The sequence below is a fragment of the Lynx canadensis genome, chromosome A1 (assembly GCF_007474595.2).
Source record: "Lynx canadensis isolate LIC74 chromosome A1, mLynCan4.pri.v2, whole genome shotgun sequence".
Lineage (NCBI taxonomy): Eukaryota > Metazoa > Chordata > Mammalia > Carnivora > Felidae > Lynx > Lynx canadensis.
In genome coordinates this window covers 93831951-93976129 of record NC_044303.2, presented here as the reverse complement: position 1 = coordinate 93976129, position 144179 = coordinate 93831951, and the positions used below count along the sequence as shown (strand labels likewise).

The 144179-nt window shown below is 41.6% G+C and overlaps 2 protein-coding genes across 2 annotated transcripts; both read left to right on the top strand.

Annotated features, from left to right (window-relative positions):
- Window positions 1–31748: 31748 nt before the first annotated feature.
- Window positions 31749–62803, top strand: CCDC112 (coiled-coil domain containing 112). The gene is made up of 10 exons (XM_030316786.1): window positions 31749–31991; window positions 42788–42909; window positions 47237–47358; window positions 50713–50802; window positions 53214–53289; window positions 53702–54092; window positions 58905–59318; window positions 60043–60138; window positions 61862–61980; window positions 62197–62803. The coding sequence occupies exons 1-10, from the start codon at window positions 31875–31877 to the stop codon at window positions 62237–62239; spliced, it is 1590 nt and encodes a 529-aa protein (XP_030172646.1). The 5' UTR covers window positions 31749–31874; the 3' UTR covers window positions 62240–62803.
- A 3940-nt stretch (window positions 62804–66743) lies between these two features.
- PGGT1B (protein geranylgeranyltransferase type I subunit beta) lies at window positions 66744–139016 on the top strand. The gene is made up of 9 exons (XM_030316777.2): window positions 66744–66908; window positions 76259–76377; window positions 93273–93340; window positions 97759–97910; window positions 99755–99887; window positions 106428–106473; window positions 121678–121862; window positions 128424–128532; window positions 134869–139016. Exons 1-9 carry the CDS (start codon window positions 66769–66771, stop codon window positions 135048–135050), a joined length of 1134 nt encoding a protein of 377 aa, XP_030172637.1. The 5' UTR covers window positions 66744–66768; the 3' UTR covers window positions 135051–139016.
- The last annotated feature ends 5163 nt before the right edge of the window (window positions 139017–144179 follow it).

Sequence of the window (144179 nt, the reverse complement as noted above, 5' to 3'; positions counted from 1 at the left end):
GCAGTCCTGAGAGGAAAATACATTGCAATCCAGGCCTATCTCAAGAAACAAGAAAAATCCCAAATACAAAATCTAACAGCACACCTAAAGGAAATAGAGGCAGAACAGCAAAGGCAGCCTAAACCCAGCAGAAGAAGAGAAATAATAAAGATCAGAGCAGAAATAAACAATATAGAATCTAAAAAAACTGTAGAGCAGATCAACGAAACCAAGAGTTGGTTTTTTGGAAAAATAAACACAATTGACAAACCTCTAGCCAGGCTTCTCAAAAAGAAAAGGGAGATGACCCAAATAGATAAAATCATGAATGAAAATGGAATTATTACAACCAATCCCTCAGAGATACAAGCAATTATCAGGGAATACTATGAAAAATTATATGCCAACAAACTGGACAACCTGGAAGAAATGGACAAATTCCTAAACACCCACACTCTTCCAAAACTCAATCAGGAGGAAATAGAAAGCTTGAACAGACCCATAACCAGTGAAGAAATTGAATCAGTTATCAAAAATCTCCCAACAAAGAAGAGTCCAGGACCAGATGGCTTCCCAGGGGAGTTCTACCAGACGTTTAAAGCAGAGATAATACCTATCCTTCTCAAGCTATTCCAAAAAACAGAAAGGGAAGGAAAACTTGCAGACTCATTCTATGAAGCCAGTATTACTTTGATTCCTAAACCAGACAGAGACCCAGTAAAAAAAGAGAACTACAGGCCAATATCCCTGATGAATATGGATGCAAAAATTCTCAATAAGATACTAGCAAATCGAATTCAACAGCATATAAAAAGAATTATTCACCATGATCAAGTGGGATTCATTCCTGGGATGCAGAGCTGCTTCAACATTCGCAAATCAATCAACGTGATACATCACATTAATAAAAGAAAAGATAAGAACCATAGGATCCTGTCAATTGATGCAGAAAAGGCCTTTGACAAAATTCAGCAAACTTTCTTAATAAAAACCCTCAAGAAAGTCGGGATAGAAGGAATATGCTTAAAGATCATAAAAGCCATTTATGAAAGCCCACAGCTAACATCATCCTCAACGGGGAAAAACTGAGAGCTTTTTCCCTGAGATCAGGAACACGACAGGGATGCCCACTCTCACCGCTGTTGTTTAACATAGTGTTGGAAGTTCTAGCATCAGCAATCAGACAACAAAAGGAAATCAAAGGCATCAAAATTGGCAAGGATGAAGTTAAGCTTTCACTTTTTGCAGATGACATGATATTATACATGGAAAATCCGATAGACTGCACCAGAAGTCTGCTAGAACTGATACATGAATTTAGCAAAGTTGCAGGATACAAAATCAATGTCCAGAAATCAGTTGCATTCTTATACACTAATAATGAAGCAACAGAAAGACAAATAAAGAAACTGATCCCATTCACAATTGCACCAAGAAGCATAAAATACCTAGGAATAAATCTAACCAAAGATGTAAAAGATCTGTATGCGGAAAACTATAGAAAGCTTATGAACGAAATTGAAGAAGGTATAAAGAAAATGGAAAAACATTCCATGTTCATGGATTGAAAGAATAAATATTGTCAAAATGTCAATAGTACCCAAAGCTATCTACACATTCAATGCAATCCCAATCAAAATTGCACCGGCATTCTTCTCGAAACTAGAACAAGCAATCCTAAAATTCATATGGAACCACAAAAGGCCCCGAATAGCCAAAGGAATTTTGAAGAAGAAGACCAAAGCAGGAGGCATCACAGTCCCAGACTTTAGCCTCTACTACAAAGCTGTCATCATCAAGACAGCATGGTATTGGCACAAAAACAGACACACAGACCAATGGAATAGAATAGAAACCCCAGAACTAGACCCACAAACGTATGGCCAACTAATCTTTGACAAAGCAGGAAAGAACATCCAATGGAAAAAAGACGGTCTCTTTAACAGATGGAGCTGGGAGAACTGGACAGCAACATGCAGAAGATTGAAACTAGACCACTTTCTCACACCGTTCACAAAAATAAACTCAAAATGGATAAAGGACCTGAATGTGAGACAGGAAACCATCAAGACCCTAGAGGAGAAAGCAGGAAAAGACTTCTCTGACCTCAGCCGTAGCAATTTCTTACTTGACACATCCCCAAAGGCAAGGGAATTAAAAGCAAAAATGAACTACTGGGACCTTATGAAGATAAAAAGTTTCTGCACAGCTAAGGAAACAACCAACAAAACTAAAAGGCAACCAACGGAATGGGAAAAGATATTTGCAAATGACATATCGGACAAAGGGCTAGTATCCAAAATCTATAAAGAGCTCACCAAACTCCACACCCGAAAACAAATAACCCAGTGAAGAAATGGGCAGAAAACATGAATAGACACTTCTCTGAAGAAGACATCCGGATGGCCAACAGGCACATGAAAAGATGCTCAACGTCGCTCCTCATCAGGGAAATACAAATCAAAACCACACTCAAATATCACCTCACGCCAGTCAGAGTGGCCAAAATGGCAAAATGAACAAATCAGGAGACTATAGATGCTGGAGAGGATGTGGAGAAATGGGAACCCTCTTGCACTGTTGGTGGGAATGCAAACTGGTGCAGCCACTCTGGAAAACAGTGTGGAGGTTCCTAGAAAATTAAAAATAGACCTACCCTATGACCCAGCAATAGCACTGCTAGGAATTTACCCAAGGGATACAGGAGTACTGATGCATAGGGGCACTTGTACCCTAATGTTTATAGCAGCACTCTCAACAATAGCCAAATTATGGAAAGAGCCTAAATGTCCATCAACTGATGAATGGATAAAGAAATTGTGGTTTATATACACAATGGAGTACTACGTGGCAATGAGAAAGAATGAAATATGGCCCTTTATAGCAACGTGGATGGAACTGGAGAGTGTGATGCTGAGTGAAATAAGCCATACAGAGAAAGACAGATACCATGTGGTTTCACTCTTATGTGGATCCTGAGAAACTTAACAGAAACCCATGGGGGAGGGGAAGGAAAAAAAAAAGAAAAAGAGGTTAGAGTGGGAGAGAGCCAAAGCATAAGAGACTCTTAAGAACTGAGAACAAACTGAGGGTTGATGGGGGGTGGGAGGGAGGGGAGGGTGGGTGATGGGTATTGAGGAGGGCACCTTTTGGGATGAGCACTGGGTGTTGTATGGAAACCAATTTGACAATAAACTTCATGTATTGAAAAAAAATAAAAAATTTTTAAAAAAAGGTAAAAAAAAAAAAAAAAGAAATCAAGAGTCAGATGCTCAACCGACTGAGCCACCCAGGCGCCCCTTAAACTTTTTACTGCTTGGGAAATACCTGCATGTTAACATGGGTGCATGTAATTATGGAAGCCGGGGGTTAGCGAGCAGGTGCAGCCAGACTGTGTGGGCACCAGGGACTCCCCTGTGCCCTAGTAGGTGAGGGGTGGCCTCCTTCGTCTGCACACCTGGGTGCCACTTCCAGCTTCTCACCAGACTTTCATGTGGTTGCGGCCAACAGGATGACACTTTCATGCGTCTCAGGTTCAGAGAGGAGCCAAGGGTCAGCCAGGCTTCCAGCAGTAACTGCTCAGCCCCTCGGCAGCCTCCAGGGAAGGAAAGTGGTGAGAACCGGTGAGACCTTGGCCACTCCCCTACCTTCTCCAACCAAAACAATTCCTTGTTTTTCCTTTTTTTTCCCCCCTCAGGATAAAATGTTGGAAAGGGGAGTCCTGTGTCTAAATAAAGCTGGAAACCAAGAGTGAAGGAGATTGTGTTCTCTAGAACGGAAGAACGCTCTGATTCCTGCTTCCTGGAGCTCAGGTGAGTTCGGTTTGCAGCGACTAATGTATACAAGTCTTGGTCAAAGATGACGTTGGCCCAAAGTCACATGGGGTCAAAGGAGACTGTAGCCCACAGCTGCCTCCCAGGTCAGGCTGCACCTCTGTGGACAGGGCATGCCATCCTCAGGGCAGGAAAGATCATGTGGATGGGAGACATTTTCAGTGCACATGGAAAACCAGACAGTTGTAAATGACGTGTTATATTTTATTTGTTAATGTTTATTTATTTTGAGAAAGAGAGAGTCAGGGAGGGGCAGACAGAGAGGGAATCCCAAGCAGGCTCTGCTCTGTCAGGACAGAGCCCGATGTGGGGCCCGAACTCACGCATCACTGAAATCAAGAGTCAGACACAACCGACTGAGCCACCCAGGCGCCCCATGACATGTTATATTTTACTAACTCTCCAAGTCTCAGTGTCCTCATCTGTAAAATGGAGTGATGACAGTGACCTCACAGGACTGAACAAGTAATATGTATAAAGCTGTCTGCCCAGCATTTGTCCTGAGGTCAGTGCAAATGTGGGCTATTGTCACCTAGGTATATGCTGTCCTGTGTCACTCTCCAGCCTCTTTTTTTTTTTTAATGTTTATTTAATTTTGAGATGGAGAGAGACGGAGTGTGAGTAGGAGAAGGGCAGAGAGAGAGAGAGACACACACACAGAATCCAAAGCAGGCTCCAGGCTCTGAGCTGTCAGCACAGAGCCCAATGCAGGGCTCGAACCCACGAACCGTGAGATCATGACCTGAGCCGAAGTCGGACAGTCAACTGACTGAGCCACCCAGGCGCCCCTTATTTTAAATTTTTTAATGTTTATTTTTGAAAGAGAGAGAGACAGAGCACAAGCAGTGGGGGAGGGGCAGAGAGAGGGTGACACAGAATCCAAAGCAGGTTCAAGGCTCTGATCCGTCAGCACAGAGCCCGACGCGGGGCTTGAACTCATGAACCGTGAGATCATGACCTGAGCTGAAGTTAGACATTTAACTGACTCAGCCACCCAGGTGCCCCTCTCTCCAGCCTCTTCACGGGGGAGCCACGTGTGGCACAGCTGGGCAGAAAGTGCTTGGATGGCATTATACTTCTCCTATAGCCTGTGGCCTCTCATCTCCCCACAACACCCAGCCCAGTGTCTGGCATACAGTCAGTTCTCCACAGACATTTGTCAGCTGAGTCATAAATAGTGTAGCTGAGCTCACGCGCTATCTTTTCTTTCGTGGTCCATGAGATCGTGCTCCCCAGTCACCCTTGTATCTGTTTGCTCCTTTATAGAGAATACCACCTTGACTTCCAAGCACTTTTTGATTTTTTTTTGTTTTGTTTTGTTTAGAAAAAAAAGTTTCTGTGGTTTGATCTTCTGGTCTACCTACATGAGGTAAAAGAAAAGGAAGGATAAAAATCGCATTCTTTTGTGGGTTTTTTTAAGTGCACCTTTGGAGTCAACCCAATTAAGAGCTTGTATTTTCTGCTCTTAAACTATAGGATATTGGGGGGAAAGTTTTGATTTCACTGTGCTTTGTATTCTCCACTTGTAAAAACAGAGGAGAAAAGCACATTTTCTTTCAGTGCCTTAACAATTTAAAATTTTTTTAATGTTTTATTTTATCTTTGAGCGAGAGAGAGACAGAGCGCCACTGGGGGAGGAACAAAGAGAGAGGGAGACACAGAATCCGAAGCAGGCTCCAGACTCTGAGTTGTCAGCACAGAGCCTTGACGCGGGGCTCGAACCCACAAACTGCGAGATCATGATCTGAGCTGAAGTTGGACGCTTAGCCAACTAAACCCCCCAGGCTCCCTCAGCACATTAGCAATTTAATTTTTATTCATTTTGACCTTTGTTGAGGATAACACATTTTTGAATGCAGCGGAGACTGTCTTGTTTTTGAAAGATGAGAAAGGTTAAATATCAGTAAAATCCCCTACATGAAGTATATTCAATAGTAGGAACATGAAGAGGTTTAAATTCTCCTCCACCATTGGGTGGATTTTGAGTTAAAAATATGGGGTGCCTTGGGGAGCCTGGGTGGCTCGGTAGGTTGAGCTTCCCACTTCATCTCAGGTCATGATCTCACAGTCCATGAGTTCGAGCCCTGCATCGGGCTCTGTGCTGACCGCTCAGAGCCTGGAGCCTGTTTCAGATTCTGTGTCTCCCTCTCTCTCTGCCCCTCCCCTGCTCATGCTCTGTCTCTCTCTGTCTCAAAAATAAATAAATAAAAACATTAAAAAATTTTTTTAAAAATATGAGGTGGCTGGCTGGCTCAGTCAGAAGAGCACGTGACTCTTGATCTTATGGTTGTGAGTTCAAGGCCCATATTGGGTGTAGAGATTACTTGAAAATAAAGTACTTAAAAATAAAATAAAATAATTTAACAATAGATCTTATGTAAGATGAATTGTGTAATTTCTCAGATGACAAAAGATATCATTGAGTTAAATCTTTAAAAATATGCATACTTGATATTACAGTTAATGTTGAACTCACAAAGGAGTTTTCCTGTTTAACATATACTTCAAAGATAAATAATGATGAAATAGCATAGTCACTTGAGAATACAGTTTGGCAGTTTCCTGAAAACTGATCATGCACTTTGTATAATCTAGCAATGATACTTGTGGGTATTTATTCCAGAGAAATGAAAATTTATGTTCATACAAACACTTGTCCATGGATAATCATGGCAACTCTACTCATAATATCCCAAACTGGAGATAAACCAAATGTCCTTCCATGGTGAACGGTTGAAGAAATTGTTGTGCATCTGTACTATGGATCACTAATCAGCAATAAAAAGGATGAATTCCAGATATATGCATCAGGAATTATGCGGAAGAAAACAGTCAATCTCAGAAGGTTATATACCATGTAACTTTATGTAGCATTCTTTAAAAAAAAAAAAATGTTTATTGTGGCGCCTGAGTGGCTCAGTCCGTTAAGCATCAGACTTCAGCTCAGGTCTGATCTCACCGTTCATGAGTTCAAGCCCCGTGTCGGGCTCTGTGCTGACAGCTTAGATCCTGGAGCCTGGTTCGGATTCTGTGTCTCCCTCTCTCTCTGCTCCTCCCCACCCTCGTACTCTGTCTCTGTCTCTTTCTCAAAAATAAATAAACATTAAAAATTTTTTTAATAAAATGAAAATTTAGGGGCAACTGGGTGGCTCAGTTGGTTAAGCATCCAACCCTTGATTTCTGCTCAGATCATGAGCAGATCGTAGCAGACTGTCATGAGATCTAGCCCTGTGTCCAGCTCCATGCTGAGCATGGAGCCTGCTTAGGATTCTCTCTCTCTCTCTCTCTCTCTCTCTCTCTCTGCCCCTCTCCTACTCTCTCTCTCCCTCAAAATAAATAAACGTTAAAAAAAAATTTTTTTTTAACGTTTATTTATTTTTGAGACAGAGAGAGACAGAGCATGAATGGGGGAGGGTCAGAGAGAGGGAGACACAGAATCCGAAACAGGCTCTAGGCTCTGAGCTGTCAGCACAGAGCCTGACGCGGGGCTCGAACCCACAGACCACAAGATCATGACCTGAGCCGAAGTCGGCCACTTAACCGACTGAGCCACCCAGGCGCCCCAACATTAAAAAATTTTTTAAAGTAAAACTTGGGGCACCTGGGTGGCTCAGTCGGTTGAGTGTCTGACTTTGGCTCAGGTCATGATCTCATAGTTTGTGGGTTCGAGTCCTGTGTCAGGCTCTGTGCTGACCTCTTGCTCAGAGTCTGGAGCCTGCTTCAGATTCTGTGTCTCCTTCTCTCTCTGCCCCTACCCCGCTCACACTTTGTCTCACTCTGTTTCTCAAAAATAAATAAATCTAAAAAAATTTTTTTTTTAAAAAGTAAAACTTTGAAACAAAAATACAGAAAAGAAAAAATAGAAGTTCTACACAAAATAAATTTCCATTGTAGACATTAGTTTTTTTTCAGTAGACTTATCTAAAAAGGGAGCCACGTGGTATTACAAATGATACACAGAAAGGGAACTAGAAAATGTAACCCAGCAAACTTTCCTTTTGACTTAGCTTGTGAACACAGATGGAGTCGATTGAATCATAAAAATTTGGCTCTCCAAAATAATAATTAAACTTGAACTCCAAACATTTTTATTCATCTCTTTAAAATCCAAGAGAGCTCCAGGGGCACCCTGGTGGCTCAGTTGGTTAGGCGTCCGACTTCAGCTCAGGTCATGATCTCACGGTTCATGGGTTCGAGCCCCACATGGGGCTCTGGGCCGACAGCTCAGAGCCTTAAGCCTGCTTCGGATTCTGTGTCTCTCTCCTCTCTCTCTCTCTCTCTCTTCCCCTCTGCTCCTCCCCAACTTGCACTCTCTCTCTCTCTCTCTCTATGTCTCAAAAATAAACGTTATTAAAAAAAAAATCCAAGAAAGCTCCAGCCTAGCTGTTAAAGAACACGCATACTTATCTATATTTTTGGAGAAAGAACATGAAGCATAAAGTTTCTCCCTGTATGCATACTACAGAATTTCTGTTAACATTCCTTATTCTCCATAAGTGGCTCTATTTCTTTCCCTTCCCTTTGATTCTCACAATAATTGCAGGAAGTATGTAGAGGAAAGAACAGCAGCAGAAAAATCATAGGCTGCTAACGCAACCATTCTTGTATAAACTGCCAAGATGACACATAGGCAGACGCAGGTGTCCCCAGTACCCCAGAGACACCCCACCACCACCACCCTCACCTAGTCTACCAAGAGGACCCAAATATGTGGAGTGACTTGACCACTCTTCCAAAGCACTGTGCCAATGGAAACAATGTTCGGTTCATTCCATTTTCCGACATTTTATTCTCCTTATTACTGTGTGAGGTAGGCGTCTTATAGGTAAAGAAACCACATAACTCACCAATTTGCAGAAGAAACGTATACATGACCGAGCCTGGGGCTCGTCCTGGCCCAGCCACACTCATGGTGACTTGGCTTTCACCTTCTGGAGCCGAGCTGCATGGGTGTGAATCTCAGCTTTACCATGTGTGAGCTGTGCTGTGCCAGGCTGGTTACGTGACCTCTCTGTGCCTCAGATTCCTTATCTGTAAATTAGTGGCTGTGTTTTGAGGATCAAATAACTTGATACATGTAAATCTGTAAATCATTCAGTCGGGAGCCCTCAAGCTATGTCCTGTGGGCCCCCGCCCAGCCTGCTGCCTGTTTTGGAAAATTAAGTTTTATTGGAACAGAACCACGTTCGCCCCTCCCATGTTATCTGTGGCTGCTTTCTCACTACGACGGCAAAATTGAGTAGTTGTGACAGAGATCAGGGCCCAGAGAGTCCCAAAACATTTGCTATCTGGTCCCTTCCAGAAAAAGTTTGCCGACACCTGATCTAGTTGAATACGTGGCAAAAGCTAAGTGTTCAGGAAGTGTTGCCTCCTGTCATCCCTGTTGCTGTTAAAGTTCACACTGAAGCCTTGGAGAACAGGCTGCCCCCTCCATGGAGGGCCTGGCACAGTTCATACTTCAAGTCACGTGTGCTTTAATCATAATTTACTTATTTATTTTTGAGAGAAAGAGAGAGACAGAGCCCAAGCAGGGGAGGGCCAGAGAGAGAGGGAGACACAGAATCTGAAGCAGGCTCCAGGCTCTGAGCTGTCAGCACAGAGCCTGATGTGGGGCTCAAACCCACAAACCGTGAGATCACGACCTGAGCCGAAGTCAGACGCTTAACTGACTGAGCCACTCAGGCGCCCCTAATGTTTATTTTTGAGAGAGAGAGACAGAGCACGAGCAGGGGAGGGGCAGAGAGAGAGGGAGACACAGAATCGGAAGCAGGCTCCAGGCTCTGAGCTGTCAGCACAGAGCCTGACACGGGGCTCAAACCCACAAACTGTGAGATCATGACCTGAGCTGAAGTCGGACACTGAACCGACTGGGCTACCAAGGTGCCCCAATCATAATTCACCTAGAAAACCCATACAGTTGGCCGTAACTTAGGCCTGTGTTATGAAGGCAGTAACCTGGTAAAACAGGCTTCTCCTTACAGAGAAAAAACTATAGTCACTTTCATCTTTGGGTTGGGTTTTTTTGGGGTTTTTTTGTTTGTTTTTTTGGTCAAAAAATCTTGGTTTGGGGCATAGTTGCCGCATGACTTTTCCGGGTCATGCCAACCCATGCGTTCGCTAAGAGATCATGAGAGGATGGGCCGCTTCATCCCCCTCCCCTCCCATGCTAGGTCATTATGGTCTTGTTCTCTGGGGAGGGGAAGTGTCATTACCTAAAAGGGCCTGCTGTTTCTGGAGGAAACAGCTGAGGTAGAACCAAGGGGAGGGATCATACACTAATCTGGATTTGCAACAAGTGGAAGACGAAAATAATAATCCTGCCACTGGCCCAGGTAGAACTCCTGGATTAGTTTGTATCGGCCCCAGTCACAAGATCCACTCGTCACAGGGCACGCGGAGTGATCTGTGAAAACACCTGTCAGGTTATGTCCCTCCCTTGACCAACATCATCCCTCGACTTCTCATCTTAGCACCCGGTCCAGGTTCCATGATCCTGTTCCGTCTACTCCTCTGACCTCGGTCTGCCCTCTCTCTCCCCCTTGCTCACCTGGGCTGACCACAAAGGCCTTCTGTGGTTGCAAGGGCTTGTCCAGCCTGCTCCTGCCTCGCTTTGCTCTGTCTTCTCCCTGGTTCCTGCTCCTGTGGAGAAGAGACATTTTAAGCACTGATGCAAAAATAATTTCTTTGATGAAGTTCTTTACCATGGCCTGTTTTCTTAGGCACTTAAGAAATTGTTTCCTTTGGTAGGGGGAGTGTCTGGGTGGCTCAGTGAGTTAAGCATTGGACTCTAGATCTCAGCTCAGGTCTTGATCTCAGGGTCGTTGGTTCAAGCCCTGTGTGAGGCTCCAAGCTGGGTATGGTGCCTACTGAAAAAAAAAAAAAAAAAGAAAAAAAAAAGTTCAATGAATGAATGAATGAACTGGCAAGGTTTTTAGCCCCACAACTTAAAAAAAAAAAAAAAGGCTGACATAGACAATAACTCTTCAGGCAACATTCATCTAGGTCAGGAGCAGTATGTAGTTGGAGGGCATAGGGGGACAGAAAGACTGTGTGGAACAGAACTATTTGTAATGTGCTTTCAAAATGCATTCCTCTGATACACACATCCTCTCTTCTGCCTTTTAGGCAACGGACTTGGAAAGCTTGTGGAAATGTGTTTTAACCAGCAATTACACTCCACCTTGTTAATCTTCATCAAGCTGCCTGTAAAACCAGCAGACAGATGCAACTCCCCTGAGCACTGAGTCCGCTTCAATGCTTGCAAGGTAATCTTTCCCTTCAGTGTCTCTGGGATCATGGTCAAAAGTCTAGTTCTGTTTTCAGAAGAGAACACAAATCACTTTTTGTTTATGGCTCCATAAACAAACAAACAAAACATATATATATGTATGAAAAGTTATTAACACATAAAAGCCCATTAATGAAAATAACTATGTACCTGAGACTAGATCTTCAATATTTTCCCGAAAAGTAAAACTAGGCTTGGCATAGGAAAGACATGACATCATTATCCCTCTATTAGAGTCTTTTTTTTTTTTTAAGTTTTATTTATTTAAGTAATCTCTATACCCACCATGCAGCTCAAACTCACGACCCTGAGATCAGGAATTGCACGCTGTTCTGACTGAGCCAGCCAGGCGCCCCAGAGTTCTTTTTTCTAGTACTAAAATTAGACAGACATTCCACACAGAATGAAAGATCTAAGCATCCCCTTTAATTACCTACACCGGTGAACTAGGGATGCCATGAAAGCAGGCATCGTGTCCTTCAGAGTCCACTCCGAGGACCAAGCATGTCCAGGTCATTGGATAACAGCACATGGATGTCTTATTGAAAATGGATTTAGGGCGCCTGAGTTATTTGGTTGGTTAAGCATCCAGTTCCAGCGCAGGTCATGATCTCACAGTTTGTGAGTTTGAACCCCATATTGGGCTCTCTGCTCAGAGCCTGCTTGGAATCCTTTGTCTCCCTCCCTTTGCCCCTCCCCTGCTCACATTCTCTCTCAAAAGTAAATAAACATTAAAAAAAAAGAAAGAAAGAAAGAAAATCGGGGCCCCTGGGTGGCTCAGTCGGTTAAGTATCCGACTCTCGGTTTTGGCTCAGGTCATGATCTCAGTTTGTGAGTTTTGAGCCCCGCGTTGGGCTCTGTGCTGATAGCTCAGAGCCTGGAGCCTGTTTTGGTTTCTGTGTCTCCCTCTCTCTCTCTGCCCCCCCCCACCCCATCGCTCTCTGTCTCTATCTCTCAAAAAGAAATAAACACTAAAAAAAAATTTTAAACTCTTCACATAAATTATTTAACATCTATCTGGACAGACCTAGGGGATATTCATTCTAGTGAGAATTCTGAATTTCACATAAATGGCAGATTTGAACGAGAATTTCAAAGTGGGGCAGACGAGAAGCGTGTCTTCCAGGAGGATTACATTTTTATTGCACTGAATGAGGATTGGACTCAGATTTTACTGGAGCAAATTAAATATGGGACATTTGTTCTCGTCACGTAACAAAAAGTATCGTCTAAATGGAGTTTATCAAATAAAATAGCTTTCTATGTATTTGGTGGATTAGAAAGATCAGTCTTTCATGGAGTGGTGCATTTTGCTCTTCTCCACAGAGAGCACATCCTGATGGGTCTCTGAAGAGGGGCCCCAACCTGTATAGGAAAACTCAGAGGCCTTGTTTGCAGATCGTTCGGTCTCTGCTGGGTGCCGGGCCCTCTATGGGCTTTACAGCTGTGACCTCCCTTAAACCATAGATACAGTAAACAAATGAGTGGTTACCAGATGGAGAGGGCTTGGGGAGCAGGCAAAGTAAGTGAAGGGGATTAAGAGGTTCAAACTTCCAGTTATAAAATAAATAAATCACGGGGATAAAAAGTACAGCCTCAGGAATATAGTCAATAATGTAATAACTTTGTATGGTGACAGATGGTGACCACGCTTGTCACGGGGATCATTTTGTAATGTATGAAATTACTGAGTCATTATGATGCATGCCTGCAATTAATATGCTATTGTGTGTCAGTTACACTTCAGTAAGAAATCTTTTAATAAATAAATACAATACACCTTTCAAACAACCTGACCAGACAGTTAAGGATACAGAGTTAAACCATTAGCCCAAGGTTGCCGTGGCTAATGGGTCAGCAAGTTCAGGCCTGACTCTGGGGTCCACGAGCACTCAACCACTTTCCTGGGGCCTCTCTCTGTTGAGAGATGTCCAATAAACTTGAATCTGAATCAGGAGAGTGTTATGGTTCATTTGGCTGTTTCTCTGTTTTATTATTATATTTTGAATGTTTATTTAATTTTGAGAGAAAGAGAAACAGAGCACAAGTTGGGGAGGAGCAGAGAGAAGGCGACACAGAACCCGAAGCAGGCTCCAGGCTCTGAGCTGTCAGCACAGAGCCCGACGCGGGGCTCGAACTCACAACCTGCGGGATCATGACCAGAGCCAAAGTCGGACACTTAACCGACTGAGCCACCCAGGCGCCCCGTGGATGGGGTGCATTCTTATCCACTCCAAAGATTTCCTTGTCTGCGAAGGATGCTGAGTTACTGGTACACTCCTGGTCTCCTGCTGATGCCTCAGTTACTCTGGCTCAGTGGAGGTGGAGGATGTGTCCTCACTGGCAGGTTTGAGAACGGGAACTACTCGTGCTGAGGGTTGACCCTTGCTGCCTTGCTTGCCCACCCAGAGTATTCTGAAATATTCCCAGAAATGTGATCACAGAATGGTTTCCTTTAGAGAAGTACCTCCTTATCAAACTATTAAACATACTTCTGTAAGAATAATTGGTTTGCATCCCCTGATGCGACCAGGTTAGTTTATTTGTTTTAAATATGTCTGTGCGTTGGGGCACCTGGGTGGCTCAGTTAAGCATCTGACTCTTGATTTTGGCTCAGGTCATGATCTCACGGTTTGTGAGTTTGAGCCCTGAGTCGGGCTCTGCACTGACAGTGTGGAGCCTGCTTGGGGTTCTCTTTCTGTCTCTCCCTGCCCCTCCTCTGCTCACCCTCTCTCTTCAAACAAACAAACAAACATTGAAAAAATATGTCTGTGTGTTCTGTTTGGGGCAGAGTTCTCTAGACTGCACAGGGCCATTTTGGCAGCTAATGTATTTAAGTGTTTCTGAGAGGGTGCTTTGGATGGTTCAGTCAGTTGTGCGTCCAACTTTGGCTCAGGTCATGATCGCACGGTTCGTGGGTTTGAACCCCACATCAGGCTCGCGGCTGTCAGCATGGAGCCTGCTTTGGATCCTCTGTCCCCTTTTCTCTCTGCCCCTACCCCACTTGCACTCTCTCACAAATAAATAAAACATTAAAAATAAAATAAAATAAAATATTTCTGAGTAGTGTGACCTATACCCAGTAGAACATTCTGTTTCTTTGCCATTCTAAGCTAAAGCCTAGCATAGGACAATCACGGGGAAGGAGAGTGGTGATAGCGTCCTTTGTTGATTCTGATACGCGTCCCAATTAACACCCATACTCCCTCAGTCATCCTTGGGGAGTAAATAGCTCTAAATATAAGATCACGCTGGTGCCCACTGGCCACGATAATCTTTCCTCTCAAGAGGGAAGTTACACCAAATCAAAAGAAAATGTCACCACATTCTTCTTAATGAGCTAGAAGGAAGAACATTACCATAACCCTTTTAATAATTTGTGATCCTCGTACTATACTGCTGGGACACAAGTGGTTACTTTAAGGAGTTAGGCTTTCCAAAGATCCCTGTGGGTTTTGCCTTACATTTTTCTTTTTCCCCACAGTTTACTCATCAACCTTATCCAAAGGAAATTTGTGACACAGCTCAATGCTTAAGAGACCAGGGAACAAAGTTAGGACTGGAAACAGTGACCTGGTTTCGCTAGATATAGCAGGAAAATTACAGATTTATAGGTCACTGTTTTTTTGTTTTTGTGGTTTTTTTCCTACCAGCAGTGTCTTACTCAATTAGATTATGGCCTGCAGCCCTGTCACCTGTCTCTCATATAAATAAAATTTCCCAAGAATGCCCTTTCAGCCCTACGCATTGGATGACGGGCACAGTCATTTCAGCTAGAATAAATTATCTTGTTTGTTCCAGGAGAAATTCGGTTCTCTCAGTGGGTGTGGTAAGAAAATCTGCTCAAAGCCAAAGGTGAGTGATCAAATACAATGGTCTCTAGGACCACAGAATTCTATGATTATAGGGTATAGAATGGAAATTAATGAGATCTGCTCCACACAAACAAGCAGATCTAGGAGTAGAAGTATGTCACAACCTGGGGTGCCTGGGTGGCTCAGTTGGTTGAGCGTTTGACTTCAGCTTAGGTCACATTCTCACGGTTTGTGAGTTCGAACCTTGCCTCAGGCTGGCTGCTGTCCGCACATGAGCCTGCTTCAGACTTTGTCCCCCTCTCTATGTCCCTCCCTGACTGATTCCCTTTCTCTCTCTGTCTCTCAAAAATGGAATAAACATTAAACTAAAATATGTCATGACTTGAAGACAACCTCAAGTTTATTTTTAGGTGACATGAATCTTTTAAGGTTCTTGATTTCAGAAACAAAACCCACTCTGACTCGCTTAAGCAGAAAAAGAATTTTATTAAAAGTTTAAAGTAGTTGTCAGACTCTTGGTGGGGGCCATTGAATCAACCATGGATGCTCTGAGCCCGGGAGCCACATGCAAGTTACACAGCAGGATGGCTCCCCCAAGTACCCCACTTTCCCGGGGCCTGGACAGCCCAGCACTCACCCCCGGGGGTGGACTCTAGAGGCCACCGCTAGAATCTCCGGCAGTATTCCCTGGACGCGGCCTCCTCTCCCCTCCCCTGTCAGGATGGCATCTGTGAGGTGCCTCACTTCCTTCTGCATGGAGGTCTCCCTGGTGTGGATCTAACTGGCAGAACCTGGAGCACCCCCATCCTCAAATCTAAGACGTCAAGAGACGTTCTGACTTCTTTGGAGAGCAAACTCTCCGAAACTGGGACATCCTCCATATATAAAAAGGGCTCAAAAGTAACAGGTGGCCAAAAACCATGATGGATGCCCACTTCGGCTTCCCCTAGGGGCCTGGAGAGGCTGAAGCACGTCTTTCCAGGGAAGTTAATGACCCACAGGGTAGGCTCTCTACTAGCAGGACGTGGGGAATGGGAACGAGCCGGTAGATCGATTTCCTTCCTCTCTCCTGCGGGGCTGCCTTGAGATGCCGCAGTTTGTTTGGTCTTACTGAACACGTCCCATGAGATGGAGTCGTAACTACTTGCAACCAATAACAGGCTGACTCCAGCCTCTCTCACATTCGCCCCTGATTCATTCCCCCTTCTCCCTCACCCTTGCTTCCCTGGGATTGCACCTCCCTACAAGGGGGGCAGCTCACAGGCTTTTCCCTCAGGCTCTGGTTTCTCAGGGAACCCACGCTGTAAGCACAGCTTACTACAGGTGCAACGTCTGTCTTCTCACTCGTCTTTGCCGGGTTCCCATAACCAGCTTCAGTGATTTTCCCTAGAAGACCAGTAATAGACACTCATGCTGATTTATCAACCCGTATTTGCTTCAGCTGTCACTCATGCTGAAGACTTCTGTCTCTGATTTATCGTTGCCTTATGTACAAAAAGAGAATTATTATTCATTGGGAGATTGGGCTGGGAGAGTGGGGGTGGAGGAATCAGCTTGCCAACTCTTTCAGGGTCACTGAGAGTCTCCTAGCTTCTGGTTGAAACAGCCCCATGCTTTGTTAGAGCCATGCTGACTTTTTTTAGGTCCTCTAAACCAGCCATTGTGCCCCAGTGCTCTGTGCCCTTCTGCAAGTTGTTTTCTAGAAAGTGGTGCTTCTTTCTTTTCTTTCTTTCTTTCTTTCTTTCTTTCTTTCTTTCTTTCTTTCACGTTTATTTTTGAGAGAAAGAGAGTGCAAAAGCAAGGGAGGGGCAGAGACAAAGGGGAACAGAGGATCTGAAGCGGGCTCCATGCTGATAGCACAGAGCCTGATACAGGGCTCAAACTCATGAACTGCAAGATCATGACCTGACCTGAAGTGAGATGCTTAACCAACTGAGCCATCTGGGGGCCCTGCTCTTCTTTCTGTAACTGAAGGCTTCTTATCCTTGAAAACTAAGCTTGGGTGTCTCCTCCTTAAGGAAGCTCTCCCGAAGACCCCTGACCACAATTCAAATTAATTTGAGCTGTGTATTCTACTGATACACCGTGCAGAATATTTATGTGGGCCACACTGGACTTCAGCGATGAGTCTATTGGTCTGTCTTCCCTAAAAGATGACAAGCTTCTTGAGGGCCAGGACCATGTCTCATTTGGCTTTATAGCCCAAGCTTCAAGCAGTGTCACAGACACATAATGGTTATTCTGTAAAACACTACTGAATGAATGAATAATATTTGCGGAATAATTGAGTATTTCCAATCAGAGTCTCTGAGCTAGCTTGTGGCAGCACCCAGAAAAATCCCCTTTGCAAGCCCTTCATCATGTGGAAGAGCTTCTCCAGCCTTCCACCCAGCTGTGAATCAGTCATAACTGCACTGCATGGTCCTAGTGAAAAATCCCTGTGATCTCCCTAGGAAGGAAGAAAACCCTAGGAAAGGGTTTAGCGTCCATGTTTGGTTGGTTTTTGAGTCAGCAAATGAAGGTGATAAGAAACTAAATTTCTACTTAAAAAAAAAAAATGTTATTTCACTTAAGATTTGCCTCATAGATGGGGCACCTGGGTGGCTCAGTCGCTTAAGCAGCCAACTCTTGACTTCGGCTCAGGTCACGATCTTGCAGTTTGTGAGATCAAGTCAAGCGCGAAGTCAGGCTCTGTGCTGGCAGCTGGCCCTGCTTGGGATTCTCTCTCTCTCCCTCTCTCTCTCTCCGCCCTTTGCCCACTCGTGCACACACTCTTACTCTCTCTCTCTCTCTCTGTCTACAAAAGAATTAAAAACAAATTTACCTCATAGCTGGCCAGACTGTTTGTCAACCATGTATACCCATTCATTTGTTCAAGGATCCATTTAACAACATTAATGCCTACAGTGGGCCTCTTCTAGGCATAGGGTTGCAAGAGTGGACAGAACAAAGATCATCCTCCATGAAGATTGCATTCTAATGGGAGATGTGCACAAACATTGTAACCTGTATTCAATAATTCTTTCAACAAATATTTATTAAGTGCTATTGAGTAAACTCTACTGTGGCCTAGATAAACTAAAAAAAAACACTCTTTACAAAAAACTTGAGGTGTCTCAGTGGCTCAGTTGGTCGAGCGTCCAACTCCTGGTTTCCTCTCAGGTCATGATCTGGAGGTTTGTGAGGTCGAGCCCTGAGTCGGACTCTGCACTGACAGCACAGGACCTACTTGGGATTTTCTCTCTCTCCCTCTTTCTCTCCCCTTCCCCCACTCAGGCTTACATGCTCTCTCTCAAAATAAATAAACTAGAAAAAAAATTGAAACTCTACTGTGGCCTAGATGGCAGAGATACAAGGGTGCCCCATGGAGGTGGTTCTCATCTAGATCAAATCACCACACAAGTAGATAATAACAGATGGTGTCAACTATTATGAAGGAAAAGCAGATTGGAAGGAATCCAAATCTAGACAGCACTGACCGTGGCCAAGAAAGGCTTCCTTGGGAGCTGGCATTCAAACTATGTCCTGGAGGCTCATGACTCATAAGATAAAAGAGGGTTGGAGGCTTATTCCAGACAGAACCCCTAACATATGCAAAGGGACACTGCCACATTCCTGGATTTGTAAGAAGCCCAGGGCAGCTGGGGAGAGCCAGGAAGGAAGGAGAGGGAAGCAGAAAAGGTGGTCGGGGCCAGATCATGCAGGGTTTTATAGGTCATTGTAGGAGTCTGGTCACACACATAAGAAAATAATAGATTACAGAAGAGGGAATGGGGTTGTTGATAAAAATTAGTTCATGAACTTCAAAGTTACTCATCTCTGTTATTTTGGTTTACCTTCTGGTGTAAGTAAGTAAGTTTTGGGTGTTTTTTTTTTTCATACCAATAGATATTAGAAATTGGTAGCATTAAAAACTATTCCAATGACTTCCGCTAAAAAGAGCTCTTAGTGTTAGTATAACATTTGGAAAACTGATATCGTCACTTGACTCTATTTGAGAATCTAAATACACGTAAATATTTTTATTTATCTGCCACATTTCAACTAGTATGCACCTTCCTACCCCTCTTGCTGATATATCCTACCAAGAACATTCTAATTTTCATGCATAAAAGATAACGATATTTTTCTTCTGCGAAGATTCAAATATAGACTCTTGCTTACTGTTTCTCAGGTGACATCTGGTGGTTAAAAACTGAAATGCAGTTTTATGTAGTTGGAAAGGTGAGGTGGTCAAATTCTTTGAGTAGGAAATCATTGAAGAATTTGAGCTGAATTGGTTGAAGACTGATTTTGCTTAGATTTTTGGCGTTGTGTGAGCCACAGCAAGTAGGCGTTGTGGTAGGAGATGTGGTGGAGAGAACGGTAATGTTCTACTGGATGTGGCAGGCTTTCAGCCCTGCTCAACCCTCTGGCAATTAATAGCTAGAAGATTTGCTTTTGTGTTTGCTTTTCAAAAGAGCTTCCTGGGGTGCCTGGTTGGCTCAGTGGGTGGAGCAAATGACTCTTGATTTGGGGGTTGTGAGTTCCAGCCCCATGCTGGGTACAGAGATTACTTAAAAATAAAATCCTGGGGGAAAACAAAACAAACAAACAAAAAAACAACAACAGCAACAACAACACAAAACCACTTCCAAACTGAAGGAGCAGATCAGCTGCAGGCAGACAAGAATCAGATTAATATTGGGCTCCACAGTGGCAGTACTGGATAGAAGAGACAACAGAATAGTTTCTTCAGCATTCTGAGGGAACTTTACTTTTATCTAGAGTTCTCAGCTAAGCCGACTCTCCTTCAGATGTGAGCAAAACAAAAGCATTTAACTTTTTTTTTTCAACGTTTATTTATTTTTGGGACAGAGAGAGACAGAGCATGAACGGGGGAGGGGCAGAGAGAGAGGGAGACACAGAATCGTCAACAGGCTCCAGGCTCCGAGCCATCAGCCCAGAGCCCCACGCGGGGCTCGAACTCACGGACCGCGAAATCGTGACCTGGCTGAAGTCGGACGCTTAACCGACTGCGCCACCCAGGCGCCCCAAAACAAAAGCATTTAAAATATCGTCTTTATCAGTTTGTTTTTAGGGATTTTATTTTTTGCTTTTGTAATTTGGGTCTTTATTTCCACTGGGTCTTTATTTGGTCTTTATTTCCTTCCTTTCATTCTTTTTTTCTTCTTTCTTCACTGAGGTATAACTGATATGTATCCCTTATGTTTGCTAACTGGTCGTTACTGTTTGTATAGGTGAAATCAGTTGATTTTCATACATGAATTTTATATCCTTGCAGGTCATAAGTTCTCATATGGTTTATAATAGATTTATAATTGAGTTTCTTGAGTTTTCTAGGTATACAGTTATCTCTAAATAGTAATAAATGTATCTCTCTTCTAATGGTTATACCCCCTGTGCCTTTGTCTTGTCTGATTATGTTGGTTAAATGTCCAGAACTATGCTAAATAATAATGGAGACTGTAGACATAATTGTCTTGCTGTTTTCTTTTTTTAACATTAAACATCTTTTCCACTTTATTTTGTTTTTCTAAGTAGGCTCCATGCCCCACGTGGGGCTTGAACTCACAACCCCAGGAACAAGAGTTACGCGCTCTACCAACTGAGCCAGCAAGATGCCCCTCGCTGTTGATTTTCACAGGAATGCTTCAGTGTTTCCTCACTAGACGTATTGCTGGCTTTTAAAAAGATTCATCTCTCCTGTTTTAAGAAGTTTTTTTTTTAGTTTATTTAATTATTTTGAGAGAGAGAGAACGCGTGTGCGTGGGAGGGGAAGGGAGAGAGGGAGAGCAAGGGAATTCCAAGCAGGCTCCGCACTGCCAGCACAGAGCCCAATGTGGGCTTTGAACTCACAAACAGTGAGATCATGAACGGAGCCCAAATCAAGAGTTGTATGCTAACTGAGCCACCCGGGTGCCCGGGAAGATTTTTAAAAATCAAATGTGGATGGTGAAATCTATCAACTGCATCATCTTTGCAGAAAATCATACAGTTCTTTTTTCTCTTTTCATCTATTTTATCAGCCTGAGTTCAGTTGCAGGAAATAGAAAGGGATTTAATACAGGGAATCAAGTGCTCACAAATCGGGAGGGTGGGGGGAGCAGGTTCTAAGAATAATTCCCAAAGCCATGCCAAGAGGTGGGCTCCCTCCACCATGGTCAGGAAGCCATGCTCCCATCCATTAGCTCCAGGAGCACACCGTCTTTTTTTTTTAATATAATTAAAAATTTTTTTTTTCATTTATTTATTTATTTATTTATTTATTTATTCGAGAGACAGAGAGCACAAGTGGGGAGGGGCAGAGAGAGGAGACAGATTCCAAAGCAGGCTCCAGGCTCTGAGCTGTCAGCACAGAGCCCGACGCGGGGCTCGAACTCACAAACTGTGAGATCATGACCTGAGCTGAAGTTGGACACTTAACCAACTGAGCCATCCAGGCGCCCCCAGGAGCACACTGTCTTAATGTAATCTGGGAATGAGGCGTTGCCGCCAGAATTATCTGTCGCCTCTGGATCTCAAAACTGATGAACTGATGCTGGACCGTTAGCTCCACTGTTTCACCACGTCTGCTACAATCAACTCCAGCAAAACGGGTGCGTCAGGCACCACCTCTTTCCCTATTTAATGGAGTTCTGAAATCGAGTTTCACACAAGTGCCTCTGATGGGCGAACATAACATACATTGAGGACCCTAGCTGCAAGGGACTCTGGGAAATGAGGATTCCCGAGCTTACCAGTCTCCGCAGTATGGGATGGCATGCCAAAAAGAGACTAAAATAGATGTTGAGTGAGCCAACCAAATAAACCCAGCTGCTTCCTAACATAGTGAGTGATCCTGAATCATTCTTGCAATCCCGGGGGGGGGGGGGGGGGGGGAGGGGGAAGCTGTTTTCCCTTTAATTCTTCTAAGGTGCCCCTGGATTCAGTTTCTGAAACTGCTGAACGTTTTTTGCATTCAATGTTCATAATTGATTTTTGTCAGTAATTTTCTTTATGCTACCTGTCAGTTTTTGGTAAGTATATGTCACTTTTACTACCAGAATTGTGAAGCTTTTCTCTTTTGTCTCTGTTCTGGAATAATTTGAAAAGCATTAGAGCCTATTTAGTTCCTAAGATTTGGTTAAGATGAGCCTGTGAAGTCCTCTGGGCCTGGTGTTCTTTGGGAGTCTACCATTGTAACAATTTTTATCCTTTTTCTTAGGTTTTTAATAGGTAATTTTTAGATTTTTATTTTACCAATTTTATTAAATTGTATTTTCTTAATTTTTTAAATGTTTATTTTTGAGAGAGGGAGAGAGAGCGTGAGCGGGGGAGGGACAGAGAGAGAGGGAGACACAGAATCCGAAGCAGGCTCTAGACTTCTGAGCTGTCAGCACAGAGCCCAACACGGGGCTTGAACTCATGAACTGTGAGATCATGACCTGAGCTGAAGTCAGACGCTTAACCAACTAAGCCACCCAGGTGCCCCTATCAATTGTATTTTCTTAGAAAAATTATTCATTTCATCTGGATTTTCAAATTTATTTGCAGACAATTAAGCAAAATAGTCATCTATGATTTTTTTTAATTTTCCTTTGCATTTTATAGTATGTATATTTGTGCTTTTTTAAATCACGTTAGCTAGTAGTTTAGTTTACCCTTTTTTTTTAAAGTTCATTCATTCATTCATTCATTCCTTCTTTCATTCTGCATTGCCAGCACAGAGCCCAACTCGGGGCTTGATCTCACGAACCATCAAGAGTTGGACACTTAACTGACTGAGCCATCGGGTGCCCCTACCCTTCTTAATTGATAAATTTATTCATTGAGATCATTTCTCTGATTTTAATTTTATCGTTTTCTGCTTTCACATTTCTCAGTTCATTTTTCCTTCTTTCCTTTTGGTTGTTGATCTTGCCTCTGTCTTCCTGAGTCAGGTGGTTAATTAATTTACTTTTATTCTTTCTTATTTACTAATATAATGTTTAGCTCCACAAATTTGCTTCTGAGGATTGCTTTAGCTGTAATCCCTGGGTACTAATATGTAGCATTACCAGTGTTTTTTTTTGGAATTAAATGGCAAATTTAGTTTTGATATCTTTGTTGACTCTAGACTTTTCTGAGAGTTTTTTAAATTATTTTTTAATTTTTTTTTTAAGTAGGTTCCATGCCCAACATGGGGCTTGAGCTCATGACCCTGACTGAGCCAGCATGCTCTATGGACTGAGCCAGCCAGGCAGCCCTGGACTTCTTTTAGAGTTTTAAAGTTTCAGGTCACAGGGTCTTTTTGTCTTCTCAGTTGATTTGCTTTCTGATCAGAGAATTATATTTGTGTTATTTCTTTTTTTTTCGATGTTTATTTATTTATTTGAGAGAGAGAGTGTGCATGCAAGCAGGGGGAAGGGCAGGGAGAGGAAAAGGAGTTCTAAACAGGTTCTCCACTGTCAGGGCAGAGCCCAACGTGGGGCTTGAACCATGAGATCATGATCTGAGCTGAAATCAAGAGCTGGATGCTTAACCAACTGAGCCACCCCGGCGCCCCAGGTCTGTGTTATTTCTGCTTTCTGGTATTTATTGAGGTTTTTGTGGCCTACATATATGGTCAATTTTTGTGAATGTTCCATGAGTGTTAAAAAAAGAAGTATTATTTCTTTTCAGTGAACAGAGTTCAATATGTGTCAGATCTAGCTTATAAAATAGATCATTTAGTCTACTCTGTACTGAAGGCTCCAGGCTCCAGGTTGTCTCCCCATGGCTTGGCAGCCTTAAATGAAAAGAGTGGTTTTGCTATAGGAGTCTGACAGCTATGATCCTAAGAGAGTGAACATCCTGCCTCCCAAGCTAAAAACCAGTCCTTACAGAAATATTGATAGGCGGAGGAAACAGACCTACACAAGCAGTCATTCACTTATACTGACCAGCAGCCAGGTCAAGCACACGCTTGGACATACATATTTGTACAAAACCAAAACCTTTCTCTTTTCCCTTATTTTATCCTTGATTCTACCACGATTGCCACCAGGTACTTCACGCATAGTGATCTATAACAGCCTGGGAGCAGCCTCTCGATACCGCCTACTCTCATGCCCAGATTGGGGTGGGACATCCACTTCTGTGTATATCCCTGTCCTTGGCACCTTGGCTTGGTATCTACAGTCTTTCCTTCACCATAGCCCTAACGTTTATAGATCTTCCTTCCAGTGTGAGCAAGCCGTAAAATGTTTCTGTGCACGTCACTAGACATTTATTTTGTGTTATGTTTTACAGGCACCAGGAAATGTTAAACTGGCATTATCAGGATTATCTCTGCCTATGTGTAATAAAAATCCAAAAAAAAGGAGTGGTTTTAAAAATAGACGATTATTTTTCTCACATAAAAAGAAGTGCAGGAGGGCACCTGTTGGGATAAGCACTGGGTGTTGTATGGAAACGAATTTGACAATAAATTCCATATTAAAAAGAAGAAAGAAAGAAAGAAAGAAAGAAAGAAAGAAAGAGCGCAGAGAGAGCCAGCATACCTGTTCAAATTAATACATGATAATTATTAAAAATTTCCAACATTATGGAAGTCCCAAACATTACTTGGTATTTTCTTTTTTATTTTCTTGATGTACAATTGTTTAACTTCCACTCTTACGTCTAGGGCTATGCTTTTTGTTGAAAATTCTCAAGCAAGAGTAAATACTTATCGAAAAGTTATTTCATTCCTATGAGCTAGAAGTTTCTGAAAACTTTCCTAGAAACCCAAGGAAATACAGAGATGACATATGAGTTTAATTTTCTATCGACCTGCAAAAGAATGACCCTACAATAACTTTTTCTGAAATTCATTTTTTCAGAAATGATGGATTTATGCTCATCACATAGGTTGAAATTCGCAGGGAAAAGTGTTCTTTGGGGACTAAGTGGTGTAGTCATAAAACTACCAAATGGAGATTTTTCATTTCCCTGAGGTTGATGTGAGGGTTGCCAACCTAGGACTGCCTGCAAAAGAATAAAAAACACCCATTCAGGGGTGCCTGGGTGGTTCAGTTGGTTAAACGTCTGGCTTCAGCTCAGAGCATGATCTCGCGGTTTGTGGGTTCAAGCCCCGCGTCGGGCCCTACGCTGACAGCCCAGAGCCTAGAGCCTGCTTCGGATTCTGGGTCTCCCTCTCTGTCTCTGCCTCTCTCCCACTCACACTCTGTATCCCTCTCTCTCTCAAAAATACATAAGCATTAAAAATTTAAAAAAAAAAACACCCATTCAAACACAATTATCTTCTTTATTTTCCACTGGCCTTTAGAAAAAAATAGTCTGCAAAACAGACCTGGAGGTTATTGTGGTTTAGGAAAGTAAGTATTAATTATTAAGTCAGATCCAGGCTCTGTAGTTGGCTCTGTCATATTCAAGCCATATTATCTATAAAAGTTTGTTAGGGGCGCCTTGGGTGGCTCAGTCAGTTAAGAGTCTGATTTTTTGATTCTGGCTCAGGTCATGATCTCACAGTTCATGAGTTTGCACATGAGATTGCACTGTCAGTGCAATCCAAGCCTGCTTGGGGTTCTCTCCCTGCCTCTCTCTCTGCCCCTCCCCACTTGTGCTCTCTCTCACTCTCAAAATAAAGAAATAAATGTATTTTTTTAAAGTTTATTCATTTATTATTTATGAGAGAGAGAGATAGAGCACAAGCAGGGGAGAGGCAGAGAGAGAGGGAGACACAGAATCCAAAGCAGGCTCCAGTCTCTGAGCTGTCAGCACAGAGCCCTACACAGGGCTTGAACTCACAAACTGTGAGATCATGACTTGAGCTGAAGTCGAACGCTTGACTGAGCCACCCACTCCAACTTTATTTACACCAAGAGGTATTTATGAGATTAATGAGAGTGTTTGGTACACAACAGGCAATCAAATGTAAGGAATTTTCTAATACATGCTCACACTTTTTTCTTTTATCCAGACCTGCCCTCACTCTTCCTTAACAGCTATATCTTTTTTTTTAATGTTTATTATTTTTGAGAGAGAGAGAGAGAGAGAACAGGGGAGGGGCAGAGAGAGAGAGGGAGACACAGAATCGGAAGCAGGCTCCAGGCTCTGAGCTATCAGCACAGAGCCCAATGTGGGGCTCGAACTCACAAGACAGCGAGATCATATCCTGAGCCAAAGTCAGACGCTCAACCGACTGAGCCATCCAGGTGCCCCTTAACAGGCATATCTTAATTGGATACCTCAGCTTCTCCATCCCTTGGTGGAGCTATTCTAAGGATTGTTCTGTGACCTTCCTTAGGAGATCCAGGTAGAGTTAGTCCAACTGTCCACAGCAATAACTAATAAAGCCTCTTTTTAGGGTTTTGTCCCTTCCTTCACTTGGCTTCCTGGGACCACAGCCCAAATAAGGTCCCTCCCTTTTCTCATGTCCTTGACTCATGATCTGATTTCAGGGAAACTCAAACTTGCCGTCCTCTTCCTTCTTTCTAGTTGGAATATAAATATGAGAATTGGAAGGGAAGCTCTGACATGATCTCTGTTTGCAGATAATATCGTAGCATAAATGGAAACCCTAAAAGAATCACTCTAAAAATAAGACCAAAATTAAGAGAATTGATTCAAGCAGCAATATAAAAATTTAACAAAAATCTATTATCTTCACATATTCAAATTCAAAGAATAACTAGTGAGATGATATGAAAGAAAGGAAAATCACACTCATCGTTGCAATAAAAAACACAGGAATAGGGGCTCCTGGGTGGCTCAGTAGGTTAAGCATTTGACTTCAGCTCAGGTCATGATCTCACAGATTGTGGGTTTGAGCCTCATGTCAGCTGAGCTGACAGCACAGAGCCCGGATACTGCTTTGGATTCTGTGTCTCCTTTTCTCTCTGCCCTTCCCCTGCTTGTGCTCTCTCTCTCTGTCTCTCAAAAATAAATAAATTTTTCTTTAAAAAGCTTCGGAATAAATTTAAAGGAAAATCTTCACTCTTCAAAGATGCAAACGTAGGGGCACCTGGGTGGCTCGGTTGAACATCTGACTCTTGGTTTCAGCTCAGGTCATGATCTCACAGTTCATGAGTTTGAGCCCCACATGGGGCTCTGTGCTGATAGGGTGGGGCTTGCTTGGGATTCTCTTTCTCTCCCTCCTTCTCTCACCCCTCCTGTTCTCTCTCTCTCTCTCTCTCTCTCTCAAAATAAACAAACTTAAAAAAAAAAAAGAGGAAGATTTCTGTGAAGTGATACCAAGTGAGTTCCCAGAGATATTATTAGGTGAAAAACGTAACATGTAGAGGATTATATACAGTATTTGTTGTGAGTTGAATTGTGTCTTCCCAAGAGATGCTGAAGTCCGAACGCCCAGTACCTGTGAACTTAGTTGGAGACGGGCTCTTTGCAGCTGTAGTCAACTTAAGATAAGGTTATACTGGATTAGGATGGACCCTAATCCAATGACTGGTGCCCTTATAAGAAGAGGAAAATTTGGACACAGAGAGCCATCATGCTGGGAGAGCCCATGGAAAGATGGGAGCAGACACTGGAGTAATGCTTCCACAAGCCAGGGAGCACCGCGGCTTGCCAGTGACCGTCAGAAGTTGGAGAGCGCCATCGGACAGATATCCCCTCTGAGCCCCAAGAAGGGACTTCTAGCTTCTTGAACTGTGAGAGAATAAGTTTCTTTCTTTTTTTTTTTATTAAAAAAAATTTTTTTTTACATTTATTTATTTTTGAGACAGAGAGAGACAGAGCATGAACGGGGGAGGGGCAGAGAGAGAGGGAGACGCAGAATCGGAAGTAGGCTCCAGGCTCTGAGCCATTAGCCCAGAGCCGGACGCGGGGCTCGAACTCACTGACCGCGAGATCGTGGCCTGAGCCGAAGTTGGATGCTCAACCGACTGAGCCACCCAGGCGCCCCGAGAATAAGTTTCTATTGTTATAAACCACTGAGTTTGCGATACTTTGTCACGGCAGCTCTAAGACAATACAATATGCTACATGTTTTTGTAAGAGAAAGGAAATAAATAAATATATATATATATAAGATTATACATATGCCTACATAAGTAACACATATATGTTATATATGACACACATATGACACATGTAAGATATATAGCACATAATATATATGTTATATATGTAGGCATAGGTATAAGTGTGTGTGTGTGTGTGTGTGTGTGTGTGTGTGTGTATACACTCATTTTTGCAGAAAGAAATGTGAAAGGCAAGCCAGAAATTAATAAAAATGTTTACATGTCGAGGATCATTTGAAATGGCACGGAGAGGATGTGTTAGCAAGACTTCTTTAAATAGACCTTGTCAGATCATTTTGGCTTTACATATGTCACATATGTTTTACATCTCTTTAAAAAAGTAAACCAGAGAGAAAATAAAAAAGAGGAAGCACTGAAACTGAACACAAATACAATTGAAAGAACCCGGCTATAAACAAATTGATGCCATAACCATAGAGAGAAAAGACAGATTTCAGTAAACCGTCTCTGTGCAGACAGCTCAGAGCCTGGAGCCTGCTTCCAATTCTGTGTCTCTCTCTCTCTGCCCCTTCCCCACTTGTGCTCTGTCTCTCTGGTCTCTCGAAAATAAATACACATTAAAAAAATAAATACTCTGATGGGATAGCCAGTGCAGGACATAGTCTAAGGACAAAAGAACTGCAAAAATTTCACTCAGTGGGTTGACTATTAGTGGAGATAGTGGAACTGTAATTTGAGAGTATGCAATTTTTGCGAGAAAAAGCAATTAAGTAATATGTTCATGGCCTAAGGAACCAAGATTTTCGGTATGCGAGAAAGGCAAATCCAAAAGAGGTTAAGGAAAGACAAACCTCTGATGTTAAATTAGAATTAGTGCAAAATGCAAGACAATGACACCGTGTAATAACAATATATTTTGTAGCTCTGATCACTGAAAGGGGCCTGGAAGTGAGGACCCAGGCAGCTGCCTAATCTCACTGCAAAAGCCTGCTCTGGTTTTCTGTTTATGAGATTCTTAATAATTTCTTGGAATTCTCCGTCCTGATAAACCACTGAAAGCCTTCAACATAGCCGGCATCTTAATTGTTGCATGTATATTCCCTTAGAGTGTCCACCCATTCCTGTGTTGCCCCTTGCAGAGACCACTGAATTGAAATTGTTGATTGACTGTTTTTCCCCTGAGGCTGCCAGATTTTTCTAGACTAACAGCAACAAGAGCTCAGGCGGTGCTATAGCAACAGACCTCATTTGGGACAAAATGTAAGTATATAAATGACACATAATTTATATACTTAACAGGGAAAGGAGAGCAGATCCTCTGGTCTCCCCACATCTACCAACCACCTTGTGCTGAAACACTCCAGTCAGGAAGAGTACACACCCCAGGGCACCTGGGTGGCTCAGTTGGTTAACTGTGTGACTTTGGCCTAGGTCATGATCTCATGGTCCGTGGGTTCCAGCCCTGGGTCGGGCTCTGTGCTGACAGCTCAGGGCCTGGAGCCTGCTTCAGATTCTGTGTCTCCTTCTCTCTCTGCCCCTCCCCTGCTCATACTCTGTCTGTCTCTCTCAAAAATAAACATTAAAAAAATGTTTTGTTTTGTTTTGTTTTTAAATAAAAAAAGGTCAAACACCGGCCTTTTCACTTGTGCCCTGGGCTCCAGGGCACAAACACCCTCTACGAGTCCTCACCCTGGGAACACAACACAGCAAGGATCACACATCTTCTCTGGTCACACATTTTCCAGCTAGCACCTCATTTATCTGGTCACCTGCATCACACAATCTGTGAAATACCTGTCATTTCTATTCCTCGCTTTCGATATCTCCTCATCCCTCTCAGCGAGGCTTTGGTCCTCACCATCCCGCTAGTGGTGCTCTTGTCCAGTGGCCATGGCCTCCCCGTTGCCAAATCCAACCATCATTCCCTGTTTTCATCTCACTCACCTCCCGGGGAGCAAACCGCACAGTTGATCATTCTCTCCTCCTCAAAACATGGTTTTCTCCCAAAGACTTGTGGTTTTTCTCCCTTCTCTCCTTCTGAGTCTCCCTTCTCCTCCTGTCCATGGTCACCTATGTTGGAGGGCCCTAGGACTCAGTTGTCAGACTTCAATCTATACACTCCCTGTGTGAGCTCATTCAGAGTTATTTAAAATATTTTCTAGGGACGCCTGGGTGGCGCAGTCGGTTAAGTGTCCGACTTCAGCCAGATCACGATCTCGCGGTCCGTGAGTTCGAGCCCCGCGTCAGGCTCTGGGCTGATGGCTCAGAGCCTGGAGCCTGCTTCCGATTCTGTGTCTCCCTCTCTCTCTGCCCCTCCCCCGTTCATGCTGTCTCTTTCTGTCTTAAAAATAAATAAACGTTGAAAAAAAATTAAAAAAAAATATTTTCTACATGCAGATGAAGGCCAAAGTCACATCTTTAGCTCCAGTCTGTCTCTTGGGGTCCAGAAGCATTTATCCACCTACCCGTGTAATTTCTCTATCAGGATCGTCTCTGGTCAGGATGCCTAGGTTTGTATCCTTATCTGTGAAATGGAGATGATAATACTTAACTGGGTTACTTAGAACAGTGCGGACACAAAGTAAGTACTCAAAAAATACCCTATTTGTTTACTTGTTTAAATTGCCGACTAAAAGTTAGAAGGAACCTTGTGTGTGTGTGTGTGTGTGTGTGTGTGTGTGTTTGTGTGTGTGTCTAAGTCTACACTGTCTAAGTCTACGATGAATTCCAAAGGCGTAGAACAGCCCTTGGCATCTAGAAGGAGCTGGATGTTGATTAAGTGAAGGGATGAATGAATGAATCCATTTCTTCAAACAGGCGGTGCATTCCACTATGCTTTGACTGGAGGGATCATCTGTGGCCTTTTTCCACCTCCCTGACACAGTATCTTTGGAATCTCTTTTCTTATTGACCAAGTGTGGCATTTTTGCCTCTGGTATCTGACAGTGTGAAGAATGCCCTGTTTCGTTTCTTTTAAAGTGTGAAATAGAGTTTATTGTTCAAGCCCATAAATAAGTGCTTTTTCATTTTCACTCAGTTTTACCAGTGCTTTGTAGAAACCTAGAAGGAAGTTCTATTATGTAAAATATCTCTGTACATCTATAGGTGGAGCTGTATCTATATATGACACGAATAGATTTGACAGTAAAAGGGGGGTCCGGAATCGGAGGTGAATAAGGGGATTAGCAAGATTTTGCTGAACGAGTGTAGACAAGTGCTGGGTCAAAGTTTACACAAACCCGCAGTGGCATAGTGAGGCTCTGGCCTGTAGCCCCGCCCCGCACTCAGGCCCCGCCCCCTGCCCTCCACCCCGCCCCTTGCTCCGCCCACACCTGTAATCCGGCCGCGCCCTGAAGATACCCAGGTCCCTCCCTGCCTGCACTCTGGCCCAGCTCAGTCCGCATTCCGGCCCCGCCCCGCATCCCGCCCAGTCTCCACCTCCACCCTGCCCCACACGGCTGCTAGGGGCGCCTCGGTCCCGCGCTCTGGCCCCGCCCCACACCTTGACCCGGCCCCTGCCTGACCCACCCTGCGCACTGGCCCTAACCCATCTCTCAACCCCGTCTGCGCTCCCGCCAGGCCAGAGCTCCTACCCCACCCTGTGATCCAGCCCCGCCCAGCTCGGCCCTTCCTTGCATCCCGGCCCAGCCCAGTCCAGGCCCTGCCCCACATCTCGGCCCTGCCCAGCCCTTGGCCCCGCCCCATGCTCCCCTTCCCCACCCTGCTCCTCGGCACCGCCCGCACCTCGGCCCCGCCCCATGCCCCAGCCCCGCCCTGCCCTCGGTCCCGCCCTGCCCTCAGTACCCACCCCCTGCCAACCCCGTGCTCCGGCTCCGCCCTGATCCCGGGCCCCGCCCCACATCTCGGCCCCTCCCTGCGTCCCGGCTAGGTCTTGCTCTGCTTCCAGAAGAGCTCCGTTGCACGGGGAACGGTCTGCAGGACCAGGAGCTCCCGTGGCCCGAACCCTCTGGCCCGGGTGGCCGCTGCGGCCCGAACAGCTTGGCGAGGAAAGATGGCCGCCCTGACGACGGTCGTGGTGGCCGCGGCGGCCACCGCGGTAGCCGGGGCTGTGGCGGGGGCGGGCGCGGCCACCGGGAGCGGCATGGGAGCAGCGGCGGTGCCGCAACAGGTAAATCGAGGAGGGCCGGAAGCCTCTCTGGCGGCGAGCGTGGGCCCGAGGGGATGTGGGTGCCGGGGGCGGGACGGGGACCCGGCCCTCGCCGAACAGGTGTCCTAGGCGGCACGGTCCCCGAGGCGGGAGGCGCGATGTTAGCCTCCCTTTGCTCGCGGTCTGGCCCACGCCGGGCGTTGTGCGCTTTTGGCGTGTGCGTTTATCTGCTTTTACAGAGCTACCTCCATGTGGTTTCGGAGTCGAGGGAAGATCTGGGTGGAAGCCCTGGCTCTGCCTCTTCTTAGCCCCGTGAGGGGAACATATTCTCTCCGCGACTCAGTGCCTTCTCGAAAAACTGGATCTGGTCATTGCATCTTACCGAGCAGTGGTCCTTATGTGTGGGAAGGCCCTCGCCCAGTGCTTGGTTGGAGAGAGATTCGGTGCCAAGTAATTGGTGGCTGCTTTGTTATTGTACCTGCGCCGGGAATACAAAGAGGAATAAATATGGGGTGGTCCGAGGCAGATGTGTTTCCAGAGATCTGCATATAGGACCCCTTTCTCTGCAGTGAGGACCAGAGGGTCCTCGGGAATTATTGGATCCAATTGCTTAAGCCAAAGCCCTTAACTGCGCTCGTTCTCTCACAGCCCACACCCAAAAGCATGGGCAGTTCCTCCATGTTCTAGCTGCGGAATAAATCCAGAATCCCACTCTTAACACCTCCAGTGCCACTGCCCTTGTCCCCACCATCATTTCTCCCTGGCTGAAATACTTTCCTAATTGGTTTGTGTTCTAACAGCCTTGCCTTCCTAAAGTATTTTCAACAGCCGGGGCGATTCAGTCCAATAATGACATTCTTCTGCTCAGAACCCTCATAGTAAAAGCCAAGGTCCTTATCATTGTCTACAGGGCCCATGAGTTACCCCCACCATCCCCCTTCTTCTCTGGACTTCTTCTCCAGTCCCCTGCTGTGAGTTGGCTGCAGCCATCCTGGCCTTCTGGTTGTCCCTCAGACATTCCTAGCACTCTCCTACTTTATAACCTTTGTAATTGCTATTCCCTCTGTTTGGAATGCTGTTCCCGGTCTGTTCTATGGCTAACTGTGTTCCTTCCAGGTAACTCTGTTCAGATGCCATCAGCTCAGTGATTCTTTTCATAACCTACCGAAACCGAATCTCTTTAGTTAGCATATGCCCTATTCCCTTTCCTGGTTTTATTTTGCTCCATAGCCCGTATTACCGTATGCTACCTTACATATTTTCATTTTTCTCCACACGTCCGCCCCCACCGTGGGAACGTAAGCTGTATGAGGGCAGAAACTTTTGGAAGTTTTATTCACTATTGTGTTCCCAGGTCCACTATCGTGTGTAGTCCTGGAACATAGTAGGCACTCCCTAAATATTTGAGGATCGTTCCAAAACTGAGGGAAGGCTGTTGTGAGCTGAGGACAGGTACCATCATTTTCTTCCTCTAAGGAAATACAGCGATTATCTGTCTTTACTTGTATAAGCTCAGGAAATTCCACCTCAGGCAAATGTTTTCACACAGCAATTCTGTTTATTATTCTAACTCTGGCCCAGAGATCTCGGGGGGAGGGGGGGATGTAAAATTTATAAAAATACATAACACAGAAAATATTTATTGAATAATTTTTAAAAATTTGTTTCATGCGTGATCCTAGTAGTGTAGCCATCTTGCTGGCTTTTTCCATGAAATCTTTCTGGCTCATTCTAGTTCAAAGTGATTTGTTCTCTAAATTCTTATAACCATGTTTTGCCTCCTGATTTGCATTTTTCACAAGTTGCCTAATACTGTTAATTGATGAGCCTTTTTATCACTTATCATGATGATCCCCAGAGATTTGCCTTTCCAGGGGTTGGATCAGAGTCACCTGTGGAGCTGTTTCAGGTGTTTTATCTGTTCCCGACATTTAGCGATGTCTTAAGACATTTTTGGTTGTCACACCGGGGTGGGTGCTGTGTGTACTACTAGTGGGCAGAGGCCAAAGGACAGCTCCCCCCCCCGCCCAAACGAAAAATTATCTAGTCCAAAATGTCAGAGTGTTGAGGTTGAGACACCCTGCTTTATATGCTCTCATCACTTGGGGGAAGGGTAGAGCCTCACAGTTGATGATGACAGCACTGATAGAGTAGAATCCAAGGGTGTTTGGACTTTTAAAAAGGAATTACGGTCACTGCCATACCAAATTGTGAGGTTTTGGAGGATTTCAATTATGTGTTATCCATCTTTGTAATTGCCTCAGTGTACCACACACGTACCTATGCACGCAGATTCTCAGCCTAACACTGAACTTGAATATTTGTCATATGATTAAGTGAATATTTCTAGTGACTCTAATAGTAAAACCAACTAATGCTTTCTTGAAGAGACATAATTTTCCTAATGACAACCTCATCATGGAGAGGTTCACTTAAGTATCTAAAATTCCTCTCTGGGTCCGTTAGGGCTGCCGTGGCAAAATACCACAGACTGCGTGGTTTCAACAACAGAAATTACTTTCCTCACAATTGTGGAGGCCAGAAGTCCAAGATCAAGGTACCACCAGTATTGGTTTCTGGTGTGAGCTCTTTTCTTGGCTTGTAGACAGCTGCCTTCTCAGGTGTCCTTACATGGCCTTTCCTCTGTGCACATGCAGTGACAGAGAGAGATCACCAATGTCTCTTCCTCTTTCTTTTTTTTTTTTTAACATTTTTAAATGTTTATTTTTGAGACACAGAGCATGAGCGGGGGTAGGGGCAGAGAGAGAGTGAGAGAGACACGGAATCTGAAGCAGGCTCCAGGCTCTGAACTGTCAGCACAGAGCCTGATGCAATGCTCGAACCCACGAACCGCAAGATCATGACCTGAGCTGAAGTCAAACACTCAACCAAGACACCCAGGCTCCCGGTCTCTTCCTCTTCTTATAAGAACACTAGTCCTTTTGGAATAGGACCCCACCCTCATGATCTCATTTAACTTTAATTACCTCCTCAAAGGCCTTATCTCCAAATACAGTCACAAAGGGGGTTAGGGCTCCACTATATGAATTTAGGAGGGACATAAGTCAGTCCATAACGGTTCCTTTATGTTATTTTGGAGAAATTCTCTTTGAAGTTTTAGAAACAGTTTGTATCGTACTTTATTCTACAACCTCCTTAGGGTGTGGAACCCTATAAATTTCTTACCCGTAACAAAAAGTAATAATGTCACCTGTCTATCCTTTCTAATATCTGTATATTATTTCTTGATAATCCTCACCGATGCCTTTCAGCACTGAATACCACAAATCTGTCTACCCTCCTCTCAAATGCCGTTTCCCTCTTAATCAGTTTAATAGACGAATGATGAGTTTTTAAAGGTATCTGTAACAGTATCACAGTAGCGTATGTCTCTGCTTTTACCAGGAAAGGGCTGTGTCTTCTGTTTTGTTTTGTTTCTTCAGTGAACTTCCCTCTGATGGCCTAAACATTATGGCCTTTGGCTGCTTGGAGTAGTCCTTTGGTAAGAAGCACATTCCTTCTCTGACTTTAAATGATTACTCAAAAGGGATTTCCTCTAGACAATCACACACATGCTGGGCACCTGGGTAGCTCAGTCTGTTGAGCTTCTGACTCTTGATCTCGGCTCAAGTCGTGATCTTACTGTTTGTGGAATGAAGCCCGCCCCCCCCCCCCCGACTCCATTGGGTTCTGTGCTGGCAGTGCCGAGCCTGCTTGAGATTCTCATTCTGTTTCTGCCCTCCCCTGTTCGCATTTGCACACTCTGTTTCTCAAAATAAATAAATAAACTTTTTTAAATTTTTTAATATTTATTTACTTTTGAGAGAGACAGAGAGAGAGATGAGTCAGGGAGGGAGAGAGGGAGACACAGAATCCAAAGCAGGCTCCAGGCTCTGAGCTGTCAGCACAGAGCCCAACATGGGGCTCTAACTCACGGAACACGAGATCATGACCTGAGCTGAAGTCAGACGCTTAACCGACTGAGCCACCCAGGTGCCCTAAATAAATAAACTTTAAAAAAAAAAAACCTTAAAAAGGAGCACCTGAGTGGCTCAGTTGGTTAAGCGTCTGACTTCAGCTTAGGTCATGATCTTGTGGTTTATGAGTTTGAGCCCCACATCGGGCTCTGTGCTGACAGCTCAGAGCCTGGAGCCTGCTTAGGATTCTGTGTCTCCCTCTCTCTTTACCCCTCCCCTTGCTCGCCTTCTGTCTTTTTCTCTTTCTCTCAAAAATAAATAAACGTTAAAAAAAATCTTAAAAAAAAAAAAAGAAAGAAGAGAAAATCACACACATGCATAGGGTTATGTCCGTGTTCAGGTGTGGTAGGCTAAATCTTGGCTCTCCAAGGACATTCACATTCTAATCCCCAGTACTTGTGACTATGTGACCTTACATGGTAAAAGGGACTTGGCAGATGTGATTGAATTACTGATCTTAAAATGGGGAGATTATCCTGGATTAAATGGTTGAGCCTAATGTGTTCACCAGGGTCCTCATAATAGGAATGTAGAAGGACCAGAGCCAGCAGTGGGAGATGTGACAGTGGAAGCAAGAGGAAGAAGTGACGTGAGAAAGTGGCATGAGCCAAGGCTGAAGGTAGCTTTTAAGGACCTAAAGGAAGTATGGAAGTAGATTTTCCTCTGAAGCCTTCCAGGAGGAACACAAACTTGTCCACACCTTAATATACACTTGGCCTCCAGAACTGGAGGAGAATAAATTTGTGTTAAGCCAGGGAGGTTGTGTGAAAGTGATTTGTGGTGAGCTGTTACAGTAGCAGTAGGAAACTAATACACCAGGGAAGGGCGTGAGAAGGCCCTACGCTTTCATGGTTGGCCAACCTTGAAGCTCCGTGCAGGTGACGAGTGAAGACTAAGGTTGACTTGTAAACTCTCTGCCTGAGGGGTGACAGTATGTCCTGCCACGCACACAGACCACGTCAGCAAAGGCTGGGAGGCAAACTGGTTCATGGCATCTAGGAAACATTCTGACCAGCCAACCGTCAGGTGACAGCTAACTGCCTCACAGAGTACAGACTTCACAGGATTAGTTCAGGAAGGTGACTAAACAAAGGGCAACAACAACACATGTTGGGCATGGAAGAAAATCTCGTATTCAGAGCTACCAAATAATACATTTTTTAAAAGTCAAGGGGTTTTGTGTTTTGTTTTGTTTTGTTTTACCAAAATGACATTTTTTAGTGGAATGAAAAGAAATTGACAAATATTTGGAATGAGAAGAAATTGACAAATATTTCATGAAGAAAGCACGTTTAAAAATATTTAGGCTTCTCATTCATAAATATGGTAGCTTTTTTTTCATTTCCTAAAAAAAAAATCTACTTTTAATTTTAAGTATATTTTAACATCCTTTTATAGTTTTCTTCATATAGATTTTATATATTTTTATTAAGTTAATTCCCAATGTTTTGTTCTTGCTGTTAATAGGATATTTATATCCCATTCTCTCCAAAGTTACTCTTTTCTTTTTTCTCTTTTTCATTTATTTATTTATTTATTTATTTATTTATTAAAAAAAAATACATCCAAGTTAGTTAGCATATGGTGCAACAATGATTTCAGGAGCAGATTCCTTAATGCCTCTTACCCATTTAGCCCATCCCTCTCCCACAACCCCTCCATTAACCCTCTGTTTGTTCTCCATATTTAAGAGTCTCTTATGTTTTTGTCCCTCTCCCTGTTTTTATATATTTTTTGCTTCCCTTTCCCTGTGTTCATCTGTTCTGTGTCATAAAGTCCTCATATGAGTGAAGTCATATGATATTTGTCTTTCTTTGACTAATTTCACCTAGCATGATACCCTCTAGTTCCATCCACATAGTTGCAAATGGAAAGTCAAGGTTTTTTTTTAATGTTTATTTATTTTGAGAGAGAGAGAGAATGTATGCAAGTGGGGGAGGGGCAATGAGAGAGGGAGAGAGAGAATCCTAAGCAGGATCCAGTTCAGTGAGGAGCCCATGGCAGGGCTCCATCTCTTGACTGTGAGATCACCACCCGAGCCCATATCAAGAGTTGGGATGCTCAGCTGACTGAGCCACCCAGGTACCCCTAAACGTCAAGTTTTTAACAAAAAAAATTATGAGACATGCAAAGGAAAACTAGATAAAATAATAGACAAAGACTTTTAAATAAGCAGTTTCATTTATTTCTTTTTTATTTTTAAGTATAATTTATTGTCAAATTGGCTTCCATACAACACCTAGTGCTCATCCCAACAAGTGCCCTCCTCAATGCCCATCACCCACTTTCCCCTCTCCCCCACCCCCCCCATCAACCCTTAGTTTTTTCTCTGTATTTAAGAGTTTCTTATGGTTTGCCTCCCTCCCTCTCTGTTTATAACTTTTTTCCCTCTTCCTTTTCCCCATGGTTTTCTGTTAATTAAATAAGCAGTTTTAAATTGTTCAAAAAACTAAAGGAAACCATGGCTATAGAACTAAAAGAAAGTATGAGGATGATATCTCACCAAATTAAAAATACCTATAAAGAGATTTAAATTGTTTAAAAAAATTAAATAGAAAGTCTGGAGTTAAAAAGTATAAGAACTCAAATGAAAAGTTCACCGAAGGGGCTGAACATCAGATTTGAACTGGCAGAAGAAAGAGGAAATGTGAAGATAGGTCAATTCAGATTATCCAGACTAAGGAACAGAAGGAAAAAAGAAGAAAAGTGAAAGAGCTTCAGAGCCCCATGAAACACCATGAAGGTTGGACTGAGAGTCTCAGAAGGAGAAGAGAGAAATGGGGAGGGGCAGAATATTTGAAGAAATAATGGCTGAAAACTCCCCAAATTTGATGAAAAATATTCTACATATTTTAGAGCTTGATGAACTCTGAGTACATAATGAAATAATCAAAGAGATCATACCTAGACACATCATAATCAAACTGTTGAAAAACACAGACAAAAAGAAAAAAATCTTGAAAGCACTAAAGGAGAAGCAACTGAACACATACAAGGAATCTTCAATAAGATTAACAGCTGACTGGGGCGCCTGGGTGGCGCAGTCGGTTAAGCGTCCGACTTCAGCCAGGTCACGATCTCGCGGTCCGGGAGTTCGAGCCCCGCATCAGGCTCTGGGCTGATGGCTCGGAGCCTGGAGCCTGTTTCCAATTCTGTGTCTCCCTCTCTCTCTGCCCCTCCCCCGTTCATGCTCTGTCTCTCTCTGTCCCAAAAATAAATAAACGTTGAAAAAAAAAAAATTTTAAAAAAAGATTAACAGCTGACTTCTCATCAGAAACCTTGGATTCCAGAAGGCAGTAGCATGATGCAAAGTGCTGAAAGAAAAGGACTATCAGTCAAGAATTCTATGTCCACCAAAAGTATTCTCTAAAATGGAGAAATTGAGACATTCCCAGATAAACAAACTAACAGACTTCATTTCCAGCATATATGCCTTACAAGAAAAATTAAAGGAAGTCTTTCAGACTGAAATAAAAAGACTACATAGAAATTCAAATCTACTTGAGGAAGATTATGAATAAAGAGTACTGGTGAAGTAAGTGGAGAGGTAAATATAGAAATCAATATAAACATTTTTTTGTTTGTAACAAACTTTTTTCAGAAAATACAGGAGAGAGCATTTTTCAACTCATTGTGTGGGACCATTATGATTACCCTGATACACAATCAGGCAAAGACATTACAAGGAAGAAAATAACAGACTAGTATTTCTTAATACAGATGTGAATTCCCCAACAAAATATTATCGACGTAAATCTAACAACATACAAAAAGGATTATGCACCATGGTCAAATGAGATTTGTTCCAGACATGCAAGGTTGGTTCAACATATAAAAATCAATCAGTGTGATAGAGTATATTAATAGAATAAAGGACAAGCCACATGATCATTTCAGTAGATTTAGAAAGAGCAACTGACAAGATCTGACACTTTTTCATGATAAAAAATGTTCAACAAACTAGCAATAAAAGGGAACTCCTCAATCTGGTAAGGCATCTATAAAATGCCCACAGCTCACATAATACTTAATGACAAAGGATTAAAAGCTTCCCCCATAAGATCAGGAACAAACAAGAATGTACATTCTCACCACTAATTCACTGGAGATTCTAGCAAGGGCAATTAGGCAAGAAAAACAAACTGGAAAGGAAGATGTGAAACTATTCGTATTTGCAGGTGACATGATTTTGTATATAAAAATTTTTAAAGAATTCATGTAAAGACTACTAGAGCAAATAAACAAATTCAGCAAGATTGAAGGATTAAAAAGCAGTCAACAAAAATCAGTTGTAATTCTGTATGCTAGCAATGGACAGTTCACAAATGCAAGTAAGAAAATAATTCCATTTACAGTAGTATCACAAGAAGAAAATACATAGGAATGAATTTAACAAAAGAAGTGCAAAACTTATACTCTGAAAACTGAAAAACATTGTTGAAAGAAAGTAAGGAAGACCTACATCATTGGCCATTTCAGGTTCATGAATATGAAGACTCAATATTGTTAAAATGGCAATACTCCCCATTTGATTTACACAGTCAGTGCAATTCCTATGAAAATCTCTGTTGCCTTTTTATGCATAAGTTGATAAACTGATCCTAAAATTCATATGGGAAATGCAAGGGATGCAAAATAGCCAAGATAGTCTTGAAGAACAAATTTGGAGGACTCCCTACTTTTGATTTCAAAACTTATTATGAAGCTTCAGTAATCAACAGTGTGGTACTGGCATTAAAGAGAAGACATACAGATCAAAAAGAGTTAAGAGGTAAACTCTATGTTCATGGGCAATTGATTTTCAACAAGGGTGTGAAGATAATTCAATAAGGAAAGAAGATGTTTTTCAGCAGGTGGTGTTGGGACAACTGGATATCCATATACACCATATGCAAAAATTAACTCAAAATAGATGGAGACTGAAATGTTAAGAGATAAAACTATACAACTCTTTAAAAAGGTGTAGGTGTGAGTCTTCATGACCTTTGATTGTTTCTTCTATATGATATTGAATACACAAGCAAATACATTATCAAAATTGACAGCATTTGTGCTTTGAGGGATGTTATCAAGAAAATGGGGGGAAAATGTGCAAGTCTTTTATCTGATAAGGATATATCCAGAATATATAAAGAATGTTTCCAACTCAACAATGAAAAGACAATCCAATTTTTAAAATGAGAAAGTAAAACATAGAGTTACCATATGATCCAAAAATTCCCTTGCAAGGTGTATGCCCAGGAGAGTTAGAAAACATATTCATACTAAAACTTGTATACAAATGTTCATAGTAGCATTATTCATGTTGGCTAAATAGTGGAAGTAGCCCGTTACCCATCAACTGATGAGTAGATAAACAAAATATGGTAGATCCATATAATAGAATATTATTCAGCCATAAAAAGGAATACAGTACAGATATATGGTACAGTGTGGGTAAAATTTGAAAAGATGCTGTGTGAAAGAAGCCAGACACAAGAGGTTGCACATTGTATGATCCCATTTATATTAATTGTCCAGAACAGACAAATCCATGGAGTCAAAAATAGATTGAATGGTGGCCAGGGGCTTGTGGGGAAGACAGGTGGGCAGTGACTCCTAACGGGTATGGGGTTTCTTTTTGGTATGATGGAAATTTTCTGCACTTAGATAGTAGTGATGTTTGCACACATTTGTGAATATACTAAAAACCCTGAATTGTACACTTTAGATCGGTACACTGTATGGTAATTTGAACTATATCTCCACGAAAAAAATATTTCCTAAATTCTTTGCTTTTGTTTTGTCTGCTGCTAGAAATGTAAAGGCTTGTTTCCTTTCTCTCTCATCTCCTACATCAATCTGTCAGCAGTTCCTCTTGTTTATAGACCCAAAATGTATTTAGTTTTCTTCCTTTTATATCCGCCACCCCAGTGGTCCTAGACACCGCGGTTCCTCATCTGTATTGCTGCACCAGCTACCACCTCGATCCTTCTGCTTCCAGTCTTGCTTTACCTCCACCCCCACCTCCCACCAGTTTATTCTCCAAAAATGGCCAGAAAGAGTTTCTTAAAAAATTAAATGTATCATGGTATTCTCCTGCTCAAAACCCTCCAGTAAACTCCAGAATCCCCCCCCACCCCCACCAAGTCACTTAAAATGCCAATGTGATATACCTGCCCGTCTACCTTCATCTTGTACCAAGCTCTCCATCTTTTCTGATATCATGTTGCCCTTTCTCTGCTGAAACCAGCCGAGGTCTTTTCTTGCCCTGGGGCTTTTTCACATTCTGGGCCTCACCCTGGGACCTCTTTCCCTACTGGCTGGTTCCAGTCTTCAATGTCATCCCCCCAAATAGAACTTCTGTGGCCATTCTAATTCTAACTGAAAAAACAACCTTTTGACCCATTATCTCTATCTCAGTACTTTTTATTTCCTTAGTAGCACTTATTGCAATTGGTGATTTTTTTTTTTTTTTATGGCTTGTTTACTCTTTTCTTTTTAAATTTGTTTCCATCACTAGACTTTAAGGCTGGGGCCATATTCATGTGGGTCATCATTGTTTCCCTGGTGTCTTGTGCACCACAGGTCACATCGTTAAGTGTTCAATATATATTGCTAAATGGCTGAATGGAAGAATTAGATCTTTCTGTAGGAATCCCTGGAGACTTAACATTTCCTACTCAGTAATTCAGCATTTTAAGGTAAGATATTCCTTCTTCCACAAAATATATTTCTAAAAATTAAATAAGATCAGCCCCCAAGTTATCCCCTGAGAGAAACTTCATTATTGACGTTATGTCTCTGAAAGAAACTCTGCCTTCACCTCTTACCCTAAATTTGGTTTTGTTTTCCACGTAGAACGATAGCTCTCTTGGTACTTCAGGTGGGATTCGTCCTTTTCAGCTTCAAAACTGGAAGCAGAAAGTTAATCGGACAAAAAAAGCGGAGTTTATACGCACAGCAGAAAAACTAAAAAATCAGTAAGTATAAGAATGTTATCTTCAGTTAACATAACAAGCCATTTTATTGTGGACAGTCTAAAGTTAATTCTACTCCACCCAATCCCATCCCACATTAAATTACAAAATTCGAGGCACCAGCTTTTTCAAAGGTGAACAAGAAAAAGGCAGGAGGTATGAAGTACACAAATTGTTACAGACTGCTTAATACAAAGTTTAAGTAGAGCTATTTCAATTTCATCTACTATTTTGAATATGTGTATTTCAAGGGAAAAAAAACATTTATTTCTTTAGATTGCACATATCGGGGGCACCTGGGTGACTCAGTCGGTTAAGCATCTGACTTCTGCTCAGGTCATGATCTCGCAGTTCATGAGTTTGAGCCCCATGTCAGGCTCTGTGCTGACAGCTTGGAGCCTGGAGCCTGCTTCGGATTCTGTGTCTCCACCTCTCCCTCCCCTTGCCTGCTTACACTCTGTCTCTCTCTCTCTCAAAAATAAACATTAACAAAAATTTTAGATTGCATATATCAATGCATTTTCATTTACCAATGTAAGCATTTGTTAAATAACTTGGAGGGAATCAATAATTTTAATGAAGAGTCTATACCCTGGAGTTACTTTTCTGGAAATGGCCTTTTAATTGGTCTCCCTCCTTCAGTCTCCCCTTTCAGATCCGTCCTGCACATCATGAGTAGGGTCCTTGACAAGTTGCCATTTATTTTAATTTTTAGTGTATGTATAGTATTTCTTTAAATGGCCAGTGACATATGTTGAATGGTCAACATTGTCAGCGGCTCCATGATATGCTAAATATTGCGAAGAATGATCAAAAGAATTAGAACTCATAATGCCCGGCTCTACCCTGCAGTTGAGAGCTTTATATAAACCCTGCTTTGAATTTGTATAGTATCGATTTGGTAAGGAATCAGGAGATATAGAGCCTATTGTACAGAATGGTCTTTGGACCAGAATTAGTGGCCGTTCTCTGTTTAGAAATTCTGCCAACAAAAAAGTATACTGTTTGAATTTTGAAACGTTATACCATATGTAGCTTTGGAAGTTTGAATTCACCCTGCGTTTATGTAGTACTTCTATTTTTAATACTCAGAATTTGAGAAAATACAATTTCATTTTATTTTTTATTTTATTTCTAAAATGCATGACTTTATTTTATTTTATTTTTTTACTTTATTTTGAGAAGGGGGTGGGGATCCCAAGCAGGCTCCAAGCTGACAGTGCAGAGCCCGATGCGGGTTCGATCTCACGAACCGTAAGATCATGACCTGAGCTAAAACCAAGAGTTGGATGCTTAACCGACTGAACCACCCAGGTACCCCTAAAATGCATGAATTTAGATACAACCGGACTCTAGGATAGGAGTCTGGCTTATGTTTCCCTCTAGATACAGGATAAACCATCAAGTGGTTAAGGGCCCTATCTATAGCAAACCAGTGTAGATAAATGCCAGTGTAGATACCTCGTTTATGAGTATGTGTTGGTTTTACAGCTCCACTTCGGCTTTCTTCATTTTGTTGTATGGTTTTAGAAAAAGTCACGGAAAGGGTATTAGAAAAATCCATTGGTAGAGTGTCTCTAGCCAACAATTTTCACTGAATACAAAAAAAACAAAGACAGTTTATCATAATACAGATCTGTTCTGTTTTTGGCACAGGTAATGCATTCACATGGTTCACAAATGAACGTATATCAAAGGGTACACAGTGGAAAGTCTCCATTTCACCCTGGACCCCAGCCACCTACTTCTTCCTTCAGACAGCCACTAGTTTTAGTTTCTTGTGTATCCTTCCACAGAAGTTTTATATGCTAGAAGGAAATAAAAATACATATTCAGATGTTTCCTTTTTTATGTAAATGGTAGCATAATGCACACACTAGTCTGCATCTTGTTTTGCTTTTTTTTTTTTTTTAAGACTGCATCTAAGATACCTAGGAATTGTTGATTTGTATCAGACATGATAATGGCGTTATAGTGAAGTCTAATATTCACAATCTCCCGAGAGGCACACTGAAGTATGCTGGGGTGAGATTACATAATGTAGTGGATTTACTTCAGAAGGCTTAAGTAAAAAAAAGAGAGAGGAGCGGGGAGGGAGAGAGAGAGAGATTGCAAGGAAAAAGAGCCAGGTGAACCAAGAAAGGTAACATCGTCCAATCAGAGTGGTGTGAGGGAATGCAAAGGGAGACATTCCAGCCTCTCTACTTTGGGACATGTCTAACATTTGGCTGTAAAAACCTTTGACGGAAGAAGAGTGGATCTTGGAGTTCTTTCCCTATCAGCATACAGAGCACAGTACTGCTTCGTGGTATTCCCGGGCACAAGGTCCCCCCCCCACCCCGCCCCATAATTGATTTAACTTGCCCCATAGCAGTGGACATTTAGGTTATATTCAGTCTTCCTTCGTCATAACCAATCACCGTAGCTGCATGGGTCCATGCTGTTTTGCATATGAGTGAGTGTATCTTTAGGAAAAAGTCCTAGAGGTAGAAATGCTGAGTCAAAGGCACATGGGTTTGCAGATGTTAAATACTGCTAAATTGCCCTCCGTAGCAATTTGCAATTCCACCAATAATGTGTGAGAGGACCTATTTCCCCACAGTTTTAGCAACAGAGTATATTACTTACACCCGTGATTTTTTGCCAATCTGATAGGTGTACACTGTTACCGTGTTATAGTTTAAGTTTGTGTTTCTCCTTCTGTGAGTGAGGTTGAGCATCTTTTCATGTGTCTAGCTATTTGTCTCCATTAGTACATTTTGAATGTCTTTGTAGGTGAATATTTCTAATCCAGGAATGGCAAAACATAACTTACTATCATAGCGTATCCTGTGTCCATGCAGACATTTCTAGATGATCGTATAATTTCCCCCACCTGCAACCGGAGCCGAGGTGGGCTTCTCAGCACAAGACTCCAGTAACCACCCTCAGTCCTTTAGAGTTCATGTGTAGACCGAGATCCATCTGACATCTCTCTTCTACCTGTTACTTCCTCTCCCATACCCACATACTATGGTGTGATCTTCTCAGCCGTGGGGGCAGCCGGGTAGGGCCCAGGGCAGTCTCTCTGTTTACCCCGTTGCACCTTGTAAATATTTAACTTTTTTTTTAATGGATGGCAAAATGGAGAATCTTAGGAAGCTCTCCCTTAAATAGTTGCCCCTCACGTTGTATGAAATTAAGTCAACGGCCAGAGACCTTCCACCATTCATTCGATACAGGATTGCTGAAGAAGTTTGTGTTCATTTCTGGGAGAAAGAAAACAGGTGTTGAGAAAATAAGTGTCTTTGTCTAACCAGAAAATCTTGCTAGTATTTGTTTTGTCTTACCCCGGGGTTCAAACTAATACTAGAATTGCTTACTTACTGGTAGATGGGCTAAATCCAAGGACCAAAGATGACACAGAAGAACCTTTGAAGTCAATGTAGACAATATCCCTAAATATACTAAAATTCCTATCTATGTAGATGGTTTGCCTCCTGAAATTTTATTTTTATTAATTATATTAATGTCTTCCATTTCCATGTTATATTTCTACTGCCTGCCCTCGTGTAATATAATCACAGCCCTATTTAGGTAGTAGAGAGCTGTCATGATTCACATTTTAGTGATAAGGAGGTTCACCTCAGGTGAGGTTAAAGGTATTGATTCAGTTTACAAAAGCTAACTGTATCTCCCTGTTGAAAGCAGCCATCAGCAATGGTGGTCATTTTCAGGTTACAATGAGATTGAGTTGGAATCAAGAGCCAAATAGCTATTATATTTTTATTTATTTATTTATTTAATTTATTTATTTACTTATTTTTTAAAATGTTTATTCATTTTTGAGAGAGCGAGTGGGGGAGGGAAAGAGAGAGAAAGAGGGACACAGAATCTGAGGCAGGCTCCAGGCTCTGATCTGTCAGCACAGAGCCCAACATTTGGCTCGAGCTCACGAACCGTGAGATCATGACCTGAGCCACAGTGGGACACTCAACCGACTGAGCCACCCAGGCGCCCTGCTACTGCGTTTTTATACTTGATCTTAGCCAAAAGGCCGAAAAGCGATGCCCTGCTATTGTATCTTTAAAACAAGTCCATGACTGCCTTTTCTTAAACTCACATTTTATAATTTAAATAACAATTCAGATTACTTATGATTATAATTGAACTTGACCCTTTTCTAACTACTATTTTGACTCCTTAGCCTTATTAATTCTAGTAATTATATTTTGACTCTGTAGACGAATTAATCTGTCTGTAAGTACTGATTATAATGAGTGTCTTCATATTTTAAACAATTTAAAAGATATTTCAATCATATTTATGCCATTCGTTTCTTTTCTTAAAGAGTTATTAACATAGAAAAAGATAAACGCAGTCATTTCTACAACCAAAAATGTGACTTCAGAAGTGAGCAGAATATGCTGGAAGAATTGGAAAATAAACTGATCAACAGCAGGAAAACAGAAAGTAAGTTGAGCTCATGATGAACTACAACCTGTTGAGTAACATCAAGCTGTAGTTGTTTTACTTTGCCTTTGTGCATCGACTGTGTTACATTCTCTACGAAAGTACTTTCTAGCTGGTAATGTCTGTCTTTTAGGGATGTGTATTTATTTTCTCAGGTCACTATTTGGTCATTCGAACTAGATTGTTTTCTGTGTGCGTTTCTTTCTATGTAATAGGAAAAAGAGGGTTTTGGTTTTGGGTAGCCAAACCAGTTAAACGCCATTAAAATATCTTAAATGAAGGGAAATGGGTTCCTCGGCTCTGATCTTTGCTCATCGCTCTGATACTGTCAACTGAGTAAGTAAACAGCAGCAGCCGCAGAAGCTGTTTGTAGCAGCGGTGTGCAGTGGCCAAGTTACACAGTTGCTTAAACCTGAGTTTACTTGTCTGTGGCAGAAAACCTACCATTTTGGCCTCAGGGAGCTGCCTGTGCGTCCAATAAGACAATATATGAGAAAGTGCACGGTAAATATATTCTGCTGTTTGTTATGAATATTAATCATTGTTAACTGTGTACTAAGTGTCCCCCTTAAAAGATTTTACAGGGGCGCCTGGGTGCTTCAGTTGGTTAAGTGTCCGACTTCAGCTCAGGTCATGATCTCACGGTTTGTGAGTTTGAGCCCCACGTCGGGCTCTGTGCTGACAGCTCAGAGCCTAGAGCCTGCTTCGCATTCTGTGTCTCCCTCCTTCTCTGCCCCTCCCCTGCTCTTACTCTGTCTCTGTCTCTCCCAAAAATAAATAAAACATTAAAAAAAAAAAGGAATTCTACAAAAATATCTTTTGTTGTAGACTTTATATGTTGCAAAATCCTTACGTTCTAATAAAAAAAACTGCTTAGCATTGCATAAAGGAAAAAATGGTTATCGACTAAGCTTTATAAAATATTAACACTTATATGAAGAGTAGACTGCTTATGGTATTCCTTTACAGTCAATTAAAAGAAATTCTTAATAAATTTTTTCTTGCAGAATATAATATTGCAGTGTTGTAAAAAGTCATCTTCTATCAGGTAGTAGCAAAAATCATTCTTCCTCCTCTGTTGGAATGACGGCAGGACCTAAGATAATTACCAAATGTTCAGTTCTCCTCTTTGATTCATGGAGAAATCTAAGCATCCTTAATTTAATATTTCTTACTTTCTCTCTCAGTTCTTTTATAGACTGAGAGACTGATATTTTTGTGTTTTTTTTTCAATTTTTTTTAATGTTTATTTATTTTTGAGAGAGACAGAGACAGAATGCGAGTGGGTTAGGGGCAGAGAGAGAGGGAGACACAGAATGTGGAGCAGGCTCTAAGCTGTCAGCACAGAGCCCGATGCAGGGGCTCAAACTTACGAACTGGGAGATCATGATTTGAGCTGAAGTCGGATGCTTAACTGACTGAGCCACCCAGACGCCCCTGATATTTCTGTCTCTTAATCATACCATTACTAGAGTGTCTCCATACTGTGTGTTTCCTTTTTTTTGGGGGGAGGGGGGGTAGGTTTCACACGTGGAGCCCAATGTGGGGCTTGAACTCACAGCCCTGAGATTAAGACCTGACCTGATATCAAGAGTCAGACCCTTAACTGACTAAGCCACCCAGGCACCCCTATGTGCATTCCTATTTTTAAGGCAACTTTATTTGTATCTTTTCATTTCCCATTGTTATACCATTTTTCCCTTCTTTATTTGCACTTTGGGCTTATCTAAGAGAGGAAGGAATGCATTACTTCAGTATAAGCATGTAGAAGTTTCTTCTTCCAATATTACAACTTAAAATACCTTTTCCTTGCCTGAGATATCACACCACAATTTTGGCCTGCATTTATGTACTATTGTAATTAATGGTTTGCCCATACATAGTGTCAATTCCATAGTGAATAATTAAAAGATCATTTGCCCTGTGGCAGTGTCATTGTAGTTGATCCGACTATGGCAAAAACAAAACAACTGAATGCTTTCCTAGTACCTACACTTTGATGGAAAAGTTACCCGACCTAGAGCTGCAACCGTGAATGAATGAGACCCCATAAAATACACTGGCTAAGTTTCTGGTTTTATGGAACTCTTGGATTTTAGTAAAAAGTAGAAGAAACCAGAGTCACATATACACATGGTTTGTTTTGAATGTTAGCACTGGCTCTGGGCCTATGGGTAAACTTTTAAAAAACTAATTGGGGGGCACCTGGATGGCTCAGTCGGTTAAGCAGCCGCTTTCGGCTCAGGTCATGTCTCATGGTTTGTGAGTTCGAGCCCCGTGTTGGGCTTTGTGCTGACTGAGTGGAGCCTGCTTGTGATTCTCTCTCTCCCTCTCTCTGTGCCCCTCCCCAACTTGTGCTTTCTCTCAAAATAAATAAAGTATAAGTAAATAAATACATAAAACCTAATTGGTTCCGAGGACTTTTGGACAGAGCTGTTTGATGGTTCATGCTCATTTGTGGGAAAGTTGCAAGAAAGTAAAGGGGAAGCACATAAAATACCCAAAGATGATAAACAATGAATAATAATATTAATTATATGAACATATGTCTGTGAATATATATTAGCCTAATAATTTAAATAAACATTAAAGTAAGGTTATTACTTCAGAGTGAAAATACAAAAGATGAATCCAGTCTTTCTGCTGCTGCTACAGAACATCTAAAAATGTCTGTGAGACCTTCATCTGCTTTCCAGGCTTTTTTTGTGGGCCTAATGAGTGACTCCAGGCTAGTCCCGTGGTTGAGGTGGGAAAACGGTAGCGTAAGTACCACTCCTTGGCTGCTGGGCATCTCCTCAAGGTCATGGCTGGTGTCACTGTTACATCACATGTCTTATCAGCCCCTGTCTTGGAGGATGTGATTAGATGAAATTAATTCCCATTAGTAAGTTTGTCAGTGTTCGTAGAATTAATACTGGTTAGGCAGTTTTAATATGCCAACGATAGAGTTGAGATCAAATTCTATTTCCGTAAATAATAACAAATTCAAAAAGAAAGAAAAAACTTTAAAAACAAAACACGACCACATCTAAGCTACTGTTCTCTGTGTTCATGTGTTCAGAGCAGTGTCCAATCACTCAATCCCCAAAGAGTTAAAAAAAGAGAGAGAAGGAACATTTCCTTTTATGGTAAGATTTAACCCATGGTGCTTTTAAATACTGGAGGAAATTGGGGATACTTTATTTATTTGTTTATTTATTTATTTGTTTAGAGTACTTAAAATGTTCAGGCTGTTTTGACACAAATAACCTTCTTTTGTCCATTATGTAATTGCTCTTGGCTGTCTTTTACTAAGTGATGGTGATCAGTCTTACAACCACCTCTGTCGGTAAAGTACATACTTCTTCCTTATAGGAGCAAAAATCCAGCAACAATTGGCCAAAATACATAACAATGTAAAGAAACTTCAGCATCAGTTAAAAGATGTGAAGCCTACACCTGACTGTAAGTAAATTTAGATTTTATGTTCTGTCTTTTGTGTTAGTATTGCCTGATGCTTGTTAGAATTGTTTATACTTTCCTAATAAGCAGGTTTTCTGTTTGGCCTTAATGGAACTCAGCCCTACTTTATTGGTTAGGGATTAATAAAGATGTATTAGGTAATTACTTCTAATATCTGGTGCTGATGTAATTGCTTTAAAATGCTATCACACCCTGGGGCGCCTGGGTGGCTCACTTGGTTAAGCACTGGACTCTTGATTTCGGCTTAGGTCATGATCTCATACTTGCGGGATTGAACCCCACATCGGGCTCCGTGCTGAAAGTGTGGAGCCTACTTGAAATTCTCTCTCCCTCTCTCTCTGCCCCCTCCTGCTTTCTGTCTGTGTGTCTCAAAATAAATAAATAAACATTTTAAAAATGCTATCATATCCTTAAAAATTGTGAAGCAGATAGAACAGGTAATGTTGTCACCTACAGCATGAAACTTTTGGTTTGGAGGAGTTCAGATTCAGCTGACAAAGAGGAAAAAGACTAATTTCCTGATTCCTAAACCCAGTGCTTTTCCCATCATTTACTTTTTGAAATAATTACCTTTCAAATAATTGCATTTAGAATATATAAGAAAGAGGTTAAGTAGTATTGGGGCAAATGTCAGCCATTTGGAAAAAATGAAACAGCGTCTTTACCTCCCTGCATACACTGACATTCATTCCTGAAGGATCAAATCCCTTATTCATTATGTGATTTTGGGCAGATTGCTTGATCTCTCTGAGCTTTTATTTCCTTAGCTGTAAAGCAGAGATAGTCATAGGACCTGACTCAGGAGTCTTTGGGAGATAGAGAGACAGTGAATGTAAAACATTTGTTCAGTGTTTATAATCTAGGAAGCACTAATAAAAAAAAAAGTAGCTGTGACTATCCTAATTATTATTTATTAAATTCATACATGAAGCCATAAAATTCCTAGAGGAGAATATGAGTTAATATTTTTATCATTGTATTCTAGTTTATAAGAATGACGATGAGAAGCCATAAAGACAAGAGTGGACATACCTGACTACTTTACAAAAAAGCCCAAACCATAAAGTTGAAAAACAAATTAGGAAAGTATCAGCAATACATATGTAACTTATAAAAAAACTAATATCCATAACATATAAAGAGTGCCGACAGGGGCACCTTGGTGGCTCAATCGGTTAAGTATCCAACTCTTGATTTTGGCTCAGGTCATGATCTTACAGTTGTGCTATCGAGCCTTGTGTCTGGCTCCACGTTGAGCATGGAGACTGCTGAAGGTTCTCTCTCCTCCCTCTGCCCCTCTCCCCTCCTTGAGCTCTCTCTCTCTTTCAAAGAAAAAAAAAAGAGTGCCCATAAATTGGAGCAACAAAGGTAAATAACCTAGTAGAGTAGGGGGTAAAGATTATCAGGTGCTCATTTATAACAAGAGAAATACAAAACACATGTGAAAATACTGCTCAGGCTCATTAATAATCACAACAATGTCACTGAAATCAGTCACGATCGGTTTGGCCTCCCGTTTTGGAAACGGTTCGAGGTGCGCAGGAGGGGGCACTCAGGAACAGTAAGTCGGTAGAGCCTCCCAGGAGGACAGTGCGCCAGCGTCCTCCACACCATGAGGTGTGTATGCTGTTTTATTGGCATTTCAGATTTCTCTGTTATCATCTGAAAACATCCAAGCATGCAAAATCAATACACAAAAAAATATTTAGCATGGCATTGCATCTATCGAAAGGTTCATCGCTTGGAGAATTAATTAAATGAATTAGGGTAGATGTAGACAATGAAAGACTATGTAGCCATGAAAAGAATGAGGGGGACATATATATATATACTGATATGGAAAGTTAGCCACATGTGTTTAAGCACATTTTGTTAAATAAAAACCGGTTGTTACAAGACAGCATGTGTAGTGTAAAACATTTCTATGGGAAAAATAATGATATTAAGGTTTAATAATATGTGTGTATAGGAATAAATTTATAGTCGGAAAAAATTGCAGCCATAAACATTAGCTTCATAAAAGCTCAATTGTCTTATCCTTTAGGTTACAAAGCATTTTTAAGTTAAGGTGTGACATTCCCTTTTCTGCCAACATTTAATTCTTAGTCATATTAAAATATGACATAACAGGAGTGCCTGGGTGGCTCAGTCGGTTAAGCGTCCGACTTTGGCTCAGGTCATGTTCTCACGGCTTGTGGGTTCGAGCCCCGCGTCAGGCTCTGTGCTGACAGCTTGGAGCCTAGAGCCTGCTTCGGATTCTGTGTCTCCCTGTCTCTCTGCCCCTCCCCTGCTTGAGCTCTGTCTCTGTCTCCTTCAAAATAAATAAACATTAAAAAAAATTTTTTTTAAGATATGACATAACAGTTTTTTCATGTTTTTTTGTTTTTTTACAGTTGTTGAAAAGCTCAGAGAAATGATGGAAGAAATTGAAAATGCAATTAATACTTTCAAGGAAGAGCAGAGATTGATGTATGTTTCAAACTCATTTTAATATAAAATGATTGACATTTATGTTTCACTGCCTCTCAATAGGTTGTTCACAAATCATTTTATTGTTCTGTATTTAATACTGGTCTTACACAAAAGCAGTATAACACCTCTCTTCTTTTGTTTTAGGTTTCAGACTGCTTTTTATGTTTAAACTGAATTTTCATTTATATTCGGACAAGATAATGTCCCAAATAAGAATTTGAATTATGTTTTTTGTTTTTTGTTTTTTTTACTCTGAGGAAACTCTTTTGAGGCTTATAATGTTAATAATTCTAAGTGGAGACGATGACACGGAAAGAGTCAGGAATAATGAAATTTGAGGGCAGAAAAGGAAAGGTTCATATGGATTGGTTTGTATCTTATTATTGACAATTTACCTTTAAAATTGTAGGTATGAAGAGCTTATTAAAGAAGAGAAAACAACCAATAATGAGCTGAGTGCCATATCAAGAAAAATCGACACCTGGGCTTTGGGTCATTCAGGAGCAGAACGTGCTTGCAGGGCAGCGTCAGGCAAGGTTCCTGTAGACAAAATGACGCCAGGCACCCTTCCGGAAGAAGTGGTAGATTTTGAAAACTTCCTTCAGCAGACAGGAGGGCGACAGGGGGGCTGGGACGACTATGACCACCAGAACTTTGTAAAGGTGAGAAACAAACATAAAGGGAAGCCGGCGTTTATGGGAGAGGTTCTCGAAAACCTTCCTGCAAGAACACAGGATGAAGTTCAGCAGCATGAGAAATGGTATCAAACCTTTCTGGCCCTGGAAGAAAGAAAAAAAGAGGTAAGAATCATTACAAGAGCTGTCATCTGTTGTATGTTGCTGTCTTCTAGGCACTGTGCTACGTAAACTCTTTGACACTGTCTAGTCGTTAATGTTACAGCCTTTCCGGGAAGTGTGTTTAGAGTCCCCTCCCCCCACTCTTTTCAAAGAGAAACGGAGGCCGCGAGAAGGTAAACGTTTTACCCAGCCAGTGAAGTACAGTTGTATTTCCTCAAGGCCAGACACTTCTACCCCAAGAAATAAAACAGCGGTCCAGAAAACTTCGGACTGTGGGCAGAACCCTCTGTGTGCACCTGAAATGTGGGAAATCCAGAGCTGTTTTAGGCTTTTGGTAGAAGTCATCTTACCACCAAGGCCAGATTGTTGTCAATAGAAAATAAAGAGGCAGTAGGAAAAAAAAGTGTCTTTGATTCTTTTTTTTTCAACGTTTATTTATTTTTGGGACAGAGAGAGACAGAGCATGAACAGGGGAGGGGCAGAGAGAGAAGGAGACACAGAATCGGAAACAAGCTCCAGGCTCTGAGCCATCAGCCCAGAGCCTGACGCGGGGCTCGAACTCACAGACCGCGAGATCGTGACCTGGCTGAAGTCGGATGCTTAACCGACTGCGCCACCCAGGCGCCCCATAAAAGTGTCTTTGATTCTTAAAAGTTTCTTTGAGTTTTGGAGCTTAAGCCTCATTGCCTATTTTATTTTATTTTACTTTATTTTATTTTACTTTACTTTACTTTACTTTACTTTATTTTATTTTATTTTATTTTATTTTATTTTATTTTATTTTATTTTATTTTATTTTATTTTATTTTATTTTATTTTATTGTTTTAGATAGAGAATGTGAGCAGGGGAGAGGGGCAGAGAGAGGGAAAGAGAGAGAGAGAATCCTAAGCTGCCTTCCACGCTCAGCACAGGGCCCAACGTGGGGCTCAATCTCGTAAACCATGAAATCATGACCTGAGCTGAAATCAAGAGTTGGACGAGCCACCCAGGCGCCCCCTCATTGCTTATTTTAAAAGACTCAAAAGTTTGGCTACCCAGAGGAAAGGGTAACTCTTAATGGTAGCAAATACCTGACAAGTTGCATTTTCACAATAATGTTATTTTGGCTTTGGTTTAAATCAGGACTTCTCAATCTTGGCACTGTTACTATTTGGGCTGGAGAATTCTTTGTTGTCCTGTGCGTTGTAGATGGTTGGCAGAATCCGTGGCCTCCACCCTCAAGGTGCCATTAACACTCCCTTAGTTGTGATCATCAAAAATGTCTCCAGACATTGCCAAATGCCCACTGGAGGGCAAAAATTGCCCCTGGTTGATGGTCGAGGTCTGAGTCACTTTTTTGTGGACTTCAGCTATAATAAACGTCATCTAGGTTGGTTGGACAGCAAAGGTATGACTGTTCAACAGATGACATACCTAAGGAGCATTAAAGAAATGTTGATTCCATGTTTAAAGTTGTTTTTTTTTAATGTTTATTCTTGAGAGAAAGAGAGAGAGAGAGAGTGAGAGCAGGGGAGGGGCAGAGAGAGAGAGGGAGACACAGAATCTGAAGCAGGTTCCAGGCTCCCAGCTGTCCGCACAGAGCCCGACGTGGGGCCTTTGGGGTCGAACCCAGGAACTGGGAGATCATGACCTGAGCCTAAGTCAGATTCGCTTAATGGACTTAGCCACCCAGGCGCCCCTACATGCTTTTAATTTAAAATCTTAAAAGGGGCTTGGGTGGCTCATTCGGTTAAGCATCTGACTTCGGCACAGGTCATGATCTCACGGTTTATGAGTTCGAGCCCTGCGTTGAGCTCTCTGCTGTCAGCATGGAGCTCTCTTCAGATCCTCTGTCCCCCTCTCTCTGCTCCTCCCGTTCTTCCTGTCTTTCTCTCTCTCTCTCAAAAATAGATAAACATAAAAAATATCTTTTAAAAATAAAACCTTAGGGAAAATAACTGGGGTTCATTGTTGTGTTTTTTTCCTTCAAAATAAGTTGAATGTAGGAAAGTTGATATTTGGGACTTTAAGAAAATTTTTTTGAAACAAGTCTTTTTTAAAAATTTGTTTTAAGAGAGAGAGCACATGTGCAAACATGGGAGAGGAGCAAAGAGGGAGAGAGAGAATCCCCAAGCAGGCTCTGTGCTGTCAGCACAGAGCCCAATGAAGGGCTCAATCTCACAAACTGAGATCCTGACCTAAACCGAGATCAGGAGACTCTTAACCGACTGAGCCACCCAGGCGCCCCTGAAACAAGCCATTTTAAAAACCTCAAAATAACAAGCTATTAAAAATTATTTGGGCCTTTTTCCCAAGATACTGAAAACATGGGGTCCCTGGACCAGCAAAGTCAGCGTTACCTGGGGACTTGTTAGAACTCATAGGGCCCTAACCCCAGACCTAATCTGAACTCGGGGTGTGGGACCAGCAGTCTGTGTTGTCACAAGGCCACTTGGCTGTGCTGTTACGAGCTAACGTTTGAGAGCCATCTCTCCAGGGAAGGGAGCAGACACAGTGCTTCTTGTCATAAAGGTAAACCACTGGGATTCTAGCTGGCTCTTCTTCCCAGCCGCTCTGTATCCTGGTGTTTGGTGACAGCCTGAATGCAGGAGTGAGACGGGTGGAGTATGCAAGTTGAGGGGCCATTTACTAAAGCAGGACATGGTGGAGGAGAAGAGAGAAGCTTGGGGGAGAGCGTCAGGAATGTAGTTTAAACTCTACTGAGTTTAAGATGATATGTGGGAAATTTTCCATTTGTTTCTCCCACGTCCCTTCACATGTCCCGTGTTTTGCCCCAATGAAGATACTTACTTTCAGACGTGCCCTGAACCTTCTGGCCTGAGTACCCTTGTTTGTCCTATTCTCTCTTTCTAGACCCTCCCTTCTTTGTTTTCCCCTTCACCGCCAGCCTCTCAAAACCCGCCCAGATCAGGTGTTACTTCCCACTTGCCCACTCACACACAGGAGGCCCCCTCAGGATCCACAGACACCTTGTGTATACCTCTTTTATGATGTGCAAGGGCACGTTCTGTGTTCTGGTGTGTTTGCACCTACCTCATCTAGAGCAGTGCTTGATCCAGGGACTGGCTGGGTTTGTAAAGTGTTAACTGGTTTCCAGTAGGATAAAGCGATTGCACTAGAACCGTCTACTCAGTAAGCACACTGTTTGGTTCAGTTCCCTTTTTTTCCAAAGAAAACTTTCTTGTTGAAAAAAGCAATGCATTGATCTACATTCTGGCATGAATTCCCGATACGTTTGTGGGCCTGCACTTTGAGTAACTACGTACAAAGTGGCATTTGCTATTGTTTTAATCGTCCATGGCTCCGATCACTTTGCCTCGCGTATGGTACATATACCACAGAGATTTATTTAATGAATGAGTGATACACCATGAGAAAAGATGAAGAAATGGTTTCCTGATTTGAGGGCAAAAAATTCAGTAGATGTATCTTTTATGGCTGCCAGAAGGCCGCTAGAATTTTCAATAATATTTATGTACCCATATGTAATGCAGTGAAGCGATTTTACTTTTTTTCTTCACACCTCTGAATCATTATGTGCCAGGCACTGACTCACTTCATCTTCATGACAACCCTATTTACAACAGGAGCAACACGAGGACAGAGAAGTTTAGTGACTCATCCAAGTTCACACCTACTAAATGGCAGAACCAGGGTTTGGTCCCAAATAGCCTGGCTTCAGACCTCATGCTCTCAACCAGCCCATTTTTATTTTTATTTTTTTATAAAGTTTATTAATTTATTACTTGTGAGAGACAGAGAGAGACAGGGAGACACAGAATCCAAAGCAGGCTCCAGGCTCTGAGGTGTCAGCACAGAGCCTGATGCAGGGTTCGAACCCATGAACCATGAAATCATGACCTGAGCCGAAGTCAGATGTTCAACCAACTGAGCCACCAGGTGCCCCTCAACCAGCCCTTTTTTAATTCCTCTTCTGATATTTGACCAGAGAAAGGTCACTCAGAAAGTATTCCAAGCCTAGAAAGAGGATTTGGAAACAGAGCAAGATAATTGGAGGAAACAGATGTTCCCCATGAACACACAAGCAAAGGAGGTAAAGGGGAGAAGGATACCTGATGAGGTACAGTCCATGTGAACCTGGGGATTCAGACAGGAGGAGGAAGGCCAAAAGGATAAACCACTATTCACTGTTCAAAAGATACATTCATTTTTTATAAAACATAAGTAGAAAATTGCATTTGCACAGGGGAAAAAAAAAGCTTTAAAACCTAAGGAAATGGCATTCTGCAATCAATATTCTTTCTAGAAAGATGGATTTGACATTGCATTTTTTTAAAGTTTATTTATTTTGAGAGAGAGAGCATGCCAGCATGAGCAGGGAAGGGGCAGAGAGAGAGGGAGAGAGAGAATGCCAAGCAGGCTCTGCTGTGTCAGCACAGAGCCCGATGTGGGGCTCAATCTCACAACGGTGAGATCATGACCTGAGTTCAAATCAAGAGTTGGATGCTTAACCGACTGAGCCACCCAGGCTCTCTGAGGTTGCATTTTAAAGTGCTCTTGGTTAGAGGTGCCTGGGTGGCTCAGTCGGTTAAGCATCCGACTTCGGCTCAGGTCATGATCTCGCAGTTGGTGAGCTTGAGACCCACATCAGGCTCTGTGCTGACAGCTCGAATCCTGGAGCCTGCTCCGGAATCTACCTCTCTCTCTCTCTCTCTCTCTCTCTCTCTCTCTCTTTCTCTCTCTCTTTGCTCCTGCTCTCTCAAAAATAAATAAATGTTAAAAAAAATTTTTTTAAAGAGTGCTCTTGGTTATTAAAAAAGTTTTTCTCTTGCTATCTTTTTTATATCACTTAGTCTATTCAGAACTGGAAAACCAAAAAGCAGCAAAAGAAGGAGGAAATTTTTAAGTTAAAGGAAAAGGCAGAGAACATATCTCTGCTCTTTCACAATAAAAAAGATAATCAAAAGCGAAAAGAGGAACAAAGAAAGAAGCAGAAATTGGCAGTCGAAGCTTGGAAAAAGCAGAAAAGTATAGAAATGTCAGTGAGACGTGCCTCCCAGGTGAAAGAAGAAGAGGAAGAGAAAGAGAAGAAGCGACAGAAAGAGCACCAGCGCCAGTTTAAACTAAAATTACTACTGGAAAGTTACACCCAGCAGAAGAAGGAACAGGAAGAATTTCTGAGACTGGAAAAGGAGATTAGGGAAAAGACGGAAAAGGCAGAAAAAAGGAAAATGGCTGCTGAGGAGATTTCCAGGTTTCAAGAGAGAGTGAGTAAATAGGGGTCCTGAATCCGGTTTCTTTCTTTTTTTTTTTTTTTTTTAAGTGTATTTATTTATTTTGAGGGGCAGAGGGAGAGAGAACACATGCGTGAGAGCAGGGGAGTGGCAGAGAGAGGAGGAGAGAGAATCCTAAGCAGGCTCCATGCCCCGCACGGAGCTCTACACAGGGCTCGATCCCACGAACCGTGGGATCACGACCTGAGCCGAAATCAAGAGTCGGACGATCAACCGACTGAGCCACCCAGGTGGCCCCCTGGATCTTTGATGCTGCACGTAGAGGTGTTACTTCCAGATTGAGGTCAGCGAATATTGAGTGCTTCTCACATGCCAGGCCCGTACCCAGCATTCACATAAGCCAAATGAGAAAGCCGTGCTCCCTAATTTGTAGCAATTATAGTCTCTTGGGAAAGGGAGACGTTCAAGTGGGAGGCTGCAGCGGAAGGGGGTTAATTCCAATACGTGGGGTTTATTAAGAGAGAGCAGAGTGCGGTGCTGGAGGTGTGGCCTGGGCACTTGAGGCATTAGATAGGCAGCAAGGGAAGCATTCGTAGCTGTGTCAGACCGAAGGTGATGCTGCAGTGGAGTCTTGAAAGAGAAGAAAGGGGGGAATCCTTCCTGGCAGAGGGAACAGCATCTATGCTGCTTTGAAACAAATTCCGATCAACTTTGTTTTCTTAATGTTATCCTTCTTTTGTTGGTGTGTATTTTTTAGGATTTACATAAACTTGAACTGAAAATTCTAGACAGACAGTCAAAGGAAGAGGAAAAGGCAGAAAAACAAAGAAGACTGGCAAAATTAAAAGAAAAGGTACTGCCTGCTGAGATTTCTTTATTTTTATTGTTACTGTCCTGATTCCTTGATTGGTAAGGATACAAGCATAAAATCTATTTTCTTTAAAAACAATTATTTATTTTGAGAGAAAAAGAGATAGAGTGTGAGTGGGGGAGGGGCAGGGGGAGAGAGAATCCCAAGCAGGTTCTGCGCTGTCAGCGCAGAGCCTGACATGGGGCTCGATCCCACGAACTGTAACATTCTGACCTGAGCCGAATCGAGAGTCAGATGCTCAACTGACTGAGCCACCCAGTGACCCTAAAATCCATTTTCTTTATATTCAGTGCTCCATTTCTGTATCATTTCCTCTAAATTTCATACTTATGTATTTACATGTTACAAAGCACAGCTTAGCACAACTTAGGCAACTGTTGTTTGAATTCTGCCATTTCACATTATAAGCACCTTCTTTTATTTTTTTTTAATTTTTAAAAAAAAATTTTATTTATGTTTTAGACAGAGGGAGACAAAGTGTGAGCAGGGGAGGAGCAGAGAGAGAGGGCACAGAATCCAAAGCAGGCTCCAGGCTCTGAGCTATCAGCACAGAGCCCGACACGGGGCTCGAACTCACGAACCATGAGATCATGACCTGAGCTGAAGTCAGACGCTCAACTGACTGAGCCACCCAGGCACCCCAGAAGCATGTTATTTTCTTTACCCTGAATTAGTTCTCTCTTCCTACTCTTCATTCTGTTTTTCTTATTTTCTGTATATGCCTCTATTTTAGACCAAGTGAGCTAGGCACATGGCTTAATCTCCCTGGTAGGACTCAGAACCACAGATGTTGGTGACTCTCATGGGTAAAATCAAGAACTTCTGGTGGTTATTTGTCCTAAAGTTATTGTCTGTCTATCCCACTATCACACTTGGCTACCTTACATTTCCCTCAGGTTACAAACAGAAAAACTAGAACAACAATGGAAACAGAATAAAATCATTGAACTAGAAAAAAATAAACTAAATTAAGTTTATTAATAGATTGATATAGTCCAGATTTTGTGTTAGCTCTAGAAGCACAATGAGAAGTTTACTGAAAAGGGGGTGCCTGGGTGGCTTGGTTTGTTAAGCTTCCAACTCTTTTTTTTTTTTTTTTTTAATTTTTTTTTTTTTTTAACGTTTATTTATTTTTGGGACAGAGAGAGACAGAGCATGAACGGGGGAGGGGCAGAGAGAGAGGGAGACACAGAATCGGAAACAGGCTCCAGGCTCCGAGCCATCAGCCCAGAGCCCGACGCGGGGCTCGAACTCACGGACCGCGAGATCGTGACCTGGCTGAAGTCGGACGCCTAACCGACTGCGCCACCCAGGCGCCCCAGGCTTCCAACTCTTGATTTCGGCTCAGGGTCATGATCTCATGGTTTCATGAATTCAAGTCCCGCATTGGGCTTGTGCTGACAGCTCGGAGCCTGCTTATGATTCTCTTTCTCTCTCTCTGTCTCTCTCTCTCTCACTCTGCACCCCCCCATCCTGTTTCTGTCTCACAAATAAATAAATAAGCTTTTAAAAAAATAAATAAATAAAATTTTAAAAACAAGTTTATGGTGAAAAGGTTACTAACAGTTTTATTTCTGTTTGGCTAATATTGAGGATGCTTCTTAAAACTGCTTGCTGTTACTAGGGATCTCACCCACTAGTCCAAACTAGTTTGTATAAAAAGTTTATATAAATCAACTGGCATTCATTTTATTTCTGATTATAGGTTGAAAACAACGTTAGTAGAGATCCCTCTAGGCTTTACAGACCTACCAAAGGTTGGGAGGAAAGGACCAAAAAGACAGGACCCACAGGCTCTGGGCTGCTTCTGCAGATTCCACACAGGTAAAAAAGGAGTGAGAGTGGCTGTCCCCTTTATAATAATTTAATAACTACATGTTTATATTTTATGCAATTTCTGTATGTATGCTACATTTTACAGCAAAAAGTTGATCAAGTAAATCCTTATACTTTTTTTAAGTTAGTATTTAGTTAGGATTTTTTTTTTTTTTTTTTTTTTTTAATTTCCTTTGTATTTATAATTGCCCTTCTTCTTTTTAGGGCCATCCCAACCTGGAGACAAGGAATTGAGAAAAGAATATGAGATAATGAAGTTGATACTCAGTTGATGAGAATGTCAACATACTCAGTCATACCAGGAGAGAGTCACTAACCATGTTCTTTCAATAGCCCTAAACCCAGTCAGAGTGATAATTGTGTTGTATGTGAACTGATAGGTATTGACTTTCATGCGGCGTTGTCGTATTTCCTGTTTATACTAAGAGGGTATTTCATGGGTATGCTGGCCTGTTACTGATGTAAAAGTTTCCCCGAATAAGTTGATGTTACAAACATTGCTTCATTTTAATACTCGGAACATTTCAAAGATTCTTTGTTTTCGTCATGGCATAGCAAAATAAACTGGGACAATCATAGGGGAACATTTTTTTTTAAACAAAAATTTTGTAACATTTATAACTTGGAGATGAATCAGCTTAAGTAAGAAAAATGTAAAGGTTTTCCTTTTTTTTTTTTTTTTTTTTTTTGGAAATAAGTTGGTACTTTTCTAAGTTTAACAAATTGGCCGTTTGTTCAGTTACTACATTTTTGTGTAATAAACATTTTGTATTTGTTTGAAGCATGCTTTGTTTTATAGAGAATATTTATTAAAAAAAATATGCCTCCCCTCATATATAACCTGTTATTTGTATTCTCAATATCTTTTTGGTTTCCTTTAGCTATTCCAAATTTGCCTAAAGGGGAAAAAAGCCTTTCTGGACTTCACACATTTATAAAACCTTTGTGTCTTTCACATCTTCCTGGCTGGTGCAGTTTTTTTTACTGCTTCTGTTTGGCTCAAAATATTTGGTGAAAAGATTGAATTTTAACATTTCCAAATTTATGTGCATGAAAACACAACTTAGTTTGACTCAACTTTTCATATTATAAAATCTTAGTTCCTACTTTTAATCAGTTCCTATCATATAGGAATGGTACCATGTCCATGGTAAATGTAGGAAACTCATTGCTTTTAATTTTTCTCTTCGAATATCTTTTTTTTTTTAAGTTTATTTATTTATTTTGAGGGAGACAGAGCGTGAGTAGGGGAGGGGCAGAGAGGGGGATAGAGAATCTCAAGTAGGCTCTGCGCTGTACTGTGCAGAGCCCAATGCTGGGCTCGAACCCATGAAACCGAGAGATTATGACCTGAGCTGAAATCAAGAGTCAGCCACTCAACCGACTGAACCACCCAGGCACTCCTCTTAGAATATCTTTAATTGTAATTTGACATATCTAGGTCATTTGACCTAGAAATTTACTATTAGTAGTGGCCAAAACTTTGTCTTATCTCACAGTTAATAGTCAAAGTAGATGACATCCAAATTTTGGAGACTGAATTCTGATTACACAATTATTGCTGCAAAATGAGAGAAATAACATAAAATATCCTTAATCAGGAATGCCTGTTTTATTTGTAGTCTTTGTTCTCTAGAACTCTTTTTTTTTTTTTTTTTTTTTAATTTTTGGGACAGAGAGAGACAGAGCATGAACAGGGGAGGGGCAGAGAGAGAGGGAGACACAGAATCGGAAACAGCCTCCAGGCTCCGAGCCATCAGCCCAGAGCCCGAAGCGGGGCTCGAACTCACGGACCGCGAGATCGTGACCTGGCTGAAGTCGGACGCTTTAACCGACTGCGCCACCCAGGCGCCCCTAGAACTCTTTTTATTAAATGATTGGAGGCAGTTTAGAAATAAAATATAGACGTGGACAACGGATTTTAAAAACAGAATGGAACTACTACAAGATACCCAAAAGGAAGGTTTCTTATGTATGGTTTTTGAACATGTTGCTTTTTGTTGCACACAAAGGCAGCTCTCCATTTCCTGCATCTAAGGGAAGCATACCAGGTCCTGTGATTCTTATGGCTTTTTGTCTGTTTTTTGGTTTCTTAATAAAAATATGGGATTTTCTTTGACAAAACCAGTCCTTCTGAGTCTAAAATAAGTGAGGGATTTATTATATGGTTCCTTTATATAAAGGATGTAGCATAAACATAATATCTCAGTTACAGGCTCATAGAAGGGCAAAATAAACATTTCTTATACTGGTTTAAAAAAGATAGGAATAAGAAATTTAGAAAAAACCCTAAAGGGAAAATATTAATAAAGCACCCATAATTCTACCACTCCAGGGTAACTTTTTCCAAAAATATACCTGCATATCTTAAAGTAGCTACAAAGAGGGGCACCTGGGTGGTTCAGTCAATTAAGTGTCTGACTCTTGATTTGGGCTCAGGTCGTGATCTCACACTTTCTGAGCTTGAGCCCCGCATCAGGGTCTGCGCTGGCAGCATGGAGCCTGCTTGGGATTCTCTCTCTCCCTCTCTCTCTGCCTTTCTGCTGTGTGTACTCTTTCTCTCTCTCTCAAAATAAACCCTAAAATAAAATAACTAGAGTACATTTTATTTACTATACTAAATTACTTAACATTATGTTACACATACTTTTCTGTTTCTATATATTTCCAACATTATTATTTAATGGCTGAACAATGTTCCATTATATAGATGTTGTATCATTCCTATACTTTGAAAACTTGAGCTAATTATACTTCTTACCTAATCATGTAGAGTGGCATTTTACATGGGGGTTAGATTCTGTGATGCATGCATCAGCAACTTGTGTGGTCAAAATCACCCCCTCAAAAGCCCTTTCCGTACCTAGTAGGCATATGATATTCTCAGTGAGTCCGCCCTCTCTGCATTGGATGAGATTGCTGGTTCTTGAGCTGAGAATCAAATGAAATATTTGGGTTCCCATTAAGGGCCCGGTTGAGTAGGATCATCTTTCAGAGCATTTATAGACTGCATTGTTCGTTCTAGTTAAATGTGTGTGATATGACTCCATTTTGAACATCTTCAGACATGTTTGTAAGTGTGAGAAAAAGATCTCAACTGTAATCACCAAATGAAAACTCCTCTCTGCTGGGCATACCTGGAAACCAAGCAACGGGGCCTATTTGTAAGGAGGCACCCAGAACAGCCCTCTGCCCATACCCAGCCCTCTGTTAATGTAGTTTGTCAGTGAATAAGTAATTACTAGGGCCTAAAATTAGGTGCTTTGGGTTATTGAGTAAGTAGAAGACAATTCCTGCCCACGCAGTACTTATTTTAAGTAGTAGATTTTCTAAGAAAGTGAACAATCAAAATTATATTCAAACTTCTCTTGCTTAGTTGACTGTAAAGAACCTGGGTTCAGGCCTGTCCTTTCGGTGGATTTTTTTTCCCCCCAAGACTGCCTCATGAACTTTTTTTTTTATTTTTATTTTTTAATATTTATTTTTGAGACAGAGAGAGAGAGCATGAACGGGGGAGGGTCAGAGAGAAGGAGACACAGAATCTGAAGCAAGCTCCAGGCTCTGAGCTGTCAGCACAGAGCCTGAGATGGGGCTGGAACTCGCTGGAACTCACCGACCGCGAGACGCGGGTCTAGAATTCACAGAGCATGAGATCATGACCAGAGCCGAAGTCGGAAGCTCAACCGACTAAGCCACCCAGGCGCCCCTTGCCTCATGAACTTTTAAAGGGAATAATACATGATAGAAGCAAATTAAGATCCTCTTTAAAAAAAAAAAAATAGCATCTTATTTCATTTTGTAACATACGGGTAGTTGAACATTTTGTGCTATGGCAAATGGACGCAACATTGCTACTAGATGACACACTGACTCAAGCATGAAGAGTAAAATCTTTTTAAGACTTGCAAAAGAGAGGCATCTGGATGGCTCAGTCCGTTAAGCCTCAGACTTTGGTTCAAGTCATGATCTCACCATTTGTGAGTTTGAGCTCTGCCTGGGGGCTCAGTGCTGACAGCTCAGAGCCTGGAGCCTGCTTCAGATTCTGTGTCTCCCTCTCTCTCTGCCCCTCCCTTCCTTGTTCTCTCCCTTTCTTTCTCAAAAATAAACATTAAAAAAAAAAAAGACTTGAAGCACACACTTAGGAATATGTATCTTCTGTGTATATTGCATTTGTGTGTGTGTGTGTGTGTGTGTATATATATATATATTTTTTTTTTTTTAAAGTGATTCCTGGTATTCTAGAGAGGACTAGGAACGTCTCTGAACCTTTGAAGCGTCTATAATTATTTAAAACACATTCATCTCCACAGATGGATTTGAAGGTTTAGTTTCCCTACCCATTCAGCTTAAAACTGTGACCTTCCAAAAAGGTGTGTTGGCAAATTTATTCTGATCCATCCGTTTTCATATATACCACCCTTTAGGGCCGTGATTTTTCTCAAAGCAAACTAGGAGCTTTGGTTCTTGCACTTCCTCCCAATTATCGAGGATACAAGTTCTGGAAGGATTTGTGGGCTGAATTTTACAAGGCTTAAGAGGGGTCCCCAATCCTGTAGGGCTCGGAAGAGAAAAGGTTGAGTCTAGAGAGAAATCTGAGGGATTAAAGTGCTGCGAAAGACTGTCAACAGCGAGGAAGTTCAACCACAGACCGGGTCAGCTCCCCGCCCCCGGCGCTCGCCCCATCCCCACGCTTCAGCCGCGAGTCGCCCCTCGGGCTTCCTTCACGGCGCTCGCCAACTGCTTCCGGGTCGCGGCGGACGTCGCTTCCGCAGCAGCATGGCGGCCACGGAGGACGAGCGTCCGGCGGGGAGCGGTGAGGGAGAGCGGCTGGATTTCCTGCGAGACCGGCACGTGCGGTTCTTCCAGCGCTGCCTCCAGGTCTTGCCTGAGCGTTATTCTTCGCTCGAGACCAGCAGGTGATTGGTGGCCGTGGTCATCGGGGTGGGGACGGAGCCCGGCCGCAGCGGAAAGGCGCCGCGGAGCCTGCGCCGCCGCCCACCCGGCACTGCCCGGTGCCTCTCCTCTCGGGCGGGTGTGCCGTGGCTCTCCTCCCGCGAGCTACGGCGGGGGGACTGGGGGAGCCGTAAGGCCAGGCCTTGTGGGATCTCCATTTTCCGCCTTTTTTCACTTCCCAACCATTTTTCCGGTCAACTCTGAGCTTCCTTTTTTACTTCCTCTCGTAGGCTGTGAATCGCTTGGCCTCATTACTTCCGAGTGTAAAAGGGAAAAGACAAACCATTTTGTCTCCGTATTTTAGATAGCCTGTCCTGTGCTCCCCTTTCCTGCAAAACGTTATTAACTCTGCACTGAACATCTGTATGGTGTTTGAGGTGTAGGAGCGGCGCAAAGCCTGTAAAGGTTTGAGGAGAAATGAACTTTCCAGGAATTGTAAATAGAAAGATAGGAGAAGGTTGGCGGAAGAGGTGCAGTGTTCCGTAAAGCAGGCTGTGAAAAGTGTATCTGCTGTAGCCTTGTGAGTTGGAGTTGGCTGAGGAGTGTGATTTGGCTGCGGCTAAGAAGCTGTGAATTAGTCATTCAGAGTAAAAGTCTGGGGACGAGGAGAAGGAGGCGGTTTTGCTCTGCACTGCTGGGTTTTGAAGCGAGCCTCCAAAGCTGCCTGGGACGGGCTAAGACAAGAGCAGATTGGTTCTGCTCTCATCTCTCCATATGTTCTGAATTCTGATTCCCTGGTGTATTTTGAACTCTGCATGACTGGGTCAGTTTTGGAAGGTTTACAGATTCCTTCTGCCTACGTGGTCTACAAATTTATTATGATAGGTACTGGAGTACAGCTGAGCAAAACATACAGTTTCGTATAAGAGGCACTAAGTAAGTATTTGTTGAGTTGTGTGAGATGAGCCCTGAAGGACGAACACATTCTTGCTAAAGAAGGAGTGAAGCCTTACGTATATTCCTTTATCCATACATAGGTGTTGATTGGCTAGCAGAGCACATCCCTAGACCTAAATTAAGGTTTTCAAAACTGACTCCATTGACTGAATGATATGGGATGAAACAAATGATATTAATAAATCACATTTTGGGGGGATTAATTTTACGTGAAATTGGGGGTCGCCTGCCTGGCTCAGTCCGTTAAGTGTCCGACTTCGGTTAAGGTCATAATCTCACGATTCATGGGTTCAAACACCACGTTGGGCTCTATGCTGACAGTCGAGAGCCTGGAGCCTGCTTCTGATTCTGTGTCTCCTCTCTCTTCCCCTCCCCCAGTACCGCTCTGTCTCTCAAAAATAAACAAACATTAAAAAAGAAAAAAAAACAAAAATTATGTGAATTTGAAGCATTTGGATAAAAAACCTCTATTGTGACTGTTAAAATTGTAGCTATCATTTTAGGTCTGTGGTTGCATTTTCTAAATGCCAGTGTTTGATTGCTCTATTTAAAATTCCAGCATGGACAAAACCATATATATATACTAGTGCATGTTGGTAAACTGTGTAATGGTGCTCATAGAATAAGTAAAGCTGCAAAAACTGATTAAACTGATTTAACAACTTTAATACAATCTTAAAATCTACATCAGGCATCATATATTAGATAATCATGTATAACGTCCTGGCGCATTAGTTAATATGTCTAATGTTTATCATTTGAGTAGAGTATCATTTCTTGTTTTGTTACAGCACACTTAGTAGCCACATTGAAGATCATCTGTACATAGAAGTTTTTGTATTGATTTTTTAACAGTTTTTCAGTTTTTCTCTTTGCTGATTCACACTCCTGGTTTAGCATTAAGTTCTTCTGTGGTAGGTGTGTGTGATTCATGATTGACTTGAAGATGCTTGTGAAGGGTCTCTGACCTCTTAAGCAAAGGTGACTGGTCACAAAATTTCTACTGATACCAGAGTTTTCAGGTAAAACAATGTGTTGGCTAGGTCACAATTCTTACTCAGTATTGCTATTGTACAAACAATTATTGAGTGCCTGCTGTGTGTCTGGGTACAGGCATACAGTCCGAAACCAGTGCTGGTGGTGGTCCTGTGTTCCTTCTTACTGATAGGTATGAAACGGGACTCTTTGGAAGGCTCTGAACAGGCTAGACATTTAGACACTTACTTTCTGACCCACCATTTTGGCAAAATTCCTTCATTTCCCTGTTTCTTTTAGTCTTAGAAATAGGACTACATTTTAATTTTTCTAATAGCTGTGCCTTTATGAAAATAAAGTATTTGTAGTTTTACCTGTGGCTTTTTTTCATACGAATTTCTGAAAGATGGTAGTTATTAGTTAACTCAGCTGAATATTTAACCTTGGATGGTGAGCTTTGTGCATTAACAGGTTTCTTTTTTGTAAGTGGTTTAGAAAGTTGTTTGGTTGGGAGTTGCTGTTGCCAATTGTATTTGGCTAATGGAAGTTAGGGTAGGGTAGGTTTGTTTTGTTTTGTTTTTTTTAATCAAAGGACTAAATACTGACCATTTTTTGTGTATGTTGTTTTTATGGACCCAGCTGCTCTCCAGGAAGGGTTTAGTCATTTGGTTTTTATTTTAGAAGACCCCACAATCAACCTAGTCTTTCTGTTCACGGGTGCTTCCATATTCCCCTACGTAGCCTGTGATGTAGCTGACTACCAAGTAGCAACCACTCTGCCCTCTCCTTCCCTCCCTTATCTGAAATAAATCACAGTCCAGCAGTGTATCTCTCAGTGTGATGACCGTGGCAGGAGGCTCTGCATTAGTGACATCATAAAATGCTTACAGGGGCGCCCGGGTGGCTCAGTCGGTTAAGCGTCTGACTTCGGCTCAGGTCATGATCTCACAGTCTGTGGGTTCGAGCCCCGCATCGGGCTCTGTGCTGACAGCTCAGAGCCTGGAGCCTGCTTCCGATTCTGTGTCTCCCTCTCTCTCTGCCCCTCCCCTGCTCATGCTCTGTCTCTCTCTGTTGCAAAAATAAATAAAAACATTATAAAAAAAATTTTTTTTAATAAAAATAAAAAAAAATTAAGTAAAATGCTTATAAAAATACACATACCTGGGCCCCTCCCCAGTTCTGCATGGAACTCTGTGTGGGCCCGAGAGTGTGCATTACGACAAGCATCCCTGCTTGCTAAAGTTGGAGACTGTTCACTTGATAGGAGAAACAGATCTACAAACGGATTCTTGTAACAGTGCCTCCCAATCCTTTGGTGCATATAGATCACCTGGGGATCTTGTTAAAATGCAGATTCTGATTGCAGAGGTGTGGGAAGGGTTTAAGTTACTGTGTTCTGACAAGATCCCAGATGGTGCTGATCTTGCTGATTGCCTCACCGCGCTTGAGTTTGGTGGCCAGTGATTGTGGTATGTGCAGGGTGTTACAGAAGCCCCTTAGCCCAACCTGAAGAGACACACATCTCAGAGATGGCTTCTTGGAAGAAGTAACCCTGGAGCTAAATAAATATTCAGTTTGGGGGAAGTCTGGGATCGGTTATAGGCAAGTGGACAATAAAGGCGGATAAGTAAGTGTCGAGCAGAGAAACTTCAATCATTTGTCTAATAGTGTAAGGCAGGTGTGGTAGGAATTTAGCCTGGGGGGTAGACAGGGGCCAGATCACAGAGGGCTTTGTGTGCCAGGTCAGGAAAGCTGAATTTGATGTCACATAAGTGATTGAAGTTGCAAGCAGTGCATCTTCCTGATTAGATAGATATGCATTTTAGAGTCGTTGAATTTGAAATTGGTTGTTGTAGTCAGTGGGACAAGATCAGAGCCAGAAAGACCAGTTAGCTGTCACAGTAGTCTGGAGGCCAGATGCTGGGGCAGTGGAAGGAGGGATAGAAAGGAGGGGTGGAGGAAAAAGGAGTTCCAGGATTCTCGGACTGGAACTGCCATCTGGTCTCGGGAGCATGAGGCCAAAGGAGCAGGTTTAGAGAGGAAGAAGATGATTTCTGTGACAGCACTTTTCCTATAGGTACTGAGTTGTTTCCCCTCATAATTTAACCTGGTTCAGGTTAGGAGGCTTGTTTTATTTGTTTTTGTCATGAAATCCAGCATGTAGTATATGTTTAGTAAACATTTCTTCTTGAAAAATTATTTTGCATGTAAAATAATTCCAGAGATGAACGGTTATACTTAAAAATATTTACCAGTCGGGCCAGCTATTTAAGAATATTACAGATCAAGGGGCGCCTGGGTGGCGCAGTCGGTTAAGCGTCCGACTTCAGCCAGGTCACGATCTCGCGGTCCGTGAGTTCGAGCCCCGCGTCAGGCTCCGGGCTGATGGCTCGGAGCCTGGAGCCTGCTTCCGATTCTGTGTCTCCCTCTCACTCTGCCCCTCCCCCGTTCATGCTCTGTCTCTCTCTGTCCCAAAAATAAATAAACATTGAAAAAAAAATTAAAAAAAAAAAAAAGAATATTACAGATCAAGAGTAAGGCTTAAAATTGTGGCATTTCTGCAGTGTTGCAGTAGGTCATTCCAGAGTATTTATTGGGACCTCTGTGTGCTGTGTATTTAACTTTATGATTAATTTTCACGTGTTCTCTAAGGCTCTCATTTCCACTGTTAGCAATTTTATCAAGCAACTGTGTTCCTATTTCTAAATATAGCTGCTTGTTTATAATTTTAGAACTCTTTGCAGTATGATTTAGTTATAGCCCCACCTGAGATCTAGGCAGGAATGCAGTCACTTGTTAAAGACATTTGGAGATGCCAGGAAAGAGACTGTATTAGAAAGGGGGCAGAGTAGGTGATCCAAAGTTTAGGAATCTAGTCAATGCCCATGAATCAGTGTTTCCAGTATATTCCCAAATGGTCATGTAATCTGCTCCAGCCTAACAGTACACTCCTCATTCTCATTTAGTGGCACAAGAAAATCGTATTACTGTGGTTGTTTTTTTTCCCCCCACACTCAGATTGTTTTTATTTATTTTTTCCTGTTTAATCCATGGGGCATTTTTTGGGCTGTTTTTTTTTAAAAATTTTTTTTTTCAACGTTTATTTTTGGGACAGAGAGAGACAGAGCATGAACGGGGGAGGGGCAGAGAGAGAGGGAGACACAGAATCGGAAACAGGCTCCAGGCTCTGAGCCATCAGCCCAGAGCCCGACGCGGGGCTCGAACTCCCGGACCGCGAGATCGTGACCTGGCTGAAGTCGGACGCCCAACCGACTGCGCCACCCAGGCGCCCCTGGGCTGTTTTTTTAAGACCTGAAAATTTTGTTGTTAAGCCTGAAAAATTTGGCATCTTTTGGAGATCTCATTCAGTTGATGCCTCCCATCTGTGAATCGATCCCCTGGTGCAGCAGCTTGATTTAGAGGGGACGAATGTTACTTCTTCATCCATGCAAGATACCCTTTGCACAAGTATTGTTCAGAGGGAACAAAGGGCAGGAAGGTGCAGCTGGCCTACTTTGCTTTTTCAGCATATAGTTTCAGAGTTCAATTCTAGGGAAAAAAGAAAGAACACAAATGCTGTCCCAAGTAACAGCGTTCTAATACCTACACTGGCCTGATTTTAGGCACATGTCTTGGCATGATTCCCCCCCGCCCCCCGCCCCAGCCACGTGCCCAAGGTAGGTTGCCCAACAGTCCATACATACCCCAAGTAGGACTCACTGGGGCACCTTAAGACCCCCCCCCCCCAGTTCTCTCAGAGGCCCATATCCCCAAGTCATTTTTTATTATGGCCGCTTATTCTCTCCGTCTCACAGTTGTAGGACTGCTTGAGAACTCAGGTGTGGTCAGAAAGGAGTATCTTCCTAGCCTGTCTCAGAGGGGGGCCAGACATTTCTCCCAGTGGACTTCTTGGTTCTGCCAGCCGCTGCTGGGTGCCTCTCTATCAACATAAGCTTTTCACTGTGGCTGTGTTAATCCTATAAACCTTAGTCTCAACTGCTGGGAGTTGCAAATACTGGACTCTCTGAAGTAAAGTAGTTTACCAGCAGCTGACTAATTTTCAGTGTTCGCATCCATCTTCAGAAGCAAGTAAAATGAAAAGCAGATCAGATAACACAGGAACAGTGTGACTTTGGAGCAGGGTTACTTAACCTCAGCACTGTTGACATTTTGTTGAATGGCACTGTCCTGCGCGTCGTAGAAGGGATGTTTAGCGGCATTCCTGGCGTTTACCAGCTAGATGCCAGTGGTACCCTCCTCCTATGACAACCCAAAATATCTTTACAGTGTCCCCTGGGGGCATTATTGCCCCAGTGGGGTTTACTGCTCTAGAGCTGGGCTCCTGATCCTGGCTGCATATTACACTCACCTGGGAAGTTCCCCACACCTGTGCCCCTGGCCCCCAAATTCAAGTTACCCAGACCCCACTTTCCACCCGGAATTTCAGTTTCATTGTCGTGGAATAAGGCCTAGACCTCTCTGTGTTATATCAGTGTTTTAGTTTTTTGTTTTGTTTTTAAGTTTATTTATCTTGAGGGAGATAGTGTGAATAGGGGAGGGGCAGATAGAGAATATCCTAAGCAGGCTCCACACTGCCAGCGCAGAGCCCTATGCAGGGTCAAACCCACAAAGCCATGGATCATGACCTGAGCTGAAACCTAGAGCCAGACGCTTAACTGAGCCACCCAGGTGCCCCTAGGTTTGTTTTTTAAGCTGATTTGAATGTGCAGGCAGGTTTGAGAAACACCCCTGAGGAGAATACCACCGTGTGACTCAGTGTTCCTAAATAGTTTAATTGGTTATCTAGCAGTGAAATCTGAAGCAAATTACTTGACTTCTTTGGACTTCATGATCTTGAGCTAAAAAATTTAAGAGAGTACTTAACTTAGAAAAGAATACCAGTTTATTTTTATAGACTTTTAGTTGTTTTCTTCTTTTATTTTTTTTTCAATGTTTATTTATTTTTGGGACAGAGAGAGACAGAGCATGAACGGGGGAGGGGCAGAGAGAGGGAGACACAGAATCGGAAACAGGCTCCAGGCTCTGAGCCATCAGCCCAGAGCCTGACGCGGGGCTCGAACTCACGGACCGCGAGATCGTGACCTGGCTGAAGTCGGACGCTCAACCGACTGCGCCACTCAGGCGCCCCTTTTATTTTTTTTTTAAGCAACCTTCATGCCTAGTGTGGAGCCCATCTTGGGACTTGAACTCATGACCCTGAGATCAAGACCTGAGTCGAGATCAAGAGTTGGACGCTTAACCGATTGAGCCACGCAGGCGCCCCTAGATGTTTTCTTATTACATACTTTTCATTAACAGGAATATTTTTGATTTATCCAGCCTTAGTAGGCTGTGTTATCAACAACCTCATGTTGTCCCCCATTTCCACCTCTGTCCTCCTTTTTTTTTTCTATAATACCTTAATAAACTAGATTATTAGATAATTTCATTGTACCTGACTGTGATCATTTACACCAACACTGAAAACCCCTGGGAGAGCGCTCCAGGTTGGTTAGATGAAATATTACAGGTCTTTCATTTGTTAATTCAATAAGTGAGTACATATCCTGCACAAGGCAGACCTTATCTCATGAGACATAATTATCATGAACAGTGATTCTCAAACTTGGCTGCTGTTAGCTTGAGGTCTTTCCCATATCTAAAGTATCATTTTGTTTTGGGGAAGGGCAGGGCTCTCTGTGGGGAGGAAGGTTGCCAACCAGGGACCTGGAGATAAGGCCTATAGTGTAACAGTGTGATTAGATTCTGAGGTCACTAACTCATGTCAAATCAGGGAAAATACCAGTAATGATAGCCTCCTTGGGTGAGTGCTTGCGTGTGGGCAGGTAGTGAATACCTGTGTAAGGTGTGATGAGGATTTATAGATAAGCAGACTTAGAAAAGGCAGAAAAGATCCTGCCCAGGTTATGAATGGCTGTAAATCAGCCAACATATGATTTGAACCAGCTCATTTGACAGCAGAATCTGAACTCTGAACTGTAGCCTCCCACATAAAGGGGTTCCACCATCCTTAATTTAATCCTGATCTTGCTCAGATAAATCACCTGCGTAATTCTGGTGGCTCTCGGTGGTTTGTTAGAATTAAACTGAGATACAGCATATGAGAAATTTTCTAGCTCCCTGTCTAATACACAGTAATAGTCTCTCAATAATGTAACTTTCCCCAAATCTTTGTTCTTAAGTGTAACAATATCTTATCAGTTTTAGGTTTTGCCCTTAAGCTTTGGTTGGAATTACTCTTTGGTGTGTTTCCTCCTGTTATCTAATGTATGCTAGCCTTTTTCAACCAGGGGTCAGAGAGAGAATTACATGGTTAAAAAAAAATTTAAAGAAAGAGTGACTGTTTTCTCATTTTTCTTAAGTTGGTAATATTTTTCTAGATGCATGAGAAAGAAGTTAATTTATTATACACAATGAGGGCATTAGGGCTTATTTCTCTTTTGGAATCTTTTTTGGAAAGGTTGCAGAATGTGTCAAGTGGCTTTGCTGTAAGATTTTGGACCAGATGATTTAAAGTATTAATTGTTTAGTATTAGTCATAGGAACTGTTAGAATATAGAAATGTGATAACCATGTTCAGGGGTGCCTGGCTGGCTCAGTCAATATAGAGCATGCAACTCTTGATCCCAGGGCTGTGAGTTCAAGCCCCATGTGGGGTGTAGAGATTACTTAAATTTAAAAAAAAGATAACCATGTTCAGAAAACAGTATAGAATGTATCTCAGCCTGAAAAGAATTATATATAACAAACTCTTTATGTAAAAAGTAATCACTTAAGTACTAGTTTTAAATGAAAACACAGAGTTTACATTTCTCATTTAGTATGCAATCTTGGAAGGGAATGTGTTGCCTTACAGTTTTTCATTCCATTGAAGAATCCTCTCTGGGAAAATGAAGTTGAAATGCATATGTATTTTTTAAAGTGTTCCTTATTTCCCAAAATTCAGTTTAAGTTTTGTCCAGTTACATTATTTGTAAACAAATTTGAATACAGATGGGTTTATTCTAACCTTCCTTAAGAATTAAGCACCCACTATAAGTGTAGCTGTTCTTGGCAAGTAAGTGGAAATTGGTATTCTCTATGTTTTCCAGCCTTTTGGACTTACTTGTACTAATTGTGTGCAGGGAATTCCTTTTTTAACCTACATTAGCCTTCAGGTTGCTGATGAGTTTCAAATGTGTATGACTGTTTTTTTTTTTTTTTACCCCCAAACGCTCCTTTTTACAAATGAAACAAAGATTTGATTGATATTTTTAAATTATAAGAATAAATATGACTTTTTGGCTTTTGCAAAATGAGAGAACTGTTTGAATTAATTTTAAAATTAGAAAGACTTTATTTTTCTGAACAAGAAAAACTTCAGTGTTTAGACAGTTATGATGTAATTTTACGTTTGTTTCTTTGTTTTTTTTTCTTTTAGGTTGACAATTGCATTTTTTGCTCTCTCCGGGCTGGATATGTTGGACTCCTTAGATGTGGTGAACAAAGATGATATAATAGAGTGGATTTACTCCCTGCAGGTCCTTCCCACAGAAGACAGTGAGTGAGTTTTTAGCATTTTATTTTTAGTATGACTAGCTAGTTGTACTCGGCATAACATGTGTTGGACTAGCAAATCGCAGTATTTATTCGTAAACTCTTACCACGTTTTGTTCAGCCATGTTTTTGCTTGCAATGCTGCCCTCCTATTCTGTTCCAGCACAGAACTTGAGAGGTCTAGTCATGGGGGCGCCTGGCTGGCAGTAGGTGGATCGTGCGACTCTGGATCCTTGGGGTCGTGAGTTTGAGCCCCACGGTGGGGGTAGAGATTACTTAAAAAAATGAAATAAAAAGTAGCCTGATCATTAATCTCTTGAGAGAACAGTTGGCGGTTGTCTGGGATTAGAGATTGGCAGTTATAGCTGCATATTGTGTTCTGCGCCTCCACGTTGATGACTGCCTGTGGATGCTTTGTATGTGGTGTTTATGTTTGGTTAGTTTGGTAGCGTTTGCTCTATTTTTCATTCCCAGCCATTTCTTTTTTTCTTCTCAGTGAACTCTCTTCCGTCACAAAGTTTCATTTCAGTCTTCCTGTGGTTTTCCTTCTTAACGTTTCATGTTTCATGAGCCTTTCCTTAACGGTTTCTTAGACCTCTTACTAGCACTCCAGTCCTTTTTATGATGCTTCTTAAGCTTGATCAATTCTGGCCAGTTACATTAATTTTCAAAATTTATATATTACCCGATCAACTAAATGCACACAAGTTTTATATACCCTATTGCTTACTCTGTTCATACCTAACATTGATATAAGTTATAAATGTTAGAGATTCGAACCTTGAAAAGAGAAGCAGATAAACTCCCAGGAAATGACACAGTTGTTTTTTTTTTAGCACGGTCATCACTCAGTTGGCTCTTAAGAGTCAACATTTATAAATTAACCATGTGTTTCATTGGTTGGAGTAAATGTGTACGAAGGTCCCAACCTAGATAAACTCGAAGGAAATAATAAACTGAAAGTTTGTTTAGAAAGAGGTTTGCTCTGTTAGCAGATGCTCTTAGGCATAGTTTATGTCTTTCTACTTCATTGTTCTTGAATTTTGTAGTGCTTGTGTTTATATAATTTCTAAAATCTGTGCCTGTTTACAGATTGTTGTTTAAAAATGATTAAGCATTTTGAACTAGGTCTGTCTTATGGAAACACCCGATCACTTTTCACCAGCTGCATGAAGCAGCATATATGCTATACTGGTCAGTGGTTACACATTCAAGCATGTTGGTGAGTAGGATTTATTGAATGTCTTGCTAAGCCTGTGGACAGAGGCTGTGATAAATTACAGGATGTGCTGCTCACCCTCTAGGAGTTTGGGGACTGACGTGAGGTCACGGTGCTAGACACCTGAAAAATTGAAGTAATTTGTTTTGGTTTTTTTACTAGTTTGAGTCTGGGATTTTTTTAAAAAACCTTTAAAGTTAAGTATTAGGGACGTCTGGGTGGCTCAGTTCAGCATCTGACTCGATTTCGGCTTGGGTCATGATCTCCTGGTTTGTGGGATCGAGCTCCATTTCAGACTCCACACTGACAGCACGGAGCCTGCTTGGGATTCTCTTTCACCTCTCTCTCTCTCTACCTCACCCCTGCTCATGTTCAGTCTCTCTCAAAGTAAATAAACTTAAAAAAATTGTTTTAATAAAAATAAATATTAGATGTAGTATTATTATAGATTCTGATGTTTTATTGTTTACTGAAAATACCTGTCCTGATTAAATTTTATGCTGTAGTTTCTTAAGAGGATGTATCTCACATAGTGCACATGTGAAATTGTACAGAGTGAGTCACAGAAAAGCTGTTCTGTACATTTTTGCTGAACATTTTATATTATTTTTATAAAACATTTACTGATATTCATTTTCCTGAAATAAAATAGCCATTGCTTCTATACTATAGAAAAGTATGGATCTTAAGATTTTAGTGAGAGAACTCTTTTGGACAGGTTTTAGTCACCAGAACGTTTATTCACCTTGTCTTCTACTTTCTGTCTTGTCTTCATATTTCTCCCCACTCTTGAGCACTCTTTGCTGGCTCCGTGATTGTCTTCTCTTAAAATACGTGTACTGTCTTCTACCATTTTGTTGTAAGTTTTTTTACAACAGCCTAATACCCATTAATACCCATATTCTTTTCTTTTTTTAATGCACTTTAGAGAGTGGTTAAAATAACTGGTTAATTCTTCTCCCAGTGGAAGAGCAGTGGCCATAGAATAATTGACTGCTGCTTTTATGTTCTTTTTTTTTTTTTTTTTTTTTTTTAACATCTGTTTATTTTGAGAAAGATCGTGAGCCAAGGAGGGGTAGAGAAGGGAGGCAGACACAGAATCTGAAGCAGGCTCGGCACAGAGCCTGACATGGGGCTTGAATTCACAAACTGCAAGATCATGAACTCAGCTGAAGTCGGACACTTAACCGACTGAGCGACCCAGGTGCCCCACTTTTACACTCTTAAACGTGGACTTTACATGTATCATTTTGTTATCTCTTGGGTATGTGACTAAGCAAGTCAGTGAACTCTTTTTTTGTGTACAGTTAGTTTAATTAAAACCTGCATTCTTTCTAAAGTCTGCTCTGTTGTGAGGGATTTGCTATTATCTGAACTCTCATATCATTCGTAATAATTGCATTTGCTGCAGATTCACTAGAATGGCTAACGTGGAAGAGGCGGCGAATAGCGGTTGTCGGGAAAGTGCAGCGCACCTGGAGCTCCCACACAGTGCTGGAGGGGTTGTGCCCATCCTTTGGAAACTGTTGGGTGGTACTTAATAGCGCTGCACATCTGTGTGGTCCCTGACACGGGGCTTGTGTTCCCTAGTACACAGCCCACAGAAGTGAAAACGTGTTCACCACAGGATGCACATGAGAATGTTCATAGTAGTGTTTCACAAGAGTCCAGATGTAGGCACCACAGAAACTACCCATCACTGGTATAATCGATAAGTGGTGTATTAAAATATTCACACAATGGAATACCGTATGGTAACGGAAAAGAACAGTCTCTAACTATATGCAAAACTTTTGATGAATGTCACAGACAGGTTTTTTTGGGGGGAAAAAAGTACCTAGTGTCTTACTCTCTTTACACAAAGTACAAAATTAGACAAAACCAGTCTGACCTTTTGGGGAGTGAAGGAAGGAAATGCGAAGGGAAAGTAGGAGCGAAGTAGGAGGGGCTTCTAGGGTGCCATCGCGGACTTATGAGTGCTGGTTATGTGGATGACTTTACTTGCCACAGCTGATTGAGTTGTTTGATTATGATAGTGCACTTATGTTTATTTTAGTTTGGTAAAGGTTTAAAAAATTTTTTTTGAATCCTGATTGGTACTCACCATCTGAGACCCATCAGAATTCTTATTTCCCTTCGTATTGTCAACTACAAGGATTTCATTGGTTTGCTAATTTTTTTTTTCATTTGTAGTTGCTTAACCACTGCTTAAAAGGTTTTTGCTTGTGTCCAAATTGTAAACTTCTGGAGGGCAGAGAATGTGTCTGTCTTACATTTCTTCTCTTTCAGTGCCTAAGGCATTGTTGTGCATCAGGAGTTGTTGGACTATTAATTAAATCACCCATACCTCCTCCAACTTTGCTGTTCCTCTTCTCCGTATTTTCACGTTGGGTCTACAGCATTGTGATATTGTGATTTATGAGACGTGTATGTTTTGTCTTCATCCACAGCCCCCCTCTCACCGCCCCCCTCTCACCGCTTCCAAAACCCTTAGCATTTCTTAAGCCTTTGGAGGGGGATAAAGTTGTCTTTTGTTATGTTAATGAGGTTCTGGAAAGCACCTAAGGATGGGGGTTGCTGGCCTCTAAGCAGTGAGTAGAGGGTTGGCACTTTCAGTCCCACCCCTGACCTCCAGGGAGGTTGAAGCAATTGCCAGTTTCAATTTAATAGTTCTTGTCCAAAAAACGTAGCCTACATAAAAACTCAAAAGGACGGGGTTCAGAGAGCTTCCTGGTTGTTGAACACGTGGAGATGCTGGGAGGGTGGCGCTCCTAGAGAGGGCAGAGGCAGGGAAACTCTGCGGCCCATCCCCATACCTTGCCCTCTGCACCTCTTCCATTTGGCTCTTTGTGAGTTACATCCTTTTACTGTTAATAACGTGTTTCGTTTGAGTTCTGTGAGCTGGCACAATAATTGTACCTAAGGAGAGGGGCTCGTGGGAACCTCCAGTACATAACCAGTGGGTTAGAAGCACAGCTAACTGGGCTGACGATGTCCGAAGTTGGGGGTGGGTTCGGGGCGGTTTGCAGTCCAGTAGGACTGAGCCCTCAGCCTGTGGAATCTGATGCTGTGTCTGAGTAGTGTCAGAGTTGATTATATTGAGCTATATTCAGTTGCGTTGAATGAATGGCTGGCGTTCTGAGAATTGCTTGTTGGAAATTGCGTCTTAGAACACCTAATTTAAGCCTCCTCTGGCTCCTCAAATATTTTCTCATTCATAAGGCATTTATTTGCAGACAGAGTAGAATGTGCTGTCCGTTACTCATCTGTCTATATTTGTCCTGCTTAAAAATCTAAAAATGTTAAAAGCCCAGGACCATAAAAGAATAACTTGGTAAATTTGATTAAATAAATACTTTTAAATGTTATGCAGTAAAAGATAAGGTTGAATAAGTGACAGGCTTGGAAATTGTGGCAACATATATTATAAAATATTAATATCCAGGCTGTGAAGAATTCTTAAAAGATTGAGAAGAAAATGACACATCAGCGCGTAGAAAATGACAAAATTTAAGAATAGGAGGTTCTCAAAAGAAGACAGTAAATACAGGATTAACCTTACTAGAAAAGTCAGGGAGATGCAGTAGAAACAGTATTGCATTATTTTTTTATCTAACACATAGATTTAGCCCGAAGTTTTAAAAATTGGCAAGAATCAGGGGAAAGAGCACTTTAGTATCATTTTGGTGGAAACGAAAATCATTGTAACCTTTTGAGAGGTATTTTAGCAGTATAATTTTTTATACAACTGACATATTCTCGTGTGTGTGGTCCTGGGTTGATTAATGGCCCCAAAAGTTATGTCCGATCAGAACCTCAGAATATGACCTTAGTTGGAATAGGGGCCTTCACAGGTGTAATTAAGGTAAAGATCTCCAGATTGGTGAGTGGTGTCCTTATAGGAAAAGGGAAGAGGGAGATTGAAGACGCAGGGGGAAGGTGGCGCCAGGGTGGAGGCGGAGATTAGAATGCTGGTTAGTACGCGGGACTGCTGGGATTGCCCAGAGCTGCCAGAAGCTAAGAGAGAAGCCAGAATGGACTTTCCCTCAGAGCCTCCAGAAGGAACCAGCCCTACCAACACCTTGATTTTGGACTTCTGGGTTCCAGAGCTGTGAGAGAATACTTTTTGTTGTTGAAAGCCTCTAGATTGGTGGCAATTTGTTGTTACTAACCTCAGAAAACTAATGTGTGTGCGCAAAAACCTCTGTGGAATATTTTTCGGCATTGTTCATCTCACTGACAAATTAGAAGGGGAATCAGTGTTCACAAAAGTGAATCAGTTAAGGGGTGCCTGGGTGGCTTAGTTGGTTAAGTGTTCGACTTTGGCTCAGGTCACTGATGGTGGCAGTTCACGAGCTTGAGCCCCGTGTCGGGCTCTGTGCTGACAGCTCAGACCCTGAAGCCTGCCTAGCATTCTGTTGTCTCCCTTTCTCTCTGCCCTTCCCCCACTCATGCTCGATCTTCAAACTAAATACAAAAACATTAAAAAAAAAAAAAAGTGGAACAGTTAAATCAACTATGGTCTACCAAGAATAGTACACAGTAGCCAAGTGATTGAGGTAGATCTAGGTATATACATACTGATTTGAAAATGTTCTTCTGTGGTTAAATTATATATGCCAACATGTACTCAGATGTTTTAATAAAAGTCTTTGGTTAAAAATGTATAGGAAGAACTCTGTAAGGGTATATAGAAAATCTTTGTAGAGGGGGAGGTAGATGGAAACAGACGTGGGAGGATGGCAGGATTAGGTAGTACTTTCATTTTATTCTATATATCTGCACTGTTTAAGTGTTTACCATGTTTCTATATTTAAAAATTCAAGTTAGGAAAAGCTTTAACCTCTTCAAAACACAACAAAAATAAAAAACTAAACTTAAGGTTGTATGGTTATGTACGGATATTGATATTTTGCTATTGCAGAAATAATGCTATATGTTAATTAAAATTTTATAATGGAAAATGAGAAGCGGAGTGTTGAGGAGACCTGCCCGAGGCCACACAGAGATATTAAGTGATAGAGTCAGACTGAAATCCCAGACTTCTGACTCCCAAGTCCCCATGCTGCTCTGCTAGTGAAGTATGTAGGTCCCTAGTGGAGACCATCATGTGTGGCCCTTAAGTGCATTGTGAATATTTAATCAGAATTAACCCTGGTTTTCCACTTAACTCTGGGGTTGTAAAGACCCTAATGGTATGTCAGTCTAAGTGTGTGGTCACACCATTGGAGATTTGGAGCCCTTCTCATCAACCTCCAGAAGTGTTTAAGAAACACAAGGGAGGGGTGTCTCGCTGGCTCAGTCAGTTAAGCATCCAACTTGGGCTCAGGTCATGATCTTACAGTTTGTAAGTTCAAACCCTGGGTCGGGCTCTGTGCTTACAGCTCAGAGCCTGTAGCCTGCTTTGGATTCTGTCTATTTCTCTCTATTTCTCTCTCTCTCTCTCTCTCTCATTCTCTCTCTAAAATAAATAAACAATAAAAAAAAAAAATTAAAGGGGCACCTGGGTAGCTCAGTTGCTTGAGCATCTGACTTCAGCTCAGGTCATGATCTCGTGGTTTGTGAGTTTGAGCCCTACATTGGGCACACTGGTGTCAGCCTGTCAACGCAGAGCTTACTTTGGATCCTCTGTCCCCCTCTGTCTGCCCCTCCCCAACTTGCGCTCTCCCCAAAATAAGTAAATTATTTTTTTAATTTAAAAAAGGATTAGTCTGGCTGTTGTGTATTCCCTTTTCTCATTAAGGGCACAGCTAGAACAAAGCAAAGAATATTGTAGTCTGTCATTTTACAAATGAGGATGTTAAGATCCAAAGGGATTAATAATTTGTCCACAATAATGTATAACTAGTTAATGCTAGAGGAAGATTTAGAGCACAGTTTTCTGTTTTGCAGTCCTTTGATATTCCCATTACTGTATATTTCCAGTACTGATTCCGTACAATAGATGCTCTGTGTATCGTGTGTGTGTTTTTCTGTTGAGAATTTTGTTTAGATTTTTCAATCCATTGCTGCCTTTGTTTGATAACATGCTCACAAGTGTAAGTATAGTTCTCATGTGGCTCAACTGAGCATATTGTACATTGAAAAAATTATATAGAATGTCTGTTTTGGAAGCATTGTAGGTCAAGAATTTTTTGCAAAGATTGGGACACCTGGGTGGCTCAATAAGTTAAGTGTCTACCTGGTTTTAACTCATCTCATGATCTCATGGTTTGCGAGTTGGAGCCCTGCATTGGGCTCCACGCTGCCAGTGCAGAGCCTGCTTCGGATTATCTGTGTCCTTCTCTCTCTGCCACTTCCCTGCTGGTGTTCTGTCTCTGTCTGTCTCTGTCTCTGTCTGTTTATCTCTCTGTCTCTATCAAAATACATAAACCTTAAAAAAAGTATATTTTTTGCAAAGATAGCCCTGCAGTGGTGATGTGCCCAAATGTCCAGTGTCCCTCACTGTGTGTCTGGTAGGCCACACCACACATCTGTTCACAATCCAGCTGCAAGTCTGAATTCTCCATTTACTGTTTGGTTGGATGAAACATCCATTTGTTGGATGCCTTTTCTGTAGTTGGCCTAGGTCTAACTCTGAAACTTACCTGTGAAATTTAGAGAATAGATCTACAAACCCATTTGGTAGGCTCTAGAATGTTTTGTTCACCTTGCACGTGTTTCTTGAGACCTCTGAGGAATTATTTCTGTGCTGATAAAATGTACACATCCATTTGTACATAAAAAAATTGCCATGTTCCTCACTTGAGTTGTTTGCTTAGTGCAAAAACCTAGTGGTTAAAATGGGAATTAGAGGGGTGCCTGGGTGGCTCGGTTAAGCATCCACCCTTGGCCCAGATCATAATCTCATGGTTCCTGAGTTCGTGCCCAACATCAGGCTCTTTGCTGAGGGTGCAGAGCCTGCATGGGTTTCTCTGTCTCCCTCTCTCTATCCCTCCCCCGCTCGCTCTGTCTCTAAAAATAAATGAATAAACTTTAAAAATATATTTAAAAAAAATGGGGACGAGAAAATTGAGAACATGACCAAATCAGGTTTTAAATTATATTTAACTAGCATGGCCACTATTAATAGCATGGAGATATTGTAACCCAAGAGCTGTTCTTTATTAGAAGTACCTAAATATAATTTTTAATGTATTTTTATGTCACAATAAAATTTTCTCTTAGAAGAGTGGGTAATATGCTGCTTTCTTATGAAAAGCAGCTTCAGTGACTAAAATCTTTTTAAACTGCCATTGAGGTTTTACATTTTATAGGTTTATAACTGTTTTGTTTAAAGAATACCCAAACATATTGCCTTTATAATGTTTGACATATAGTTGGTGTTTATTACGAGCTTAATAGTAAAACCCTAAGATTTAAAGATTTTATTTTTGGGGGCGCCTGGGTGGCTTAGTTGGTTAAGCTTCTGATTTCAGCTCAGATCATGACCTCAAGACTTGTGGGTTCTGTGCTGACAGCCTAGAGCCTGGGGCCTGCTTCAGATTCTGCGTCTCCCTCTCTCTCTCTATCCCCCCCCAAATAAACATTAAAAAAGTAATTAAAATATTTGGGGGGGGGCGCCTGGGTAGCTCAGTTGGTTAAGCTTTCCATGTCGGCTCAGGTCATGATCTCACCGTTGGTGAGTTTGAGTCCCACATTGGGCTCTGTGCTGACAGCTCAGAGCCTGGAGCCTGCTTCAGATCTGTCTCTTCTCTCTCTGCCCCTCCCCTCCTTGCACTTTATCTCTCTCAAAAATAAACAAACATGAAAAAAGTTTTTTTAGTTTCTTTTAAGAGAGAGTGCGTGCCAGTGGAGGAGGGACAGAGGGAGAGAATCTTAAGATCTTAAGCAGGCTCTATGTGAGATCATGACCTGGGCTGAAATCAAGAGTCGGACATTTAACCACCTGAGCTACCCAGGCACCCCTAAAACCCTAAGTTTTAAACTGAGAGATGCTCCAATCATCAAGAAGTCAGCTTTGTAGCTTAATGATTGTCTTTCACGTGCAGACACAAAAAATAAAGACAAAAGGACTGTTTTCCCTTGCCATAGACAGCTAAACACATTCTCTAATAAGCATATCCCTCTACATGCTCCCAAATAAACACACATGCATATTATATCCCTGTACATACTCCCATTTTTGCTGATTCTCTTTTTCTTCCCATGTACCCAATTTCATTTTTCTGCACTAACCTGGATTTTTATGATGTATTGCTGTCTAAACCAGCTTCCATGTAACAAAGTAAACTAGTTTGACTTTGTGGCTCTGTGATAGTGGAGGATACATTCACCACATCAGTGGTTCTCAATTCTAATTGTATATCAAACAGGGATTGTTTTTCTTTTAATATACATGAGTGTCCATGCCCCACTCAGATGGTTCTGATGTGGACCTGAGTTAGGACCAAGAGGCATGTACTGTGTTTTTTCAAATTATGCATTTGATTCTTCTGGGACCTGAACCACACTTCCAGTTTATTCTGCTACTACTGAATAGGAGCACTAGATGGCGCTGTCTAATAACCTCCAAGGAAGCTTAAACTATCCTAAATATGCATCCAGTTGTAAATTTGGAATTAATTGCGTGTTTATACTTAATAATTATCATGAATAGGTAAGCTTACTAGAATTATAAACGAAAGCACAATAGCAAGCACATCTTGACAAGAACCAGAAAGGATTAGGATTGCCCAATGCCTTCTCTTCAGTGTGCACTCTTTTGAAAATGGAGGGGAGGCAGGTGTTTTTATTTTAAAGAAAATCAGTTTCAGAGGAAATCTTCTGTTACTTTCCTCTTCACTTTTGTTTAAATCTAATGAATTGACTTGAAGTGGTTACTGTTTCTTGTGCCTTGGTCACTGTGGTAGGCATAATCAGAACGTGTCCTTTAACCCTCGTAAGAACCCTGCAAAATACTGCTTGCAGTACATTACTGTTCCTCTCTCAGAAATAGAACTAGCTCAGAGAGATTGTTACTTGCCTATGGAACACAGGACTAGTCAGAATAGGATCTTGAGTTTGATTCCACGCATCCATGCCATCATCTCCTAACCTTAGGTGATATTTTTGAACATCAGTATTTTTGCTGCCTTTTCAGAAAAGTTATTGATGTAAATAAGCTAACAACATAGAAATGAGGAAATAAAAATGCCATTTAGTTATTTACCAGTAAAGAAATGATATTTCATTCAGAAACATTTTTTTAAACCCTAACAGGCGTTCCTCATTTTATTGCACTTCAGTTTACTGTGTTTTGCAGATACCGCATTTTTTACGGATTGAAAGTTTGTGGCATCCCTGTGTCATTCAAGTCTATTGGTTCTATTTTTCCAACATTATTTGCTTATTTTGTGTCTCTGTTCCACATTTGGGTAATTTTCGCGGTGTTTCAGACTTTTTTGTTACATGTATTATGGTGGTGCGCGATCAGTGATCTTTGACATTACTATTCAGATTGTTTTGGGGCGCGACAAACTGTGCCCATATAAGATGGCGCACTTAACTGCTAAATGTGTGTGTTGTGACTGCTCCACTGACCTGCCGTTCCTCCTCATCCCTCTCCTGAGTCCCTGAGACACAACAATATTGAAATTAGGCCAGTTAGGAACCCTACAATGGCCTCTCAGCCTTCAAATGAAAGGAAAGAGCTTGCACATCTGTCACTTTAAATCATAAGCTAGAAATGATTAAGCTTGGTGAGGAAGGCATGTCAAAAGCCTAGCGGGCCAAAAGCTAGATCTCTTGTGCCAGTCAGTCAAGTTGTGAGTGCAGAGGAAGAGTTCTTGAAGGAAATTAAAAGTGCTACTCCGGGGGTACCTGGCTGGCTCAGTCGGAAGAGCATGCCACTCTTGGTATCAGGGTCATGAGTTTGAGCTTCATGTTGGGTCTAGAGATTAATTGAGTAAAAATAAAACTTAAAAAGTGCTACTCCACTGAACACATAAATGGAGAGCACAACGACCTTATTGCTGGTGGTGAAAGTTCTCAGCCACAACATTTCCTTAAGTCAAAACCTAATCCAGAGCAAGCCTCCCTTCATTTCTATGAAGTCTGGGAGGTGAGGAAGCTGCAGAAGAGAAGTTTGAAGCCAGCAGACGTTGGTTCGTGAGGTTTAAGGAAAGAAGCCATTTTTGTAACATAAAAGTACCAGGTGCAGCAGCAGGTGCTGATACAGATACTGCAGCAAGTTATCCAGAAGATCTCACTAAGATAATTCATGAAGGTGGCTACACTAAAAAAATGTTCAGTGTAGACAAAACAGCCTTCTTCTAGAAGAAAATACCATCTATGACTTTCCCAGCTAGAGAAAAGTCAGTGCCTAGCTTTCTAGGAGCTAAGGCAGTTGGTGACTTTCAGTAGAAGCCAGTGCTCATTTACCATTTCTCTCTCTCTTTTTTAAATGTTTATTTATGTTTGAGAGAGAGAGGGAGACCAAGAATCCCGAGCAGAATCTCTGCTGTCAACTCAAAGCCCAGTGTGAAGCTTGAACTCACTAACTGTGAGATCATGACTTGAGCCAAAAGCACGAGTCGGACACTTAGCCCCCCTGAGCCATCCAGGTGCCCCTCATTTACCATTTCTGAAAATCCTAGGGCCCTCAGTTCTGCTAACTCTACTCTGCCTGTGCTCTATAAATGGAACAACAAAAACTGGATGACAGCACATCTGTTTACAACATGGCTTACTGAATATGTTAGGCCCGCTGTTGAGACCTGCTCAGAAAAGATTTCCTCCAAAATATTATTGCTCATTGACAGTGTACTTGGTCACCCAAGAGCTCAGATGAAGATGTACAATGAGATGAATGTTGTTTTCATGCCTGCTAACACAGCATCCATTCTGCAGCTCAGGGGTCAAGGAGTCATTTTGACTTTCAGATCTTATTGAAATGCATTGTAAGGCTGTAGCTGCCGTAAGTAGGGATTTCCCTGATGGATCTAGGTACAATAAAATAAAAACCTTCTGGAAATGATTCCCCAGTCTAGATGCCACGAAGAACATCTGTGTTTCATGGGAAGAGGTCAAAATACGTTCACAGGAGTTTGGGAGAAGTTAATTCCAACTCTCATGGATGACCTGGAGGGGTCCTAGACTTCAGTGGAGGAAGTCCCTGCAGATGTAGTGGAAACATCAGGAGATCTAGAAGTGGAGCCTGAAGATGTGACCAAATTCCTGCAATCTCATGGTAAAACTTGAACGGATGAGGAGTTGCTCCTTATGGATGAGCAAAAAAAGTGGTTTCTTGAGATGGAACCTACCCCTGGTGAAAGTGCTATGAAGATTGTTGAAATGGCAGCACAGGATCTATTACTATTTTTTAAAGATTTTATTTTTGAGTAGTCTCTACACCCAACATGGGGCTTGAACTCACAACCCCAAGATCAAGAGTCACATGCTCTACTGACTGAGCCAGCCAGGCACCTCAAAAACACAGGATTTAGAATATTACATGAACCTAGGTGATAAAGTGGTGGCAGGAATTGAGAGGATTGAATTTTTGTTTTTTGGGGTTTTTTTGTTTTGTTTTGTTTTTTTGGTTTTTGATTATGACTTCACTGCAGAACTTTTAACAAGTTTTAACAACCAAGGAGCACCTGGTTGCCTCAGTTGATTAAGCCTCTGACTTGGGCTCAGGTCATGGATGATGTCATGGTTGGTGAGTTCAAGCCCCACATCGGGCTTGCTGCTATCAGCGTCCACGCTGCTTTGGATCCTCTGTCCCCTCTCTCTCCGCCCTTTCCCATGCGTGTGTGCTCTTTTTCTCTCTCTCAAAAATAAATTAACATTTAAAAAAATTTTTTGTTAAGTTTGAATGTAAACCTTTGCCTTATAATTCAGAGGTACCTGAAGATTTATATATAATTGATTTCTAGTCTCTTAGAGAAGATTGAATTTTGAAAGCAGTTCTACTATGGGTAAAATGCTGCAGAGCCTGATAGGAAGAGTCAGGCATTCAGGAGACATTGTTTTATTTTAAGAAATTGACACAGCCACCCTAGCCTTCATTCAGCAGCATTCAGCAGCCATCAACATTGAGGCAGGACCCTTTTAGAAGGGGGCTCAAGGTAGGCTTCCTAAGTGAAGTATATACTCAGACCTGAAACAGGGATGCACAACTTTCTCCCCCAACCCCCGTTTTTTTTTAAGGCTTATTTTTTGTGAGATTGAGCCCCGCCTCCAGCTCTGCACTGACTCTGCTGAGCCTGCTTGAGATTCTCTCCCTCTCTCTCTGCCCCACCCCCAGTAAATAAACATTTAAAAACATTTTTTAAGTTTTGAGAGAGAGAGTGCGCATGCACGGGCACAAGCAGGGGAGGGGCAGGGAGAGAGGAAGAGGAGAAGAGAGAGAGAAAATCCCAAGCAGGCTCTGCACTGACAGCATGGACCCCCATGTGGGGCTCGAACTCAGGAACCATGCAATCGTAACCTGAGCCGAAACTAAGAGATGTTTAACTGACTGAGCCACCCAGGCACCCCAATAAATAAACATGTAAAAAAAAAAAAAAGATAATCTTTAAAAGGGCATTCCTAAGGGGAAATAAGAGAGAAAAAAACCATTAAAAAATATGTCAGTAAGCGTCCGATTTCGGCTCAGATCATTCAAACACTAAGCACCATGGACTTTGAAGATGAAGTTAAGGTTACTGGTCAGCTGACCTCAAAATAGGGAGATGATCTGTAGGTGTTCCATGTACAGGGGAGGCCCTAGGACAGGAGAAAGATTTCAGCCCCATTGCAGACGCTTGGGTCCAGGGGCCCAGGTGTGAGCAGTGGCAAGGGCCCCAGCTGGCGGTGATCAAAGATGTGGAGACTCAGTCCCACACACTGGACGAGTGGAAGGAACTTGGGGCCACCTGTCCCCCAGAGCCTCCAGTAGGGAGCGCAGCCCCCGGTGGCTCTCCATTCCAGCCTGGTGAGGCTGATCTTGGACTTTGGAACTTACAGAACTGCCGGATAACAAATGGGTGTGGTTTCAAGTTAATAAGTTCTGTGATAATTTGTTATGGCAACACTGACTGATACAAAGAACAGAATTCACTCTCCTGTCATTCCACACAAAATTATTTTGTTTATTCCTTTCTGGGCTTTGTTGAGAAGCATCCTTTGGTTAATTGTAAACATAATCACATAAATGTTCGCATCCTACCTTTTCTCGTAACTTGATCATTTCTCCATGTTGCTACATAGTTTTCCCTAATTATTAGCAGTATCATGTTCCTTTGATGAGATATAGTATTATATTTAACCTCTTGGACTTCTGTGTTGCTTCTAAATTTTCACCAGTGTAATACTGCCCTGGGTGTTTCTGTGCATACGACCTTTCTCATATGGGAAGTTCCTGGAGTCAATTCTCAGATGTAGCATTATCCATTCAGAGTCTGAGCCTTTTTATGACTCTTATTATATAATGGCGAGTCTTAAGTGGCTTAGTGATTTAAAAGTCTTTAGCAGAGATAAGAGAACTATGTTCATTAATATCATCACCATTTGGTAATACCCTTTTTCAGATTTTTTTGTTAATGGTGTAAGGTGGGTAGTGGAGAATTTTAAATTTAGTGGATAAAGTTCCCTAAATTGTATAAGAAATTAATGTTTAAGTTACTGTTGTAAGTTTATGAGAGATAGAAGGCTGAATAGAGTACCTGTGTTGAAAAAATAGAGTGAAAAACAGTTACTATGATTTAGTCATGTTCCAGTCCTAAGAGATACGAAACTGGTTTCTCACGTCAGAACGTATTTATAAATCTACGGTTTTTTTTTTATTAATGATACAGTACAGTCTGCTGATACTACATTTCTATCTTCTGTGTCTATCATGCTGATTTTCTAATGGCAATCAAACCCATAACCATTTTCTTGTTGTGGGTATAACTAATTATTCATTTATAGTTTTTTTTTTTTTGCAGCTTCATAAAGGTATTGTTGGCATATAACACGTGTAAGTGTAAAGTATACAACATGATGTTTGATACATGAATATATTGCAGAATGATTACCACAGTCCCCTTACATAATTACCCTGTGTGAGTGTGTGGTGACAACATTTAAGATCTCTCCTAATAACTTTCAAGTGTATAACACAGTCCTATTAATTATAGTCATCATCCTGTGCATTAGCTCCCCAGAACTTACTCATCTTATAGGTAGACGTTTGTACTTTTGACTAACATCTCACCATTTCTCCCAGCTCCTGTCAACTACCATTCTGCTCTGTTTCCATGGTTCAGCCTTTTTAAATTCCACATGTAAGTGAGAACATACAATATTTGTTTCTCTCTGACTTATTGCATGTGGCATCCATAATGTCACAAAAGGCAGAATTTGCTCTTTCATGGCTGATGAACATTCTGGATATGCGTGTGTGTGTGCGTGTGTGTGTGTGTGAGAGAGATTTTTTCACTCCTCTGTTGATAGACACTTAGGTTGTTTCCATGTCTTGGCTGTTACAAATTATGTTGCAGCGATCATGGGGGTGCACATATCTCTTTGAAATGGTGATTTTGTTTCCTTTGGCTGTCTACCCAGTGGTGGCATTGCTGAATCATATAGTAGTTCTGTGTATAATTTTTTGAAGAACCTCCATACTGTATTCCATAATGGCTGTACCAATTTATATTCCCACCACCAATGCACAGGGCTCCCTTTTCATGGATGTGACTTTGTTTCCAGCTTATTTTCTTTCTCAAGTTCCTAGTACTTCAAAGCAGAGTGGATGGGGTGCCTTGGTGGTTCAGTTGACCCGATTTCATCTCAGGTCATAATCCCAGGGATCAAGCCCCACGTTGGGCTCTGAGCTGAGCATGGAGCCTGCTTCACATTCTCTCTCCTTACCCCCCACCCCGCCCTTTACCTGCTTGCATGTGTGCGCGCTCTCTCTCTAAAATAAAAAATAAAAACAAAGTAGAGTGGATCATTGGACTCAGAACAAAGGTTTGTCCATACTAAAATACAAAGCATGGGGCGGGGGGGTGCCTGGGTGGCTCATTCGGTTAAGCACCCGACTCTTGGTTTCTGCGCAGGTCATGATCTCGTGGTTTGTGAGTTTGAATCCTACATCAGGCTCCGTGATGATGGTGTGGAGCCTGCTTGGGTTTTTCTCTCTCCCTTTCTCTCTGCCCCTCCCCTGCTCGCTCTCTCTGTCTCCCTCAAAAATTAATAAAAAAAAAAAGTTTTTTAAATTTAAAATACAAAGTACATACATTTTTTTGTGACTAGGGCATCTTAGGTGTTTAGTTTGCTCACATATAAAGAAGCAGTAAGTTAAAATAAAAAGGCAGTGGAAGGGAAGTTAGGATTCCAGATCCAGATGTGTAATTAACTGATTGTTACTTTGAACATGTCACTTAACCTCTGGGCTTCTGTTTTCTGCTCTTTAACACGGGGTTGATTATGTTGATCACATGAAAAATAATCGTATAGAAAAGGTTTGAAAGCATTTCACCTGCAGTGAGGTAGGCTATAAACTAAAGGTATGTGGTAGGAAATCATTATTTTGTCTCTGACTGGTTGGAAAATTAAGTGAGATTCCCATAAAGTGAGAACACACCTGGCACATGCTAGAATGAAAATGGAGACAGTGACAAAGCTTTGGTACTAAAATACTCAGTTTCTGAAAGAATATATAATTGATCTGCTTTAGAGTCTGTTCAAAAATAAAATATACTTTAAATAAGTACATGGTTTTATTTTCTAGGATCCAATCTAAATCGCTGTGGTTTCCGAGGCTCTTCATACCTGGGTATTCCATTCAACCCATCAAAGGTGAGTTCTTTCTGGGTGGGGAGGAGGGAGGAGGGAGATGGATGGATTTTAGTGAGAAAGGAAACTAAGAAATGACACAGAAGCCAGGCTTCTGTGTTTCATTATAGCTAAATATTGTCTGCTAATGTGTATTATGACCTTTACTTAAAGGAAAGTGATACCCACCCTACTTCCTGGAACTATGCACAGTATGTGTGCACGCAGAATTTGCTACTGTCACAAGTATTATGTCTCTCCTATTGTTTGTGTGTCAAAATTACTGGTGATTTCCTGGAGAATTGGAAATACAGCTCTCCTGTGCTTGGTGCTTGCTCTCGAGGAAGCCAGTGAACTTCTGTGTTAGTGAAGGACTTTACATTTGGCTCATGTTTCTAAAGAATAAAACAAAAAGCTCTTGCCAAGGCAGTGATTGAAGACACGTGAAGAGCAACGAATTTGAGGCAATAGGCAGGTTGTCTTTTGCCTGTTTTTTCATACTCTCTTCCTAATTTTAGAATAAATAGCAGTAATTTGGGAGAAGGCAGCATGTTTTCATAAAGGCACTGGTTCAACTTTCTTCCTCTGCCTTAGGCTGTAGATCACCTTGCCTGTGTCAAGGTCATGTGAATTTGCCAAGATGTGTCTAATCACGTGTGCCCGCTGCTTTTAGCAAGGAATCTAAAAACAAAGAATTCACAAAATCTGTTCCCTTTTTGCTGTGCATGTAATATTTTCCCACTGATGCTGGTCCTCAGGAAGATGGCTGTCCCGTTACTCGTATTGGACAGGCTCTCTGGGTGCCGTGCCATGTGGTCATGACAACTGCTTTATAGTGCCGTACCTTATTCAGACGCTTACCTGCCCTCATTGAAATAAAGCTGGACTTTGATAACATTACTTGTAAAAGACAATCCCCTTCTGTACCCCCTTCTGAAGACAATTTTATTTATTTATTTTTAAATGCTTATTTATTTTTGAGAGAGAAAGAGAAAGCAAGTCGGGGAGGGGCAGAGGGGGAAGGGAGGAGGATCCGAGGTGGGCTCTGCGCTGACAGCATAGAGCCCAGTGCAGGGCTAGAACTCACAGACTGCGAGATCGTGACCTGAGGTGAAGTCCGATGCTCAACCAACTAAGCCACCCAGGCGCCACCCCCAACACGTTTTTTTAAATAACAATAAAATTTAAAAACACAAAAACGGGGCGCCTGGGTGGCGCAGTCGGTTAAGCGCCCAACTTCAGCCAGGTCACGATCTCGCGGTCCGTGAGTTCGAGCCCCGCGTCGGGCTCTGGGCTGATGGCTCAGAGCCTGGAGACTGTTTCCGATTCTGTGTCTCCCTCTCTCTCTGCCCCTCCCCCGTTCATGCTCTGTCTCTCTCTGTCCCAAAAATAAATAAAAAACCTTGAAAAAAAAAAACAAAAACAAACAAACAAAAAAAAACACAAAAACATTTTTGCTTTGGTTTACAGAGTCTCCCGAAACCTCTTTTTGGCTCTAATTCACCTAGACCCCTGGCATCTTCTGGGGGAGGTTGGGTCCCACTCCATGCCACGTTGTGTTCGTCTGAATTTGAGTGGTGGAAGGAGCAGGAGACTCCAGTGGACTCATGTAGGCCCCCCAGGAGCAGTTGGCTCAGAGTCGGCGAGAATCTGAAGAGGCACATGGGATTTCCCGACACAGTACATAAATACAGTAGTGTCAGCAATTTTTCTTCCGAATTCACCAAACCACCCTGTCTGGTAAATGCCCCAGGACCTTCCAGGGCCATAGAGAACTTTTCGGGAAACACTGATGGAGCCTCTCCGCCTACTCTTCTCACTGTTTTCCTTCACAAATTCTGTATTGTCTCTTAAATTATGTGTTGTCCCCAGTACATGCTAAATACCCAGAATTTTCTTTCTCTGCATTGCTTTTACTTTTTCTTCTACCTATGAAGCCGCCTCTCCTTTCCTCTCCTCGCCTCTCCTCTCCTCGCCTCTCCTCTCCTCGTCTCTCCTCTCCTCTCCACCCTCCAAGTTCCTCTTCTGGCACAGACAAGAATCCTTTATTTAAAGCTTTGTGTTACTTTGTCTCCCTCATGACGCTTTTATGTCCTACTTCGTATTGTAATTACTTGATCTGCCCTTAAGGTTAAGCTCCACATTTGATTTGTGTTTGGATTCTCCCTGGTACTTTTAACCTAGTAGGTGTTTAAGTACCAAGAAATGAAATGGGCTGTGGGAGTTGTAAGAAGGCTGTTACAAATGTGGAATAGAATAGCTGGGAGTACCAGAGTTTCAGTTGAAGGGAGGAACTCAGAATGAATTCTAAGTGTTAGCAAGATGAAAATTTGTTTGGCCTGTTTGTGAGACCATATAAGGAATTGTAGACATAAGGCCGGATGGGTAGGGTGGTGTCAGATTATAGAAGGTCTTGAACACTGTGCAAACTTGTTCTGTGAGGAACCACAGAAGGTCAGTGAGCAGAAAAATAATGTGATTTCCTGCCTGGTGGTTCCGGGACCCTAGTTCATGACTCCCAACAAGTACTGGCCCTTTGGGTATCTGCCTTGTGCTTGCATCGTCACCAAGATAACCAGCATCTTTATGACAGTAACTTTATTTAACCCTCACAATAACCCCATGAGGGAGGTACTAATATCCACATTCTAGTAGGAGGAATGAAGCAGGCCAATGAGTAGTATAGCCAAGATTTGATGCATTTCACCGGTTGTAGAAGTTAACATTTATTATAATTTTTTAAAATTTTGTTTTTAATGTTTTTATTTCTGAGAGAAAGAGAGAGAGATAGAGCATCAGTGGGGGAGGGACAGAGAGAGAGGTAGACACAGAATCTGAAGCAGGCTCCGAGCTGTCAGCACAGAGTCCGACTCAGGGCTTGAACTCATGAACCATGAGATCATGACCTGAGCAAAGTCAGAGGTTTAACTGACTGAGCCATCCAGGTGCCCCGAAGTTAACGTTTATTATAGTAGGTGAGGAGTCTGCTTGAACCAGAACCTTGGTACAAGCTTCACTTTAGCTTTCCAGTATGCTGAGCAGTTACTCTAGAATTTGGAGCAATTGTTGATGAACCTAAACCGAGATAGAAGGGAAACCAGTGAGAGAGATGAATTTTAAAATACACTCTTATTCTTTCAAAATTAAAATGTTCTTCATTGTGTGTCAACTACACTTCAATTAAAAAAAAAAGCGCTTAAGACATTCTTAAACTTATATAAATTAGTACATTGTGAAAGCTTACATTTTTCAGGTGAAATATTTTTTTTTTTAGTGACTGATTCATAGGATCAGCTGATTATTTGAAATTAATTGCAAAACTCTGAATGCTTTTTTTTGTTTTTTTTTTAAGTTTATTTATTTATTTTGACAGAGAGCACAAGCTGGAGGGAGGCAGAGAGAGGGAGAGACAGAATCCCAAGCAGCTTCTGCACCATCAGTGCAGAGCCCGACGTGGGGCTCAAACTCACAAACTGTGAGATTGTGACCTGAGCCGAGCTCAAGAGTTGGACACTTAATCATGTGTGCCACCCAGGTCCCCCTAAAACTCTGAATGCTTTGTATATTGTGGGACATCAAGTTACTTGACATAGTAAACACTTCTTTTAAATCCAGATTTTATCAATGCCAGTGCCAGTGCCTAGGGTCTTTACAGGATTTCCTATATGAGTCACATATTTTGTATCTTAAGAGTTCTTTGATAACTGTGGTTACCTTTTGTTGAAACAGTCAGAGTGGTAAAACAAATCCGACACAACGTGGTAATGCTTCCTGGTAAGACTTCTCTGCTCCGCCTCAGCAATTTGCTGGTCTGATAGTCTTCCAGAACACTTTTTTCCAGCAGGATGCGTTGGGCTCTAAATTTTAAAAGTTACACTGTTTTATTTCTAGAGATTTTTTTCAGTTTTGGTAACAGAGCTCTTTGCTTTTTGTTATTCTAAGTGCTAATATGTTTTGAAGACTCATTAAATTGTATATGGGAGCAGAATGAGGTTTTTCAACTGTGTTGTTTTGTAATATTTTTATATGGTGGTCACTATGGTTTTTAATTTGGATTTGTACAGTAAAAGGATTTTTATTTCTTTCATAAATTGTTTCTGTTTGAAAAGCTCTATGCTTTTCTAACTTCTTGAGACTTAAGTTATCAGTGATATGGTTGATGACATTTGAAGTTCAAATAATTTGGTTTATTTGTGTAAAAGCACTACTTCCCTGAAGCTTTAGATTTGCAGGATAAGTTTAAGAATTGTGTAGCCTGCAAAGTATGTGATTATACTTACATTGAGTCATGTAAAATGGAGGTTTGCTTTTTCAATCAGGTGTCAGTACAAATCAGTATAAACATTGCATCTTCCTAGTTCCTGAAACCTTGCGTTAGATTGCTTAATGAAGTAAGTTTTCAGTTTACTAGTTCATTAACATTATGTTTATTTTGAATTTAGAATCCTGGAACAGCTCATCCTTATGATAGTGGCCACATAGCAATGACCTACACTGGCCTTTCGTGCTTAGTTATTCTTGGAGATGACCTAAGCCGAGTAAATAAGGAAGCTTGCTTAGCGGGCTTGAGAGCTCTTCAGCTGGAAGATGGGAGGTATGGGTCACTCTTTGATTTTTTTTTTTCCCTTTTCTTTCTGTCTCTCTTTCTTTCTTGGAAAAATTTTATACAAGTAAAAAATGGGTACAGTACTGTACTAGAACTTTAGGGTTTATCATAAACCCTTATTAGAACCACCTGAAGTTCACTGTATATACATAAAGTTAAATGCCTAATCAAAAAAAGAAAAAAAAGATCCAAGATTTTTTTATGTGAGTAAAGAGAAATCACACTAGCTGAACTCCTTTCTTCCTCTCTCTCTTTAAGTGACACAGTAAATAGATTCATAAATAAGTGGTTGAATGGTTTCATTTGTAAGATGGATTTTAATTTACCTTCTCGGTGAAAAAAATGGATATTTTGAAGTAAGCATACATTTAGTCTGAACTTTTATTACTTAAGACATAGTGATTGGGGGGAGAAAGGGATGAACGCTGAATATTAGATGCTAGTGTAAGTGGTTTCAATGACATTTATAAAAGATAGAAAAAGAACTTAGTGTATTTATTAATATTTGGTGGTTTGTATGGTATATCTAGAGTTTTAAGGGGAAAATTGTTTTCAAATCTAGGAAATGACAAAGCAGTAGTGATCCTGTTTAGCGAAGAGATTTTGTAAACAAATTCCGCTATATTGTTAAGTCAGTGCTCCATCTATTAATAGCTCTATTTTCCTGTCAAGGTTTAAAAACACTGCTCTCGGGGAGCACCTGGGTGGCTCAGTTGGTTAAGCGTCTGACTCTTAGTTTCAGCTCAGGTCGTGATCTCACGTTCGTGAGGCTGAACCCCACATCAGGCTCTGCACTGGCAGCACGGAGGAGCTTGCTAGGGATTCTCTCTCTCTCTCTTTCTGCCCTTCCCCTGCTCGTGCACGCTCTCTCTCTCTCTCTCTCTCTGTCTCTCTCTCTCTCTCTCTCTCTCTCTCTCTCTCTCTCTCTCGACTTAAAAAAAAAAACAAAAAACCTTCCCTCAGGCATGTGGCTGGCTCAGTCAGTGGAGCATGTGACTCTTGACCTCCCAGTTGTGAGTTCAGGCCCCACATTTGGTGTAGAGTTTACTTAAAATCTTGAAACACTGGTGTCATTAACTGAAAGATAAAGGTTATTGTCAAAGCAAATGATGATAAATACAATTAAAGAAAAAAAACCCACCCCTCTCGGTGAGGGGAAGACTAATGTAGACACATAAGATATTTTATCATTAATTGGAAATACTGCAAAACTGAATCTTGACCTCAGTCAGCATATGTGACTGATACCTCCAAGTTTCAGTGTAGTCTTTGATTATTGCCACTGTATCCCTGTTTATAAATAAAGAAATAGATACCAGGCACAGACTGTTACTTCTCTTGAAACTAATGGAATAGGTAAAAATTGAATTACAGCACAATATGATCAGTTAGTGGTTATCTACATATACATTTGGAAGAAATTTCACACATCAAAACTTGGGTTTGGGAATTTCTTACTATTCAGTAGGTCCTGTGTTTTACCTGCTCCATTCCCCCCATTCTCACGCTAGCGTGCCACAACTGTGGTAGGGAGCAAATAAACTTACTCTGAGTGGTAGCATCTGGTAAGGAGTAACTGGTAGTGTGGAAAGCTACCCAGAAATCAGAACTTGGGAGCAGAGGGTGATTTAGAGATCATTTTATATTTTTCGAGTACTAGTTGTATTTGTTGACTTAATACAAGTAGTATATGGTTTTTAAATCTGTATTTAATAATAGGTTTTTCTGTGACAAAAGACATGAAGCCCGTGTTTCTCACCCACCCTGCAAGAAAATAAAAAAAATAAATTCTGCTGCCATGTAATCGTGTGTCATACTGTTATTACTTCCAGTTTCTGCGCAGTCCCTGAAGGCAGTGAAAATGACATGCGATTTGTATACTGTGCTTCCTGCATTTGCTATATGCTCAACAACTGGTCTGGCATGGATATGAAAAAAGCCATCAATTACATTAGAAGAAGTATGGTGAGTTACGTTGATAAATCGACTATTTTAGATCATTCTTGCTGCTATATGGGAGCTGCAGTAAAATGCACGTCTCCTCTTTCTTCCACCAAGAATCTGGAAATCAGGTTAGTAGCATTGCTTTTTAGATACTTTATATAATCAGAACAGCCATATAGAAATAATTGTGAAGGGCAGATTGATTCATTGGCCATTAAAATTTAAATGTAATTTATGTCTGAAGAAACAAATGTCTTTACTAGAAAGAGATCGGTCAGCCCTAGAAGAAAAAAGAAGCAAGATCTCAAAGGCACATGTTTGATAAACTGTCCTCGCAGGGGTCAGTAGAGATCCCTGGCCAAGCATAGTAGAGATTTATGGTGTCTTTGAGGAGACTGTTTCTATATTTGGTGTGAGGTGGGAGTTCCATAAGTCATTTGACTAGCAGAGACCAAATATAACAAGATTGACTGGACTAGCAATAGATTTTTGGATCATTTTTGTTAATACTTTGACGTGTGCTTTTTTTTTCAATCTAAGGTTTATTTTTAAGGAGAATATCAAATGGAAATGTTATTCTTTCACAGTACAATTTAATCTTCTCATTGGCAGTAGTAAGGAAAGCTCAGTCTCAGCCAGAATTATCTTTTGCTTTACTTTTTCGTCTCTTATATGAAACTGGAGACGTAGAAGTGTTGCTTCCCCAGTTTATTACTTCCCCGAATACTGAGTTTTTAGTTTTAAAGATTAGACTATTTTCGGCTGTTAATTCAACTTTCACTTAGTGTTTCAAAATGAAAATTAATTTCTTAGAGGAATGAAATTGTTTTTAATTGAATGTGTGAATGTGGATCAGATTTTATAGAATGTGGATCAGGCATTTTTAAAAGCCTGTGGAGTCCAAAAGAACAGAGCCTGAAAGGAGTTTTAAAAGAAACAGAGATTTATGTGCTGTAGAAGGATAGGTGATGATGTGGTTTGGCATGAACACTAAGGAAATGACCCTGTGTCACTCCTCAGCGTGTTGTCTTTGGGAGTGTAGCATACTGACTTGCCCTGTTACCAGTGATAGTAACTTTTGATCACTCGATTAAGGTGGTGTATGCCGTATTTTTCTCTGTAGAGTTAGAATTTTTCCACCTAGAAGGATTCAGTATCTTGTGGCGAGATGTTTTGGAGACTGTCAAATAATCTGTCCTTCATCAGACTTTATCCAACTATAATAAGATTGTCTGGGCTAACAGGTTCTTTGTCTGCTAGTGTTGGTATGCAATTGATTTTCCAGCTGTGTCATTTCTTCTGTAATTTTCAGTTGAAATTCTGCTTTTAGAAAAAGCTTTCTCTTTACCTCTGTCTATCCATATCACCTTGAACTCCAGATTCTTATTTGATCCAGTGGGCTATTACCTGTTACTATCATTATATATTTTAATGGTCAGATTGTCCCAGATTCAGCCGGTGAGAACCCCTTCAAGCAGATGCTTGTGCCTTTTTTTGTCTCTCCCCCTGTATGCTTTGAGCAGCCCTTTGCTTTCTGCCACAAGATATTCCGGGTTCATCTTTTACTTTCCTAGCCATAGCCCAGGAATCGATCACTTTTTCAAGGAGCCCTGGTTCTTATCAGAGGATGGTGTGTAGAAATGAGGATTTGGGCCCTGGCTATGATCATGGTCCTGGGTAGCATTGCTTCTAGCCCCTCTCTCAGCAAGTCAAGCTAGGAAATGTGTACATGCATGCATCTATACACAAACACACCCTCCCTTACACATACCTCTCTGTTACTTTACATATGTATTAAAAACTGTGAGTCCTGTTGATGCCTCGGATTTTAGTCCAACACCACAGAGTTCCTTTCTGTTTAATATTTATTTATTTTTGAGAGGGTGGGGAGGAAGGGAGGGGCAGAGAGAGGGAGAGAGAGAATCCCAAGCAGGCTCTGTGCTGTCAGTTAGAGCTCAATGCGGGGCTCGACGTCCTGACCCATGAGATCATGACCTGAGCCAAAACCAAGAGTTGGATACTTAGCCTACTGAGCCACCCAGGCGCCCTCCACAGAGTTCCTTTTTAATCATCCTCCTTTTTTTGTTTTTTTGTAACTCCCTTCTCTGATGGTGACCAACCTGGTTACCGTTATCCAGAATACATTGTCTCTTTGTTTTGAACCTGAGGGTATGTAAATCAAAATGCCATATTTAAGAAATACTTGAGGGGCGCCTGGGTGGCGCAGTCGGTTGAGCGTCCGACTTCAGCCGGGTCACGGTCTCGCGGTCCGTGAGTTCGAGCCCCGCGTCGGGCTCCGGGCTGATGGCCCGGAGCCTGGAGCCTGTTTCCGATTCTGTGTCTCCCTCTCTCTCTGCCCCTCCCCCGTTCATGCTCTGTCTCTCTCTGTCCCAAAAATGGATAAACGTTGAAAAAAAAAAATTAAAGAAATACTTGAGTTACTTCTTTTATTCCCCCCTTTACTATGGTTATGTTATTTTTTTTTAATATAGTTGAGTTTGTTTCTGTTTGGGTTCCATTTTAGAGTTTGCCCCAATTTTGTTGATTTTTTTAAAAACTTAATATTTGGGGGCACCTGGGTGGCTCAGTCAGTTAAGTATCCGACTTTGGCTCAGGTCATGATCTCATGGTTCGTGGGTTCAAGCCCCATGTCGGGCTCTGTGCTGACTGCTCAGAGCCTGCAGCATGCTTCAGATTCTGTCTCTGGCTCTCTCTGCCCCTCCCTTGCTTGTGCTCTGTCTCTAAAATAAATATTAAAAAAAATTTTTTTAAACTTACTTAATATTTGAAATACTGACTTGGTTCTGAAAGTGAGAGCTGTACAAAAAGAGATGTTCCAAGATGTGTAGCTCCCTGTCTCCTGTCCCTTTTGTCTTTGCTCCCTTCCTAACTCCCCCTTTCCTAACATTTGTTTTTACCACCACTCTGTAGGGAACCAATCTCATTAGTGTTTGGTTTGGCCTTCCTGTATTTCTTCTTGATGAGCAGATATGTACATTTTTTTAAAAGTTTATTTATTTATTTTGAGAACGAGGGAGAGCATGGGGGGGAGGGGGAGAGAAAGAGAGGAGAGAGAGAATCCCAAGCAGGCTCCATACTGTCAGCACAGAGTCCAGTATGGGGCTTGAACTCAGGGACCGTGAGAGCACGACCTGAGCCAAAATCAAGAGTCGAATGCTTAACTGACTAAGCCACGCAGGCACCCCCAGATGTGTACGTTTTTATTGTTCATTCTTATCAAAAAAACTAAGATACTTAGTTTTGTACTATTCCATTCCATAAATGACTTTTTTGAATTCTTCCATAGGTGGAGTACATATTTTCCGAATGTAAACAGTGTTGAAACTAATAACCATCTTCATATGCATTTATGTGTTGGAGACAGATTTTCAGAATGAATTCCTAATAGTGCGGTTTTTTGATCTAAAGGAAAATACATATTTAGTTTTATCAGATATTGCCATTTTCTCTCCAAAAAAGGGGTGGACCAGTTTATATTCCCAGCACTGTAGGAGAGTGCCTTTTCCACACTGCCTCTCAGTGGAATGAGTTGTCGTCCTCTTTAATTTTTATCCGTCTTGTGTGGGTGAGAAATGCTCTCTCGGTGTATTTTAATTTGCATTTCGAGTGAGCTTGACCTTTTTCTGCACTCCCAGGACTCTACAGAAGCAGGCCACAGGCCACATTTAGCCTGTAGCCCATAGTTAGCTAACCCCAAGTTCCAGTCCGTTTTTTGCTTTGTTCTCTAGGTACTCCAATTTTGTGTATGTTCTTTCTTCTTTGCTTGTCTTTCATTTCAGTCATTTTCTCTCTGACCTTTTTGACTTCTGTATCCCAGTTTTAGTCTCTTGGCTGTTTTCTGCCTTTTCTTCAGTGTCCCTTATTGTCTTTTCTTTTGAGACTACTATTCCTTGGTCTTATTATTCCTTATTTTCTTCTGTTTCTTCCCTGCAGTCATTGAACTTCATTTCTTCCTACTGTTTGTCCTTTCTGTTCTTAATTTTCAGTTTCATTTTCATACCCCCAGCTGCTTGCTTGATAGTAAGCACCTGAGTTTGGGGTGCTGTATTACAATTTTCTTCTGTTTTATGGCCATTTTGGGGAAATGGGGGCAGATTTGCATACACCGAGATGTTTTCATTCATTTGCTGTGTTTTCTTTCCAGAGTTACTTCATAAAGATTTGTCTGTTTAGTCATTTCATGGATATTCTTTTTCTTACACAGGCCCCTATTTGAGTGTACTCTTGGGGTGCCTGAGTGGTTCAGTTGGTAAAGTTTCCAACTCGGTTTGGGCTCAGGTCATGAACTCACAGTTGGGTGAGATTGAGCCCCACACCGGGCTCTGTGCTGACAGTGCCGAGCCTGCTTGGAATTTCTTTCTCCCTCTCTCTCTACCCCTTGCTGGCTCTCTCGCTTGCTCGCTCTCTCTCTCTCTCTCTCTCTCTCTCTCTCAAAAAATAAATATTTTTAAAAAACCCAGAGTGCACTCTTTTCAATCAACCAAGTGTGACTTCTTTCATGAGTTTTTGTGGAGTTTGATTTTGTGGTTGTTTTGTGTTTGTGTTTTTCATGCTGGGGAAAGTGTTGTGTGTTCATGATTTTCTGGTAGGAGAGAGGTTGTTTCTCTTGTTTCTCAGGGTCTCTTAATGTTGCTCCTTTGAGCATCCTTTGTTACCTGATCTGCAGAGGGCCTGTCTCCCTTCCTTGTTAACTTGATTTACCAAAGTCATGCCCTGTGAGTGCTGTAGACTCTGAGGTCCTTTCCAGCAGTCAGGGCTCTGTTCTGCCAGAACTTAAGCCGTCCAGGCAGCGCTCGCTTTGCATGGTGGAGCCAGACTGTGACAGAGACTGTCACTGTCACTTCAGCTGAAGTGAGGACAGTGATCTGAGTCATGGGGGGCAGGAAGGAATCAGCACTGCTCTGTGACCCGTACCAACTTGTTGCCACAATGTCAAACTCTCTAGCAGTTACAGATGTACAGAGAATTTTTTTAAGTGGTGAAACCAGTTTTAGTACATTGTAATTTAAAACATTAGAAACAGTGAGAGTTAAAGTGTTTGGGGAAAAAAAAGTATATGTATAGAGGGAGAGAGGAGGGAGAGGGAGTAGTTTGAACGGTGTTTGCCTTGGTTTTGTTGTGTAACTTACGATACGGGTTAAACATCTTTTCTGTCATGGTAAATGATTGGACTCCTTCCTAGGTTTGTAGCAGCATCCAACCTTTTATCCTTTGTGGTGTCATTGTTGTGAAATAACTTGAAGGATTCCTTTCCTGTGAAGTTTTTTGCCAGCATCCCTTCTCTAGAATGTCTCCATCCTTGTCATCATGGCCATTGTCCCCACTTAGATGCTCTGCCTTCACTTACTCTTCTGACGTCGTATCTGGTCTCAGACAGTGGTGCTGTCCATATTCTTATGATCAGCTATTTCTAAACTCCGTGTTTGATCTCATTTTCACTTCTAGTGGTACTGCTTTTCGTTTCTTTACTGCACTTTTATCTTTGGTGGCCAGTCTATTCTTCTGGTTCTGTTTTTGGAAAACGTCATGTGGGTTTATTACTAAGACAAAGAGACAACACACCCCTACGCTTTGCTGTCCGTGCATGAACTGAATAATAAGCGCAGTGACCCGTGACTAACAGACTTTGAAAAAGAGGACTGGATTGGTTACTGATTGTGATGCACATCTGTTATTCACGTAGCGATTTGTGAGCTGAGGTGCTAGCATCAAGTTTGTACGCCACGCAGTTGCCCACAGTTAATACACCGTGGGGACTGACATTTGAATCCGTATCGTGTTGTTTAAGTTATGGTACCCAGACTTCGTAATATCAGATCTGCACAAAGCAAAGACTGCCTGTCCTTCGCCAGCCTAGGGTGGACCTTCTCCTTTTGGCAGTAATTTTAGATGAGTCTCAGGCCTCCCATTGGCTCCCTGCCACTCCCTTCCTCACGATTTTCCGTACACTTCCCTCACTCTCTGCAGAAAGGTGGCGGGATGTGAGAGGCAGCTTGCTGGGATTTGACGTTTCTTTTTCTACAGGCAGGTAATTTATAGCTTCGTGTGTCTTCCAGCTTCTCTAAGGTTTCAGTTTTATATAGTTGCATTGTTGTTCTGTTTTGATTTTGCAGGATGTGTGGGGAGATCCAAAGGTAGGCAGGCACTGTGATCCTTGGCTGCCCAAAAGTCTCAAAATAGACTTGTTTCATGTTTATAATATTTTATGAGTATAGAGTCTCCATTTTCCTTAAACTTGTATATTCTTGCAATAGGAAAAGAGTAAGGCTTGGGTCTTTTTATTGGTAGAAATCAGATCTATAGATGCTGTCTGAACAATCTATCTCAGAATGTGCAAACTGTATGCGTTTAGTGATTTCACTTGGTGGATAAGATAAGATCAGGTACTTGAAAATGCTCGAACTACCCCTTTGTAGGAAAGAGTGAGTATTTTAGAAGATATAAGGGAGAAATAAAAGTGGATCAAGAAACAAAAAATTAGCATGAGGACTTATTTTTTATCCTTTCCCTATTAAACTGAACGATGTTTTTCTTTTTCAGTCCTATGACAATGGGCTGGCACAGGGAGCTGGACTTGAATCTCATGGTAAGACATCTTAACATAAATGAACGTGTAGTTTCTTTTGTCCCTTTAAATAACATCATAGTGTCTTCGACATGGAGGCCCCCAGAAGTTTGTGTCAGCCTGTGGCACGGCCTGGCTGTCTTCTTTCCTACTCCTTTCTTTTGACAACTTGTGCCAGTTTGAACCGCTCCTTGGTCAGTAATCAGAGATTATTCAGATGGGATATTCATACTTTTCTAGTAATGTTTTCTATTTACCTATTTGAGTGTTAGCTGCATGAAAGTATCCTGGGGTGATTTCTCAAGCTAGCACTAGAAAACACCAAGTTTTCTTGTTTGGCATAACGCTAAAGGGCTCGATGCAGAATTGTTAGGCATGAATTTGTGAAGAAAGGAACATTTTTAATCTAATAGTCTTTAGTCATAGTCAGAAAACGTTTTGCTGCATAGAGTATGTGCATTGATACAATTTCTCCTTTCCCCATTTTCCCCACTTTGGGCGGAACCAGAATACAGGGAGATAATGCACTTCATTTGTCAGCACATCAGTAGCCTGATGTCTTTCAAATTGACTATTCGCATGTAGGAGTAAATAAACTGCCATGCTCTTTAAATTTCTTTTTTTTAAAAGATTTATTTTTGGGTAATCTCTACCCCCAAGTGTGGGGCTCGAACTCACAACCCCGAGATCAAAGTTGCACACTCCACTATGGGAGCAGCCAGGCGCCCCAGCCATGCTTTTTTTTTTAAAAAAAAGAGAGAGCCTAGGGGCGCCTGGGTGGCTCAGTTGGTTGAGCATCCGACTTCGACTCAGGTCATGATCTCGCACTTCGTGGGTTCGGGCCCCGCGTCAGGTTCTGTGCTGACAACTCGGAGCCTGGAGCCTGCCTCGGATTTTGTGCCTCCCTCTCTCTCTGCCCCAACCCACTCGCACTCTGTCTCTGTCTCTCTCAAAAATAAATAAACATGGGGAAAAAAAAAAGAGAGAGAGAGAGAGAGAGAGAGCCTAGATCAAGGAGGCTCTCTGAGTGAACTCCTTAGGTTTCCTCTTTATTACAGCAACCTGTCTGTGCCTGCAGCATGGCAGAGCAGTGAGAATGGGTCTCAGCCCCGGTACCCACAATGGGTCCTGGCTCCTCAGTCTCTCTGACAGACTGGAAATAATTGGATCTTTCTTTAACGTTAAGATTGTTGTTAGGATTCTGAGAGATAAGGGGGAAAGTGGTTTGTAAACTATAAAACACGTTTTATAAAAGGACACTTTTTACATACACTCTCTGGCCCCGTATCGTTGGATTTCCCCGGTGACCTTGTCCTCTCAGGTCTCTCCTCCCTGTCACGCATCTTCACTCCCTCCTTCGATGTAGGTATTTGTAAAGTGTGTATCGCTAAGGGGTATGTAGCGGACTGTGTCAGCGTTTCCTCTGAAGCCATCCTGTAGTTGGGACGCCATGATTCCATGTGTGCCTGAGTCTGTGTGAGATCGGGGCTGCGGCAAGCCGCCATAGTCTTTCTGTCACTGGTCACCACCACTTGGTGAGGAGGGATGTGTACCCGTACTTGTGCAAAGGGGAAGTCTGGTGTCTGCGAATTTCCCAGAAGAGAAGGTCTCGTCCTCGCTGTTGTAGAGGGTGTTAACGGGCACTCTGGCTGAGGGGAGACGTTACCAGTAGGGGAGACTGTGGAACAGACGCTGTTGTTCCCGGGCAATTGGGATTGCATTCGCCGGGACAGGAAACCGAGGGCCGCTCAGACATGATACTCTTTGACAGATCCTGTCAGGAAAAAATCTTGCCGAGTCACGCTAGGCGTGATTTTAAGTCTGTGTGACTTGAATAGGATTACACCCATCAAGATCATCAGTCATGGACCGTGGTTCCAGCCAGAAAGCTTACATCTTTCTTTTCTCTCTAAAGTTCTGGGTTGGAGACCCAAAGCCCTGGAGGAGGGCGTCCCACTCAGAGTGCCACAGTGTGTTGGTGTCCTGTGAGTGGGCTCCAGGTATGCCGGGATGCTGCTCCCTCCACCTTTGGGACAGCTGAGCAGAGCTGTGTGTCTGGAATCTCCAGCAGATGGCCTTTGGCCAGGAGCCCCTCTTAGGGCACCACAGTGAGCCTACAACAGTGTGTCTACATAGTGCACCTACACAGTGTGTCTACGCAGTGAGCCTACCACATTGTGTCTACGCGGTGTGTCTACGCGGTGCGCCTACACCATGTGTCTATACAGTGTGCCCACACGGTCTACCACAGTGAGTTTACACAGTGCATCTACACAGTGTGTCTAAACAGTGAGACTACACCGTGTCTATGCAGTGCACCTGCAGTCTACCATAATGCGTCTACAATGTGTCTGCACAGTGTGTCTATGCAGTGAACCTACACAGTGTGCCTACATAGTCCACCACCGTGCGTCTACACAGTGTGTCTACCACAGTGATCCTATACAATGAGCCTGTATAGTGAGCCTACACAGCGCGCCTACACAGGTCAGGTATTACCGTGTTCTTGGTGTGCTGTGAGGTCAGATGGTGGCTGTGGCTTTCCTTCCCTGCTTTCTGTTCCTTCTCTGCACTGCAAAAACTCTTCCTCAGAAGTCAGCCTACAGTTTGGCCGCCCTTCTCGTCTTTATCTTCTCCCTTCTTCTTTCTGTTAATCTTTTTAGACTAGCAGTCCAAATACACTATTCACCTTTCTACACGAGTGGCTTGTTCTTCAACCTTCTGTGTAAGCCTTCAGCAACTTTGGAAGTTTCTCATTTAAAGTCTTGACTGGTTGACATTTCAAACCGTTGTCGCCTTCTCACTCCTCACCTTGTTTGTTGAAGCCCTGGGAGCTGTCAGCCTCTCCCCTCCTTTCTGGAAGCATACGCTCCAAGTGCCTGGCTTCCTCACAGGCTGTCTCTGGCTCCTTCACTGTGTTTGTGTCTTCCTCTCTCACCCGTACCTTGACCCACCTTTCTTCTTCCCTTTGAGCCATTCATCTTTCTGAATCTCCAGGTTGTTCTTTCTTGTACTTGCTGTTCTGTGTTCTCCACCCTCACCTCGAGCTTACATTTGGCTTTGTTTCATATCCCTCAAGTCTTGGCTCAGATGACTTGCTTTTAATGATCATTTTTGAGATTGCAAATCACCCACATCGCATACACATGCTCTGCTCCCTATCTCCTTGTCTGTTTTTCTGTGAATTATATTTTATCAGTTTGTTCATTGTCTCTCTGTCCCCACCTGAGAACAGAGATCTTTGCCTTTTTTAGTCACTCCTTATCCCCCACATGTATAAGTGTGGCACACACTTGGATGAACTAATGGTTGGTTCTTTATTAATCATCCCTGTGCTACGGCTCCCAGCACTCTCTCCAGATCTGTACTGTTGCTTCAGACGTACAAGCGCCCTTCCACCTGCCTGCCGGGCACCTCTCCCTTCAGAGCACTTCATCTCAAGTTGCACACTTTTGAAACCATCGTTTTCTTCTTTCACCCAAGCGTGTGTTTGCTATTCAGGAATGCAGAACGGCTACTACCAGATCTGCTGGTTTTTCTGTCCGTATAAGCCAGATATCCAGAATTTGGGACATATGGTCTCATGTTCTATTTTATTTTGCTGTTCTGTTTTTTTTATTTGCATTTATACCAGTTTTCCCCCATAGTTTATAATCCTTGATCTACAGAGTGGAAGGACAGGAAGTTATTATTGAGCAGCTGCTCTGTGCCAGCTACCATTTAGTCTCTTTAATCCTCACACCAGCTGTCTGAGAGTGGGAATCTTTGTATGCGATCAGAGAAGCAAAACCACCATGAGTAGTAGAGAATAGGGATTTATTGTAGGAATAAGGTTACACACAGTTTTGGAAGAGGATGGAGAAGTAAGGCCTAAAAGGGGAAGTTGATTCGTCGGAGAAAAGTCACTGACAAGCCCTCGTGAAGCCCTGGCCCAGGTGGACCATGAGACCTGGCTGGAGAATCTGGAAAGCCACATGGAGCTGCCCGAACAGGACTGTGGTAGTGGACTCCGGTGGGGGCTGCTGCTCCGGCATCTGGCTATGGGCCTTGGGTCCCCAGGGCAGGGAGTAAAGCGGACTCACATTCTGAATATTTGGGGGATGGGGGGGGGGAGGCAGGGGCGGGGGACCGAGTTGAAACCTCCTAGCACCTCTGCCTTTGTCCCCCGCCTCCCTGAACCCCCAGCCAGGATAGTGGCTGCTGCTTCTCTTCCTTCTCACACATCTTACCCAGATTTCTCAGACTCCAGACTGGATAGGGAAGGGGATTCTGGGAAGCAGAATCCTGGCGTAGCCAAGTTGACATGATACCAAACCACCGCAGTAGCCATTGTCATTTTACTGAGTGTGACTTAACCTAGTAGGCTCATGTATCTGGTACGTGTCAGCCCGATGAAACCCTGTGCTTGCTCTGCAGTCTTTCTTTTTCTTTTTCTTTTTCTTTTTCTTTTTCTTTTTCTTTTTCTTTTTCTTTTTCTTTTTCTTTCTTTCCCTTTCTTTCTTTCTTTCTTTTTTTCTTTTCTTTTCTTTTTTTCTTTTCTTTTCTCTTTTCCTTTCCTTTCCTTTCCTTTCTTTCTTTTCTTTCTTTCATCTTTCTTTCTTTCTTTCTTTCTTTCTTTCTTTCTTTCTTTCTTTCTTTCTGTTTTTTAATTTATTTTGATAGAGCACAAACGGGAGGGTCAGAGAGTCAGGGAGAGAGAGAATCTCAAGCAGGCTCCACACTGTCAGCGCAGAGTCTGATGTGGGGCTTGATCCCATCAATCTGGAGACCATGAGCTGAGCCGAAATCAGGAGTCCCAAGAGTTCGCTGCCCAACCGACTGAGTCACCCAGGTGCTTCTCAGCAGTGACTTTGTGCCCTCATTTTATTTATTTATTTATTTATTTTTTAAATTTATTTATTTTGGGGACAGAGAGAGAGCATGAACGGGGGAGGGGCAGAGAGAGAGGGAGACACAGAATCGGAAACAGGCTCCAGGCTCTGAGCCATCAGCCCAGAGCCTGACGCGGGGCTCGAACTCACGGACGGCGAGATCGTGACCTGGCTGAAGTCGGACGCTTAACCGACTGCGCCACCCAGGCGCCCCTGTGCCCTCATTTTAGTTCTCCATGCCCCTTTCCAGCCTAGCTTTGTAGACCGCTCGTGAGTGACCCCTGCCGTGCATTCCAGGCTGCAGAGAACACATATTCCCCAAATGTCCTCACATGCCCTTTCACCTCCGGGCTTGGCGAATACTGTCCGTCGTTTGCCTGAAGTGTTTTCCTCCACCTGCTGCTCCTCTTTTCCCTTCCCCTGAAACCTCCAGAGTTTTGCCTGTCTTCCTGTGCCTTGTTCCATTCCCTGTGTAAGGCTGTCCGTGGTATCTCATCGCCCAGCCCCGAGCAGCTGCTCCCTTTTCTGTGTTCCTTGTAACACCTGGCTCATACCATTTTCGCATGTGCCTTGTCTTCTGTGCCAGATGTCTCATTCGTGTCTGACTCCGCTTGCCCTTGTACGTTGTGGTTGTCCAGTAAGTATTTGAATTGGTTGTGCTTCGTCCCTCTCTGCGTCCTGAAGCTGGGGAGGCTGAGTCTGGGCTGCATACCTGTGCCATGGTTCATCTGCTTTTCTCCCGCTGCTGCGAGAGCCCGTTCGTCCTGCAGACAACACAGGCACATGATATCCTTCTAGGCTGTGACCATCAGATATGACGATCCCTTCTTATCCTAGTGAGTGAGTGGCTTACGCGCTAGTACAGTTGTAGGGTAAAATGCTCTTGTGTCTGGAAGAATTGGGTTTTCCTGCTTTGCTAGGATTAAAGCTGTTTTTTCTCTCAGGATTCATAATATAAAAGTAATAGGTCAGATAAGTTAATGTGATTCCGTGAGTCTTCCAGAACATCTCTACTCCTTAATCCAAAAGAGAAATACTCAACTTTTGGGCCTAATTTCACCTAAGCATTCAGTTCCCTTGAGTTTTCCTCACTTTACCTTTTCCAGGTGTTTAAGTATAAAATGGTATAGTTACTGTTATTTATGTACCATTTTATTCCTAGCTGTGTGATTGTTAACCATCTTAAATTATGTATTTCAGAGTACGTGGATTCCTTCAGATAATTTGGTACATGCAAATAAATACTAAGAGAATGCTTAAAATTGGGTTTTAACACCTTATGGGAGCATTTAGTTAACTTACACCTGTTAAGCTGTAGGTAAGTCCTAGCATCCAGGACTAGAGTCAGGAATACCTCCTTCAACCTGCCCCTGGGAGAACTGAGGTAGATTGTTAGAGAGACCCGACCTCGGTGGTCCCTTCCATCTGTGATGTCTTGTGACTGCGGCATTCTGCACATGGTAACTATCCATGTGGCTGAAGTGTCGCGCTTCAGGTGGCAAACTCAGCGGTTTTGATTTCTCTTTGTGTGTGTGTTAATATCTCTTGCCATAATAGCCTTTGGTAAAGAAGGGTATTTTACCAAGGTATAATGAACATAACTTAACCTTTTCTTGAATTCAGATAATTATTATGAAAAGCAATTTTGTGTTATACTTTAACGATGTAATATTCTTGAAATTTTTTTGAAGCTTGTAGGGTCATTGACATAACCTTATTTAGCTCTTTAGGGGCTAAATAAATAATAATTATTATATAAACAAATATATGAATATATAGAATATATAAATAAATATATAAGTAATTTAGGAAATTATGTCAAAGAGTTGACTATTTCTCTTCTGGACTAAGGAGTAGAAATATTTTGGAAGACTCATGGAATCATATTAGCTTTTCTGGCCTATTACTTTTATATCATGAATCCTGAGAGAAAAAAGAGTTTCTGGGGCATCTGGGTAGCTCATTTGGTTAAGTGTCTGACTCTTGGTTTCCGCTCAGGTCATGATCTCACAATTTATGGGTTTGAGCCCTGTGTCAGGCTCTGTGCTGACAGCACAGAGCCTGCGTGGGATTCTGTCTCTCTGTCTCTCTCCCTCCTTCTTTCTCTCGTCCCCCCCAAAATAAATAAATAAACTTAAAAAAAAATAGGAGTTCCTGTGCCTACTTTTTTATGGTGTTTCTTAATTGACTTACTGAGATGTTATCTGGCTTTTCTTGCTGTGTTTATATCTGCCTCTAATACTCTTCTAACATAATACTTTTAATCCAGGTTTTAGAAATACTTTTTTAGAATTTTGTGTAAAACAAGAACCTCTCAGGGGTAAATGTTGGTAAATGAATTTTAGCTTAAAGCATAGACTTTGCAGTAAGTGTTTTTGGCTACTCAGAGCTCAGACTTACTTAAGAAACTATCATTGTGCAAAACTGGTGATTGGGCAAAAAGTAAAGAGTATTTTTACTTTGAATTGTGCCAGTTTGCTTTTAAAGAATCCTAACAAGTAATTTGGAGAGTAACAGTTAAGTGCCTCTTTTTACTTTTGGTAGTTTTTTGTCTTGTTTTCTTTTGACTTTGTTTTTTTTTTTTTTTTTTTTTTGTTTTTTTTTTTTTTTTTTTCTTGAAATTTATTGACAAATTGGTTTCCATTCAACACCCAGTGCTCATCCCAAAGGTGCCCTCCTCAATACCCATCACCCACCCTCCCCTCCCTCCCACCCCCCATCAACCCTCAGTTTGTTCTCAGTTTTTAACAGTCTCTTATGCTTTGGCTCTCTCCCACTCTAACCTCTTTTTTTTTTTTTTTTTCCTTCCCCTCCCCCATGGGTTCCTGTTAAGTTTCTCAGGATCCACATAAGAGTGAAACCATATGGTATCTGTCTTTCTCTGTATGGCTTATTTCACTTAGCATTACACTCTCCAGTTCCATCCACGTTGCTACAAAGGGCCATATTTCACTTTTTCTCATTGCCACATAGTACTCCATTGTGTATATATACCACAATTTCTTTATCCATTCATCAGTTGATGGACATTTAGGCTCTTTCCATCATTTGGCTATTGTTGAGAGTGCTGCTATGAACATTGGGGTACAAGTGCCCCTATGCATCAGTACTCCTGTATCCCTTGGATAAATTCCTAGCAGTGCTATTGCTGGGTCATAGGGTAGGTCTGTTTTTAATTTTCTGAGGAACCTCCACACTGCTTTCCAGAGCGGCTGCACCAGTTTGCATTCCCACCAACAGTGCAAGAGGGTTCCCGTTTCTCCACATCCTCTCCAGCATCTATAGTCTCCTGATTTGTTCATTTTGGCCACTCTGACTGGCGTGAGGTGATACCTGAGTGTGGTTTTGATTTGTATTTCCCTGATAAGGAGCGACGTTGAGCATCTTTTCATGTGCCTGTTGGCCATCTGGATGTCTTCTTCAGAGAAGTGTCTATTCATGTTTTCTGCCCATTTCTTCACTGGGTTATTTGTTTTTCAGGTGTGGAGTTTGGTGAGCTCTTTATAGATTTTGGATACTAGCCCTTTGTCCAATATGTCATTTGCAAATATCTTTTCCCATTCCGTTGGTTGCCTTTTAGTTTTGTTGGTTGTTCCTTTGCTGTGCAGAAGCTTTTTATCTTCATAAGGTCCCAGTAATTCACTTTTGCTTTTAATTCCCTTGCCTTTGGGGATGTGTCGAGTAAGAGATTGCTACGGCTGAGGTCAGAGAGGTCTTTTCCTGCTTTCTCCTCTAAGGTTTTGATGGTTTCCTGTCTCACATTTAGGTCCTTTATCCATTTTGAGTTTATTTTTGTAAATGGTGTGAGAAAGTGGTCTAGTTTCAACCTTCTGCATGTTGCTGTCCAGTTCTCCCAGCACCATTTGTTAAAGAGGCTGTCTTTTTTCCATTGGATGTTCTTTCCTGCTTTGTCAAAGATGAGTTGGCCATACGTTTGTGGGTCTAGTTCTGGGGTTTCTATTCTATTCCATTGGTCTGTGTGTCTGTTTTTGTGCCAATACCATGCTGTCTTGATGATTACAGCTTTGTAGTAGAGGCTAAAGTCTGGGATTGTGATGCCTCCTGCTTTGGTCTTCTTCTTCAAAATTCCTTTGGCTATTCGGGGCCTTTTGTGGTTCCATATGAATTTTAGGATTGCTTGTTCTAGTTTTGAGAAGAATGCTGGTGCAATTTTGATTGGGATTGCATTGAATGTGTAGATAGCTTTGGGTAGTATTGACATTTTGACAATATTTATTTTTCCAATCCATGAGCAGGGAATGTCTTTCCATTTCTTTAAGTCTTCTTCAATTACCTTCATAAGCTTTCTATAGTTTTCAGCATACAGATCCTTTACATCTTTGGTTAGATTTATTCCTAGGTATTTTATGCTTCTTGGTGCAATTGTGAATGGGATCATTTTCTTTATTTGTCTTTCTGTTGCTTCATTGTTAGTGTATAAGAATGCAACTGATTTCTGGACATTGATTTTGTATCCTGCAACTTTGCTGAATTCATGTATCAGTTCTAGCAGACTTTTGGTGGAGTCTATCGGATTTTCCATGTATAATATCATGTCATCTGCAAAAAGCGAAAGCTTGACTTCATCTTTGCCAATTTTGATGCCTTTGATTTCCTTTTGTTGTCTGATTGCTGATGCTAGAACTTCCAGCACTATGTTAAACAACAGCGGTGAGAGTGGGCATCCCTGTCGTGTTCCTGATCTCAGGGAAAAAGCTCTCAGTTTTTCCCCGTTGAGGATGATGTTAGCTGTGGGCTTTTCATAAATGGCTTTTATGATCTTTAAGTATGTTCCTTCTATCCCAACTTTCTCAAGGGTTTTTATTAAGAAAGGGTGCTGGATTTTGTCAAAGGCCTTTTCTGCATCGATTGACAGGATCATATGGTTCTTCTCTTTTTTTTTGTTAATGTGATGTATCACGTTGATTGATTTGCGAATGTTGAACCAGCCCTGCATCCCAGGAATGAATCCCACTTGATCATGGTGAATAATTCTTTTTATATGCTGTTGAATTCGATTTGCTAGTATCTTATTGAGAATTTTTGCATCCATATTCATCAGGGATATTGGCCTGTAGTTCTCTTTTTTTACTGGGTCTCTGTCTGGTTTAGGAATCAAAGTAATACTGGCTTCATAGAATGAGTCTGGAAGTTTTCCTTCCCTTTCTATTTCTTGGAATAGCTTGAGAAGGATAGGTATTATCTCTGCTTTAAACGTCTGGTAGAACTCCCCTGGGAAGCCATCTGGTCCTGGACTCTTATTTGTTGGGAGATTTTTGATAACCGATTCAATTTCTTCGCTGGTTATGGGTCTGTTCAAGCTTTCTATTTCCTCCTGATTGAGTTTTGGAAGAGTGTGGGTGTTCAGGAATTTGTCCATTTCTTCCAGGTTGTCCAATTTGTTGGCATATAATTTTTCATAGTATTCCCTGATAATTGTTTGTATCTCTGAGGGATTGGTTGTAATAATTCCATTTTCATTCATGATTTTATCTATTTGGGTCATCTCCCTTTTCTTTTTGAGAAGCCTGGCTAGAGGTTTGTCAATTGTGTTTATTTTTCCAAAAACCAACTCTTGGTTTCGTTGATCTGCTCTACAGTTTTTTTAGATTCTATATTGTTTATTTCTGCTCTGATCTTTATTATTTCTCTTCTTCTGCTGGGTTTAGGCTGCCTTTGCTGTTCTGCTTCTAGTTCCTTTAGGTGTGCTGTTAGATTTTTGTATTTGGGATTTTTCTTGTTTCTTGAGATAGGCCTGGATTGCAATGTATTTTCCTCTCAGGACTGCCTTCGCTGCGTCCCAAAGCGTTTGGATTGTTGTATTTTCATTTTCGTTTGTTTCCATATATTTTTTGATTTCTTCTCTAATTGCCTGGTTGACCCACTCATTCGTTAGTAGGGTGTTCTTTAACCTCCACGCTTTTGGAGGTTTTCCAGACTTTTCCTGTGGTTGATTTCAAGCTTCATAGCATTGTGGTCTGAAAGTATGCATGGTATAATTTCAATTCTTGTAAACTTATGAAGGGCTGTTTTGTGACCCAGTATATGATCTATCTTGGAGAATGTTCCATGTGCACTCGAGAAGAAAGTATATTCTGTTGCTTTGGGATGCAGAGTTCTAAATATATCTGTCAAGTCCATCTGATCCAATGTCTCATTCAGGGCCCTTGTTTCTTTATTGACCGTGTGTCTAGATGATCTATCCATTTCTGTAAGTGGGGTGTTAAAGTCCCCTGCAATTACCACATTCTTATCAATAAGGTTGCTTCTGTTTATGAGTAATTGTTTTATATACTTGGGGGCTCCGGTATTCGGCGCATAGACATTTATAATTGTTAGCTCTTCCTGATGGGTAGACCCTGTAACTATTATATAATGTCCTTCTTCATCTCTTGTTACAGCCTTTAATTTAAAGTCTAGTTTGTCTGATATAAGTATGGCTACTCCAGCTTTCTTTTGGCTTCCAGTAGCATGATAAATAGTTCTCCATCCCCTCACTCTGAATCTAAAGGTGTCCTCAGGTCTAAAATGAGTCTCTTGTAGACAGCAAATAGATGGGTCTTGTTTTTTTATCCATTCTGATACCCTATGTCTTTTGGTTGGCGCATTTAATCCGTTTACATTCAGTGTTATTATAGAAAGATACGGGTTTAGAGTCATTGTGATGTCTGTATGTTTTATGCTTGTAGTGATGTCTCTGGTACTTTGTCTCACAGGGTCCCCCTTAGGATCTCTTGTAGGGCTGGTTTAGTGGTGACAAATTCCTTCAGTTTTTGTTTGTTTGGGAAGACCTTTATCTCTCCTTCTATTCTAAATGACAGACTTGCTGGATAAAGGATTCTCGGCTGCATATTTTTGCTGTCTAGCACCCTGAAAATCTCGTGCCAATTCTTTCTGGCCTGCCAAGTTTCAAAAGAGAGATCAGTCACGAGTCTTATAGGTCTCCCTTTATATGTGAGGGCACGTTTACCCCTTGCTGCTTTCAGAATTTTCTCTTTATCCTTGTATTTTGCCAGTTTCACTATGATATGTCGTGCAGAAGATCGATTCAAGTTACGTCTGAAGGGAGTTCTCTGTGCCTCTTGGATTTCAATGCCTTTTTCCTTCCCCAGTTCAGGGAAGTTCTCAGCTATTATTTCTTCAAGTACCCCTTCAGCACCTTTCCCTCTCTCTTCCTCCTCTGGAATACCAATTATGCGTATATTATTTCTTTTTAGTGTATCACTTAGTTCTCTAATTTTCCCCTCATACTCCTGGATTTTTTTATCTCTCTTTTTCTCAGCTTCCTCTTTTTCCATAACTTTATCTTCTAGTTCACCTATTCTCTCTTCTGCCTCTTCCATCCGAGCTGTGGTGGTTTGCATTTTGTTTTGCATTTCCTTTAAAGCGTTTTTCAGCTCCTCATGACTGTTCCTTAGTCCCTTGATCTCTGTAGCAAGAGATTCTCTGCTGTCCTGTATACTGTTTTCCAGCCCAGCGATTAATTTTATGACTATTATTCTAAATTCACTTTCTGTTATATTATTTAAATCCTTTTTGATCAGCTCATTAGCTGTTGTTATTTCCTGGAGATTCTTCTGAGGGGAATTCTTCCGCTTGGTCATTTTGGATAGTCCCTGGTGTGGTGAGGACCTGCAGGGCACTTCCCCTGTGCTGTGGTGTATAACTGGAGTTGGTGGGCGGGGCCGCAGTCAGTCCTGATGTCTGCCCCCAGCCCACCGCTGGGGCCACAGTCAGACTGGTGTGTGCCTTCTCTTCCCCTCTCCTAGGGGCGGGATTCACTGTGGGGTGGCGTGGCCCGTCTGGGCTACTTGCACACTGCCAGGCTTGTGATGCTGGGGATCTGGCGTATTAGCTGGGGTGGGAAGGCAAGGTGCACGGCGGGAGGGGGGGCAGGCTTAGCTCGCTTCTCCTTAGGTGATCCACTTCAGGAGGGGCCCTGTGGCAGCCGGAGGGAGTCAGATCCGCTGCCGGAGGTTTGGCTCCGCAGAAGCACAGAGTTGGGTGTTTGCGCGGAGCGAGCAATTTCCCCTGGCCGGAACCGGTTCCCTTTGGGATTTTGGCTGGGGGATGGGCGGGGGAGATGGCGCTGGCGAGCGCCTTTGTTCCCCGCCAAACTGAGCTCTGTCGTCCGGGGGCTCCGCAGCTCACCCTCCCTTTGTCCTCCAGCCTTCCCGCTTTCCGAGCAGAGCTGTTAACTTATGACCTCCCAGACGCTAAGTCGCGCTTGCTGTCGGAACACAGTCCGTCAGGCCCCTCCGCTTTTGCAAGCCGGACTCGAGGGCTCTGCTTGGCTGGCGAGCCGCCCCTCTGCCCCGGCTCCCTCCCGCCAGTCCGTGGAGCACGCACCGCCTCGCCGCCCTTCCTACCCTCTTCCGTGGGCCTCTCGTCTGCACTTGGGTCCGGTGACTCCGTTCTGCTAATCCTCTGGCGGTTTTCTGGGTTATTTAGGCAGGTGTAGGTGGAATCTAAGTGATCAGCAGGACGCGCGGTGAGCCCAGCGTCCTCCTACGCCGCCATCTTCCTGCGCCTCTTGACTTTGTTTTTAAAATTTTATTTAAGTAATCTCTCCACCCACTGTGGGACTTGAACTCAGGACCCTGAGATGAAGAGTCACATGCTTCTCTGACTGAGCTAGCCAGGCCCCCTTACTTTTTTGTAGTTAATGAATATTTGTTATCTTTTGGAGACTTTATTTTTAATGATGTAATGACACCTGAAGTCGTGGCCAGGTTGTCATGAAAGAGAAAGTGAAATTGGTGGGTTACTAAAGAGGCAATAAAATTAGTTGCTTAATAGGAATTATTCTAAAAGGTTATTATAAATTTGTTTTATTTTTCTAATTCATTCATGACTAACATAGATCTCTCAAGTCACTGGAAAAAATTCTGAAGATTAAATAGTATCATTGTTTTATTTTATTGAGAGAGAGGGCACAGGTGAGCGAGGGGCCGAGGTGGGGGGGGGGGGGGGTTGAGAGAGAAAGAGTGAGAGAGAGAGAGAGAGAGAAATGGGCTTCACCCGAAGTGGGGCTCGAGTTCACCCAAAGCGGGGCTCGATCTTACAAACCGTGAGATCATGACCTGAGCTGAAGTCAGATGCTTAACGACTGAGCCACCCAGGCACCCTGGCAGTGACTTTTTTTAATGTGATGGCTGCCCTGAGTTTTCTAGACGGAATGTGCACTTTCCTTTGCCAGAGAATGCATGCAAGCATTGGAACAGCAAAAGGAAGTTGAAGGAGGAAAGGAAAGGAAAGGAAAGGATGAAGCATATTAGAAACCATCCATCTATATTGCTGAAATTCATCACTAGCTGAAGTCGTGATAAATTGGAAATATAAGTATTTTCATATTGTTTGGACTTGACAGCAGATAGTGCCGGTGCAAAGTTGTTTCTTTTCCTTTGTGGAAAAAGACTGACTTTTCAATTCCAAAGGAAAGCAATCACCTTTCCAAGTGTATTGGTTTCCTGTTGCTGCTGTAACATTTTTGCCTCAAACTTAGGGGTATAAAACAACACAAATGTATTCTCTTGCAGTTCTGGAAGACAAGTCTGAACCTCCTCTGTAGTTTAATCTCCCTCTGCCCCACTTCATAAGGACACTGTGGTTGCATTTAGGGCCCTCCTAGATAGTCCAAGACAATCCCTCCAACGAGAGATCTGTGATCACATTTGCAAAGTCCTTCTTGCCATAGGAGTAACATTGACGTGGTCCAGGCATTAGGGCCTGGACATGTCTCTCTTTGGGGTGCGTCCTTCAATCTACCACAGTGAATGGGACTCACTGTGCATGTCTTTCCTGATAGGCTTTTCTCCTCGCCCTGCCCCCAGCACCCTCGCTCAGACTTTCCTTCCTTAAATTTTTTAAGCTGAGTAGGTCTTTCTGCATATCCGCTTCTAGCTTGTCTGTGCTACATGTCATAATTAGTCTGTAGTCTCAGGCAGGTGGCACCACGGTTCATGAGCATTGGGCCATCTTCAGAGGAATTAAATCAGACTTGGGTGACAGAGACCTGGACAGGGAGGAGTTGTCCTAGGTTTGAGTTTCAGCCCTTCCATTAAACCGTGTAATTTTGAACATGTTCCTCCCAAGTCTTTTGTTTTTCATAAGTAGAGTATTTCTTACAGCTACATATTATTTTCAGTCATTTTCTGTTTCTTCAAATTAATATTGAAGACTTCAGTGCTTTGTGGTTATTTTAAAGGTGTAATTAATTGTCTTCTAAATTTACTAGTATCTGACTGTCTTCTAGAATTCTGTAACCACTATTTTTTTTTTCCTCGGCCATTTTATACTGTTTTCCCTGGGTATCTAGTTGAAGTTTGAAGTATTGTGTGGTTTCAATTAACAGGAGGATCGACTTTTTGTGGCATTGCATCACTGTGTCTGATGGGTAAACTAGAAGAAGTTTTTTCAGAAAAAGAATTGAACCGGATAAAGAGGTGGTGTATAATGAGGCAACAAAATGGTTATCATGGAAGACCTAATAAGCCCGTAGACACCTGTTACTCTTTTTGGGTAGGAGCAACTCTAAAGGTAAGAGAAAAAAGTCAAATTGAGAAACCTGTGCTATGTGTTGATGTAAACTGCGCTCTAGAAGGTTTGGTCTTTGTCATGTTCATTAAATACTGCTACATTCTGGGACGCCTGGGTGGCTCAGTCGGTTAAGTGTCCGACTTTGACTGAGGTCATGATCTCGCGGTCCGTGAGTTCGAGAGTCGTGTCAGGCTCTGTGCTGACAGCTCAGAGCCTGGAGCCTGTTCCAGATTCTGTGTCTCCCTCTCTCTGTGACCCTCCCCCGTTCATGCTCTGTCTCGCTCTGTCTCAAAAATAAATAAATGTTAAAAAAAAAAAATTTTAAATACTGCTACATTCAGGCCGCTTCATTTTTTCTGCTGCTCAGGCAAAGCTACTCTATGTATGGCTTTTTCCATAGAGTTCATTACCTGTTGTGCTTCTTGAAAATTTCCATTCTTATAAAACTTAAGTGGCCTAGAACGTAGTAAAAAAGCGTAAGGTACAAGGTATAAGGTCGTAAGAAACTGGTTACCATAAATGACCAGTGGTCTCTCTAGAGTAGGGCTCTGTCTGAACATGATCCCAAAAAAGGCTTTATGGGAAGTTTATTAATCTGAAAAGATAAACCACTGGGTCATTTCTTTAAAAACTATTTGTGATTTTTAGTTTGTTTATCAGTTTATTTGCCTAACCCCAACGGATTGACATTTTTCTCCATCTCTTACCTTTTGTCATACCTAATGCCATAAGGTTATGAGCCACTAAGTACCCACAAGTTTTCTCTATCTTGAGTTGCCTTTTCGCTTTTAAAATATATAGTTTAATTCTGATACTCTGAATCTAACAAAAGTCCATCATCTTTTATGTAATATCCTATTTTCTAAAATTTGAAGTTCTGAAACAGAAGATATAAACTGAGTATATCTCCCTCTCCTCACTTCTATTGCCATTCCTCAAGTGTACCCCTTGATTTTAATTAGGAAAATCTCAAATATATTAAAAGTAGAACAGTGTAATGAACCCCTGTGTGTCCACACAGTAGAATTATCAGCTTTTGTCCACAAAGACAGCCAGTCTTATCCATATTCCAGCTCCCTTCCCTCCCCATCACTGTATTATTTTAGGGCAGATTCCAGATACCATTTTTCATATTATCTGGAAAATTTTCAGTGTAATTCCTGACTAGAAATAACTTTCTAAGAAACAAAACTATGGTGTCATTATCACATCTGAAAAATCAACCACAATTCCATGAAATCATTAACTATCTAGTCAGTGATTATGTATATTTCCTATTGCATCACGTCAAGAGGCACATAATTTCTGTTTATCTCCCTGTGATCAAAGTGCTCCAGAATCGTCAAACCTGATTTATCTACCGTAAAGTTCCCCATCAGCGTTTTTTCTTTCTTTTATGGTGGCGTACTATACATAATATAATATTTATCAGTTTAACGATTTGTAAGAATACAATCTGGTGGTATTAGGTATACATTCACAGTGTTATGGAACCCTCACCACTGTCTATACCCAAAACTTTGGTTATCCTCAGTATAAACTCTGTACTCGCTCCTTCCCCTAGCCCCTGGTGACCTCTGTTCTACTTTCTATGAATTTGCCTATTCTTGGGACATTGTATAAGTGGCATCACACAATATGTGCCCTTCTGTGTCTGGCTTATTTCACTTAGCATAATGCTCTCAGGATCCATCCATGTTGTAGCATATATCAAAATTTAATTCTTTTTACGGCTGATTAATATGCTGTTGTACGTTTATACCACAGTTTATTCATCTGTTGATGGACATGGTTTATTTCCACATTTTAGCTCTTGTGAATAAGGCAGCTCTGGACATTGGTGTACAAATAACTGACTTTCTTCTTTCATTTCTTTTGGATATTAGGAATGGAATTGCTGGATCTTATGATAGTTCTATGTTTAACTTTTTGAGAAACTGCCATACTGTTTCCCACAGTGAGGGTGTGCACCATGTTACATTCCTGCTAGCGGTATATGAGGGTTCCAGTTTCTCTATATGATCAATAACGCTTGATTTTTCTGTTTGGTTTTGGTTTTTTAATGGCCACGCCAGTGGGTGTGAAGTGGCATCTCATTGCAGTTTTGATTTGCATTTCCCTAATGATTAGTGACACTGAGCCTCTTTTGATGTGCTTATGGGCCATTTGTGTGTCTTTGGCAAAATTTTTATTCAGGGACTTTGTCCATTTTTTAATCATGTTGTTAGGTTTTTTGTTGATGGGTTGTAGGGGTTCTTCAGGCATTCTGGATATTAATGCCTTATCAAGTTCTGTGATATACACCTATTTTTTTCCCATTCTGTGGTTGCTTGTAACTTTGTTGATGTTCTTTGATGTATAAAAGTTTCTAATTTTGATGAAGTCCAGTTTATCTGTTTTTTTCTTGTGTTGCCTGTGGTTTTGGTTGTCCTATCTATGAAGTCACTGCCAAAGCCAATGTCATAAAGATTTTCCCCAGTATTTTCTTCCAAGAGTTTTATAGTTTTAGCCTTGAGTTTTAGGTCTGATGCATTTTGAGTTAATTTTTGTATATGGTATAAAAATGAGAGCTCAACTTCATTATTTTACAGGTGGATATCCAGCTTTTCCAGGACTATTTGTTGAAAAGACTGTTCTTTGTCCCATTAAATGGCCTTAGGACCCTTGTTGAAAATAAGCTGAGCATATGCATGTGGTTTTTTTGGTTTCGCTTTGTTTTTGTTTTTTTTGTGGGTTCTCTGTTCCTTTGGTCTGTGTGTCCCTACTCCAGTCTCCTCCTGTTTTAATTATTGCAGCTTTGTAGTAAAATTCAGAGCCAGAAAGTATGAGTCCTTCAACTTTATTCTTTTTCAGTATTGTTTGGGCCCTGAATACAGGGCACCTTGCAATCTCGTAATGAATTTGAGAACTGGCTTTTCCGTTTCTTACCAAAAAGGCTATTGACATTTTGATAAATATTGCATTGAATCTGAAGATCATTTTTGGTAGTATTGACTTTTAACAGTGTTAAATCCTCCTTTAATGAGCATCCATTTACTTAGATCTTTCATTTCTTTCAGCAGTATTTTGTAGTCCTTGATCAGTTTATTCCCAAATATTGAATTATTTTATATGTCATTGTAAATAGAATTGATTTCATAATTTCTTTTTGGATTGTTTGTTGCTGGTGTATAAAAAAACCTCACCGGGGGCGCCTGGGTGGCGCAGTCGGTTAAGCGTCCGACTTCAGCCAGGTCACGATCTCGCGGTCCGTGAGTTCGAGCCCCGCGTCAGGCTCTGGGCTGATGGCTCGGAGCCTGGAGCCTGTTTCTGATTCTGTGTCTCCCTCTCTCTCTGCCCCTCCCCCGTTCATGCTCTGTCTCTCTCTGTCCCAAAAATAAATAAACGTTGAAAAAAAAAATTTTTTTAAAAATAAAAAAACCTCACCATTTTTTTTTAATTTTCTTTTTTTAATGTTTATTTATTTTTGAGAGACAGAGACAGCATGAGCAGGGGAGGGGCAGAGAGAGAGGGAGACATAGAACATGAAGCGGGCTCCAGGCTCCAAGCTGTCAGCACAGATCCCGATGTAGGGCTCGAACCCACGAGCCGTGAGATCACGACTGAACTGAAGTTGGACAGTTAACCGACTGAGCCACCCAGGCACCCCTAGTTTTTCTTTTTTTTTTACAGAATCATTTTAACAGCCATTGGGGTTAACATATTTTATGTTGTTAATGTTTAACAAGAGCGCAAGTGGGGGAGAGGGGCAAAGAGAGGGAGGGAGGGGGAGAGAGAGGAAAAGATGGAGGGGGAGAGAGAGAGAGAGAGAGAGAGAGAGAGAGAATATGAATATGAATATGAATATGAATCCCAAGTAGGCTCAACGCTCAGCACAATTCCTGATGTGGTGCTCAATCCCACAACCCTGGGATGATGACCTGAGCCGAAATCAAGAGTAGGATGCTCAACCAACTGAGCCACCCACGCCCCCCAACATATTTTATGTTTTAATCTAATACATTGTTCTTTTTGACGCTCAGATTGTACCATTTTAGCCAGTTGAAGCTCCTTCATGTTGGCTCTTGAGTCTTTTGGATATGACCTTGGTACAGTCTATGACCACTTTCTGAAAACAACCATTTTTAAGCATCTTTAAATTTTTTAATTCTTACGGATATCACCATAGCTTTAACTGATTTTTAAAAAAAAATTTTTTTTATTGTTTATTTTTGAGACAGAGACAGAACATGGATAGGGGAGGGTCAGAGAGAGGGAGACACAGAATCTGAAGCAGGCTCCAGGCTCCAAGCTGTCAGCACAGAGCCCGACGTGGGGCTTGAACCCCCAAACTGAGAGATCATGACCTGAGCCGAAGTCAGACACTTAACCGACTGAGCCACCCAGGTGCCCCAGCTTTGACTTTAACTGATTTCTTGACTTGTCTTTAGACATTATCTTTGATTCCTCACATGAAAAATGAAGATTTAGCCTTCCTTTTTTAAAACAAATTGTTACTGGTTATTTATTTTTTAGTTCTGAACCTTTTCCTCTTTACACCTTTTAATTCTGTCATAGTACCTTTATTTTTATAATGTCAAGTAACATATTTTATTCAGCAACAATAATCACATATTTTATGTTTTGCCTGTAGGTTGATTACAAAATTTGAAAACTAAAGGGATGGCCCAGTCTGTTCAGTGTCCCCAACTTTTGATTTCAGCTCAGTTCATGATCTCATGGTTCATGGGTTCAGGCCCCCATGTGGGGCTCTTGCACTTGACAGCATGGAGCCTGCTTGGGATTCTGTCTCTCTGACCGACTCTCTCTCTCTCTCTCTCTCTCTCTCTCTCAAAATAAATAAACTTAAATAAAATAAAATTAGAAAACCAAGAATCAGCACTTACTGTGACCATGTAAATATTGTTTATTGCTGAACCAAGTACAATGTTAAGATTATATAGTTTCTTCTTTTTATGTAATGACCTATATGCCACTTGATGGAAAATCTTTCTAGCTGGTGGATTTCTTTTTTAATGTTTACTTTTGAGAGAGAGCGTGTGCATGAGCGCATACAAGCGCAAGTGGGGAAAGCGTGGCGGGGGGAGGACAGAGGATCCGAAGTGGCTCTGTGCTGACAGCAAGCAGTGAGCCCAGCCCAATGTGGAGCTTGAACTCAAGAACCATGAGATCATAAGCTGAATTGAAGTGTGACGCTCAGCCAGCTGAACCACCTAGCCCTAGTTGGTGGATTGTAGAGTCTCTTTCCTTACATTGTATTAACTAAGTTAAAAGAGTGAATAAGTATGTTTCTTATTTGTATCATAATTGTTCTAGGCTTTGTTTTTCTTTTTTTTGAGAAATGCTTCTTTAATCACTAATATCTTGTATGGCTGTCTGATTTATTAACATACTTTCAGCTGCTTTGTGTCTTACAGAAGTTTTTTGAACTCCCTTGCTACTACTCCACCCCCACCCCTATTCATGGTTTGATTTATTCTTTTTTTTTTCTATTTAATGGGATCTTGAGAGAGATCACAAATACATGTCCTAAAACTTAAAGCTACATAGTTTTGTTTTGTTTTTTTTTAACGCTTACTTATTTTTGAGAGAGAGAGAGACAGACAGATGGTGTGAGGAAGCGAGGGGCAGAGAGAGACGGAGACACAGAATCTGAAGCAGGCTCCAGGCTCTGAGCTGTCAGCAGAGCCCGACATGGGACTCGAACCTGCGAACCGCGAGATCATGACCCGAGCCGAAGTCGGACACTTAACCGACTGAGCCACCCAGGTGCCCCAAGCTACATAGTTTTTTTGATGCTAAAATTACACTTCCTGATTACAGAGCTTTAATTTTTTACTACTCTCAAAATTGTCCATAGCACCTGGTTAATAATTTCTGTTGCTCTTTTTTGAAATATTTTTGGTTTAAGTTACTACCAGTATATAACAAAGAGCCTACCATAAGAATTGTAAAAGCCTATCATAAGAATTAAAATATGGGTACATAAAATTGCACTTTTAAGATGACTGATTAAGGGGCGCCTGGGTGGCTCAGTCAGTTGAGCATCTACCTTTGGTGGGGATCCTAATCTCGTGGTTCATAGGTTCAAGCTCCGCATCTAGCTTGCTGTTCTCAGCCTGGAGCCTGCTTGGGATCCTCTACCCTCACCCCCCCCCCCCCCCACTCCCACCCTGCCGGTCTCTCTGCCCCTTCCTCTCTCTCCCTTTCCCTCCCTCCATCTCTCAAAAATAAACATGAAAAAAATATTTTTTTATGACTGATTAAGTTGAGCAGATTGGGAAAGTTGTGATTTGAACCTAGCTGAATGTGATGCAAAGAGATTAGTTGGGTGTGATTCAGAAAATGTAAATCATGAGTAGGTCAAGGAAAGGAGAGTAGTGATCAGATGATAAAAATGATAATGTGGTTAACTGATTCTAAGTGCTCAAGTCTCCAGAGGCCTGCTTTAAGAGCCTTAGCTAAACAAAAGTGTATTTAATTGATGTGTATCTGAAAATTGAGCCAAAGGTCAATATGGAAGTTGCATGCAGTAAATGTATGTTTTTCCTGTCATTTCAGCTTCTGAAAATTTTTCAGTACACTAACTTTGAGAAAAATAGAAATTACATCTTGTCAACTCAAGATCGGCTCGTGGGAGGATTTGCCAAGTGGCCAGATAGTCATCCAGGTAATTGTGTATAGGGCTCTAGAACAATTTTACTTTTGTTTGTTTCTTGAGTAGATAGATCTTCAGGCATCTTTGTCAGAAAGGGCATAAGATAGAAAATTTAGCCACAGTTGTAAACTTAAATAATAGTTTTTAAAAAGGTAAATTGTTTAAGTTTGGGTGAAAATGTATCATGTTGAGGGGCATAAAGGAAAGTTTGGGTTATCAAGATGTGTTGTTATCGTTTGTCTTTTTTTCCATTTCATTTACCGAACTTTTCTTTCGTTTGAGGCAGTAAGGCAGATGGTCTGAATTGGCCCTGTCCGTAATAGAGGATCATTTGGTCCGTCCAGTATCTAGCTGTCACTAGAGCTAAGTAGAATAAATGCCTAAATCCATAAGGGAACCGGTTCTTATTTCTGTTCAGAAGGCACTAAATCAAAAATTTCTAATCCTGAAGTTAGGTGTCCCTCACTGTCCAAACTATTTTCTGAATTTTAGCAGATTCAGGTTATTGTTTTTAGAAGAATATTTTGCTATTCAGACTCTTACCATTCATTGTCTAAAACTCAAGAGCCACATAGATTCAGACAATGTGATATTTATCGTTTTCCAAACTCAGGAATGATGAAGTAACGAACAAAAAGATTCTTGTATTTAGTAAGTACAGTTGATCCTTGAACCACACGGGTTTGAACTGCACCTGTCCACTTATAAATGGAATTTTTCAATAAATATTGCACAGTATTATAAACGTATTTTCTTTTTTTTACTCTTGTTTATTTTGAGAGAGTGTGCATGTGCGAGAGCAAGCAGGGGAGGTGGGGGAGACAGAGAGAAAGAGGGAGGGAGGGAGGGAGGGAGGGAATCTCAAGTGGGTTCCACTCAGTGAGAAGCCCAAGTCGGGGCTCGATCGCATGACCGCAAGATCCTGACCTGAGCTGGACGCTTAACCAACTGAGCCACCTAGGTGCTCCCCTTTTTGTTATTTTCTTAATAACATTTCCTTTTCTTGAGCTTCCTTGATTAGAAGAATATAATACATAATATGTAGGACATACAGAGTATGTGTTCACTGACTGTGTTACCTATGAGGCTTTCCTGTCAACAGTAGGCTGCCAGTAGCTAACTTTTATGAGAGTCCAACTTCTATGTAGAGTTTTGACCGCACAGGGTGTCAGTGGCCATAACTGCTACATTGTTCAAGGGTCGATTGTACTTTCAAATGGGTTCTTTAGAAATAACGGATAATCTTTATTAATAATGGCATTTTTAAAAAAATGTAGATAATTCTGCCATTTCCCAAACCTAGACAGATTTCATTCTAAGCTGCATACTCTGATATAAAACAGCCTGCTCCGTTACTCCTCAGATGCCACCTACAGGCCCCTCAGACCCAGCCTGCCAACTGAGCCTGGTCTCTGTGCCCCACCCCACCTCAAAGCTTGAGTGGCCCCAGGCCAGGTTCAGGCCTACAGTTCTGCAACAGTCTTAGCATCATAGTCTTCCTGCTTCTGGTCTATTCCTCCTCACGTTGACACTGTGCATGCGTGTGTGCGTGTGCACGTGCTTAAATGACAGGGGAAAGGCCACAGCTTTCCTCAGACTCTCAAAGGATCTCTCATGCAAAAAACGTTAAGAACAGGGTGCCTGGGTGGCTCAGTGGCTCAGTCAGTTAAGCGTCCAACTTCCGGCTCAGGTCATGATCTCACCCCGCACCAGACTCTGCTGACAGCTTGGATCCTGTGTCTCTCTCCGTCTCTCTCTCTTTCTCTCTTTTTCTCTCTCCCTCCCTCCCTCCCTCTCTCTCTTTCTCTCTCTCTCTGCCCCTCCCCCACCCATGCTCTGTCTCTCTCTCTCAAAAATAAACATTAAAAAAAAATGTAGACATCAGTATATATATATATATATTTTTTTTTTTTTTTCAACGTTTATTTATTTTTGGGACAGAGAGAGACAGAGCATGAACGGGGGAGGGGCAGAGAGAGAGGGAGACACAGAATCGGAAACAGGCTCCAGGCTCTGAGCCATCAGCCCGGAGCCCGACGCGGGGCTCGAACTCCCGGACCGCGAGATCCTGACCTGGCTGAAGTCGGACGCTTAACCGACTGCGCCACCCAGGCGCCCCAGTATATATATTTTTTAAAAAAAGGTTGAGACCGTCTAATCTGAACTCTTAAATCCATTAAAATCATCCGGAGACTCTTAGCTCCCTGAGTGGGTTCTTCCGCATGGCCCACAAGGGCCCTCCTGAGATCTGGCTCCTCTCCCACCTCTAGTGTTATTCTCCAGGCCTGCCTGCCCCTCCCCATTATGTTTTCACCTGTAGCAAAATTACTCTATTGACAGCCTTCCCAAAAGTCAGTTTGAAAGTTTGTTATAAATAATTCAGAGCATTATGGATGAGCAAGTTAATAAAATATTAGCTATAAATATATGAAACTAGATACAAGGAATGATTGTTTTTATAGCATTGCAGTAGAACCATGGTTTTTATTATTAGTTTAGAATCTCTTCAGGTCATCTCCATTAATAAAACTGCTATAGTCGGAATATGTACTTGAATGAAAATAATAAATATGGGGCTCATGAAATCAGACTTTTGTACCTGAAGCAAGCAGAAATATTTCCTCACATTCTCACTTACCTGTATTTTCATGCAAAATATGTTTTTTTTTAAGTTTGTTTTTGAGAGAGTGAGAGAGAACTGGGTAGGGGCAGAGAGAGAAAGAAATCCTAAGCAGAGCCCACTGATGCAGGACCCAAACTCATGAACTCTGCGATCGTGACCTGAGCCATAATCAAGAGTCAGACATTCAACTGACTGAGCCACCCAGGCACCCCCAAAATATGCTTTCTTTTTTAAAAATGTACAGTGCTTTTAATTTCTAAAGCAAAAGAATATTTTTTTTCCAGTTTTATTGAGAAATAATTGACATGCATCACTTTGTGAGTTTAAGGCATACAGCATTATGGTTTGATTTACATTTATGTGAAATGATTACCAGAATAGGTTCGGGTAGCACCCAGCTTCTCATGTAGATGCCAGAAAAAAAGAAGAAAATAATAAAGGGCAAACAGTTTATTTTGTGATGAGAACTGTTAGGATTAACTCCCCTAACACATTTCCTGTACATCGTACAGCAGCCTTGGCTGTAGTCCTCATGTTGTACGTTACATCCCCAGTACTTACTTATTACTGGATGTTTGTGCCTTTTGACCACCTTCCTCCAATGCCCCGCCCCAACCCCCACCTCTGGTAAGCACGGGTCTGATGTCTTTTTTTTCCTAAGAGTTTGGTGTCTTTTTTTTTTTTTTCTTAGAGTCCACATAGAAGTGAGGTCATACAGTATTTGTCTTTTTCTGACTTATTTCACTTAGCATTACACCTTCAGGGTCCACTGATGTTGTCGCAAGTAGTAGGATTCCCCCTGGTTCTTTATGGCTGAATCAGGTTTCATTGTGTATATACTGCAAGTTCTTTGTCCATCTGTCAATGGAGTGTTAGGCTGTTTCCATATCTTGGCTCCTATAAATAATTCAGCCGTGTACATCAGGGTGTCAACATTAAGTTATTGTTTTCATTTCCTGTGTGTACACCCTCATGAGTGGACTTACTGGGTGGTGTGGTAGTTCTGTTTTTAATCCTTTGAGCATCCTCCATACTGTTTCGTGGCTGCACTGATTTACACTCCCACCAGCAGCGCAGGAGGGCTCCCCTTTCTCCACATGCACACCAGCATTTGTTATCTTTTCTCTCTTTGATGATGGCTGTTTTAACGGGAGTCACATGGCACTGTGGTTTTAATTTGTATTTCCCTAACGGTCACTGTGTCCACTGATGTCGAGCATTGGTTGGCCTTTTGTGTTTCTTCTTTGGAGAAATAACTATTCAAATCCTTTGCCCATTTTTCAGTTGAGTTGCTTGGGGCTTTTTTTCTGCTGGGTTGTATGAGTTCTTTATTTGTTTTTATAAAGGGAAATAATATTTTTAAATTTGGTATCTGTAGGGGCACCTGTGTGGCTCAGTTGGTTAAGTGTCCAACTCTTGATATTGGCTCAGGTCAAGATCTCATGGTTGTGGGCTCTGCACTGAGTGGATCCTTCTTGGGATTCTCTCTCTCCCTCTCTCTCTGCCCCTCCCCTGCTTGTTTGTGCATGCTCACTCTCTCAAAATAAACAAGCTTTAAATAATTTAGTATCTAACTATAGCTATAAATATGTTACAGTATTACCTTAAGAAAACAGAATTGATGCCATTATTTTTCATCAGGACTTGAACTATTTTGACAAATAATGTACTATTTTAACAAGAAGGAATAGGGAAATGACAGTATCTTAGAAAGCATTTCTTTTTTTTTTTTCCTATTAAATGTTTGTTTATTTTGAGAGAGCACGCGCATGCAGGAGAGGGGCAGAGAGCGAGGGAGAGAGAATCCCAAGCAGACTCTGCACTGTCAGCGCAGAGCCCAGTGCGGGACCCCATCCCACGAACCTTGAGATGATGACCTGAGTTGAAATCAAGAGTCAGATGCTTAGCTGACTGAGCCACCCAGGTGCCCCTGGAAAGCATTTCACACATAAACCTATTTGAAATACATTTTGAGTATTTACAATAAATTTTTAAAAGAAAATTCTTGAAGCTTTTTCCTAGCAATCAGTTGCTAACTTTAACATTTGTGTAAATACTTAAATTTAATACTTTGTACAGATGTGGTAAAATGTCTCCAGAACTTGTACACTGCAAAGCATAGAAAGTCTTTGTATAATAAATTGAATTTATCTGGAAGACCTATTCACAGAGCCTTTAGGAAAATCCTTTTTAACAAGTCTTTAAAATTAGCTTATTCTTGGTTCTAGTAGATTTAGTAGGAGATTTGACACGAAACAATTTTATACATTTACAGAAGAAAAGGATGAACTTTTATTATGAAGAAACTATATACTTCAGCATCTGACATGCTTTAATACACATACAGATCAGGAAGTTTAAAAAAATTTTTCTCTTTGAGGTTTGAAACAATTAAGGGCTGATTCATTGGCTTTTACAAAAATCTTTTTGAGAAAAAAATGTTTTATTTTTATATTACGTGGAAAGTAGAAGATCCTATTTTATGTTACTCTGGATGGATTTTGTTTCTCTTTCAGTTGCATTTTTCCCTAGAAAAGTTCCCTCATTTTTAGACCATAAAAGTTTCCTCCTTTCTAGACAAGTTTTTAGAGTAACTATAAGGAAAATTAAATAGAACAGGGGAAATCAGATTTATTTTTTGTGGTCTGAAAACTAGAGAAAAGCGAGCCAGAAGAAACCTAAGCAGTCTGTGAAAAGACATTAAAGAGGATTGATATGGGCCTCTGTTAGTAGAATAACTTTTTCACTGATAACTTTGAGTGAGCACAGCTGTCATTCCTGTTTTGAAAAGTAAATGATATGTTAGTAAAACATTCTCTTTAATTCTTTTGACAAAAGTTTGAGTCGGGAAGGTGTTTTTGAACATCCGTAGCTCTTGAGGCCATAAATGATGGCTTGACAGCTACAAAGTCTGTTTTTTGTAGTATTCCCATAACTGCAGAGCTCTGAGCTCTTCAGGGTCCATATAAGGCTGTCCAGCAGGCAACAGCCATGTGATTTGAGTGGCCACGTGAATGGAAGAGGGCCAGTGCCCCCTGAAAGATGGGCACCAGTAGTGAGGCCAGTATAAAAGAAAGGTTATGGTATTTATAACCACATAGAATGTGAGTTTGTTTTTACTGTCAGGTCAGACATTTTTTGAATAACTGACATTCCCCTAAATAGGAAAACTAAATATGGTACAGCATTCCAGAACGGATTATTTTGTTTAGGCTTCTTTCACTGAACACAGTATTGGGATAGTACTTACTGGTTTAGGAAATGTCAGAGGTACAACGTAGTAGGGAGGAGTATTGCTACTTACAGTCACAGGGTTATTTTCATTTTTAAGGAATTTTTTTCCTTTTATGATACACAGTTAAAGCCCCTTGTTTCTGTTTTCTGTAGTAAGTGAAAGGGAAAACCCACTAAGTGAGAAGGCTTGTAGCACGGCTCCTCTCCTTGGTGTTTTCATCACAGAGGATGTTGGGAGTGTCACCTCCTCATTTGAGAACTCTTTACCTTTGTTAGTGGTATTTTCTTGAATAAAATATCTGATTTTGGTCACCTTTTTTTTTAATTGGTGTTTTCAGAGATTGAGAAAGCAAATGTTTCAAGAACTGCATTTAACATTTTTCTAAATTTAATTGTTATGGGCTCATAGATGTGTCGCTGTAATACTTTACAACATATACAAATAAGAATGCCTGTTGTGATTAAAAGAAAAAAAAATGCTTTGTTTTCAGATGCTTTACATGCATACTTTGGGATCTGTGGCCTGTCACTAATGGAAGAAAGCGGAATTTGCAAAGTTCATCCTGCCCTGAATGTAAGCACACGGACTTCTGAACGCCTTCGAGATCTCCATCAGAGCTGGAAAACCAAGGACTCTAAACAGTGTTCCGAGAATGTGCACATCTCCACGTGACTGACTTCCTTTGGGGGGTGGGGGGGAGGCAGGGAGTTTGTAGCATAACTGTAGCTCAAGGTTCAAAGCCATGTATAACCAAGTGTGCTCTTTTCTTAAGAGGTAGAGTCTCACAGTCAGATTGCGTGCTGATGTCACTTTGGAATATGGTCTTGAGCCAGTAACCTTTGGACTGGGTTTCAAGAAAATCTTTGTTGAAGTTTGAACCACAGTGGACTCTGTTGTGGTTCTTAAATGTTTATACTGTATTTCTAAGAAGTTCTTTGGGCAAATTAACTGTATGTATGTAGGTTATCTTTTTAAAAAAACTCTTCAGTGCGAATTGTATCATACTGTAAAATGGACACAAATCTTCAGAACAAGTTTACAGTTCACAGAGCGTTGATAATCTGCGGGTGAACACTTAGTGATCATTTGAAAAGCTTGCCAGCTGATGGTAAAAAATTGCTTTAATGAATGAAGTATTTAGGATTCTTTGAAAACAGATGATTCCATAATTTTTAAAAAGAAGAATGACTTATTTTGTCTTATTAAGTAAAGTGTGCCAGTAAACGTACGTGGCCTATATAAATGAAATTAACTTCATAGCAAGGATGAATAGGCTTAACTAATATAGTAATTTTCTAAGTGGACATTGATTTAAGAAGACTATTATGTAACTAAGGAAAAAATAATTTAACTGTATGTGATTGTGAATGAGAAGGTTTTGTGCTATGTGGGTCACTTATTTAGATGTTGCTGGAGTGAATAACAGGTTTGATTTTAAGTTCATTATTAGTTGCTTTTCCTTTCTGGGGAGAAAACAGTCATCTAGAAGGAAAGACATCTAGTGGTTTTGTTTATGTTTCTGAAATATGTGATATTGTAAATTATACTTGTACTTTTATAACAGAGTTATTTTTAGCCATTTAGATTTTTTTTTTTTTTAGTTTGTTGCCTCTAGTGTGTTAGTGGTTCTGATTTCACACTGACAATTTTCTAATTTTTTCAAAGCAAATAAGTAAAAATCTCAGTAAAAAAACAGAACCACTAAAGTAGATTTAATGGTGCAGCTCCATACATGGTCATTTATATTTTTATATTTTCAGGTAAGTGGAAGGGAAACGTTCTCTTTAGGGGTTAAGGACTGGGATTTCGCTTTTGTTCTTTCAGTTTTGTTTTCTTAATTCTTTGAACTACCTAATTGTAAAGGAAATGGCATAATAACTCATCTTCATTCGTGACCAGTTTATCAATAAATCACTTCCATCACTGTTGTTGAATGACGTTCAAAGATGTGAGATGAGTACCGAAATGGAGAAGATCTCTTCACTAAAGAAGCTGGGTTTAAGTTAAAGTCTTGGGGATTATAAATCTTGAGTTATTCTGCAACTATCAGTACAAAAACTAAATTACTAGCATTACTGTTTAGGAATTAAAATATTTAAATTTTAATTTATTTCCTAAATTGGAGGGAGAAATACTCTTAAATAATGGTCCTTCCAAAGGGAAATCTGGTATATGCTTGGAGAAATGATTCATTTGTAGTTGGCATGTTTAGTCTTAAACCTCACCTTGCCAAAGTCAACTTTATTATGTTTTTAATTAGAAATAAAATCCATTTTCTGATTGTGGGGAAAATATAAGCTTAACAAGAGATGTTATCTTTCGATGAGTTATTTCAGTTGCTACTATTTAAATCCTGGCAAATTAAAACATCCCCATCTCAAACTAAGTCACTTCCTAAACATTAGAAGTTAAAATAGCATATATGATACAGCTTTAGATCAGTTACAAAAAGCCCTGATTGCTTTTTCTGAATTGCCATCAGTGGTTAGAAGGTAAGAAAGTTAGTAATAATGGTAACTGTATTTGTAAATGCGAGGGAAGTCCAAGTTTAAAAGTATTTCATAAAACTATTAAGAAGTATCTCCTAGCTCCTTGTATAATTTAATAGCATGAGATTATAAATTACATTATGATTCTGAATGGGGCCTTTTTATGAAACCTTGTGGCCCAGTAGGTGTTTACCTTCCATAGCAACGTGCCGACCGAAACAACCCAGTGAACCTACAGAGAAACTACTCCTGTTTCTAAATAGTTATTTACAAGAAGAGTATAAACTAAGCGATAAGTAATATTTCACGTATATGCTTTGTTCTTTAGCAGTGCTATTACAATGAGCAGGGAAAGAGGAAGTCCACAAGAACTCTGTTCCCTGTGTTCTGCCCCTACCCTGAGTATGGTATTTTTCAGATGTTGGTAGAAGCTTTGTTTAGAGCATCTGCAGGAGAACAAGATTCATCAGGTCACACAACACAGTTCAACCTATTCATCATCTGCAGTGTCTTTAGATTTGACCTATACTGTGTATGTGTGTGTGTGTGTGTGTGTGTGTGTGTGTGTGTGTGTATTAGATCTTGAAATAGCTATTCTTTAATTTCAGTTCACATAGAGGTTTTGATTACAGTGGTAGATAGTTTGGAAATGGTCGCACCTGATAATATTTGAGAGTCAGTTTAGTAAGGAGGTGCTCTGGAGTGTGATGAGTTGGGTTTAAATCCCAGATCTGCCAGTTCAGCAGTATGATCTTGGACCTGGGAGTGGGGGGGACTAATTCCTGAGGTTATTCAAGGATTAAATGAGATAATGCATATAAAGCATTTGGCATAGCACCTGAAATCCAGTAAATTTCTAAGTATAATTTCTGTCACAACCATCATAAAATGATTGCTACTGAAATCTCTTCTGTAATAGAGCTTTCACAGGGTTAAGCTCCAGGAAGATGACAGCAATAGTGTACTTTCTGAGCCTTAGCATAAGAATACAGGGTAACCAGGATAGCCCCAGACCCCGTTCTACAAAACTAGATGACAGTTGTCCCCATGACCCTCAAGAGTGAGGCAAGCAAGGAAGGACAGACCACTGACCGACAGATAGTTTCGGCGTCTGCCTGTGGGGAAGGGGAAAGCAGGCAGCTATTCGCTGACAGCACGGTTTCTTGGCAGCCTGGCAGGGGGTCTGTCACCAGAAGCAGAGACTGGCCAGGCTCCTACAGGTTCCCTCCGCCGGTGGGTGTGCCAGCAACGTAGTGAGCTGGGCCCCGGGGCTGTATATATCTCAGAACTGATGACACAAAGCCTGGCACAGGGAGAAACTGCTGAAAGTAGAATTTCAGCTGGACAGGACAGGTATGAGAGGACAAGGAAAAGAGAAAGTCCAGGTCAATGTTGAGAAGGAATGTCACTGGTGATGTCCTGTCAATTACTTTCTCAGAATGAACAAGAAGCTTTAGGACAGGAGCTAAGAAAAATCCTAGAGCACTCCTCTCTTCTAAAAAGTACAGGAAAACTTCAAACAACAAAAACTGTGAGAAGGATTACAATCAAATCTCCTCCAAAGACAAAATAAGAATAAACAGGGCAAGCACACCAGAAAGACATGACCACAGGGCTGATGAACACTTCAATATATTTCTTTTAAAAAGCAGTTAGGACAGGAAATTTATACTAGTTAGAACTGTAGCATTAAAAATGGAAGAAGCTGAAAATTAAATCTTAAAAACTTGGAGCAGAAAAGCAAACCAAAAGAAAACAGAAGAAAGGAATTTGTAAAAGGGAGAGAGGAAAATTACCACCACCTAACCTATTCAAGAACAAAAGGTTGAAATGACATGGGAGAAATAACCATAAAACAGGAGAAATTTCAAAATTCTAAGACTACTTTAAATAATTTTATACAATCAGAAGACTAACTTTTCTTAGAAAAACGCAAATTGAAATTGCCAGGGTTTACCTTGTAGATACAGAAATTTAAATCAATTATCATAGAAGAAACTAATAGAGGACTCCTTACCAAAAAAAGTGTTGGGTCTTGATTATTTCAAGGGATTTCTACCAAACCTTAAGATGAAATAATCCTGGCATTTATACAATTCCAGAAGCTAGAAAAAGAATCTTGAGCCTCAAAGTGCCAAAAAAAAAAAAATTTAAAGACTTGTAAATTCATTTTGTAAAGCAAATATAATAGCATTGTTTCCAAAACTTGACAAAGACCATACCAAAGAGAAAATTATAGACCACTCACAAATATCAATGCAAAAACTTTAACAGTGTATTAGCCAACAACCCCAAAGCACTTTCAAGAAATAATACATCATAACAAAGTTGGGTTTATTACAGGAATGCAAGGGTAATTCAATAGTAGACTGTTACTATTCATTGTATTAAAAGAGTTAAGAAGAAAATCATTTTTTCTCCATTTTTCAGGAAAGGCATTTGATAGAATTGAGCATTCGATTCATGCTGAATGTACTCAATAAACAGAAATCGATGAGTAATTCATTAACATTGTACCTCTGCCCAAAAGACAGCACCTTAACCTCAAAACAAAAGAAGCTTTCCACTTAAAGTCGAGAACAAGACGTGCCCCTATCTCTCTCTGCCACTTAGCATTGTGTTGATTTTAGCCAGTGCAGTTTGACAAAGCCATGTGAATTTCATGGAAAAGAATTGCAGATACACATTTATATCTGGAAAACGGAAGTTTGTTGAAATGCTCTAAGAGAACTTAGTAAAGTAGCAATTACGTACAAATATACATTCAAAACTCATGCATGTATAAGTGCTCACCAGACTCAAAAGAGTATCTAACTCTGGATCCATTTAAATGAAGTTCAAAACAGGCAAAACTTATGGGTGTCAAAAATCAGCACCCCCTTTCAGTCACCACCTCCCCCTCCAAAGGTAAGCACTTCTGACTTAAATCACCATCAATTAGTTTTGTCTGTTTTTAAGCTTTATGGAAGTGGAATCGTATACATTATTTTTCACCTGGCTTCTTCAGCTCAACGAGGCCTAGAAGAGTATGAGGCCGCTTCTATGGTGCTGGTAACGTTCTGTTTCGTTCAGGTGCTAGTTACATAAGTGCATTCGCTTTATGATACGTACACTTACGGTTTGTGCACTTTTCTGTATGTATAATTACAGTTCAATAAAAATGTTTACTAAAAAGGATAAAAGATTTCATATATATACAAACCTGAACTAGTTAGGAGGTGTACTTGAAGATCTCTTTTGTAATTACAAAAAGAAAACCGTGTAAACTTTATTTTTTTTTATTTTTTTATTTTTTGGACTCTCTAAGCCCAACACGGGGCTCAGACTCACGACCCTGAGATCGCATGCTCTCCCGACCAAGCCAACCAGGTGCCACATTAAGGGAAACTTTTAAAAAATAAACTCTTGATAGAAAATTAGACTTTAACAGTTGAAAAGATGTATCCTATCCTTAGATAGGAAGACTCAACATAAAAACATGCTTTTCTCCCAAGGAAAATTATGTTTGCTTCTATTTGAGAGAGCATACGAGAAAAGCTATGGAAACTACAAAGAAGAACGAGAGGGAACTAGCCCTACCAGACATTAAAACACACTTTTAAATCCTCCCTTATTAAAAGTTTGGTATCAGCCCAGGAATTGGAGGTCCAGTGGGACAGAAGAGAAATTCCAAGAATAGACCCAATGGTAGCAATACAATAAAAGCAGCATCTGAAATCCGTGAGAAGATGAACTTTAATTTTTTTTAATTTTAATTTTTTAAAAATTTTATGTTTAATCTTTACACCTAATGTGGGGCTTGAACTCACAACCCCAGGGTCAAGAGGTTGCACCCTCTACAGACTGAGCCAGACAGGCCCCCCAGAGAGAAGATTAATTTTAATTTTAATTTTTGAATTTTTTTTAATGTTTATTTTTGAGAGAGAGAGTGCGAGTGGGAGAGGGGCCAGGAGAGAGGGCGGCGTGGAATCCAAAGCAGGCTCCAGGCTCAGAGCCCAACATGGGGCTCAAACCCACGAACCACAAGATCATCACCTGAGCCAAAATCCAGAGTGGGACCCTTAACTGACTGACCACCCAGGTGCCCTCTCCTGGGGTGACTCTTTAAGCTTAAAGATGTGGAATGGCTGGGGCAAAGACTATGCACACTTTAAATTCTGATGGCTTTTGCAAAAAAGACATCGTCTTCGAAGACCATATTGGTGCACACTCGTACCTTGAAGCTGAGATTTTAAGTAAAATTATCTTCTGACAATAAAATAACCATCTTGTAACTCAGAATTGCGGCATTGGAAAAGATCATAGAAGCTTAGTCCCTCACCCTCATTTTACAAATTATAAATCTGAGGCCCAAAGACAGGAACTCACGCAAGGTCATGTATGTGCCGTATTCTTTTTTTTTTTAAGTTTTATTTATTTTGAGAGTGCAGAGGAGGGGCAGAGAGTGAGAGAGAATCCCAGGCAGGCTCCGTGATATCCGCGAGGAGCCTGATAACGAGGCTCGAACTCACGATCCGTGAGATTGTGACTTAAGCCAAAACCAAGAGTCAGATGCCCAACCGACTGAGCCACCCAGTGCCCGCCCCCCGTACTATATTCTTAGATAAGAACATATCTCTAGAACACATCGTGCATGTGTATATATTAATACAGATACGCAAGACAGAGATAGATGTAATGTGTTTTCTAATATAAAAGTCTGTGGTCGTTCTGTATCCAGAATACAGTGCACACTTTCTGTCCCCAGGATAGGGCTTTTCTTTGATCATAGCACTTCTTTAACGTATTCATCTTTTTGCCCCTTTTCACTTTTTTCTAGATCTTCAGTTCTGTTTTTTTTTCTTGCATTTTTTTTTTAACATTTATTTTATTTTTGAGAGCGAGGGAGACAGAGAGTGAGCCAGAGAGGGGCAGAGAGAGAGAGAGAGAGGGAGGCACAGAATCTGAAGCAGGCTCCAGGCTCCAAGCTGTTAGCACAGAGCCCGACACGGGGCTCGAACCCACAAACCATGAGATCATGATCTGAGCTGAAGTTGGACACTTAACCAATTGAGCCACCCAAGTGCCCCCCCTGGATCTTCAGTTCTAATAATTTTTCACTGAGGCTCTGAAGGCTTTGACTAAATTAAGGGTCGCCACTAAAAGTGTATGTGGGATTTCTTGAGTTAACCGATAATGCCCCACAGGTCTATGTCATTGACATAGACCGTGCATTATGGGTGCACAGGGCCTCATCATACTTAGCCCACAACCTATTAGGAGTCTCTAAACATTTCAAAAAGTTTTTACAAAGTGTCTGTGGGAACATGAAAGGCATGTAAAATTCACTGGAGGAAGTCCAAGCCACTTTTCCTCTGATGTAATCCTAGATGAGGAAGTCAGGGAGTTGGGTAGAGCTTTGTGAAGTCCCTGAGGACTGGAAGAAAATAATCGCTGAAAGAATCAATTTGATAAAGCACAGAAGTAGCTTACTCAAATGCTAATGGGTTTTCATCTTGCGTTTGGATTTCAGCAACTGACTTTCACACTAGAATATCCACAAGCGATATTCTGCTACAGAGTACCTTCTTTTCTGCTACAGAACATGATGTAGAAAAACATTCAGTGGTTAAATTCTAGAAATGGGCAGAGAAGAAGAATCGTTCAGGTAATACCTTTTGCTTTTATGACTCTTGGTACTGATTTTACTATTTCTCATTAAGGGACATTTGGTTACTTCCAACTTACAAGCACTTCTTTGTACATCATATGTATGTCTGTGGGGTTCCTAGCAGGATATTTCTGGATTAAAGGATGTATACTTAAAAAGTATTGGTATCAAAACAAAAAAAAAAAAAAAAAAAGGAAAAATATGGTAGTTACTGTTAAATTGCCATCCAGAAACAGGGTAGCCATTCATAAACTTGCTAACAGAGTATTGGAGCACCTCTTTCTCTTCTGCAGCACTGGATATTTTCAACCTTTAAGTTTTTCCATTCTGCATACAAAAAAATTTTGGTGTTTCCTTGTTGATAAACAACACGTGTAGAAAACAAGATTTGCTAGGTTTGGGGGTAGGGTGGGGCTGTTGATTGGTGCTGTATGAGTCAATGCTAATCAGTTCATGTCTCAAAGGGTGAAATCAGAATAATGTCTCTCCATTAACGTAGGCTTACTAGGCTTACGACAGTCGTTTTCAAAATGTGTGGTCTGCAGACTGGAGCATTGACATCATCTGGGAACTTTTAGAAATGCAAATTCTCTGGCCCCACTTGAGACCTACCTACTGAGTCAGAAATGGAGGTGAGGGTGTGGGGAGGACCAGCCACCTGTGTTTCAACAAGCCCTCTCAGTGGCTGTGATGCAAGGTCAAATTTGAGAGCCAGTCACGGATGTAGAAAAAGCAGCTTGGGCAGGAGACGCAAATGAGAACCCCACAAGTATTTGCAGATTTAAATATTAAAAACGTAGGGGTTTTAGTCCATAATAAGCGCAGTCTGTTTCAACAATGTGATCTTCCTGCCCACCCCAAAACAAGGTAATACTGTCTCTGTCTCCGGTAACAGGGTTGCCAATGTTAATGCTCAGATATGCAAAGAAAACCTTCAGTTTCTCAAATGGACCCACTCTTTATTTGCCAATCGCTTTGGGTAGGGCAGGCCCTGGGGTGGGGCCATTTAAATTTGGCAACAACTAGTTTCAGTCTTTGCTCAGGTCGTTGGTTGTTCTCTCTGGCTCCTGGCTCCTTGTCATCTTGGATATATGTGCCTCCTGGTGGTTGATGGGGCCTTTTTTGCAGGTTGCTGCTCTGATCGGGTCCCTCTGCTGGCGTCTCCTGAGGTGCCTGCCGGTCTAGGGTGGCCTTTCTGATGGCAGAGTCCCACCACGCGGCCTCTTGGCTGTCAGGCTGGTCCTAGATCTTTATGCCCAAATCTCTGTCTCCATTTTGTATTATCCAACTCCCTCCCCTCCCATTTTGGTGCCAGATGTGGAGGTAAACTAGGTGTGTTACTCCTAGGACTACAGCCTCTTAGTCTAGGCTGTGCCCAAAGAAGCAGGGCACAAGGCCACCCCATTACCACGTCTAAATATTAAAGAGTTACAAATCAAACTAGAGAAATATGATCTTCCTGGTTGACACACATATATAATGCCAGATTTGGAAAAATAGCAGGTCATACCAAGTAACTGTGAATAACACACATCAATAGTTAACTTCATTTTCCACCCCTGGGCCATGATTGGGCAGTGGCAGTGCTGGTCTTGAGAACAGAAATCCAAAGCTTTCTCCCTGGTGTGCTGGTTGGCCAGCCGTGGCTTCCTACAATCATTG

Excerpts from the sequence above, each read along its gene's own strand:
- PGGT1B (XM_030316777.2), top strand. The coding sequence starts at position 66,769 with ATGGCGGCCACGGAGGACGAGCGTCCGGCGGGGAGCGGTGAGGGAGAG. Across the intron at positions 66,909-76,258 it reads TCTTCGCTCGAGACCAGCAG|GTTGACAATTGCATTTTTTG; the intron begins GTGATTGGTGGC and ends TTTTTCTTTTAG. Across the intron at positions 106,474-121,677 it reads AGCTGGACTTGAATCTCATG|GAGGATCGACTTTTTGTGGC; the intron begins GTAAGACATCTT and ends TTCAATTAACAG.
- CCDC112 (XM_030316786.1), top strand. The coding sequence starts at position 31,875 with ATGGCCGCCCTGACGACGGTCGTGGTGGCCGCGGCGGCCACCGCGGTA. Across the intron at positions 50,803-53,213 it reads TGTGAAGCCTACACCTGACT|TTGTTGAAAAGCTCAGAGAA; the intron begins GTAAGTAAATTT and ends GTTTTTTTACAG. Across the intron at positions 53,290-53,701 it reads AAGGAAGAGCAGAGATTGAT|GTATGAAGAGCTTATTAAAG; the intron begins GTATGTTTCAAA and ends TTAAAATTGTAG.